At 45.6% G+C, this 121,896-nt stretch overlaps 1 protein-coding gene across 1 annotated transcript; it reads right to left on the bottom strand.

Moving 5' to 3' along the window:
• Positions 1–517: 517 nt before the first annotated feature.
• ELK3 (ETS transcription factor ELK3) lies at positions 518–69,164 on the bottom strand. The gene is made up of 5 exons (XM_047739413.1): positions 68,769–69,164; positions 41,474–41,682; positions 20,229–21,008; positions 10,120–10,242; positions 518–3,040 (listed from the first exon to the last, which is right to left on the bottom strand). Exons 2-5 carry the CDS (start codon positions 41,678–41,680, stop codon positions 2,942–2,944), a joined length of 1,209 nt encoding a protein of 402 aa, XP_047595369.1. The 5' UTR covers positions 41,681–41,682; positions 68,769–69,164; the 3' UTR covers positions 518–2,941.
• Positions 69,165–121,896: the final 52,732 nt, after the last annotated feature.

The raw sequence follows: 121,896 nt of genomic DNA, 5'->3' as shown, positions 1-121,896 counted from the left end.
ATAAATGATATTTTCTTTTCTTCCTCCTTATCTACCCCTATTTTAATATAAAATGATTGGTAGACCTTAAGACTTAAAAGATCAGGGGCGCCTGGGTGGCTCGGTGGGTTAAAGCCTCTGCCTTCGGCTCGGGTCATGATCCCAGGTCATGGGATCGAGCCCCACATCAGGCTCTCTGCTCAGCAGGGAGCCTGCTTCCTCCTCTCTCTCTCTCTCTCTGCCTGCCTCTCTGCCTACTTGTGATCTCTGTCAAATAAATAAAATCTTAAAAAAAAAAAAGACTTAAAAGATCAGAGGACCACTTTTCAAACCAGTTCTCCTCCCACCCCCTTCCCTAAGTCAACCTCAGTAATTCTGTTTGTTTCCTTAAATATCTCTTTAAAATGTACATATATATAATAACATGTTTTGATGTATCATATTTAAGGCTAGATGACTTACTTTCCAACTTGTACCCATATAGAAAAGTAAAATTTGGATTATCCCAAGTAAATGGAAGTAAACCAACCCCACTTGCCTCCTCACACCTTTTATCACAAAGTATTTATTGAACAAAAATAATATAATAGTAAAATTGATACATATATGAAAGTGAATGAAGAAGATATACAGTCATAGAAAAGATGTGTACAAGGAGAACGTTTAGGTTATAGTTCTATAAAACCTTAGCCATCTCAGTTTAACACTGATGAAGTAGACATATAAAAAGAAAAAGTTAATATGTCCTTTGAAACCTGTTACACACACACACAGAATGAGGCAGCGCTATAAGAGTTATACTTCAATACCTCCAGTTCTACATTTGTGTCATAGTTTTTTGATCCATAAAAATCATGGCTTTTTTCTTTTTCTAATAAATGGAGCTAGAATGTATGTTAATCATAGTATTTCAAGGAAGGAAATACAAGAATCAGATTTATAATCTTTTGAGAATTTCCAGTCAGCATGTACATTTAAAAATATTTTCGGTTGTGATTTTTGTACATTGATTAACTTCCTTTGGTTTCTCTTTAAGAATCTTAACATTTGGAGTACATTCTTTTATCTGACAAATTTTTAAAAATATTCTATCTTTGTTTTTTCTACCTAACATAAATACTTGGGCTAGTAGTTACTTATGTTAGGCATAGGAAACAGAACTGGAATGAGCACCAATCATTGTTCTACCTTTAATGAGCTGTGTGACCTTAGGCAACTCCCTGTTGCTCTTGTGTAATTGCCTTATCTGGAAACCATGGTAAGAAGCATTCTCAAAGGCCCCTTCTACCTTTAACATTTCATGTTTGGTAAATATCAGTTCCCCGGACCAGCTCTTTTATTTTAGTACAGAATTATCCTCAGCTTATGAGGATGTGACAGTAGTATCTGTGGATTTTGGAATTAACTTTATATCTAAAAGTGTATATTAGAGATTTATACATCCCCATACACAGAGACACTTAATTCCAATGGAAAATCTCAAGATTTTAAGCATTATAACAAAGTTTTAGATTCTTTGAAAATTCAAGGAATATTTGTTTTTACAAGCTTTATTTTTTACTCATTTTTCATAATCTTGCCATTTAATACCTACTGTAGAATCCGTTGTTCAGCCACATTTCAAACTGGTTTGTTACTTACAGTTAAGGATGATGATCTTGAAAGCACTGGGCACTTTCCAGTTCTTTTCACATTTGAACTTTCCTACTTTATGTACAAAACAATGCCTTAAGAGTGGCATCTGCTGATGTTTCTGTTCTCACTGCTCTACACTACACAAAAGAATTTACTGCTGAGTGCTCCAGATTGTTAGTAGTTCAGTTCCACAATGAGGTTCCTAAAGAGTTACGTATTTCTTATATTCAATTTCCTTCATTCTCACCATAAACTTAGTGATACATAAAACAGTGTATCCTACCTCTCCATCTCCACAAACAAGGCTATGCTTTATACCCCTGAAGACATCTATTACAGAATTGTTAGGTTCATCAACCAGTTTGTAAGCCTCTTCCTAAGCATGAGCTGTTTAAACATTAATTATAGTTCCAGGGGTTGAGAAACCTGAACTCATAACGATACAGGAAATGTATCAGGGATGTGATTCTCTATGGAAAACTGGGAGAACCACAGCTAATTTTTTGAAATAAGAATTTGCTTACATAGGAGATACCCCAGGGGCATGGCTAGAATGAATCTGATGTAGATTTCCATCTTAGGTTTTTGTTTGGGAGGAGCTTAAAAGATTGTAAACAGCTAGGTGGCTAACCTTTCAAAGTTCATTTTTTTTTTTTTAAATGCACTTTAAAACATTTTCTTTTATGAATGTTTATTTTCTAAATATGGCTTAGTTTCTTTTATAAAAACATGAAATCGGACATTTACTGAACTTCAGTTCAAAAGAGGTTCTAAGGCAATTCTTATACAATTGAAAGCGAAAAAGAAAAATATGAATATGCTTTCATTTTGCCTACTTGTGAAAAATGATTCTACTAGAGAGCTGTTTGATACTAATTTTTGTCTTTCATTTTTTCTTAATACTAAAAAATATATAAATCATTTACATAAAACTAAATGCAAAGGAAGGCACAGCTGGTTATAGTGTCTATAAGCATAGTACAGCATATGCGGAAATTAGAAAGAAAGCTTCACATCCTTATTAGTTACACTGAAAACCATTAAGAAAAGTTCTTCACTGTCAACAGTGTTCAACACTTAAGAGCTAAGAGGATCTAAGAACAAAAACATAAAAATCACTTAATGCCAAACAGATCTTCATATATACTTGAATATAAAAAAAAAGTTTTAAAAATGCTAACATAAATCTAGACCATCCATGTTATGAAAAGTGCAAACCAAATTAACAGCCGGTTTCACAATGTCCTTCTCATGACACAGGTAAACTAGCCCATGGGGACAAATTTGTTTCATCAGTTAATAAGTCTTTAACTGTGGCCAGATGTCATCAGGATTTCTGAGAATTCGAAGAAAGCAGTACTGGAGAAGCAGCTCTATCCAGACTGGGGATTGGCACTGGCATGTGGCCATTAAGCAGTGTTGGAAACTGTAGGGGACACAAGATTTTTAAAATAATTATTACAGATCCATTGGGACAAACTTAATTTCTTTACATTCCTAGACAGACCATAGTGAATCACCCCTGGGACTGATGGGTTGCAAATTACTGTGCAGAATGAGATCAGGATTATATACAGCAAACAGGAGATAAGGCCCAGAAAATTTCCCTATTTTATATGCCTAGGCCACTAGGAAAAAAAATGTACATATGGTGCTAAAGCATGTTCTAATACTCCTTTTAAAAGGTTCCAAGCTACTTAGAATGCTGATTTGCTTTAAAGTAATTTTGTTTTTTTGTTTTGTTTTTTGCTTTAAAGTAATTTTGAAAACCACAGACAACTGACTGCTGATTCACATGTAAAACTTCTAATACTTATAATACTCTATTTTGAAAATGGCCATTGTTTTTCCAGAGTACTATATGATGCTTCTCAGTAACTGTTAAAAATGAGGAATGTTTTAGCTTAAAATATTTAGAAAGCAAGAATATATATTGAAGCTGAGAAAGTATTTTTTTAATTACAATGATAAATAATATCAAACTTAATAGATCACCCTTAAGTGACAAAACAAAGAATAAAGTTAATTTCTGTATTGTTGGTAACTAAGATGATAAATGGGATAAAAAAGTATATGCTTTGGTAACCTTCCAGTCTAAAGGAAATACCACCACTGTACCCCCAACTGAATAAGAATAATTAAAGGCCTCTTTTTAATACATAACTGTTCACAGCTAGATTTTCGCTGTCCAGAATGACATGTGCCAAAATGATCTCCAGGGGTATCTTCCAGCTTTATTTTTATTTAGTCTAGATAGGTTAATATTAAAGGTCAACACTATAAAACTGCAGAGCCTGGCACAAGTTAGAAGTACAATAAATATAGAATATATTTCAATTTTCAAACTATTTCAATAACTGTTAATGTCTCATACCTTACAGTTTATTGGGGATTGTCATTTCAGTTCGTATCTAGGAGCTTGTAAAGTAAGTTTGGTTATCCCCATTTGACAGAAGAGAAGACACAGCTCAGATAAGTTCAGATTGGTTAAAGACTAATAAGCAGTAAAGCCAAATCTTAAACTTAAAAGATCCTGTGGTTTTTGTACCAAACTGGCCAACTTATTTTTGGCAGGGCTTGGTGTGAGTGTGCTCTTTAAATACTCTTTCAGTTTCTTTAAGGGTCATTGGCATATTCAAGGTTTTTGTTTCTTTTCTGACACTTTGGAATTTTCGTTGTTTGTAGAATTTTATCCATTTCAATTGGATTATCAAATCTATTTGCATATATAGTTCATACTCTATTAAGATCCCTGCTCTTAAATACTATTCCCATTGACTTAAGAGTGAACACAGGATGAAGAGCAGGTTTTGAATATTCATTCTCTTAGCTTATTTGCAGTCTTTTCTCATTTTGTTTTTTGTCCATCTTCTTGGTGTTTTCAAAAGAAGTAGCTTTTTGTTTTGTTAATCTTCCTGTTTTAAAAAGTATGTTAACTGATTTCTGCCCTCTGCTCACTTTTTTTTTTAAGTTTTTATTTATTTATTTGACAGAGATCACAAGTAGACAGAGAGGCAGGCAGAGAGAGGGAAGCAGGCTCCCTGCTGAGCAGAGAGCCCGATGTGGGACTCGATCCCAGGACCCTGAGATCATGACCTGAGCCGAAGGCAGTGGCTTAACCCACTGAGCCACCCAGGCACTCCTGCTCTTTATTTCTATACACTCAGTTGTAGTTTCTCTTGCCTGTCTCTTCTGGCCTCTTTCATCTTTATTGACTCCCTACCTCCACTAGCTTAAGTTGCAACATTTAACCCAAACTTTTGTTCTCAGCCTTCCTTTCTCCTGTGCTGGTCTCAACAATCCTTTCCTGCTGTCAGTTAGACATCCCTATCAATGTGTCTTCACCAAAAACCTGCTATTCCGCTTTCACTCTTAAGTTGGTGAGAGTGGTGATATGACGCTAAAAACTTCAGTCAGGGCTCTGCCACTTACTAATGTGAGGTCTTGGGTCAACTGAGCAATGACTCTGGGCTTTTTGTTTCCTTATCTTTTCAGAAAGAACTGTTGGGAGTACAGTTGACTCTTGAGCAACACAGGTTTGCAGATTTTTTTTTTCAGTAAACACAGTATAGTACTGTAAATATATTTTCCTTACAATTTTCTTTTCCCTAGCTTACTTTATTATAAGAATACAGCATAATAATACATATAACATGGAAAATGTGTGTTATAGTCAACTGTTAAGTTTTTGAAAAGTCAGAAGTTATATGTGGATTTTCAACTGTGAGGAGGGGGTCAGCATCCCAATCCCCACTTTGTTCAGGGGTCAACTGTATTAAATCAGAAGCCATGAAAAGTGCTTTGAACAACTTTTAACATACCCTAGCCCTCAATAAATGTTAACTGCTTACTTATAGCATTTCCAGTCTTTTAATCACATAAGTAATCTTTGCCTTGTCCTAATTTTCACTTTGCCTCCTACTCCTCAAACCCAACTAAAAGTCTTTCTCTCAATTTTACCTCTGGAATGTCTTCTAAATCTATTCATATTGTTCTAAAAGATGATTTTTCCCTCAGTATTTGCAGTAGTATAAATATTCCTCAGGGGCGCCTGGGTGGCTCAGTAGGTTAAAGCCTCTGCCTTCAGCTCAGGTCATGATCTCAGGGTCCTGGGATCGAGCCCCGCATCGGGCTCTCTGCTCGGCAGGGAGCCTGCTTCCTCCTCTCTGTCTGCCTGCCTCTCTGCCTACTTGTGATCTCTGTCTGTCAAATAAATAAAATCTTTAAAGAAAAAAATATATATATATTCCTCATATCTTCCTGTACCTTACACTTTTTGCTTTTTCTTCAGTCCTTCCTTCATGCTTGTATCAGCAATATCTTTCTAAGATAGAGAATTTTAGAGGTGCCTGGGTGGCTCTGTTAAGTAGGTGCTTTTTGTTCAGATACCAGAGTCCCGGGATCGAGTCACATGTCAGGCTCTCTGCTCAGCGGGGAGTCTGCTGCTCCCTCAAATAAATTTTTAAAAAAGTAGTATAGTAAGATCTGTTCTTTTATCTCCAGCTTAGAATACCTTCCATTGTTTTTGAGAGACTAAGGTGGAAAATCCTGAGCATACCATTCAAGGCCCACAGCCACCCAGTCCCTTCCTAGACAATGTTCTTGCATATCCAGATCATGTAGATTATCTAGAAGGTGTTTTCTCTCTGCCAAAATCCTATCCTTTTTTCCCAGCTTAGGTGCCATTTCTTCCATGGAGCCGCCTTCTAGTCCCCAGCTAGAAAGTTACTCCCTGTTGGGTTCCTATAACATTTTGTTTATATATCTATTATAATATATAGATATAGGTTGTAAATATATATATTTATAATATATATATATTCCCCTACAATCCCTAATAACAATGCATTGCAAATATTTTCTGGGTTAGATCTGTTGAATTAAAATATTCAGAAAATATTCTCAATTGAAAACTTAATTCTGGGGGTGCCTAGGTGGCTCAGTTGGTTGGGTATCTGCCTTCAGCTCAGGTCATGATCCCTGGGTCCTGGGATTGAGCCCCACAGTGAGCTCCCTGTTCAGTGGGAAGCCTGCTATCCCTCTCCCCATCCCATTCACCCCAGTTATGCTCTCTGGCTCTCTGTCAAGTAAATAAAAAAAAAAAAAAAACAACCTTAATCCTTGTTTTCAAGATATTATCTGTACCTATGCCAGATTTGATGAAAATCTGTTTCAGAAGTGGAACAGACACCCTGTAAATAAGCTCAAAATGCCAAACTGTTCTGACCAATCTCGTTTTATTTTTAAATATATCTCTTCCAGAAAGGCACTAATATCTTCTCTCCCCTTCCCTTAAATTCTTCAATATCTGCTGTAAGTTGCCACAATAATTACATCAGTGGACCTTCTGTGCAAAATCTCCTCAGCTTTGTCAACTCTTACCTGAATAAAGATTCTGATCTACTTTCCAAGCCTCACAACAGGAAATTTGCCAGCATAATTTAAAACTTATTGTAGCCTTCCTCCATGTCTAGTATATATGGAAGATTTTTGTTGTTGTTGTTGTTGTTGTTTTTTAATTTGTTAGAGATCACAAATAGAGAGGCAGGCAGAGAGAGAAAGGGGGAAGCAGGCTCCCCGCTGAGCAGAGAGCCCGACGTGGGGCCCGATCCCAGGACCCTGAGATCATGACCCAAGCCAAAGGCAGAGGCTTTAACCTACTGAGCCACCCAGGTGCCCCACGTAAGGTTTATTTTTAAAGAAAAATAGTTCAAAAGGAGCACTGCTGATAATCTGAATTTTGAATATTCCTCTTACCATGTTTTATTTACTATTTTCAAAACTGCTATTTTCAACTTTTTCACAACTGCTTTTATCATGGGAAGAGTAATATTTTAAAAAGTACAAAGTTGTTTTTCCTTAATTTTATGGACCCCAATCACAGAAAGAGGGCACAAGGCCCTGCCAACAATCCTCTAAACATGATTGTTTTCCCCATTTCCAACCTCCCATTTGTGGGGGGTTTTTTATTGTTTTGTTTTGTTTTGTTTTTTGGTTGTTTTTGAATGGCTCTGGTAGGACAGGTACATTTTGTGAAATTAAAATTCTGAGTAGATGGCCTTTCAATACAGCAATTTCTTCTGCAGAATTCTAGTTATAAATTAGGAACCACTGGTCTCCTGTGGTTCTCAAAGTGAATTCCTAGAGCAGCAGCATCACTAGGGTCTTGAAACAATATTATAATCAGACCCTGTCCCACACCTTCTAAATCAGAAACTCTGAGGCTGGGGCCCAACAAAATCTTTTAACACACTGCCCAAGCAGATACTGTTGCAAGTTACCTTTGAGTGCCACTGGTCTGCAGTGGTGACTGAAGAGAAAAGGGTGTGTATGTGTGTCCAAGACCCGGAGCTCCAAATACCCTGCTAATGTGTAGAAACCCTATGGATATGAACCACTGTTACTGTGAGGAGTGATGATGGGCTGGGAAAGGTTTAGTATCCAGGGCAAAGGATCCCAAAGAACTCCCAAACAAAAGTTCTCCCTGGCTTCCTTGGGAGATCACCAAGCCCTGTACCAATCAGGTGGCAGAATTCTCAGTAAGGATGGAAGTGAGATTCCATTCATTATTCACAAATATCTAGTGAACCCTATGGAAGCTTTCATGGATTGTAGGACTAAAGTAAGATTGCAGTCCATGTACCCTTGGAGCTTACCATACACATGGCACCAAACAACTCCTTCCTTTGGCTCTCCTTAGGAGTTCTAATACTAGAATACTGCTGCTCCATTCTGAATACTTTGAGGAAATAAGGTCTTTCAGTTCTCCACCAAAAGTTTACTAACCTAAAACTTTTCCTAGTACTACATTAGCTCACTGCTTCTAGTTCTTGTTTCTCTGCTGGAGTTAAAAGGGCTAAAAATCAACATGTTGGCTGTGTAGGACCATAGCTCAATTTCTTGTGATGAGAAGATGGGCCAAAAGAGAAACCTGATTACCTAGGGATATACAGTCACATCCTGACAACCCTACCTCAACCTTACTAGGAAACCAGAGAAGCAAGATAGCAATCAAAACCTCTTTAGCTCCACCTTCTTCTGAGACCCTAAATCCCAGCATGTATAGCTCCTGGCACAGAGGGGATCAGTACTAACCTTGATAAGCAAAATGACCCGTGCTCAAAAATGCACAGAGATCTGATCTTTTTAACACTCAGTTTCTTAAATATTTCTTAACTTTTTCTTTTGTTTTTTTTTTTTTAAAGATTTTATATATTTATCAGACAGAGATCGTAAGTAGGCAGAGAGGCAGGCAGAGAGAGAGGAGGAAGCAGGCTCCCTGCTGAGCAGAGAGCCTGATGTGGGGCTCAATCCCAGGACCCTGAGATCATGACCTGAGCCGAAGGCAGAGGCTTTAACCTACTGAGCCACCCAGGTGCCCCTTGTTTTTTTCCAAAGTAACCTCTACACCAAACGTGGGGTTCAAACTCACAACCCTATGATCAAGAGTCACGTTCTCTACCAACTGAGCCAGCCACGTGCCCAATTCCTTGGTGAATTCTTAGGTATCCACTCATTTAGTCAGTGATAATTACTGAGCATCATTTGTGTGCCAAGCAATGTGGCCAGACACGGGGCGGGGGGGGGGGGGGGCGCGGGCAGGTGCCGCTGTAAACAAGAACCAAGATGCAGTTCTGGCCTCTTGAGGGCCCACAGTCTAATGGGGGAGATTGCCAGGTGACTAGGCCATTGTAATACAAAGTGGTTGGTGCTAAATGCAACAGGAACAAAAGAACTACATCTAGCTTGGGTGAGCCAAACTGGGGAGGTGGGGGGGCGGGGCGCAGGCAGGCATGGGATTCAGGGTGGATGAAACAGGCTAGAGTTAGAGGGGGTTTTCACTTACCCCAGTTTCGCTTCACTCCTGTCCCTAGGACCCTTTCTATTCTCTTAGTAACATCTTTATCTGTGAGGAACTTGGTCTTTGAGTCTCAAGGGAGAAATACTGATTACCACACAATCGCAAGTAATGCTACTGCAAGATTCTAGTGTGGGAATGAATAATAAATGCACCTACCCAGTAACAGGAGTTGTGCAAGATAAAGCAGCTAAGACTGTTTTTAACCAAATGCCCTGGATGCTCCTTTCTTGTTACGGAACAAGGAGAACTTGATGATGATTCATAGAATCATACGGCTAACTCTTCTATTACAATATAGAGACATTCTTCACTGTTTTTCTCAATTCAAATGGTGTCAGTACATTGCTTCATTTTTTAAAGTTGTCCCTTTTCCTTGATAAATTTCCAGTTTTCATAGTCAATGAAGATATCCAAACCCTTTCAGAATTAATGGTTCCATTTGCGATATCTGACATGAATACGCCATTTCTGCCTCGATGAAAATCTCTGCCTCTGAAGGCTGGGTTTGACAGCACCATTAACTCCCCGTGGAAACTTAACATTTTATCCAAAGGTAGGCTAGAACTCTGTTACCTTTACAGTATTTATTGGGAAACACACCCTTTAGAAGCTGGCTGTTTAAACATTCATTTCTAGATGCTCACCTGGAAAAGCGTGTTTGGCCCTTGCAACCGGGCGGGACTCAGTGGAGCAACTGGACTAAGGCTGCTCCAGAAATGTATGCTGGATAGCAGTGGACTCGGGGTCAGAAGCAATCCATTTGGTGTCTGGGAAAAAAACACATACACAGGTTTTGATAAAGGTATCCCCTAATTCTGGCCATAATCAGCAGTGCGGCTAGGTACACTAGCCACGAACCAAGAAACAAGCCCTCCCATCTTAGGAAAATCTGACAACTATGTAATTTCTGCAAGGCTGCGCACAGTTTAATTTTCTTCAGTTCTGATGGTATTAGCAATTTTATAAAGGAGCAAAGTATGGACAAGTTACCTTCCCTAAACACTCTGAACACTCTCAAGTTTATAGCAGTATTCATCCAGATGGTTCCTTCAATTTATTTCCCTTCCCACATTAAAGATGATTTAGTGTACAAAATGGGATTCCATGAAGGGGCCTTTTTTTTTTTTTTTAAATCTATATTATTTTCCTACAGTGGACATCCATTACACACATTTTAAAGGGCCTCTCGAGCTTCACTTTCATGGGCATCAATGGCCCTTTAAGATTTTAGGACCTGTTGTTAAAATACCCTGTAGCAGCTTCTGCAAAAATTCTGAACTGGGTTTTCCAAAGATTCCATTCCGGATATGAGGCTGATGAGAATTCATCTCCCTGGCAATGGTTTGGAGGAGGAAAAAAATTCTTTCTTGTTAGATTGGGTGTAAAGCCAAAACTCTGGGTTTCCCAGGAGAGTGCCAAGGACTGCATTTGCTTGCACACACACAGCAGGAGTCCTGGCCTGCAAGCGAGCTGGAGGACAGAAGAAACAACTCGCCCCAGCTGGTATGTCTGCATGGCTTTTATTCTCAGCTGAGGCAAACTCCCTGGCCCATGGTGGTTTTGCACCTTTGCTGACTAGAAGGAGCCCCTCAGTGGTTTTGTGATGTCAATAAGGTGCTCTGTGTAAGAAGCACCACAGCAAAGGCGCCAGCATTGCCAATTACATCACTCTGGATGCTAAAGTGTTATTTTTTCCTAGAATTGGCCCCAACAGCTTCGCTAATTATCGAGAATATCTGGCATAAACCTAAGTCGAAAGGTCTGTTCTGTTCCACAGAGACAAACATCCAAAGGTTCTCAAACTGTGACACTGCTGGAAGGTAAACTAAGTTATACCATGTTGAGTCTTCGGTTCCACAGCATTTCCTACACATGGAATAATCTATGAGGTTACTAGAATAAATACATGTTTTAGATAAGCTTCCCACTTCTAATCCAAGGCAGTTTTACAAATATGCTGGGCCATCTGGTCTGGTGATTAAGACTGAACGCTTCAGCATGGGCTCTGCTAGGGTTCCAACCTCAGAACCACTACTTACCACCTAGGTAACCGCTCTATGCCTTGGTTTCCAAATCTATAAAATGGGGAGGAAAAAATGCCTACCTTAACGACTGCAGGGAAAATAAGATGGTGTACGTAAAGCTCTTAATATGTGCCTGGCACATAACAAATGCTCAGAAGTGTTGATCACAAGTGTACCCAACATACTTATTCAATGAATTTCATCTGTTCATGGGAAAAGTTCTCAATGTGTGTATAAAAGTACTCAGGGTTCTGAAACCAGTCAAGTCAGCCAGTACCTTCAAGACTCCTCTCAGTCATATTAGGCTCAAGTCCAGAAACTCAGGTCATCTGAGAACTAACTTTGCTTGTTACTCTGGAACGAAAATCCAGCCACGTTATGCCACGTTAACATTCAAAAACTAGTGTGTTCAGGGCCTCCAGTTTAACTACCAATAAAGGTCCCAAAGCTCTTAAGAGACGGTAAGTCTTCTAGACTACAAAACCTACCTTTCTCTTATTCATGGCCATAAATACACATCCACTCCATTTTAATCCTTTGAGCAATACATGAAGTTTTATTTTAGTCTAAAATGTGTACCCAGGTCTGGATGTGAGATGTTTGCACATCTGTTTCAAAGGGATACAGGACGTACTCAGAATATAGTAGTCTTCTGTTTCCCACGTTTAATCTTTTGGAATATCTTTTATAACATATGCAAATAAATATTGTGAAATGACTTCACTCGCTCTTCTCCCCACCCCGACCCCTCTTCTCCCTGAAGATCCTGTGGCTGTAAAGAAAAAATTATTTGGTTGCTCTTTTAAGGAATGTTCCTATTAATGCTCACCCTGGGTAATCTCCAATACAGTGCGAGTTTTTAGAGCCTTTTTCCACAAGTTCCTGGAATCAAGGTGGGCTGGGCCTGAGGGTTAGACACTAAAGAAAGAAGCCACAGCAAAACGCATGCTTCCTCTTCCTTCACCAAAAAATACTTTAGCAAATGGGCTCTTTTGAATGGCAAACAGGGAGTTCCTGATCCCACCAGCTTCAGGGAAGGAGATGCCCTAGGACCTGAAGCAAAGGGCATTGATGTTCAAGGGGAAAGACCATCTAAGCAGGATCTTGTTTTCATCCTCAACTCAGTTCTTCTTCCACATAATACAGTTTCCTACAAAGCCTGCACATTCAAGCTAAACCTGGTGAGCTGGCATTACCCAGACATCCCCCACCTTTGTGCCCTGGTTCATGGCCCTCTGCCTGGACCAGACCCTCAGACCTCTTCCTCTTTCCTACCCCTGCCTCCCTCTGCCCATGAAAACTCCACCTCCTCAAAGGAGACTTTTCTGCTTTTCCCTCCACCAGGTGAAAGTTGTCTTTTTCCTGAATCTTTGTAACACTTTATAACCCCCTTTTCCCTTAACAATTTCTGTATCATATTATAGTAATTTGCATATTCTTCTTATACTTTTTTCTGTAGCCTTTAAGGTAGGATGCTTATCTTTATTCCTATAGCACCCGGTTTCTAAATACTTGATGAGCTGAAGCGATCTGTAGCTCTACGTACATCCTCTCACATGTGACCTGTTGGACATGTCCAATGGAATGCCCATGTTCAAACTAAACACCTCACATTCTTTCCAAGTCTAGTGTTTCTTAGGACTCCTCCATTTCTATCAACAATACCAGCCATTTATCCACTCAAGAAATACAGAGTGCATGATAATGTATCAGGTGCCAGAGATACAATGATAAAACAAGACATGATCCGTGGACTTACAGCCCTGTCTACAATCCAGCATCCTCGTCACTGAGATGCAAAATGGTCTCCCACTTGCTACAACCTCTGGGGATGACCTGTGGATCCTTCTTTGAACTGACTCTGATTTTTGCCCCCCATTTCCATTCCTGATGCATTCAAGGCCCTATAAGCTTAGAGATGGCATTCAGTAAATGCCTCCTAAACCAGCCCCTGTTCCTCTGGTCCCTCTTTCTATCTATTCTGAGCACCACCACCAAATCAGTCACCCTAAGACGCTTTTTGAAATTCTTCCAGTTTCAGGGGAAAAAAATGCCTTAGCCACAATTCTACGTTCCCCCATAACCTAGTTTCATAGGCTCCTTAATTTCTCTAGATGAACCCTCCTACTTGGCTTGATGTGTCCTGAACACAAAGAATTCCAACCCACTAGTTCTTCAGCACTAGTTCCAGAACTTCCCTGACTACGTAACCCACACTTCCCCACGCTAGACCCATTCCATGGGTGATCTCATCCATTTCCATGATTTTAAGCACCCCTTACATGTTGGTGACTCCCTAACATCTCCAGGCCCAAACACCTCAGCTCCAGCCGTAGCTGGATGTTTGCTCCTTTATGTCCTACAGGCTTCTCAGCCCAAAATGAACTTGTAACCAACCTTTCACCATGAGCTGATTCTTCCTCCCATGCTCCTCATAGTCAATTCCTGGCTCTACCCTACAACCTTCACACCTGATTAGTCACCAAATCCTATGGACAATTCCTTATGTCTCTCTCAGATCTGTCTCCTGTGGCCCCATCCCAAGGTCACAGCCTTAGATCTAGATCCTCCTTGTCTTTCATCTGGAATATTATCATGGTATCCTAACTGGGTCCAGCCTCACCCCACCCCAATCTACATCATCAGGATGACTTCTAGAACACAACTCTATGCCACTCGTGCCCCATTTCCCACTGCGTCCTTCACCTTTGGAATTTATCCCTCCATCCCTTATTAAACTACTGTACTGCCCCTACACAGTAAGCTAGTTCACATCTTTATGGCGTGGCTGCTCCTCTGCCTACAATGTCTTCCTCACCTTACGTGCCAGATGACTACTACCGATCCTTCAACACCCTGCGCAAGTGTGAACACGTCTCCCATGAAACCCTGTCAACATTCTTCCCCATCCTCAGCAGCATTAATACCTTCTTCCTTAGTATTTCTTTTGTACTGATTTGGGACATTATATTAAACCATTTAAGGCAAGTTATGAGCTATTTACAATCAGAGATTATCTAACTGACGTTCGTATCCCCAGCTCCAAGCACAACACCTACACGCGATAGGTGCTCAGTTCCTATATGCTGAATTGAACTAAATGATCTTTCCCTCTTCTGTTCCTAATGGTGCTTCTCTGCACTGTGTATCTGACTCTTGACACGTGCTGTTGTCGATCTGTATACCTTGTCTTGGCTAGGTTAGAAGGTCTTAAAAATAGGCACTGTATGTACTTCTGGTATCCTTTCAGTGATCTGCAAATAATCCTTGATAGTTATTTGCTGAAAGACTCTAAAAGGAATTATTGTATCTCTCAAGTTAAAACCCCAGCAAGCTGGTAATTTCCTATCAAAACAAGTCTAAAAGTTCCTCAGCCAGTTTTCAGAGACATCTGTCATTTCACATCACCCTAAGTTGTATTGCCCCATATTCTTCACCTATTGGACAGCAAGCTATAAGCTCAGGAGAGCAGGAACTGTCTTGCTCGCCTCTGTACACCCCAGTCACTAGCAAATGGTAGGTGTTTACCGGTTATCTCCCAACAAGAACTATTTGCAGATTATTTGATTTGATAATTTGAGGTACCAAGACTTTCATAAGTCTTTCGGGCTTTAGAAAATAAAGGAGAGGAAATCAGGGTGTCCATTTAACATTCTGTTGTACCAACAAACATCACAAATCTTAGTCTCTCAGGGACACCAACAGAATCCATGACAGTGCCATTCTGGGGTTAAAAACAAATCCTCAACCAAATAAGGTAACTACTTCTGGAGACTCCTGGAGTTGCCCAAATTCAATAAAAACATCAATTTTGAAGACTTTAAAAGAGAAGTTCAATCACACATAAGTCTGCATAGCACTGACTCTGCTGATCTTAATGAAAGGGGGACCAGAACTCCTTAAGAGTCTAAAGTAGGTGTTGTCAGTGGTAGGAGGGGAAAAAGGAGTAGGAGCAGAGCTGGAGAGCAGGCAGTGGGACCATGATGGCAACAGATAGAGATGAGAGAGGTGCCAAGGTGGAAAGTGGGAGGGTTCTACCACAGATCCTTTATCTTGGGCAGAGCCTAGGGAAGGAAGAAACTTCAGCTGGAACGTCAGTCACGCAGAACTCTACCAGCAACATCGTTCACTGCAAAGAGCTTCTAAAAGGACAACCTCTTCCCTAGGGTCAGTACAGAGAAAGCTGGACGCTAAGCTGGAAAAGTGTTGAAGAGAGTGGGATAAAGGGAAGAAACAAACTTTCATCCTCTTGTGATAATGGCCTAGGAGACAATAAGATGAGAGCCTATTCCAGGGCAGAGCTCCTCAGAGAACACATCCATTTTACTCCAAATTCCCACCTGATGATTTTGGCCCAAAGTTGTTACATCTACCAGTAAATGAAAGGAGGTTCTCGCATTCCGGTCCTCTGCCAGCTGTCTCTACTCAATTAGTGCCATTCAAGGCTGCCGCTAATAAAACAGCCTGGGGCATGCATGCTCAGACTCTGACGGTGAGTTCATGCCCCAATGCCCGCATATATCCAAGTTCAGCATCTTAAACATCACACATGAAATTAACAGAAGCCTTGGCATGAATGAAGGGAAAAGCAATGCGCCAACCGCTAATTCTGAACTAACTACATTGCTAAGAGATGAGGAGGGAGACAACAGAAGAGGCAAACGGAAGGAAGAGGGACAGAGGACACCAAGGTGCAGAAGATACAGAGAATTGGAAGTTCTAACTGGCACTCTTTAGGCTTCCATGGTACCTGGCTAGGAATCATGAGGGTTTCGCATCCTGGCTCCTCCCTCATCTCAATGTCTATAGCTCATGCCATGAGAGATAACATCCTTGCTTTTCTACCAACAGTCCAATATGACCTCTGGCTGAGCTCCAACTACATCGCTTCTCGGTACACAGCTGGCTTTTGTATTCTCAGCCCTCAGTTCCTTGCAGTCCGTGCTTGACGGGAGTCTGGGTGATCATCATGTCTGTCTATATTTGTGATCTTGGATCCTTAAAAAATCAAGAGTAATCTCAGCTGCACTGTATAGATCCCAGCAAATGCTCCGTAAGTATTTTCGATGGGAATGGAGATTATGGTTTGGGGCAAGTGGCAGAATGATGAACATTTTTTCATGTACACCATCGATGACATTTCAAATCTGAATTTGGGCCTATGCAAGGTGGGTGGTTTAATATGATCCTCGAAGGGAAAAGTAACCACATGACCCTGTTCATGCCAAGACTCTCTTAATCCTACCCTTCCTTCTGCCATATTTCTATCCGAAAATAACTGGGAATTATTCTCGGGATAAGATAAAATACAAACAAACAGTTCTTGAGATAAACTATATCCCTGGGAACTTCATTTTCAGGGTATCAAGTTATTAGAGCACACCTTTCATTTCTTCTAAAGCCAACTGTTAAGAAAAGTTGACAGGACAGTCCCGCCGGTAGCAAAATGTTTACATGCAAACAGTGTCACGTTGCACACAGCACACCCCACTGAGGAAAGTAATTTCTACAGCCGAAAATGCTAAGGTAGGAGGGAAACCAGTGAACTGTGAGAATGAGACATCACTGCTGCCTGTGGGAGAAAAGCCCCAAGTCTCCTTCAGGAGAGGAAACCCCCAGAATTGACCTGGAAGTAAAGGGAAGGCTTTCGCTCCTGCCCTCTAGGGGGATTGCAGGGAAATGGGCTCACTCTTTAGGATGAGACGGGCTGCTGGAGGTGACCTTGCCTCAGACTGTCCCCTGAGGATGAACCGTGGCTCAAGGCTTAGTTTTTTGTTTCTTGTTTTTTTTTTTTAAAGATTTTATTTATTTGACAGATCACAAGTAGGCAGAGAGGCAGGCGAGGGGGGGTGGGGGTGGCGAGGGGGAAAGCAGGCTCCCTGCTGCGCAGAGAGCCAGATTCGAGGCTCGATCCCAGGACCCTGAGATCATGACCTGAGCTGAAGGCAGAGACTTAACCCACTGAGCCACCCAGGCGCCCTCAAGGCTTAGTTTATAAGCCACTCAAAGCAGCTCCTGGGGGAGCAAAATCTCTGAGAATCCAAATCCTACATTGATTTCTAGGCCCACCTTAAAGAGCTGGAGGATTGTCAAGCCCACACAGGTGTGACTATCCTGTCCGATCTCAGAGAAACCACTTGGGTGAATGAATATCCCCCCCTGAGTCCTGCCCTTTCTCTGCTCTCTCCCTCCCTGTGGCCACCCTCGGCTGCACTGGGTACAGAGCTGACACTGCTGGAAGGTGAGGGAATTCAAGTCCTGAGATTACACCATCTCCCAAAGCCAACCCTTAACTCCTCTGACTCCACTTAGCACTACACTGCCTTGTAGCCACCCCAGCCCCTCGGCTTGGTCCAAAGGCACTCTCAGCCAGAGACCTTACGTCTACTCTCCTGTCATGGCAATAGACCCCTGCCCTTGCCCTCTCTCTCCTCAGGAAGCGCTGGTCCCCTTTCTTAGACTCCCTGGCACCAGCTCACAAGCAAGGTCCTACCCTTGCAGCTTGGCTGAGGACCATTCACTCTCATCTGCCCAAGGCACAAGTCCTCTCTTAAAGCATCTGGCTTTCCAATGCTTTCCCCTCTCCTGTTTTAGGCTGTTCTAGTAGTTCCTGTCTCGCAGTCCTGAGTTGAGCATCCCCTTGTTCACATCCACATTCTATCCCTGCCTCATGTCAAGGTACGCCCCTCCCCTTGCCCAGCCATACCTTCCTCAGTCCCACTGGGCAGAGCCACCCTAAATTCACTGTGTCCAGATCCAAAACCCCAGGGCCAGCCTGAGCAGCTTTCCTGAGACAACAGGACTGGCCATCTGTTCGGAGATGGTGATGCAGGCTCACAGAGAAAGCAGATACGGAAATCTGAATTGGCCTCGGTCTGGCTTGAGATCTTTGTAAACCTTACAGCTGTGAACACAAAGGAGGCCAGGGGAAGAGATACTCAGAGCGTGCCTACCCCCGCCCCCGCCCTCTTCTCAAGTTACTTCTCTGAACTACTTGAGGAACCGCTGTTTCTGAGCCACTCACTCCGCAGCCCCTAGTCCCTGGACAGTTTTGTTTGATCAGAAAATGCCTGATCAATAGCACATATGCTCATTCTGACCAGTAACTGAGCCCTTAGCCCTCCCCTCCATGGTGGCAGCTCAGTAGCACTAGCTCGCAAGCTGGGGCAGACACAAAATCCTTGGGACACAATCAGTTTGGGAGAAGCCATGGAGAGGAGAGTGGCCAAGAGCTGCTCTCAGCTATTTGGCAGACTCCACGGATGGTTATGCTCAGGGACAACTGGAGGTTTTCCCAGTGGGCACGCCAAGAGCATTTTATTAAGAGCATGGATTCTGGAGCAGGACAACCAGGTTCAAATTTGCTCCTCCCACCTGCTAGCTGTGTGACCCTGGATGAGCTACTTTACCTCAGTGCCTCATTTACCTCAGCTGGAAAAATGGGACAGAAGAGTATCTACTTCATGGGCCAGCCACGAAGAATGACTGGAGTGGTGCGTGCGAAGTGTCTGGACCAGCAACCAGCAAAAGTGAATCTCTGTGACACGGCTGCCCCTTCTGACGCCTACGGCAGGGACGGTGATGGCAACGAGAGCAGGGGCAGGTGAGGGAGCTCCCAGCGGCCTCACAGTCCTGGGAGCCATAGCTCTCTCGGACCATGGCCGTTATCCCATCCAGTCCTCCCAATAATCCATTTCACAGATGTGGAAACAGCAGAGAGCAAGTGCCCACCGTCTCAGGGCTCCCCAGCAGTGTAGCCAGGAACCAAATCTGGTCTGTGACACCAAGGCCAATGTGCTTCACCTCTGCCACCAAAGTGTGTCCAATTTTCCAGAGGAAGCAGAAATAGACTTTACCAACCCTGGCTCTGCCTTTGCCCTACGAACGCCAGCGGACAAGAAAGAGCATGTGCATATGATATTTAAAGGAAAAGGCTGCCTTCTCGTAGAGGAGTTAATGATGGGTTTTCTCAGAATAGCACTGCTTTTGGTGAAGATTCTTCCTCACTGCTTGGTGTGGCCCTGATGTTTGGGACAATGCAGATCCACCCAGTTGAACACAACAGCAGCATCACTTCACATCTATCTTCTCAGTAACAGAAAGCAAATGGCTACTTATCAGGTGCCCCACCCCCCCAGAGAGGACCCCATCATAGAAATTTCATGAAGCTCAAGGGCGCCTGGACAGCTCAGTCAGCTAAGTGTCCGACTCTTGACTTCAGCTCAGGTCATGATCTCAGGGTTGTGAGATCGAGCCCCACGTCGGGCTCCGCACTGGGCGTGGAGCCTGGTTAAGATTCTCTCTCTCTCTGCTCCTCCACCCTCCTTTCTCTCCCTTAAAAAACAAAACAAAACAAAGCAAAAAAAGATCTCATAAAGCCCAAATGCCTTCTGAAATGTCACTCGGTCTGCTCCACTTTCCCTAGGAAAATATTATTTGGATCTGCTTTGAAGGCCCAGGTGATGTTCCATAATATGATCACCTTCAGCCACTGAAAGCAAGAAACCAGGGAAGCATCCCACCGTAACCAATATCCCAAACCTCTTCTCTTGTGGACACCTTGGTCTGGGGATGGAGAAGTAACTGCCCTTTACACTCACACCGTGACTTTGGTCTATGGGCCCTAAGATGATCTTTTAAAGGGCCGAAGGAAGCTGCCTTGCTTGCTTTCTTCCTTTCCACTCTGCCACCGAGTCTGATGCAGCCCCAGCATGGGGACGGGCTCTTACCTGTGCGGTGAAGAAGGCTGGGGTGAGGGATCCCGAGGGGAGAGCTGGGCTGTTGAGGGCGATGGAGCCGATGTCGGTGCCGGAGAGCACCAGCGGGGGCGCAGAGATTTCCAAGCCTTTGGGTTTTTTGGCCTTTGGGGGAAGAGATGGAGACCTGGTCTTGGAGCCCGATGATAGGTTCAAGGGCTCTAGGGAATCGGAGTCATGGCAGGCGGCCTCCAGGAAGAGGCTTCTGTGTTCAGAAGGGAGGGGCGAGCTGGGGGACAGGGATGGGGACCGAGACGAGGAGGGTGAAGCAGACGAAATGCTGGCGGCATTTGGCAACATTAAAGAGGAGACCTTGGCTGAGGCCGACGAGGCCAGGAAGGCCTCAGACGTGGAGGGCAGGGGCACCACAGGCCTGCTGGCGTGCTTGTCGCTTTTATTAGTCACAAACCTGATGACAGTCCTGACTTCTTCCACGGGAGGGCTGTCTTCTGGCTGCTCCTCCAGCTTCTCTGTCTTGATGGCCTTGAAGGATTCTGGTGGGTTCTGCAGGGAGTTAATGGTGAAGGACGAGTACAGGCCTGAGTGGATGTATTCGTTGCGGCTGGCACTTTTGAGGGCCGACAAGCCGTGTCTGTGGGCCTCTCGGCCCTCGGCGGGGGCCTTGCACTCGCTGTCCTGCAGCAAAAGGCTCTCCCGGCTGATCTCCACCGCGTGAGGGTCCATTTTCAGTATCTCCGGGAAAGACACAAACTTGTACACAAACTTCTGCCCAATCACCTTTTTGATGATGTTCTGTGAACACAAGAAGGGACAGTGAAAAGATCAGTGCACCAGAGAAACAGGAAGACATTCGTTGGCAGAGGGAGTTTGGCTGGCAGCAGCATGACACATGCCTCCTGATGGACACGTCTTGGCTACGGTGCTGCGGAAAGGGGACTCGGGCTGGAGGCAGCAGAATTCGATCTGCTTTCCAGTTCTGTGGTTACGAACGGTGTGAGCTTTGGCACAGTGATGGCCGTTTTTAGTTTCCTCATCTGTGAAGTAAGAGTTATTCTACCTAATAACGCCCTAGCCGTCCCCATTTGCTAAGGACTTAGTATGCGGCCAACAATGTCCATGCACCATCTCATAAGCATCTGTACGGAAATCCTAAACAGAAGGTGTTATTACCCAAAAACTAAATGATTGGACTCCCATTTTAAAACTTAAGAAGATAAGCTTACAGCGCTTAAATAACCCACATGAGCCACATGGTAGGTAAGTGGTCGAAGCAGCGTTTCCTTCGCCATAATGCAGTATTGTCTTACCTACCTCTGGGACTTGTGAGAATTCAATGAAATAATAATAGGAAGGCCTTCTGTAAGCTGGAACACATTATAGAAATGTAAGTTATTATCACCAGCCACCACAATGTTTTCTTAAGTCATGTAGCCATTTTTTTTCTTTTCAATTTTCTGCCAAGAAAGCCACTGGAGGAAAAAACAAATTGTCTACTTTGATATTTACATCACTCCTACAGTATTTTAAGTCGCTAGTATCTACTTCTGGCTCTTCAGTTTATGGCTCCAAGTCCTCAAACATTAGGATGTAAATGAAAACCAATAATCACGCCAGAAATGTTCACACCCCTTTGGGAGAACAGACTTCATCGGAAAGGCTCTCTACTGTTCTTGCGGTTTACTACATGGGAACATCAGCAAATATCTATCAAAGGTTTGTGGGGTGCAAGGTGTTCCATGGAGACCAAGATGGTCTCCCTCGAACACAAAGAGCTAGCAGCGCCATCCTGTGGGGAAAAGACCCAGAAATGTTTCCTTGCAAACTGCTCCTCCTAAAACTTGGGTATTGAGTGAGGGTGTTAAAAAAAAAAAAAAAATCATTTGGGGGAGAACTACTTTAGAAGCAGTAACTCCTATTGAGCACCTACTATATACCAGATTTGTGCACAAGCTCTCTGATCCGTTCTCATACCTCATCCTTCTGGAGGGTGGAAGGTGTCATCTTAGGACACAAGCTCAGACGTGGGGAGTAATCCGTCCAAAAACCACCATGATCATCTCATTCTGGAGCCTGAGCTTTCTCTCATTTCCACAAAAATTTCGGTGGGGAGAGTCAAGGAACCCCTTAGTAGAGGTGAAATTTTCAAAATGGAGATGGCGAGGACAGGTAACATTGTATTACTTTTAGGTGGTCACAAGTCTAGTGAACATGATCACCACACAGAGTGTAATATTTTTTTTCCTTGTGATGAGTACTTTTAGGATCTCCTCTCTCAACAACTTTCAAATATGCCATAGAGACAAAATTTAATTAAATTTGATGTTCCTTTTGTGATCATCGTTTGGTATATAAACGTAAGTATATTATGTTTTTGCCTTCCCTCTTGTTACATTAAAGCATGCTGTTTTGCAGTTTTCTTCCTTAAACAGATCATCAAATCCCAAGAGTGAATTTATCCAGCCATCCGGAGGGGAGGGCATATTTACTATGCCACTGGGATTTCTGAGCAGGAATCCCTCAGGGCAGGCAGCGAAGGGAGGGACACACAATGTCCCCATTCAGCACCGGAAATCCCAGTAACGCAAATCTTGGCGAACCTCCGCTCAGCACCAGCCCACAGGAGGCTCCCATCCCCTGAGCACGTTAGATTCTTAGATTTGAGGCATAACAGTTCCAGTGCCTGGCAGCCTGGTGCTGGGGACTGCAAATTTAACCACCTGAATGCCATTTACCCCATCTGACCTCAACTGCACACTCAACACTAGCAAAGCTGAACACCATTTACACATCTTCCAAGAAATTTGGGAAACTTGGAAGTTCCACCCGAGCCTCGCTGGCAGCGTCTCGGTGGGCTCCCCACCAGGCATGGGTACACAACATGCCTAGGTGAAGTCCACTCCCGGCAGGATAGGGTTAAATAAGGGTGTCACCTGTGCCACCTGACCCAGACTGGGTTCTCAGTAAGAAGAAAAGACACTTGCCTGGCGTTCTGCTGCTACGTTCTGTTGCTATGATTCTAAGATATTTCTGGTTTTCGTTAATATTTTTCTCCCTAGGTGAAAACTTTATGTTGTCCTCAGCCAGTTCCAACATCCATCTAAACTGACAGAGTCATTAAAGCCCAAATAATTACATAGAAAAAAAGAGAAACTGTATGGTCTGAATCATTTCTTCAGGCATGTTCTTATAAAAAAAATTTTTTTTAACCTTTAATTTTAACCTTTAATTTTATTACGGGTATTCAGAACATAACATCTGAGCAGGGATTATATGCATAAGCAAACCAAGGAGTCATTTGGGGCTGTGATTAAAAATAACAAAAAGGCCTCTCCTCCTGAAAATGGTTGGGAACTAAAAGGTAGTCTCAAAGAGCAGGGCTTTGATGTATTAAAAAGAACAAAGAAGGAGCATGGTGGTGGGGGGGCTCAGTCGGTTGACCTGCCGGCTCTTGATTTCAGCTCAGGAAATCAAGGTCATGATCTTAGAGTCCTGGGCTCTGTGCTCAGTACAGAGTCTCCTTCTCCCTCTCCTTCTGCTCCTCCCCGCCCCCCACCTTTCCCTCTCTCAAATAAATAAAATCTTTAAAAAAAAAAATAAGGAACAACTCACATGACTATCAACTGACAAATGGATAAACAAAATGTATATTCACACTACAGAACATTATCCAGCCATAAAAAGGAAATTAGTACAGACACATGCACCATGAATGCATTATGTGAAAGAAAGGCCGGGTATGTGATGATTCTATTTCTATCAAATGTCTAGAATAGACAAACCTAAAGAGACAAAAGAGTCATTTCCTAAGATTTGGGGGTGACATGGAAGAATTTAGGGGCCACACTAAAAAGTATGGGTTTGGGAGGGATAGTAAAAATGTCCTAAGGTTTACTGTGGTTTTGGATGCACAACTCTGTAGATATACTCAAACCACTGAACTGTATGCTTTCAAGGGGTCCACTGGATGGTATGCGAATCATACATCACGGAAGTGGTTTCTTTTTTTTTTTAAAGAACATGAAGAATCTTTTTCCCCCCAGCTTTACTGAGATGGAACTGACATACAACATTGTGAGGTTTAAGATGAACAATATGAAGATCTGATGCATGTATATCATTGCAAAATGCTTACCACAATTGGGTTAGTTAACACATCCACCACTCACGTAATTACCATTTTGTTGTGGTGGTGATAGCATTTAACTCTCCTCTCTTGGCAACTTATAAGTAGGTAATACAGTATTGTTAACTGCAGTCACCATCCATACCTTAGATCTCCATAACTTACTCATTTTGTGGCTGGAAGTTTGTACCTTTGACCAACAACTACTCATTTCCCCATCCCTCGGCCACCCGGTGACCACTGCCGGTAACCATTCTACTCTGTTTCTAGTTCTGCTTTTTTAGATTCCATGCATAAGTGAGATAATTCAGTATTTGTCTTTCTCTTATTCCATTTAGCATAATGCTCTCAAGGTCCATCCAACATTTACCTTTAAATGGAAGACTGTGGGAATCTTCTATGGCTGGATGGTGATGGCGATAACCCTACTCTGAAGATAAAAAAGGAGCCTCCACAAAGGACACTGAATTCAGGCATCGCAAGAGGGGCCTCGTGGCAGCTGCTGCTTCTGGGGTGGGGGGAGCTACCAGGACACCACCGGAGCTTTTGAGGAAAAGGTTACAGTGGCGGGGATGGAGCTGACCAGAAGGAGGAAGAAACCTTTGGAAAGAATCAGCGTGGGCCTTGTTGGTCTATTCCAGCAGGAAAGATGGAGTAGATCTGGCTACCGGACAATCTGGGCATGAAGGGGTATGGAGGGTGCAGGAAGGAGGTTCAGGCCACTGTAGCCCCGCTGTTTGAGAGCCCAACCCTGCACAGGGGAAATCTGCTCACAGGAGGGGAGCCAGGAAGGAAAGGCTCCCGCCAGGATGTCCACAGCTTGAGCCCTAGGTAGTGGGTAGACTCAGAGGAGGCATATGCCACAGGCAGACCCTGGGAGCTTGGGGTGGCATGCACGTTTGAAGATATCTCTATGGTCTCTGAAGAGTTTGTCCCGCAAGAAAAAGTAAAACCTGTTTAATCTTATTTGACTTTATGACAATGCTTTCAATAAGCAAATGTTAAATGTGTTGAGACTTGACTTGTGTACCAGTGTTGTAATTTTTCAAGTTAAAAGTGTCCCCAAAGGCCATGTCCTATATCTGATTTTTCCCAGTAAATGAGGCAAAGCAATTATAAGACCTTCAGCAAACATCTAGCCATCTAAAATGGAGAGGTGAGGGGTGCCTGGGTGGCTCAGTGGGTTAAAGCCTCTGCCTTCAGCTCAGGTCCTGGAATCGAGCCCTGCTTTGGGCTCTCTGCTCAGCAGGGAACCTGCTTCCTCCTCTCTCTCTCTCTGCCTGCCTCTCTGCCTACTTGTGATCTGTCAAATAAATAAATAAAATCTTTAAAAAAAATTAGTAAAAAATAAAATGGAGGGCGCCTGGGTGGCTCAGTGGGTTAAGCCGCTGCCTTCGGCTCAGGTCATGATCTCAGGGTCCTGGGATCGAGGCCCGCATCGGGCTCTCTGCTCAGCAGGGAGCATGCTTCCCTCTCTCTCTCTCTCTCTCTGCCTGCCTTTCCATCTACTTGTGATCTCTCTCTGTCAAATAAATAAATAAAATCTTTAAAAAAAATAAAAATAAAAATAAAATCGAGAGGTGAATCATTCCGCCTAAACAAACAAGCTGGCTGTTAGAGGGAGGTCAGGGTATGCTGCTCTCAGGATTTCAGAGGGTCTTCAAACGGAAATCTCAAGGTTCTCAGTATGAAAAACCTGAGATCAGATGCTTATGTAAGGAAAGTGCTAGTCACCCAGTAAACCCCCCAAAACAAATGGATAAAGCAGGCCAAATTTTGCTTTTCTGACATTTCCTTGGGCATCTATAAAAACCTCCCCTGTCCCCTCCCCCAATCCCAAGAACATTTAAGAGTACGTTAAGCAACTACAGAATACTAAATAAAAAGTCTGGTCAAAACAAAACAAAACAAAACAAAAAAGAGAGAGAGAGAGAAAGAGAAGAGAAGAGAAGAAATGAAAAGAAAAAAAAAAGAATGTGCCCCACGAGGAGTCTGTTGAGAAAACTCACAGCATAGAGGACTAATAGATAGTACTTGCTGAGCACCTATTACCTGTCAGGCCGGGTACAAAGAACTTGGCCACCGTTAACTCATTTAATCCTCTGAGAGACTGGAGCTATTAGGATCCCCATCTTAGAGATGGGCAAACTGAGGCTCAGAGAGTATAAATTACCTATGTTCACAAACTAATACACAGGCAGTCTGATTCCAGAGCCCTTGGCCACAATGGAAGGGGATACAAGATTTGGGCTGAGACTGCCCAGGACACAAGAGTGCTTGGGGACAGACTCTTATTATGAAAAGTGATGTGAATATTTACGGAAAGTCGGTTTTCTCACCCCTTCCTCCCAGACCCACAAGTATGTGTTGCCTACAGTTGCCTGGTAACCTGACAAATGCTGTGTCCAGCTGAGCAGAGCGACTTCTCCAGCATGGTTTTAGACCAACAGTTGCACACATCTACTTCCCTTTACACATGTGGGACCAGCCTCCCTGTTCATCATTTCCTATTCAGTGTGTTTCCACAACCAGGCTGGATTCCTGACCCTATATTCCGTGTGTGGTCACAGGCAGCAAGGATGACCAACTTCAGGAGGGGAAACAACATCCACCCCACACACCCTCCGTGGAAGTTCCAGGTGACAGCAGAAGCTGCTTCCACCACAGCCACGTCCAAGTTGGTGTCTTGAGATGGCAGGAGCCTCAAGGGCAAAAAGCCTGTTGCGGGCAGGACCAAGGCGGCCATCTTGGGCAGAGTAGCCCTTCCTGATTCACCAGCCACCTCTGGCAACGGAGGGACCAGTGAGAGTCTCCCTTAGTTATTTCCTGCTAACTGGATGGAAAACAGAGAACAAGTCAGTTTTCTATTTCCCTCCCTTCCCTGTTGCCCTGACAGGTTCCAGGCATACTGGTAAAAATAGAGGTGCCTATAAGTGTGTTTAAATATGTAAACAGACACTCAACTCTGCCTTCTCCTCACATTGAAGAGAAAGAAGGGGCCTGTGTAAATAATGCTATACAGTGGATAAATTAGAAATGGGTCTACTGTATTATGATCGTGAAAAAAAATTATATGTAGTGCTAGATAATGAAGAGATGCTTGAGGAATTCAATTTACCTTCTTAATTTTGATGTTATGAAGAATAATATTAAATTAACTACATGTTTGTTGAGTGAATGACTCTCACTGTAAAGAGAACTGACCCAGGCAGGAAACTGGAGGCTTTACCCCATGAGAGAGAGAATTTTCTGTGGCTGATCCCCAGGCTGGTTCAAGCTCCACGTGAATGTGTCCCATATGTATAAGTGTATGTGCTTTCTTGTTGGCATTTTCAGACTGAAAACTCCCAGACATATGGTAAGGGCCATAAGCAAAACCTTACAACTCCATACCTCCTGTGAGAGCTGAATAAACTTGGATTGCACATATCCATATCCATGGCAAATACGAGCAGTCTGTGTCGGCTCTGCCCTCGCACCCCAATTTTGATCTAAGGTCATGTATCGGACTTGCCAGTGCTCAGACTTCTCACCACAGCTGTCACTTCTCCCTGGGCTGCTCGTGGCCCCAGGAGGAGCCAGACTAGTTATGGGATCCCCATCAGCATGGCTACCATGCCCTTGCCTCCCCACCATGGGAGGGCTTCTGGGAACCACAGGACGCCTCCCCTCTGATTCTGCAACTCTCCTATCTTGTTCTCAAAACGGAGAGATGTCGGCGGCTCCTGAACACAGCAGGAAAGGTGGTGTAGGACATTCTTCCCAACAGCCCGATCTCTTCCTAATCTCACAGCAGCAGGGGCTGCAGAGGAGAGAGTCCTAGATCCTTCCATAAATACCCACTTGGCTCTGTCACAAAGGCTGCCAGTGGGATTATAAGGAGTGGTTCTAGAGAGGCAACTGCCTCTTACCAGCCACGTGCCTCAGTTTCCCCATCTATAAAATGGGGACTGATCTACCATCTGCCTCATGGGATTGAATGAGATAATCCATATAAGGCTTATAGTAGAACACCTGCTACAGACACACGTGATAACCCCCAATATATAGCAGCTCTCATTATTGGTATTTTTGTCCTCCCATGTAAGCAAAAACAAAACATAAAATCCACTCCCTATCCACTCCAGTGGCAAACAAATAGTAAAAATTAAACCTCCTAGAAGGCTGTGCATATCCCCCCTCACTCTGTCCACAGTCCTGGGTACCACGCTGGGGTGTATGGCAGACAGAATTATATCTGGTTTATATATCTCAACCAACAGGGGGAAACATGATGTTTTATTTAGTTGGGTTCAGACAAAAAAATAGAAGGCTTACCGTATACCATGCCTAGCGTGGCCAGACTTTGACATGCACTGTGAAGGAAACCTCACACACACCAATTAATTCAGGGGTCAGGGGCAGTGGGGAGAGGGCCAGCCCTGGGGACAGCAGATGTGAAATGGAAGGGTCCCGCTCCAAAGGCCATGGCAGCTTTAGCAGAAAGGCAGCACGTCCAGCCCGGCGAGCGGTAAGGACACTAACCAGACACCCCTCTGAGCTCCACTGCTCTCCGCTGCTTAGAGCAGGAAACATACTGCCCAGGCAGGAGGGAGCAGCCCAGCTCTGCAGGGTCTGCCGTGGTTGCGCCTCAGGGGGAGGGCCATGTGGGCTGCTGGCCCTGAGCACCCGTACGCAGGATCTCGGGGCAGGGGAAGAGAGATGGATTGATTCTGACAATGTGCATCTCACCACAGTAGAGATCCTACGTGAAAGGAACCTGTGACCAGAAAGGGATGAGCGCTGACCACGGACCAAACTGATGAGCGCTGACCACAGACCAAACTCGCACAGCCACCTGGCAAGATGGGTGCTGGGATCCCATTTTAAAGATGAAGAAGTCAAGGCTGTTGATGGGAAGGAAGGTGAGACCCAATTTCCTATCCCACAACGGTGGGTTAGATTAACAGGAGGGCTTAGAGTGGAAAACCACGGAGCTGTTTTAGAGGACAAAACAGTGTTAACATTCCCCCCATGTCTTTCAATGCACATTAGCTGAAAAAAGCACTCATAGATGTATCCATTATCTTAATGAAACAACTATATATACAGAATACAAGAAGAAAAAATAAACCTCAAAAGATGTAAAAGTGTAGTATTTCTTTTTTGCTCCTCTGCTTTTTCACATTTAATAGCATGCATTCAATATGTATCAATTCAAAATAAGCTCTCCCCCCCCGCCCCCCCAAGAAAGCAGCAGGCTCGGAAAAGCTTACTAGCCCAAGACCCTTCAGCTTGTCGCTGGTGGAGCCGAAGCTTAAACCAATTCTAAGGAGTGCCAAGACGGGAGCCTTTTTTATCCCACGGCCGCACCCTCTCCCAGAAAGCAGCTGCCGTTGGCTCAGAGGCTGCTGTTCAAGTCAGTATTCCAGAGTAATCGTGGGGTAACCACAGCGTGCCTGGGAAACCAGCTTGGTGCCAGGGAAGCAAGGTGGGTGCTCGGGAATGGTCGTTTCCAGCTCCTCGTGAGGAAGACCCGCTTTCCCTAAAGTCTGTTCCTCTGCTGGAAACAGAAGCGCTTCTCCACTCCCAGGGGGCACGGTGCCACGCTGCTGGAGACCCTGTGTGAGGCCCCAGGAGCCTGGCAGTTCCACTTCAGCAGACGGGACATCAAAAGCCCACCCTGATGTGGGTGACATTCAGGAGACAAGGCTGAGGGGAAAACAAGAGGCAGCTGGCCTCCACATCCACAGCCTGACTGTAGGAGTGCTCGGAGGGGAGCACGGACAGCACGGGGAGCGCCGGCCAGCCTCTCTGAGCCTTGATGGGCCAGACGCTAAATAGAACCAGCACGGGGTGAACCGACCTGGGTCCAAATCCCAGTTTGTCTACTTCCTCTGACTTTGGGAAAGGTACTGAACTTCTAGAAGCCTCTGTTTGCTCATCTCTAAGAGCAGAACAATACTGCACAGCATCTTTTTTTCTAAAAAATCAATATATGTCAGTGCCCCACTCATACAGGTCCTCCAAACATGACCTCTCACCTAGTACAATTCCACTTAGCAAGCAATGATCTAACTGTACAGCAACCCCACGATACCACACTGTCCTTTCACTGTAGTTGGCCTTCAAATAATCTAAGTTCCTTTTTTAAAAAAGATTTTATTTTTAAGGGTGCCTGGGTGCCTCAGTCATTAAGCATCTGCCTTTGGCTTGGGTCATGATCCCAGGGTCCTGGGATCAAGCCCCACATGGGCTCCCTGCTCAGTCGGGAGCCTGCTTCTCCTTCTCCCACTCCCCCTGCTTGTGTTCCCTCTCTCGCTGTGTCTCTCTTTGTCAAATAAATAATCTTGGGGGAAAAAAATAACAGATTCTATTTTTAAGTAATCTCTACACCCAATGTGGGGCTTGAACTTACAACCCTGAGACTGAGACTTGCATGTTCCACAAGCCGAGCCAGCCAGGTTCCCCACAAATTGCCTAAATTCCTTATATGGGTACCTCATATAGTTTCCTGAAGGCTTATGCCTTACGTCAGGCAATCCCTACACTTTGATACCCATTTTACAGATGAAGGGCCCAGGGCATCAGGCTTAGTTTACCAACGAGTAAGTAGCAGAGACGAGTCTCGAGGCCACCGGTTCCCAGCCAACACCCTGGCTTCAGCTCCTCGTTTTGGGTTCCCGTCCAGACCACTGGCTGACTCACCCTTTCCGGACACAAAACCTGACTGTCCTCTCTCCAAAGTTAGAACAAGTCCTCACTGTAGGAGTCATGCTCCAAGCTCCTCCTCTATAACAAGCAAGCATTCTTTCGACAGCGTTTCAGACACTTTCATACGGAAGGCTCCTTGCTAAGCTCTGAGGAACAGAAGAGGAAGTGAATCAGGGTCCCTCCTGGAAGCATCTGACTGTTAGGGCCATACTGAGCTCTGCCACGGACCTGTTGCGGGCAGGCTCACCTCACACCTGCCACCCTGAGGAGCAGCCCTGAGAGGACTCCAACCCAGCAACCCGAGCTGCCTCTCCCTGGGCCCGTCTCTCCCGTCAGCATTGAATTGTACGGTACCCACCTCCCCACCCCCACAAATTCATTCCCACCCAGAAGCTCAGAATGTGACTTTATTTAGAAATGGCATCTTTGCCCAGGTCACCAGAGAAGGATGTTGGGACAGAATCATCAGGGAGTTAGGGTGAACACTAAAGTCAACACCTAGTGCCCTTACGACAAGAGGAAAGGCTCCAGGAGACACCCAGGGAAGAAGGCACAGAAGGAGGAGAGGGACAGATGCAGAGACTAAGCCATGAGCCACAGCCGAGGGACGGTGAGGACTGCCAGGGCCACTGGAAGCTGGCAAAGGCCAGGATGCATTCTCCCCAAGAGCCCTTGAAGGGCGCATGCACTGCCTAGTGGACACCTTGATTTTGGACTTCAGGCCTCCAGAACTTTGAGAGAATAAATTTCTGTTGTCTTGAGCCACCAAGTTTGTGATCCTTTGTTACAGCAGCCCTAGGAAACATATTGTCCCCCCAAGACTCTGTCCAGCAGGGCAGGGGGCACAGCCTTTCCCAAGGGCATGGCCTGCCTGTGGGCAGCTGCACCACCGTACGCAACACACGGAGACAGTTGGAGCCTGAGCTGTTCTCTGTCTGAAGCTTAAGCCTGGAGTGCGCACACCAGCTCATATGCACACGTGCACACATGCACACACCCACAGCCCACTTTCAACTTCTAAGAGTAATGTGCCACCAGTAAAGAGGTCCAACTTGGTCTCAGAATTGGCTGACTCATGGGGGACGTTCCGTTGTGGTTTGGGTTGAGATTTCTTTCTTCCCTGGCACTGCTAGACAGCAGCGTGAACCGTCTCTCCAAATTCGGCCAGCCTGACATGGGAGGGCTGCTCAGCCTTGCTGCCCGAGCCCCGTGCTCGCCCGAAGGCCTGCAAACAAGAGAAGCCTGGCAGGATGCCCAACCTCGGACTGGACACGAGGAGCATTTTTCTGCCCTCTCTGGGCTCGTGGCTGCTTCTCCTGGACTGAGACTGCTGTCTCCCTGCTGGCTCACTTTCAGCACTCAAGGGTATTTTTATTAAAGTCCTCTGGAGTGTTAACACAACAAAATGTAAAACTGGTCCCCCCACATGCGCTTGGCTGGGCAGGGAGCTGCCACCTCCAGCGGGAGGGGCTGGGAGCCGCAGGTGGTCTGGGAGCATGTTCTCACCCTGGCTTGGCCACCGACACTCCTGAACATCCGCCTGCGCGCTCGGGTCCTCACTTGCTAAAGGGCGGGCAGGCGGGCAGGCTTCTCAGCCCCCGTGCGGTGCCGACACCCCGAGGTGACAGACTTCTCTCCGTGCTACAGGGAAGCCTGCTGGCTTGTTTCACGCTCGTCCCGCATTCATTTGGCACCACTGCATGCCAGATGCTGCACAGAACTGGACTTGGTAAGGAAAACCAGCACACGATTGGCAAGACAGGCACAAGGACGGTGGAAGAGAGTGAAGGCAATGCCAAGTGCAGACATCAAGTGGAGGAGAAGCAGGGAGGGTGTGGGGAGGAGCTGGAGTGGACCAGGCAGAAAAGGCCAAGGGAGAGCCCGGGGAAGGAAGAAGTCTGAGTAGAGGCCAAGAGAGGGTGGCAGGCCGGGGCGGTACAGGAGAGGCAGTCTGTTCGGGGCCAGGTGGTGAGGGGGTCTGGAGTCTTTCCAGGAGGCTGCAGGATGCCGGGCAGGCACACGGGCAGAGGGGGCCCGGGCTTGGATCTGGCTTTCTTTAGGAAGTGTCATTTGGACATCTAGGAAGTGGGTGGGGGCAGGGTCCTGGGGCCGCCAAGCCTCCTGCTTTCAGCTGGCTCAGAGCGCTGCCGGCCATTTCCCCGCTGTCATTTTGAACAAACAGGGGTTGGTCTCCCCTCTCTGCCTGCCCTTGGGTGATAATCAGGAATAGGAATGGGGGGCTCAAGTCTGGGCCCAAGGCTCTATAGCTGTGTGATCTTCTGGCTTCATGATGCTGAGCATGGACCTTGGGCTCAAGCGTCGTAGACAGACAGCTCTGCCACCTACCAGAGGCTTCATCTTGGATCTATCACTTAACCTCTCTGAAACTCAGCATCCTACCTCTAAAATGGGTCCATTACCAACTGTGACGACAGGCATTTCACATATTAGAAGAGGAGTCCATAAATGTAAAAATATCTAGCACAGTGCTGGCTTAACACAAATCCTCCATACAAGTGCGCTTCCTCTCCGTATGTCACAAACTGGGGGTAGGAGCTGAGGTAAACTGTTGTCAGAGCACAGGCAGGAGGTGTGGGGTGGGGGTGGGGGGGCCCAGAGGAGCAGCTGGGCCGGTGGGTGGGTGGTGGGCGGTATGATGTGAATGTTAGGGGTTCTGTCAGTTTGTCTACACAACCACTGAATTCTCCTGCAGCTAGAAGCTGTCCAGAAGCAGGAACACTCATGCCGGCAGACCAGTGTGGGCTTGGGCAACAGCCTGACGTAAGTGGATTTGGCTAGGCGGCTGGAGCATTGGCAGCCGAATACCAAGCCCAGCAGCCCCATCAGCACAGTGTTGAAGGTACTCCCAAGACTCCGGGTGTTTCTTAGCAACTGCCCTATTTGGGGGAACACGGAGTGCCACCACGAAGCTAGCTTGGAAGCATGTGCAAAACAGCTCCCCCAACCACCACGCAGTTCCCCCCACCCCCCCCCCCCGGCCCCACCAACCGCCTGGCCCCCTCAGATCAGCCACTCCTTCCCAGAGCAGTGTGACCAGACTAGAAAACCCTCCTGAGGCCATCAGCTACCCAACCCCCCTCCCTCACTGGGCAGCTTCCAGGACCAAAAGCTTCCAGAAAGGTCCTGGTTATCCCCTCAGCCCCCAAGCAAAAGTGTAGTTGCCATCTGTTGTACTTCAAACCATCTAAGCAGCTGACATGACAGGAAGGGGACAAAAAAGACACCTAACAAAAACACCAGACCCCTAACACTCAGAGCCAGAGCCGGGCACGGGGAGGGGGCAGCTTTGATATACAAAACACTCCTGAACAGAGCCCAGGAGAGATGGGTCTTCTGTGGAATTTCACCACCAACAGAAGCCTTCCAGAAAGTTCCAGATGCAAACGCTTGCTGGACTTTTGTTCTTTCTCCACTCTGACAGACAGTAGTACATCATTTTATCTTCATAAAATTTATTTTGGGGAATTAGAGAACTCTGCCAGGACCAGGCTTCTTGGCACAGGCAGGCGATCTCAGATATGTATTATTAACACGAACATTTTCCTGTCGTGATTGCACACCCAATTTAAAATAAATTATCCAATTAAGTTGAGAAGGTGACGCGTTCTACTTCCAGGAATATGCTGCCAGAGACACTGTCTTGACTGTTCTCCCCTGAACCTCTTCCAATTAAGCAGAGACCATTCGGGACACTGTGAGGATAAGCTGGGATGTTGCTGTGGAGACCGGAGGGTTTTTCATCATATCGCAGTTGCAATCTCCTGATGAGAAGGGAGCTGGCAGAGCTCTCAGCCTCCCCCTGGGAGGAATGCTCACCGCCAACAACAACAAGGACAAAAGCTCCGTTGGACGGAAAAAGGACGAGGGATTGCGTCAGCTTCCAGGTCTCCTGCAGCCAGCTCTGAGAGTCTGCGGCTGGAGCTTCCTCCGGGAAGTCAGCTGCCCCGCGTGCAAGCCAGCCGTGCAGCCCATTGGAGGGCAGATCCTAGGAGGGGCACGCACGCCCTGACCCGAAGGGGCCACAGGAACAGCTTGGGGCCAACTCAGTCAGCCCCGAGAAGTCGGTATGTGCTAACCTGGCCAAAAAGATTGGGGCTTGGGGGGACAGGGGGTGAAGCGGGACACCATCAATGCCAAGAAGAGCATGGGGAGATAAAGAGGTTTCTTTCTAAAATGCAAATCTGCCCACAGCACTCTTCCACTTCCAGCCTTAGCCATGAAGTTCCAACTGTTCCACATAATGCGCTGCACACTCCGTGCCCCACTCACTCTTCCCACCCCATGTCCCCCTTGTTCCCTGGAGAACCCTGGGACTCCCCAAAAGTCAAAAGTCAAACTCCCGGCCTCATGCACATGTTGTTCCCTTCGTCAGTGCATCTCTCCCCAGCACGGTCCAGCCTGATAAACCCAATCTCATTGCTCCGGGCCTGGGCAGGTGTCCTGACCTCCGGGGTCCTTCCCTCTGCCTTTACATCCCGCAGCTGCCCTGGAAGATGCTGGCATCATGGCCAGGCTAGCACTGCTATAACTGCCCGCGCAGGTCTGTCTCCCCAGCCACCGCACAGCCAGCCACGGGCGGCAGCTGTGTTTTTAAGGGCAGGGTTGGACCTGGGAAGAAAAAAAGCACAGGTGAAAGAAAGAGGGAAAGAATATCTTCTCGAGAGGGATGGAGAGCTAAAAACCTCCCAGAAGCTACCGAAGACAGGGGATCCCAGCAGCACGTCATGCCCCTCAAGCTTGGGCCCATGGGTGTGGGCAGTTGGTGGGGCCACTCACAGGCACGCTCTGGGCTTTGACCTCTCTCTCCTCTCCACTCCACCGTAAGAGGTTTAAGAACCAGGTCTGAGTTGTTAACGAGTGAAATAATCATTAATCTCATTCACAAAGCCAATCTCTAAAAGAGATTGCAGAGGTTGTAGAAGGACCTCTAGAAGACTCCATTTCACTCTAAGAGAGATAAAAAATCAAACCATACCCCGCCCCCCCCAAATTCCAACCATCAGAACTACAACGAACAAAGCCACATCCCAGGACACAGAGTGAGACTATGGGAAACGAGTGGGGTGGGGAGGGTGGTCTTGAACTGAGCAGGCAAGAGATAGCTGTTTTTTGGGCTCATGCGCTTGGACGCAGCCTCCTCCCTCCACCTGCACATTTCCAAGCTGACCGGGCGCCTTCAGTCCACGCCCGAGGAACACAACGGGCTGCATCCTAACCTGGGCATCACTCCTTCCTTGGAATTCTACCTGAGTTTGCCCAGCAGCCTCTTCAAAAGCTATAAGTGGGGGCAATAGGTCCTTGTCAGTGCTTAGCTGCAAACCCCTGACCTCCCAGCCTTCCCTAATGGCATGGTGACGGGCAATCCCCAGATACGCAGACGGAGGAAGGAACACCAGAGGTCTCCTATCACAGCCACGGCTAAGCCAGGATGGGCTCCAAGTCCCCTATTAGAGTCGTTCGCTCCTCTAGCGCAGAAGGGGACTCTTTCATCTTTCCGTCCACCCTGGGGACCCAGCCCAGGGCTGGGCATGTGACAGGCCCTCCATGACACGCCTATCATAGACTCTAGCTTCACACTTGCTGTTGAGTCTAGCTGCTGTCCCAGTCACACAGTTTTCCTTCAGAATGTGTGGCATTGATCATAATTTTGAAAATCTGAATGAAAGTCCAGTAGTGTCTGAAATATATGTAAAATATATATGAAACATATGACAAACGACGTATGTCTCCCAAACAGAGATGCTGAATCCTACCACCCCCTCCCTGCATCCCGTACCTGTGAATGGGATCTTTAGAAATAGGGTTCTGCAGACCTAACTGAGCTAAGAGGAGGTCATGAGAGTGGTCCTAATCCAGTAGGAAATTTGGAGAGAAACACACAGGAATAACATCATGTGACAAGCCAGGCAGAAACCGGAGTGATGTGGGTGCTGGCCGAGGGACACAAGGACCCAACGCCCCCACCAGAGGCTAGGAAGAGGCAAGGAAGGATCCACCCGGAGTCTCGGAGGGAGCACGGCCCTCCTGACACTGACCTTGGCCTTCTGGCCTCCACATCTGAGACAATACATTTCTGTGGTTCTAAGCCACACAATTTGTGGTTACAACCATCCAGGACACTAATCCAGTTTTGTGCGATATTAACAGGCAACTGTCACACAGTGCCGGGAGTTTCATCAGCCCAGATAACAGAGGGGACGCGCGCTGGGGGTGTGTACTTAGCAGGTGCCTGACACTGTGCTGAGTACCTTGCACATGAGCTCACACCACCCGCTGAGGGAAGGTGCTGCTACGAAGCTCCCTTACCCATGGGGAAATGGACACTCAGAGGCCGGGCGTCCACTCCAGCCCAGAGAGTGCTGAATGCAAAGCTCCTGCGGGCTGCTCCAACTGGGGCTGCTCAGAGAAGGGTGCTCCTCAGAGGTGCAAGGAAGCATCATTGAAATAGTAAAGCATCTTGGTCACTGAATTTCAGAAGGGCCTCCATATACAAAGATAGGCAGTTGGGTAAAGAAACTGTGGTCATCCATCTTCAGTCACCCAGGATCTGACCTCATCCGACCTCTAGGTGTGCTCATGTAGCAGAAGGTGGAACACAGGTCCAAACTTTCTTCTTTGCAGTTGTCTGAATTTTTCAAATTAGCGATGAGGATCATTTCTCTGGCTAACACTTGGTAGCACCTACTGTATTTTGAGCATAATTCTCAGAACCGATTCTGTGTGAACTCAGCTGACCTGCACCCCCTCCACCACAGTACAGGCTCTACTATCAGACCCATTTTAGGAAGGAAGCTGAAACCAAGAGGGATCAGGCAAAGCACTCACAGTCACGGAGCTGGATTTACACCCAGCAGTCTAGCCCCAAGTCCATGCTGTGAACCACCTTGCTATAGTGATGGATGGTGGGGGGCTGCGGAGGGGATAGGGAGGGAGGAAGGTTCTTGAGGAATGACGATTAAAGAGTCTCAGCCCCAAACAGATACAATTAGTCCATATATCTTTTCCTCTGATGCCTTCTACAAAGTACTGCACACATTTTCCACTTTTTTCCCCTCTGTCCATGTCTAATATTCTGGAATGAGCTAAAAATATAACCTACAACAACAACAAAAAATAATGACATTCTCATGCTTGCAGGAAAGCTTCCCTATCAGGACACACCAAGGGAGGGGCAGTTTGAGCCAACAGTGAAGAGATACAAGCTAGCAACGGACAGAAAAGCCAACGGGAGAGAAGAATGCAGCCAAAAGGGTGGGGAGTCACCAACCTTAGGCCACCTGTAGAGCACACTCTGGATGGATGGACAGGACTGGAGAATGGAGGAGGGGGCTGGGGAGGACGCTGAAAGGCAGAGAGGGTCACACCGAGAGCGGGGAACTGTGAGGAATGCCGGCAGAGCACGATGGAAGGAGGAGCACGTGGCCAGGAGATTCCCATTCACAGACCCTCCTCCATTCCTCCGCTCGGGTTAGAAACCAAACCGTGTGAGACTGCCATTTTTGTGGGGTCAAAATGGTCAGATGATGGCAATTTCTTATGGTTCAATGTATACACATAGTCACAGAGTAACACTGGCAAGGTTGAGGAAAGTGCTGAGCATGGGGGCACCTGGGTGGTTCAGTCGGTCCAGCATCTGACTCACGATTTCAGCCAAGGTCACGCTCTCAGGCTCGCAGGACAGAGGCCCTCATCGGGCTCCGTGCTCAGCAGGGAGTCTGCTTGAGATTCTCTCCCTCCCTCTCCCTCTCCCTCTGCCCCTTCCCTGCTCACATGCGGGCTCTCTCTCTCTAAAATAATAAAATCTTTAAAAAAAAGTGTTCATCACGAAATGTAAAATCTACTATAATTTTTGTAACCTTTGCATTTCTCCCCTTTCCCTCTCCCTCCCTGCCCTTCCTCTCCTCTCCTTCATTCTCTGCCCCCTCTTCTTCCCTCCCTTTGTATTTTAAGCTGTATCAGGAATCTAATGATCACACTTACTCATCACTTCAGGGCATTTCATGAGAAAGATTCAAATGCCCGTGTGCACACATGTGTACTGTGTACATGCCTATGTACAGTGTGTACACGTGTGTACCACACACATGTATATTACATGTACTTGCATGGATACCATATACATGTGGCCGTGTGCTGTGTGCACATATGCATATTAGCATGTGTACTGCATACATGCACAGGTACATTGGGCTTACACACATATATTGCCTGCACACATGTGTTGTGCACACACATATATTGCATATATGTACATTGTGTGCGTGCATATGTGCATGGCACACCTGCGTGTAATGCACGCATGTGTGCAGTGTGTACAGGGATGTAGCACACACATATCGTGTGTCCATGCGTGTGTCTTGTGTACATGTGAGTGTACCGTGTACAAACCTGGGTACTGTGTACACATGGAAGGAAGGACATAAAGTGTCCTCCCGTGGTGGCCACGTCTGTGTGACTCGCTGGACAAGAGCTGCTCCTGTCCTCACTGTTCGCATGAGCTGGCTGCTCACAGGTCACGTGGCCAAACCTCAGATTCAGCGCTGGTGGGAGAGGAAAGGGACAAGAGGGCGAGGAGGTCACAGCGACCACTTAGACCCTGGACCCAACAGGAGCAGGGCCGTGTGGTACTGCAGGGCTCAGTAAGAAACGAAAATCACCTCTGTGCTACCTGATTGCCTCCTCGAAACTCAGGTGTTCAGGAGGCAAAGAAAATGAATGGCCCAGAAGGTAGAGTGTTTGCCTTGTGGCCAGGAATGCAGGCAGACAAGTCAGGTTCAAGTCCGAGGCTACTGCTTCCCGGAGAGGCCGCGGGTCCAGCAACCTGGGCTGCTGCGTTTAAATGAGGCGAAGCGTGGGAAGTGCCCGCAGCTCCAGGCCTTAGATACAGAAGGTACCAAAGTGTGCTGGGCAACTGAAGCCCCGAACCTGCTCTCCCCAGAGAGTTAGAAAGTCTGCCCAAGGGAGAGCAGGTGTCTTCTCCATAGGAATGGCTCTACTGGCCTTTGGATGAGTCCCTTGCAGCCCATGGTCTCCCTTCATGCTGAAGACCCAGCATCCTTAGCCCTGGTGCCTGGGCCACAGGAGAGTCACAGGTACTGAGACAGGGCCCCTAATCTTTGATGTCTTGAATTAAAACAATGACATTTTTCTAGTCTCAAAGCCAGGCTTTTAGGCACCCTGCCAACAGGCAAGACGACTGTTTTCCTTCAGAGGGCTCCCCCCCATTCCCATTGTGTAACTTAGAACCTGGGGAAAAAATGCAAAACAATAAACCATCTGCGAGTCTTTCAGACAGTGCAATTTGCAAGATGCTTTTATTTCTTCGTAGGACTCTGCATTAAGCCAGGACTAATTAATTGCTACATTAAAGGAAAGCACCTTTAACATTTCAATGACATAATCATATGTAATTACGATCATATAAAGGAACACTTTATAATTAATGAGGTCTCCACTTCCTGAAATGTGTAATCCTTCTGTCTTGAATTCCAAAGAGGTTGGCAAAAGGCAGGCACTAAATATAGATCAGGAACTAATATTTAAATCAGCTTTTAATTCACCTTTCAATACGAACGGCAAATCCAGAACAAAAGCTTACCCTTATTAGGACTCTTAAGTCTTTGTGTCTGTGGGGCTAAATATACAGCACCAACAGATCCTCACAGAGAGGGCCAAAATTACAGGCCTGAAATGATTACCTCTGAAGAGCAATAATTTTGCCCTCGCAGCCACATTAACTGCTTTTCCAGAAATACATTAGAACTCACCCCAACTGTCCTTGCTTGGCAACTGGGCTGTGTCACCACTTAACAAAGCGCTCTGTCTCCTCTCTGTGACTTAAAAAGGAAAATGGCTTTCCTTTTAATTAGGGAAATTTCTCACGAAGGTGCAAAGCGCGGGGTGGTAGCAAGCATCGTTCTAAGCATTGAACGTGTTTATCTTCGTAACAATCCCGAGATGGCACTAGTATAATCCCCCTTGTATAAATGAGGACACTGCGGCTCTGAGCTGGGCTACATAACTTGCCCAAGCTACCAACGTTCCAGGAAAGACCCATCTGGGTGAATGGCAGACCAGTCGGGATGCGCAGACTTTCTAGATCTTAACATTCGTTCTGTCACTCAAGCAACTGACAACAAGGGAGGCCTGAGAACCTCCCAACGACTAATTTCTACTGCGAGCAAAGGTTTGCAGCAACCTCTAAGGGAAAATGCAGATGGAACAAAATTCGACCCATAGGAACATGCAAAGGGCTTCTAGGAAAAAAAAAATCCCTATGGCACAGCTTTCCCTTCCACCAGAAAAACCTGCATAAGTTGCCTCCATTTGATGTTTCTAATCTGCTTCGTGGTCCACAACCATATGCTTTCACCAGGGAAAGGAGCAGGCGGCGCTCCACGCGCGAGGCTCAAGGGTTTACCTTGTCATAATAGTATCGAAGGGCTCTGCTCAGCTTATCGTAGTTCATGTTCGTTTTGTTCTTCCGGAGGCCCCACAGTTTGGCCACTTCTTCTGCTTTGAGGAGCTTGAATTCACCATCGTTGGAGGTCCAGCAGATCAGATGCTCATGTTTCTGGTCCAGCAGCAACTGCAACAGGAACTGCCACAGCGTGATTGCACTCTCCATACCTGTAGGGGAGAAGGCAGGCAGAGCCGTCAGCGCAGGTGCCCACCAGGACGGCAGCGCGGGGGCCTCCGGCCGGACGCCTCGGCTCCTGCCCTCCCTCCCGTAGGGAACCCAACAAAACACCGCTTTTGCATCGACCCCACGGGCCACTCGGATTCAGGTGCCTTCTGGAGGCATTTTTGTAAACAGCCCCGATTCAGAAATACCAGGAATCCCTGTGATCCCTGTAGTCACGACACGCGTCCCCTCCAGCCACGGGGTGGCATTGGGAGGAACGTGAAAGCGATTCACGAGCTCCCACTTGAACGATGAGTCCCCATTCCAGCGAGTCCCCTCTTAACACCGGAGTCTGTTCCCAACCAGACTCTTGACTGCTCTGTTGGTCAGCCTCGGAGCCCGTGATCTGCTGTGAATCTGGACCCCATGACGAGTGGGGGCTGGGCCGCGCTGCCCAGGGAAGGGTCTCTGTCGGGCTGCTCGGCGTCTTCCCCGGAATTCGAACCTGAGCGCGGTGCCACCTGTCTCAGGGGCCCAATGGACACAGCTTTGTGAACTGAAGGATCACCACTGCCACGTGAAGAGCCCTTCGCTTCACCAGACATTTGTCCTGTTACAGATCAAACCCATGGCCACACACGCTCCGATGGGAAAAGCATTTTTCCCAGCTATGACAGGATTAGAAAATACTCTTTTCCTTTGACTCTGGTGTGGACTTTGTAGGGCTTTTCCTTCTGTCTAAAATGCTATTCCCTAGCCTTGGAGCCTGGTAAACTCCTACTTACCTGTGATGACCCAGTTGTGAGGGAACTTTCTTGAAGAAATTTTTTCCCCTCTCCCTCTAAGTAGTTCCTTATCTTCAGACATTTGAGGACTTTCATGGCAACAGGCACTGATTCTACTACTAATACTAATGCACTTATTATATCCACAGTTGTTAAAGTAGTAGGTGACCAGGATTAAGGGGGGTAATTCATCATGACAAGCACTGAGTGACATCTGCACCTGCCGAATCACTGTATCATACACATGAAACGAACACTGCAGGTTAACTATCATGGAATGAAAATAAGATTTAAAAAATAAAAATAAATCCTGTCAACGAAGTGGGGAGAAAACGTTCACTGCATGAGGAAAGAGGTGGTTGGGCTGGTCTCAAAAGCTGTACCTCAGGTCCCCTGTCACAGCCGGACACACCAAGTGCCCCGGCTTTCGATCTGGGCTGAGTGGGGGTGAGTTGAGGGGTGCCAGGTTGAGGAAGCCAGGGATGACCTGAGGGTGGAAAATTGGCTTCCAGCTGGAGAAAGTTTCAAAAGCAAGCTGGGAGTGGGGACCGAACCAGAGAGCACTAGGGTCCCCCACAAGGAGAGCAACAAGGAGATGCGGAAGCCGAGGGGTACTGAGCAAGGGGCATGAGTCCAGGACACCTGGTAGCCAGGATAACTTCCTTCCAGGACCCCTTTGGGCCACTGGTTGTGTCAATTCCACAACACCTCCCCCGCATCTTCTTAAAGGGGCAGCCTTCAGGTAGACAAGTTACTTTTCTCCCACATGAGGACGGACGTGTCACCATCCAACAAGCACTCACTTCTTTCTTCCTTTTCACATGTTTAGCCAAAAGAACACATTTTTTTTTTTTCTCTAAGCAACCACGGGCTTTTCAGTTAAAGGAAAGCAGATTAGGAATGATTTCCAAAAACCCATAAGGCATTTTATTTATGATCTTTAAAGGAGATAGTCTTTCCAGAAATGAATCTTCGCCACCATGGCCACTCGGTTCTGTGAGACAGTAAATCATGTCACTGTTAGATCAAAACCGCCCCTGCATCTCAAAAGTCTCGTAAGCACAACTGCGGTGATGTGTGGCAGCTGCTGGCCCGGGTTCCCAATACGACCCACCCTCCTGATTATTTGTGGATAAGCCACAGGCTCGCTTCTCATCGTTGGCACTAAGAATTGCGAACAGGCGTCTCAAATTTTTTGGTATTCTTTTGGCCGAACACTTCAGACAGTAAGCTTTAAAATATCTCAGAAACTTCAAGCAGATGCTCAGAGGAACTGCTCCAAAGGGCAGAAGGCTGCCCGTGGGTCTGCAAGTCTGGAGGGCAGGGGCGGCTGGGCCTCTGGCTCAGGCACCAGGGAGGAAGGCGGTCAGCCACCAGCATGTTCATGGACTCAAACCAGCATGTTCCAGATGGGACAAAGGAAACCTATCTCTGTATTTTAATGTATTTACACTTTCTGCTTCTACCAACCAGGACTCCTAAAGCCTCTGGTGCTGCCTGAAACCCCCATTCATGGGACCCCAACCCCAGGTATGGGAACCATGTTCTCTGGGCATAAGTTAGGAGGATGAAACGTTCTCCATCTTCCACCCCTTCTCCTACTGAAATGATCACACAGCCGTGCACGAGGTGGGGGGGTGCAGTTCTTTATCCCCACCCCACTGAAATTTGGCCTTGACCATAAGACTCCATCTGGCCAATGCAACGTTCACTGGAAGGCATGACCATGTTGATCCTGAGCCAAGGTCTAAGAAGCGCCACATGTTTGCACTTTTCCTCTCATGCTCCTGTCCCTGCTGTGAGGCTACTGCCCCGAAATGAGACACATGGAGCCAACATGAACTCAGCCCAAAGCCTGGAGCCCGGGCCCACGACCCACAGGCTAAGGCAGCATCCCTGAAGCTCACCGCGGGAAACAGAAGTGCCATGGTGCACCAAGGACGTGTGGGGCCGTTTGTCAGGTGGCACCATGGCAGCCAAAGTTGACTATGACAACGTCCAATGTCTCTGCTTTAAAAAAATTCTCTCTTCAAAGGAGTGCCATTATCTTCACACTGCAGGGTCGCATTCACAATCGTGAGGTGCATCTAGACATGAAAAAAACACGCTGCACAGTGCCGGGGGTGGGGGTGGGGGTTGGCTGACTAGATCTTACTGCGAGGGCCACCAGCTAGCCAAGGGACCATCGGGGCCTTAGAGAAAGGTAGAAGAAGGAAAGAAAAGAGGGAGATGAACAAGAGTAGAGGAGCAAGTGGTGGGGGTGGGGCCCCACATCAGGGGCCCCCTGGGTTTCTGGAGTAGAGGAAATGGGCCAAGGGAAGGCACGGGGCTGTAAACCGGACTTCACAGAGCTGCCCCTGCCAAGTGCTTAGAGACCAACAGGGTGGGCCTTGGAACCTTCCCTTCCCAGCCCTCCGCCCAAGTCTCCCACACTGAGGTGTCACAGTCAGGTGACCTCTGAGGACTGGAAGATTCCTTAGAAGTGTGACTGCCACCACTCTACAGGAGGGGACTGTGGCATCAAGCCACTCTTGCTTAAAGCACAGCGAGCCGGGTGCTGGGGTTCTCATTCTCGCATTCTCCAGCTCTGCTGGCCACTCCTTTGTCCTCACTGGTCTTCCAGTTTCAATGACTGTAGAGCACACACATCTTTATTGTTGGAAATCCCAGCCACACGCAACTCAGAAACCCATCCCTGGGAGTTTATAATCACACCTATGAACAGGTTGCCCCCTTCTACCGTGGGCAGAGGTAATTCTGGGATGGGGGGGAGGCCCACGTGGCTCTAGATCCTCCCAGCCCTCTGGGCGCTAATCACCCAGGTGATTAAAACAACAGCCCATGTCGGCAACGGGGGGACACACACACACACACACACACACACACACACGGACAGAGTCCCCCACCTGACATCCCTGCAATGGTTCTCTCCATTCAAGGGCACTCACTGTGCTGCTTTTAGCTCCAATCCTAATTTATTTTAATTATGATTAAATACATTAATCAACATTTACGCAGTTATTTCCATATACAATTACGCTCACAATCTATCACCTCTGCCTGCGACAAATTCTGCCCCCTCTGGGACACTGGAAAAGATTCTAACACCATGACTGGGAAGTGTGTCCTTCCAACAACAACCAACACTGAACATATTCGCAAGTTCATCCAAATGAGTACTTCTATCACCAGAGAAAAGCTTTAAAATAAATTCTTTTCTTATTCTTTGACACCTAGAATCTTTAATAAAGCACTCGGTCTTAAAATGCAGGTACAATAAAGTCCAATTTCTCTGGCTGCCATCCTAAGGAACATGGGCAATCCAGAGAGCATACTGTAGCTCTTATTAAGCAAAAAGTTCAAGAAAGTGTTGATACTTGAAGTTTACGTTTGATATATTATTATGCAAACAGAGACCTGATTTAAGTTAAAATATTTCCTTAGCCGAACCTCCTGCAGCGGGAGTCCCCACAATCCCCTGCTTAAAATATGCAGAACACATGAAAGAAATTGCTACAGATCTTTTAAAAATAGTCCCCAAATCAAATTTTTGCTCATTAGAAAATGCTTCTCTTTCCCCTTCCCCTGCCCAGACCGGATTTTGAACGTTCACGGTTTTGTCTGGTCTCGTCACGCCATTCTTTATGCAAAAATCAAACTCTGCACTTCAATATTTAGGAGATCAGTCCACTTCTGATCTTACGAGAAGAGGAGCCCCCCAGCATCAGACACTTGGCCTTCCTCTGGCTTCCCCTCAAAGAGGACAGTCCCGCCCCGGCCAGACCCACCTCCAGAACCAAGCCACCCACTGGTTGTCCCAGCTCTCCTCTCCTTTTGTAATTTACAGCCCAGATCTCGCCACACACGGAAGTTTCAGAAGTTTCGTTAGATATTTAAAACAGTTTGTCCAATTTGAATAACACACATACTTCCTTTTAAAGGAGCAAGGGGAAAAAATAGGTTCCCCGTGTTGACAGATGATTTTCATTAAAACTCTTACTATATTCTCCCTTCAATATAAGTAATACTGGATATAAGCTCCTTAAGGTTTATGATTCTTACATAATGATAAAACAAAGTTTACAAAGCAGATGCCTCCCGTGTCCCATTCAAATTACTGATTAATTTTACATGTGACAGATGATGTTTTGCTGGAAGATGTCCCAAATTCACAGCAAGGTTACGGCAATGACTGAGCCAATGAAGCCCTTTTGAGTAAGATGTGTTTATACCACTATACCCTATAAAAATTCAATTCTCTCCCCACCTCTTTCAAAAAAAAAAAAAAAATATATATATATATATATATATATATTTAGCGTTCACATTATGCCAAACACCATCTGGGTATTTGGGAGGGATCAGTGAACGGAAGAGACAAAGACCTCTGTCCTCATGCAGCTCACATCCCAGCGGGAGAAGAGAGGCCATAAACAACAACAAACATAGGAATATTGACTATAGTGTCGGGAGAACAGCTCTACAGGAAAACACAGCCAGAGCAGCTTAAGGGGGTGGGCACCTGGGCGGGGCGGGGGGGTGCTTGAGCAGAAGGTCACGGAGAAACTAAGAAGCTATGGGTTGAGAAATTCCTTTGTTAAAACAATTCTGGGGGTACCTGTGTGGCTCAGTCAGTTGGACGTTTGCCTCCAGCTCAGGTCATGATCCCAGGATCCTGGGATCCAGTCTGAGTCCTGCATCAGCAGGGAGTCTGCTTCTCCCTCTTCCTCTCCCACTCCCCCTGCTTGTGCTCTCTCACTCTGTCAATAAAATCTTTTTTTTTTTTTTAATTTTCAGAATGAGTAACATCATTGCTCTCATACAGATATAAAAATGAAGACATGGTAAAGATTTTATTTTACTCACTAATCGAGGAGGGAGCTAGGCAGACTTTGTAACAAGTTTAAAAATATCCAAACGGCAGAAATATTTGTAGATCAGAAACACTGAAATGAATGCACTTAGGGGGCAAACCTGAGGGTGGGAGAGAAATCAACTGAGCGCTGAGAGAGAAAGACAGAATAGAATTTGCATATCTATAGACAATAGCTACTTTGCTGTCACTTATCTATAATTAACAGAGTTGTAAATTAGCTTCCCGAAAATCAGAACCACATCACCCAGAGGGTGCAGTGTTTCACGGAAGCACAATTATTCCCTACAACCTGCAGCACTGAGGGAGTGAGCCACTTTGTCTGGAAGGTTAGAGGGGATGAGGGGGGCGGTAAGAGCAGACTCAGGAGCCAGCCCCTCCGGTTTCCAATTCAAGTACCAGTCCTGTCTGGCTGTGGGACCTTGCCTAAATTCCTTAACCTTTCTGTGCCTCACAATCCTCATAAGTAAGTAGTATGGGGAGGGTGATAATAAAAGTATCTCTTTTACAAGGCTGTTGTAAGGATGACTCGAATTACTCATCATGCCCTTGAACTACTCCTGCTACCTGGTGTTATTGAAATGTTTACTATTCTTTTTTAAGCAATGAGGAAACCTCTTCATAGAGCGTGTTGTGAGGTCATTTGGCTTTCACGTGGCTCAAAGGTGTCATTTAGATATTGTATCACCTTGGTTTTTTTGTTCATTAGACAATGACCCCAGTGAAGTCACTGGAATCCAAGGAGAATCTTCAGCTCTTTGGGGACAGTTTATATGCTTATACGGCTTTTTGGACTATCATCAAAAATGAAAGGACAAAAAAATTTTTTTTTAATTCTGAGAAAACTCAGATCCCTGCGCACATATTTGCTGACTCCGACTTAAGAAACATTGGTTCTGGACACTCAGCCAGAGGCCTCCCAGCTGCTATGAGCCCGTGGGTGCCCACACCTCCCCTGGGGCTAACTCCACTCCACTTCTCATGCTCCTGGAGGGGGCAGGGCAGAGAGTCACAGATGAAAGCTACTGGGTCAGAAAAAGAGAAGTGTTCTAAAGTGACATCCTAAGGGACATCTGTGACAACATGCTTATGACCGCCGGTGCTGGAGCCCACACAGGTAGTTTCCCCAGGCCTGTCCAAGCAGCAGATGCGGAGAGGAGGGGGCAGAGCTGGCCGCCCATTAGGGCTTGCCTTCTAGCCCTGGGGAGAGACACCTAAGCAGACTATGTGTCACCTTCCACCCCCATTCTGTGTCTTCAACTCTTCTGTTTTTAAAGACTGCAAATAGTATCCTTGATTTATTCTCGAATCCGGATGGAGCTGCACAGAGAAGGATGCAACATACCGGACACAATGATCACGGTCACCAGCCTGGCTGCCCTCCTCTGCCTCCATGAGAGCCACTGGACCGCAATCGCAATGCCCCAGGTTCAGCCTCTCCACATCCCTCCCTCCAGTCAAGGGCACTAGCCCCCCAGTCCCTCCCCCAATTCCTGCACACTTCCCCTGGCCCCTGGGGGTCCAATGAACACCCTGCACAAAAGAAGAGACAGCTGTTCCCTCCCCAGGGCAGGGAAAGCCCTGCACTCACCAACAGGGGAGACCAGTAAAATGCAGCAATCATCTGGATGCTAAGCCCGGTGCCTCGAACAATAGGCACGAAGGGCTAAGAAGACCGGAAGGCCACCCGGCTCCTCCCACATGAAAGCAACATACACGTACACACACACACACACACACACACACACACACACACACGGGTGCGCACACACACTCATGCCACAAATCTTTTCAGCATTTCTTACGGTCTGTCTCACAGAGTTAATCATTCATTCATTCATTCATTCATTCACTCATCTGTATTTTCTAATCCTAAGAGCCTTATCTTTGCCTTCTGTGTACACAGCCTGTACTTTTATTAAGCCCTCTCCCTCCATCAAGCCCTTTCCCTGTATTATCTCATTTAATTCGTACAACACGTCCATTTTCTGTTCCTAATTTGTAGATGAGAAAATGGAGGACCAGCCACGGAAGAGCAGGGGCCCTAGAATAGTCTATCCGGTGTGTGGTCAACACACCAGTGCTAACTGTTGGTCACCAGCCCATGACAGGAGTACAGAAACCAAGAATAAGTAATATGGAGACTTCTACTGCCATTAGGCATTATCACTATACCCCATATATCAGTGATCCGTGTGGGTTCATCTTACTGGCACAAACTAGACACTAGTCAGAATCGTGAAGTGGGACCACACTAACATGTTTGATATTCGAGGTTTTTCAACTGTAACCCAAAAGTATACAAAAATCTAGAATTCACTGATTTCATTAAAAGATTTAAATATAACTATAACTTTATAGGAAAAATTATGGGAACTGGCAACTAACCAAGGAGTTACTGTAAATGCAATATTTGCTTTTAGATGAATGTTAAAAAAAATTAATATCCCGAGTTTGTGGAAACGGGATTGCAAAATCTCTTTTCTAGTGCTGTCAACATACCTCTGTGAGACTGGCTTCTCTCCAGTGTAATTGGAAAAAAAAACCACAAGAATAGTTTAGATACATCATCTCCTGCAAGTAGCATTATTGTATCCAACCTAGATTGAATTCATTAGTGAGCAAGAACCAAACTCTTACTCCATGAAAAGTTCAGTGCTGACAAATATGGTGTGCGTTCAAAGTGCGCTTATAGGCATTTAATACAGGGACTCTCTAGCTCACTTACAAACTTTTTGTTTGGTTTAAATTACTACATAGAAAAAAGTTTCCAGTATTAATAATGATCTATATTAATTGCCTTTGCATGCACTTTCAATGACTATGTAGTTTTTTGTAATTTTTCCTCATTACACTTACTCTATTTATTGAAATGTCATTTCATGCCCATAAAGTCTATCATTAAAACTCGGGCTGCTATTTTGGTATCTTTGTTCTTTATTTTTTTTGTATGTCCCAAAATTATCAGTCCACAGTTTCTCAGAAAGTTTTAAGAAGTAGTCCCTTCCCACTGATGGCTTGAGAAGTACTGGTCCCAAATGCTGACTCAGTGAGTATGGACCTTTGTTTCACTTACTGACCTATTCTCAGTTTAGATCAGTGACAGGTCAGCCTGGACACCCAACAAACATTTGTCTCATGAGTGAATGAATAAATAAGACTGCGGTTAGCTCATGCCACAGCCTGTGCCCTTACCTGCTCTGTAACACTGCAGGGAACATGCACGAGAATCAGGATTAGGCTCTTTGGAGAAGGCTTTCCAGAGGAGGGAGAGTACTCACCCTTCAAACTATAGGGTGGGTCAAATTTTAAAGGGGTGAGAGGAGAGAGGCAGAAGTCCCCCCCAGCAGGCTTAGAAGCATCAGCAAAGGCTAAAGCAAGAACTGGCCTTGGGGGCTGGAAAGAAATGCACCTGCAATTTACCCAGAGGCAACCCCCCCACTTTGACCTGAAGAACAGAAGTTACCCAGCAGCAGGGGTTCTGTGCTCCCTTCCATTCCACCAAGCCTCCAGCAGCTGACAGAAGACTCGGTTCTTCCCACCACCGCCAGCACTGCCTGGGCCCCCTGAACCTGTACCCTGAGGCCAACTCACAGTGAACCTTACAGTGTAAGTGAATCTCAGAGACCCACTCTTTGCTAGGGGTCCTGGTAATTTTGTATTTCTAATTTGGAGGAGGTGGTTCAAAGACAGTCTCTTCCAAATGCTTAAGCTTCAAGCCCCACAAAACCTAGACGTGCCCCTGGGGAACATTTCTTCACAATGGCTCTTTACTCCCAGAAGCTGCTTTCCCTCCTCTCGGAAGTGGGCCTTCTATCTGTCTGCCACAAGGTGGCGCCAGACATCTGGCTGCGAGATGCGGCTGCCCAGACTCTCTATGCAAAGGAGGTGGTTTTTGCTGCCATTCTTAGAAGTTGAAATACCAACTTACTTGTTCTTCTTTCTATTGATGGCAACCTAACACTTCTCTTTGCATGTTCCTGGTTTCATTTTTAAAGTTACACTAAGGTGGGAGTTGAGGGGACAGAATTATTTGATTTTCTAAAGCTTACATATTGTGGGAACTAAAGAAATTGGCCAACGTTAAACACACATACACACACACACACACACACACACACACCACAATTTTAGTCAGAAATTAGAGGACTCAAGGAGGAGAAAAACTTCTGTGTATGAAGCAAACAAAGCAGGTGCTCCATAAGTATGTCTTTTCGCTTGCTAAAACGCGAATGGTTAGAGAAAGGAGGCTGAATATTAACACTGTTAACATTACAAATTCTCTTAATTTCCACTCCTCTGTCCAGAGCAGCACCTACTAAGTGTTTGTATACCATTATATTATCAATGTCCAAGAGAAAAGGCAGAAACCATTTCATTATATAAAACAAAGCTTAGGTACCTAAGTCAAGGAATTGGAAAACAACAATTTGTATTATTTGAGATTGGCAGTAACTCAGCACAGAGCACCTTAAAAGCATTAAGTAAGTAAGGACAGCATTTGTAACTATGCAGCCCATACTTGAAGTCTTTTTTACTATTTTTATGAGGTGGAATAAAGATTATATTTTTTAGAAGATTTTATTTATTTATTTGACAGAGAGTGAGAGAGAGCACAAGCAGGGGGAATAGGAGAGGGAGAGGGAGAAGCAGGCTCCCCGCAGGGCTCCATCCCAGGACCCCCAGATCGTGACCTAAGCCAAAGGCATATGCTTAACTGACTGAGCCACCCAAGTGCCCCTACTTAAATTACTTAAATTTATTTTCAAAAGACATTTTCATTATCATCAACCACTACATATATAAAAAAAAAAAGCCAATCTGTGAGGCCAAGTTCAAGCTCTTTTTACTTACTAGCAAATGTTTGTATTCTCATTCATTCTGTGAATAGCTACAGATTGTCCATGTTTAAAGGGCAGGATAAACAGAGAGAAGGAAATTAGCCATTACTCGGTCTACTTATTTACCGTTTATAATCAGTTAGCAATGTTCTGCTAGTACGGTTTTACAAATAACTCTTCCCTCTGAGGAAAGAGACTGTCAGGGGGCGGCAGGGGAGACACTGTAAAGAAGACCCATGAAACTGTTGTCTCCGGATATATTAGAAGCAACTCCATTGGTTCATCAGTGACTTCTCTATGGGTAAATTTCCTTTGGTAAAGTAAATGGATGGCTACATTAACTCTGGCTGGGAAAGCGTGTTTGAGCCATTCTACTTCCTCCCACATCTGTATGTCCATGCCATTTCCCACCCCACTACTAGACAACCCTGCCCTGCCTCACCCCCTCTCCCCATTTTCAGATAGACCTGCACTGAAATGTTAAAGGGCCTATTTTCCCTCCAGGCTGCCTCACCTGGGCACCTCTGTGTTCCCTAACTTGGCAACATCCCCCAATTTCCTAATGTTCCTGGTACAGAGTTTGTCCTTTCTGGGCTTGAAGAAGAAACCGTAATCAATCCAGAAGGTTCATAAATAATTGATTGCCTACAAGGCACAGACCTATTTCTCTGTCCCTCCAAGAGGCAAGCCTATTTCAATGAGAGGGTGTATGGGGAAAAGCTCAGCACAGTGCCCTGTCCGTTATGAGCCTTCAACAAGGCCTACTGTTGTTTTCATCTCTGCTTTCTACAGAGCCTTCCACAAGGCTCCCACCAGTGGAGCTTCTTAGTGTTAGCCATCCTTACACGAGTGTCACCCAGCAATTCCAACATGGCACCGGCAGACAACAGGCATTCTATAAAAAGGTATGCAGTGATGATTCTACTTTTGAGGTATCTAGAGTAGTTAAACTCTTAGAAAGGAGAATGGTAGTTGAGGGGGTAGAGGGAGGCCTGGGGGGAAGGAAAAAAGGGAGTTGTTTAATGGGACTGAAGTTGCAGTTACTTCTGAAAGATAAAAAACAATGTTCTAGAGGTCTCCTGTAAAACACTGTACATATAGTTAACACTACTACACTGTATACTCAAAAATGCTTAAGAAATAAAGTTTGCGTTATATTTTTTAAAAAGGTATGCAGTGAATCTAAGTTTCTTTGAACCTCAATTTCTTTACTCTTAAGGTGGGGACTATAACATGTGACTTCAGAGACTCTTCTAGAATATGCTAGTAACCCACACATAGAATAATTTTATTATTCTCTTTTTAATCTCCGGAGAAAGATGGACTTGTCCACTTCTCCAGTGTCTTCTGACTTCAGGAGCCCTGCCTCTCCCCACATGGCTCGTCAGGTAGACACACACACACACAGAGTGTGCTCTGCAGTCTTAACCATACACATCACCATTTAATCTCTTCTTTGAAAACATCACACACAATTTTATTGGGCAGTTAAAGGAACACAAGCCTGCTAGATCAAAGCAGCCAACTGGTCACCCAGCCTTCCCAAAATGAGGCTGTAGTTCATTATAGCCACTCGGTTAACCACATCCACCTCCCTCATTTATCAACATGCCCAGGAAGAAGATTTAGAAATCCCGGGCACTGCAGGGAAAAATCTTTTCAGGTAACCCACTGTATTTAAAGAGCATCTTGAAAGAGGAGTAGGACTATAAAACTCAGAGGTTCCAACAACCCGGGCCCGTCCCCAGGTCCCCCGCCACAGAGTCTCGCAGGGAACCACAGGCTTTACTGACAATGTCTTTTCTTGAAACAGACAGACATTTTTGGACTAAAACCCAAGCATTCACTTTCTTTGCCATTGTTTTTGTTGCCCGTGTTCTGTGTGCCTATCTTAATTCTGGCCCGAAGCACGTCCCCCTTCAGTTCTCATACTTGGTAACATTCAGCTTCCTCTTGTGCAGGTTGCAGGCAGGAAACTGGAAAATGGGCCACAGGAAACCTGGCCTCCTACATCTGTCCCACTTTGTAATTGCAGCTCTGGTTTCATTTTGCTTTGTGTGTCAGCTTGGTTTTAACCCTCAACACGACAGTCGAACTCTGCTTTCTGGAAGAACGCTGCCATTCTTCTTGCCCAAGAAAACTCACTGAGACTTTTGTTTCCTCCCCAGAGTAATTAACCCTATGAATTCAATAGGGGGAAAAAATACAAAGCAAATTCTCCTTCAACAGTAGCCATTTGGATCAAAAGCATATGGAGCTAAAAAAATGATTCATTAGCTGTGATAAAGCTATCAATGAATCCCCAGTGGAACATCAAGACTATTTTATAGTACCGTCCACAGAAGTTATTTTAGATAAATTGGATTAACAGTGGTCCGAGGATCCCTGACAAAGTTTATCTTGTGAGTTTTTGATAAATAGCGCATGAAAAGAAGCTATATTCACACCTCATTATAATCTCTTTCATTATGACGCTCTTTCCAACTGTATTTCTTAACAATTATCACCGTTAGGTTGAACTATGTGACACTGTTTTTATGGGCCCAAAACAGCCAAATATCCACAATCTCATAGAGTCAACTTAAAATATATAATCACATGCAGAGTCTAGAAACACACACACACACACACACACACACATATATATATATCCCCGGGGGCAGTATCTTCTTCCAGTATTCAGTCCATGGACTCTTTTTGAGAATCTGAAGAAGAATCTAGAGTCAGGGAAGGTAAACTCATACAAAATACATATAATTTCAACAGGATTTGTAAAACACTAAATTTATAAATCTCAAATTAAGAGCTCTATTCTAAAGGAAATGTTAGGTATATCCTCCCTGACTAGCAGTACGGAGATTCCATGGAATTCTCAAGAAAAGGGCTAATATCGGCCCCCCAAATCTGTTACTTCTTTAAGCAGGAGATTTTTTTAATGCAAACACTTGATGAGCATCTCTTATGTATCAGGCATTACGCTCAGTGCTTCACACACACCTAAATTAAATGCTCTACAGGGAAGTCATGACTTCAAGAGGTAGAATAAGATGCTCATGGCCACAGGAGTCAGACAGACAGAGACTCCTGTCCAGGGTCATCTGGGTCCAACGACCAGGTCCTTGATCACCACACAGAGCTCCTCCAGTGGCGGCTTCATTTCCTACATGCACACCTCACTGCTGCTAAGAGAGAAGCCTCGTTTTACCTCAGTGGGAGATGGAACTTTCCCACCACAAATCAGATCAGGGAATTTCCTTGTTCATTTCTCACTTTGCCTCATCTGTGACTCCAGGAATCCCAACTGGCTCCATTTTAAGAAAGCAACTGTGAACCTATGCCACCATCATTTTTTTAAGCCAATCTCCCTTTTCAAGAAGATCTGTATGTTGGTTTTGACACGCTCCAGGTTCATCCCTCACTAAATAATCAAGGGTAGCTCTTGATTATGAAGACTAGACATAAGAAGTGGTCCCTTCTGTCACATAGCCACCCTTCAGCAGGAGAGACCATCCTGCTCAGTGTGGGCACACAGAGCGGAACAAGAGGATGGAAGGCAAGAAAAGAAACACGAGGGATCAGGCCTGGCTCCAGAGACACAGCACCAAACCTGCATGCATTTCTCCTAACCATAGAAGGAATCTCGGGCAACACTTCACCTGCGAATAGGGATACACTGGGAACCCCACTAAGACCATGTGACAGTATCTAGCACAGCACCTGGCCCCCGGCAGGAACTCAGAACTGTTCCTTTAAAAACAGATGCCTCCGGCGAAGCCTTGTTTCAGGTTCTAAGGAAGCAATGTTTGGGATTTTTGTGGAGGACCGTGACAAGCACACGAAAACAAAATGCTGTCTTGCATACAGTACAACTTACTTAAAAATCTTGCTAACGGTCCTTACATGTGAGCTTCCATTAAATGAGTTCCCTAAGTCCCAGTGGGTATGTTTTTTCCCTCCCATACTCCCCTTGGAATGTGACTTGGAATGAAAAAGCTTTTACCTAAACTTCTATACTACTCATATTTTAAAAACCTGATCCTATGCGTAAGGGGAAAATCTAGACATCGGAACACAAATTCCATCACCAGCCGTGGCCGTAAAGAGTTGCACGATCTCGGGCAGAGAGGTCAACTTCTCCCTGTTCCAACTTCTTTATCTGTAAAACAGGGATTAGACGAACCCTCCCCGCTTCCGCACACGAGCGTCCTCAGACCGAAAGACTCGGTATAATTATTTGGAAAATAAAAATCCAAGTTACCCTTTTGGTCAGTGCCCTGCACAAATACTCTTTGAAACGGGAATGGAATGATGTCTTCAGCTTCAAATCAAACCTTCGCAGAGAGATTTTTTAAATCGATGGTTGTCTTAACATCAGGAAATGTTTGTTTGCTCACTTTGTTATGACAGTTTTACAAAAATTGAAAATAAAGGAAATCTTACAAACTGCCTCCACTAGAACGAAACCATAATCTTTCAGATAAACCTGAAAGCTCTTCTCTGCTAAATAATAAGTTGGAGAAAGCCAAAAAGTCTATCTGCGGCATAGTAAGAAAACCTGTGCATGATACAGAATGATGGTGGATTTTCCACATCCAGAAACTCCAACATTTCCTGTCAGAGCATCCTCCAGACCCTTCCATTGTGTTGAAACTGTAAAATCTTTCTAAATCAGGACTTCCTCCTATTATGCTTCAGAGGCGTCTTTCTGGGAAGGGTAGATCCAAGGCAAAAGGTAGGAATTCCCGCAGCACCACCCAGTGGAAACGTTAGGGAAAAAAAAAAAAAAAAGGCAAGATAAAATAGGTTTCATCAAAGAAAATTCACATTTTCGGCTCTTCTAATTAAAAATCTGGACACTGCTCTTCGCCATCAGTGGTAACAGCCACACATTCCTCTTAGCCCTGGTGTCCTTCTTCCTCGGGCCAGTCCCCCAAATGTCACCCACTCAGCCACCCACAGCCTCACGGACATCATCCCCCTGTCTCTGTCACACATGCGCACACACACAGGGTGGACGCCAGGGTGGGGGAGGAAGGAGGCCAGGCAGGGTCAGGTGTGGGCTGCGACACCATCTCTTCCTCTCTGAAGGATTCCCAAGGGACCCCGGTGACCGGGAAATGTGCACAGCTGTGCTCAGCCTCCCAGCCCCGCTGCAGCTTTGGGCACTTCCTGTCAGAAAGGTAACCATCTGTGCACCTTCCCTGGCTGCCCCCCTTCCCCCTGCCCCCAGTCTGGGCCGCCTCCAACATCTGCACCACAACCCTACCTCTCCAGGGCCACCCCGGGAAAGATGCAGAGCCTTTCCTCCTGGCCCAGATGTCCAGGTCCTCTAAATCTCTCTCCAGTGTGACCACGTCCTACCAAAGCCACCGCAGGTCCCCCAGGCTGCCCATGCGTGGCTCAGTCTCTCTACCTCATTTACTGGCATTAGAACACGTCTCTCGTCACCAGTGGCTGCTTCTCATGCATGCAGGACACATCAGGCTACTAATCTTAGGAGCCCTTGACCTTCTCCCTCCAGCTTTCCTTCATGGCCCTAGTAGTGGCCCGGAGAGGGAGAGAAGTCATGGTCTTCCCAGAGAGACTTCTCTTGTCTCTTCTATAGAACTTCAAATAATAAAGCCTCTGGGGTGCCTGGGTGGCTCAGAGGGTTAAAGCCTCTGCCTTCGGCTCAGGTCATGATCCCAGGGTCCTGGGATCGAGCCCCGCATCGGGCTCTCTGCTCGGCAGGGAGCCTGCTTCCTCCTCTCTCTCTCTGCCTGCTTCTCTGCCTGCTTGTGATCTCTGTCTGTCAAATAAATAAATAAAATCTTTAAAAAAAAAAAGTATTTAAAAAAATAATAATAATAATAATAAAGCCTCATTTCTTCCATCATTTCTGGATGGTTAAGTCCCCGAAGAAAACTGGCCCCAACATTGGCACCCCTGGCAAAATTAGCTTTCCCTCTTGAGGTAAATCTACAGAAACCACTTTAGAGTCTTTTTAAAAGAATACAAGAGAAAAGGATGCTCGTGAGCTGACCCTGATGTTCTTCAAGAGTATATGAGCAGGGGGCGCCTGGGTGGCTCAGTGGATTAGGCCGCTGCCTTCGGCTCAGGTCATGATCCCAGGTCCTGGGTTCGAGCCCCACATCGGGCTTTCTGCTCAGTGGGGAGCCTGCTTCCTCCTCTCTCTCTGCCTGCCTCTCTGCCTACTTGTGATTTCTCTCTGTCAAATAAATAAATAAAATCTTTAAAAAAAAAAAAAGAGTATATGAGCAGTGTTAAAACTTTATAATACAGCTTTCTAAGCAGATCATTTACAAATGGCTCATAATACAATAAAGCTTTTCCTTTCCCTAAAATTTAACATGTCAAAATGTGGTGGCACCTGAAAAGCTCCAGATTCCACTGACTTATATGGACACGAGCTCGTGTTTGGGTCCTGCTCTACCCAGTAACTGCCACCTCGCACGGACGGCTAGCTAAGCAAGGAAATGGACTCCTCTGGGCTTCTAGATGCTTCTAGGGGCTTCTACGTTCTGTGGGCACTTCAGCGCACGCGCCTTCCTTCCTTCCGCGCTCTTCTCAGCAAAACTCTGTCATGGTTTAGGAAATGCAAATGCGAGGCATCAACATTTTTACATAATCTGTTATGATAATATACCCACTTTCCAAGGGAACTATAAAAAAAACAGTGACGCTGCTGTCTTCCAAATGTCATCACCTGCTCATGTGGTGGACACCTGTGGGGGATTTTAGCTGCGTCTCCAGTGGTGAAGGTAGACCAGCCCTTTTATGGTTTTATGTTTCTCTCACATTTTTGTGCCTCATGGTACCAAATGCAGGGGTTCTACTAAACGTCAACAACTTCTCACAGAGTTCTTTTTAACATGAGGCAAAAATACAATGGCATAAAGGTGACGTGTCACACAAAGGCATCTCATTTTCCACTGAATGTCTACTGAAAAATCAAGCCTGACTTGTCGACTCGACTAAGGGGAGCACATTTTAAAATATCTTGGTGTTCATGGTAAGTATTGTTATTTCTAAGAATCAGAATTGCAAAAGTAGAAAATAACTTCAAAACCCTCCCAATGCCTTATATTTCAAACCTATTTACTACCCCCCCCACATGCACTGAGTAAATGAACCAAAGAACATGAACACAGTCATAAGTGGGAGACCGATGGTTTCTTCATTGTGTCTGGCTAACGTGCACACCCACATCCTTCGAGAAGCCTACAACGGCATCTGATGGAAAAGACTGGCTGTTGGTGCATCAGCATCAAACAGCCAATATGTACCCCAAAGCGTCCTCATGGCCCTCACTTCCCGTTCGGGAATCTGCCATCCACCAATGTGGCTCGGCCCTTTCCTGAAATGCTACATACAACATGATACTCTCCTCTTCTAATAACTGTTCCACAACATATTAACTGTAAAAAAAAATAAATAACAGATGGATCCTGCTTTAGAGATCTTGTCCCCCTTGCTGAAGAAAGTCACCCTTTTTACATTTTCATTATCTAGAGCACGTATGATCTTCTATGTCAAGGTCTTAAAGACAAATCGGGTTTAATATTTAGGTTAAGAGGGGAAAAAAAAAAAAAAGCAAAGGATGTGGCAAAGGCTGGCAGAGGACGCTATTACTGTGGTTCAGCTCTGATTTAAATCAAAGCAGGCCAAGAGCTCTTATCTAAGAGCAGGAACTCTGAGCTTTGGAGAACCCCAGTGTCCCCAGGACATTTGTTGGATTCCGGGCCTCTTCCAAGAGCATATACATTTGTAATAAAAGTAATTCACTTTAAGAATTTGTAGCACTCTTCAAAGTTGCTCAGTTTATCCAAGTATCATAAATGCAGAACTGAGAATCAGCACTAAGGCATCCAAAGCAGTCAATTAAGCAAAGGTCATAGGAATATCGAGGGGCTGACTGAGTGACGTTTTGGCCTCGATTATCAAAGATGGGTTTGGCCCATCAACAGGCATTCCTGCCCTTCACTAGGGCCTCAGCATTGATGTGACAACAGGTCTCTGCCTGGGGTTTAATCAGTTCCAGTCCTGAGCTCAGAAAGTCACTTGGAGAATCTGGAGATGTTTGTTCTAAAATACTTTTTAAAAAGAAAAAATGAAATAAAAATAAATATTAATGTTCTACTACCCAACACCTTCTGGTCTATGTGATCGGTTTCTAGGTCTTGGAAAACAGGCAGAGACATTAGCGGAAATATCTCTACCAACGCTCATGGATTCTAGATTTCAGAAGATTTCAAAATGCAAAACCATACAAGAACGTGGAGGTCCGGTGTCCAGATATGCTCTTGCAAATAATACTAAAAGGTTTGCTCCCTTCTTGTATGTTCTTAATGGGACTTGCTGAAATTAGGTATCTCTAGTTCCTTCTCTCATAAACTGTATTTTTTAAAAATCCAAGTTTTCTGAGTTCTCACAGTGAAATAGTGGTTCTTTTGGGCGAGAAGTTTAGCAAATGTTCCCTTATGTTCCCATCCTCTCTCTTAGGACTTGAATCCTCTGTGAGAACAGTGGCTCTGGATGTAGGAGGAACAAAAAGTGAGATCATACTGTCCCACTCTCTTCGACTCAGGCATTTCTCTTATCGCCTACGTATGCGGAGACACACACATACATATATATACACACACACTCCCCTGTCAAAGCTTATCTTCTTCACTTTCAAAGGAACTCCAACCACCATGGCTTTTGTATCTTAGCCTCTAAAGGAAAACTGTCCAAAATCCAATAAGGAGGGAGTGGGGAGAGAACATCCCCAGCTCACTGAGTATTAACCAGAAAAGTGCTCTTCTTAACTGTGTTAGGAAACTGTCTGACCATATACAGATGCAGACAGTGTAAGAGAATCCTTGCTGTTTAATTCTTACAGAGAATTTCTGAGCACATCCTGGAATAAATTCTGGGGCTTGTTTTGCTGTAGGGTTTTTATCTCTCCCTCCTGACAGTGAAATGCAGAGAGAGAAATCTGCTTAATCATACATTCTGGTAAGTCAAGGTCTGACTATCAACAAACTCCTCTTTGGCAAAATGCAGCTGAAAGGCACAGCGGACAGAGCCCGCCTTCCCCAAAAACAGCGGAGGTATTAGTCATTCATCCTTTCAAATACACAGGGTCTTTCCTTATTCTCGAAATCAATCAGAAATCAATCAGAAACATCATTAATTACAAGAAGTTACAGACAAATGCTACATACAGGTTTTAGTATAAGTGGGGAAGGATTTTTAACTGCAAATATTATGGAACACAGCCCAGAGGAATGACCAAAACTTGGTCAGTCGACATCTTGATAAAAGACCAACGATCGTTGCTGTAGAATGATGGGTTTTAACACATAAAAAATTTTACATCGAGATCCTTTCAAGCTGCACTGACCTATGAATTATTTAACTGTTAACCAACCATTCCCAGTACAACACTGGTAGCAACAACAAGGCTGGCATTTGTCCTCTCAGATATTAACAAACTTGTTTCTGTTCATCTATGGTTCTTGCAAGTCCGGACAAAAACTCTGGAAAATGACATATCCTCTGTACAGGCTCTTCCTGGCTGTCTTCATGATTTCACCAAGAGATAGGCCTCTTATTAATCCAAATAATTTACTGTCTAGCAAAGGGTTGGATTTATGCATAGCAATAAAGACCTTTATCAAGCCCAACGGCAAGATTTCCCCCTTCAGATGGTTTATAATTCAATGAATGCCAAGTACTGGACAACGTGCTGGGATAATTACGAGGATGAAAAAAACAGAGCAGGCCCAGAGGAAGGTTCCAGACTGAGGGCCGAGACAGATGTGAAACACATCATGATGCATCGGTGGGCAGGTACTTCCCTCACTCTCCAAGTCTAAAGGATTCAAGGGTTTGGCAGAGGCTCTGGATAACAAGGGAGGCTGGGCTATCAACCCTCTCTCGTTCCTGAGTTTGGGATAATGAGTAATAAGGAAAATGACGGACACCAGCCCTATCTCCAGAAAACGAGATCTCAAAGTGTTTAGTACCTGTGTTTGGATAGTGAGAATCTGGAGAGGGAGAATTTGGAGAGGGTACTGAGGTTAGTAAATACGGCAAGGGCTCTCTGAAGGCGGGGGCAGATGGCTGGATGATGGTGGGAGTGCCAGCCTCGGGGCCCAGCAAAAGCTGAGCCTTGGAGGATGGCCACAAAGTAGCAAAGCAGAGAGAGCAGGATAGATGGGAGTGGGGTGGGGGCGGGGAAGGGAATTCCCAGGAGAAAGAACAGCATCTGGAAAGGCCCAGTAGCCAAAGGGCACAGGACACCTGTGAGGAATGGATGAAAAGCCAGGGTGGCTGGCATACTGTCTACATGAAGGATTCCGGTCTCTACCCTGGCCAAAGCCACTGGAAGATCTGAGGTGGATGTGTGGCACGGTTAGACCTGTGTTTTCAGGACCACTCTAGCCTGTGGGGAGACAAGGGACTAAAGACGGCCAGAGGGAATGAGGGACCCCTCAGACATAGCAGTGGAAGACAGAGAGCCTTTTCAAAGACTATAGGAAAGAAGGAGCAGGGACTGAACCTAGTGATCACAATCTTATCTTGGCCTACTCAGCATCCAGTCCAGACAGTCACTGGTGTTCCCAAGAATGAGGTGACCCGGCCATTAGAAATGAGTGATGCTTGCCGCAAGCCTTACAAAAAGGAGGAAATGCAGCACAGCAGTCAACAGCAATCTTCCCTTGAGGGTTCCTTATTCTACAAGGGGCCAGAATGGGATTGAAGGGGAAATTTATGGGGAACCCCTTTCCCACCACAAAATACTTCGCCTAAATCGCCCTGTATGCCTGGAAGTTGGCTGGCTGGGGAGGAGAGCAAAAATTAACATCATGTTTTCACAACTCTTGGAATTCAAGTTCCTTACTCCACAAAAGTAGACAAAAGAAGTTGATTTGGAAGGGATTATACCAACCTCTACACTTCAATCACTTCACCATCCAGGGAGATTCAGAGATAGCCCCTCAACACAACTGGTTTTAAGGGAATCTGCTCCTTCCTGTAGCACACACATAACTTTTGGTTAACTCATGCGGTATTAAATAATGTAGGAGGGATTTTTCCTCCTATGGTATTGCTGAGGAAATCCCCACATTCTAATGATTAGTTTTCAATGAAGCAGATTAAATAAAAATACTGCAGTATTTTATCAAAGTGTTCTGAGGTTTAATAACCTACAGGTAGACTCGTGAAATTACCATAATTTAAAAAAATAGCTAGGGAATGTTTCAGGTGATGGAAATATTCTCTATTTGGAAGTAAGAGGTGAGGATTCCATGGGTATATACAAAAACATCAAGGATCTGTCCATTTCCCTGTATGAAATTATACCTCAATTTTTTTAAAAAAAGACATCAGGGTCTCAGATTCCTTGTTCTACTTCTTTGAGTAAAGGATTCCTGACCTCAGTCTAAAAGAAGGCATTAGATAAGTGTGTTTTATACCTAACCCATTATTTCCATATTTACACATGGAAAATTAGGAATTATTCTTAGATATACTTAGATTAGCTTAGAAATACTTATGAGGACCATGTACTTTAGAGACTCTTTCTAGAGCAGGTGAGTAAATTAATTTTAGTCCAACTTAAATTAGAATATATTAGTAAAACCACCATCTTAATTTCTTTAAAAATATAAAAATAAGTCTCAAAGATAAATTATAAAATAATCCCATTTAATTCTTAGAATAATTTAATAATTGCTTTCCAGGAAATGCAAATTAAAACACATAATCGATGAGTTAATAATTCCTAGAAGCAATTCAAACCAAATTACAGTTTATTGAAATGACCAATTCAAGGTTTATTTTTAAACTGCTGACACATACATTAAGTTTCCAGTAATAGATGAAAGGCCATTTTTCTTTGGTTATAGGTAGGAGTCAAATTTCTGCAATTACTTAAAAGACTGAATGATCTACCGTTTTTGAAGGCCTTTAGGATTCATTAACAGAAGGTTTTACACACACACACACACACACACACAATTCCATTTACTGGGGCTGCACTTGAAGTGGCAAAACCAGAGTTCTGTGCCACAAAACCATCGTCTCTCTGCCACAGTTTCAACCAAAAAGTTGGATGATCTTAATTCAAACTGACCATGGGCAATAGTCATCCTGAGCTGAAAAGCCATTGAAAACCTCAGTTTCAAAGTCTGGAAACTCTCTGGATATAAAATGAAACAGTAATAACTCAGAATTGTCACAATGTACAAGAGGCACCTTCCTCCCACCTTATGGTTAAAGTTCAAGGTACGTTTTCGGTTTAACCTAGCTTCTCTTTCTCATCATCTAACATTCTATTTTGATGTGTAGAGCCCTGGACTTCCTGTTACTACATCTTGATATTCGGCTGCAAATCATGACTCATTCTTAAATCATACAGAAACTCATCAAAATCCCAAATTTCACAGCACATATGAATTCAGTCTTCTAAGAGGTCAGCATTCTTAGAACATTACTTGGAGCCACAGAGACGAAAACATTGAACAAGTCCATGTAAAAAAGTATGTCAATCCACTGTTGAGACAACACATTTATTAGATCAATAAATGCATGTTCTATGTGCAGTACTTTTGGTCTTGGTACCAGTTATGAAAATGTATAAAATGGTATGTTAAGTAAAAATAAGTTACAAAAGAAAGTACAGTGTGACTCCAATGAAAAGTTTTATGTGTGCATATGTGTATTTGTGTGTGTACACACACACATTGTAGGAGACCGAAAAAATATACACCAAAATGTTAACAGTGGGATTATGGGAGATGTTTATATTTTTCTTCGTGGTTTTCTGAATCTTCCTAACATAATTCACATTCATATTTTTTCAAAACAGAAAAAAACCTACCTAACCTTTAGAAAATATTATCATGCTAGTGCAATCTCAAATATGTTATAAATCAACATACAAAGACAAAGGGAATTATGGATAACCAGGACATAAAAAGCTCTTGCTTGAAACATACAGAAAAATCTTGGGGTCTTTCATTCAAATGACCCATGTGCCCGTGTGTGTGTGTGTGCGCAATGTGTGTGTGTGTGTGTAGGCCCTTAGGAAGGGGCAGAAGCCGGCTGCCTGCAGCCCAGGTACAGCCAAAAGAGAGAATGCATTGCTTTTAAAGTTTAATGAGAAACCCCAGTTCTGGGGCACACAGAGGTGGCTGGATCAGTCTCTAGGACTGGGAAGGAGCAAAGTCATTAATTCATAAGCAGTAATTCACCATCAGCACCCACCACCCCCCACCCCCAAAAGGGGACTCTACTCCAGGAAGTCACATCCTTGGATAATTTTTTTTTTTTTAGTGTTGGGTTTGTCATTAGGTAATGTTTTGCAACCACACTGGTGTTCTGAATCAGAGAGGTGTACAAACATAACCGGGTAGCACAGAACACACAAAACCCGGTATCTGACAGCTAAGAAAGGAATATTTTAATTTAAATGCTCTGACTGGAAGGACTTTAAAACCGATTTCAGGAAAAGATTCAAGTTCCAAAAAGTTATTACAAATATAAATTTCAAAATATGATCTCAGAGTTACATTTACTGTATATTAGCAGTTTTAAATTATTAACTTTTTTAATAATAAGAAGAGGACATCTTTAATAAATGTTTTAGGAAATTTCAAAATTCAACTAGGGTTGAAAAAAAAAAATCACTGCTCTCTCCTATCTGGACTATTGCCATCTGGTCTGAAAAGCATTAGTACCAAGTAAGTGAGGTTCAGAGATGGTCTAATTCAGCCCCAAAAGGTAAACCATCACAATTCATCATTTCAATGTCATTCTATGGCATATTACTGACCAAAAAGAGAGAGTGAGAAAATTCATGCACAGTGGTACATATGTGACAGAAAAGTGCAACTGACAACTTGTAAATGTCCTATTCATCGAATGGAGGCAGGTAAAAGAGTCACCATCATTGTTAATGTAGATAAGACCTTCTCACAGTAGGCACTACTGACATTTGGGGCTGGAAAATTCTTGGGGGCGGGGCTGCTCTGTACCTTGCTGTAGATGGGTAGCTTGCACGCCTGACTCTCTACCCACTAGATGCCAAGAGGACCCCCTTTAGTTATGAAACCAAAATGTCTCCAGATACTGCCAAATGTCACCTGGGGGACAAAATTACTCCCCAAAGTCTGTTTATCCAGGCTGGTTTGTAGTTCACTGAAAGGGGCCTCTCCTGCAATCTGAAAAGTGTTTTTCTCATCTATTTGTTTTAAGTGTCGCGGTCCTACTCACAGCTTTCAACGCAGCAATGTATTGAGCATCTACTGCTGTGCCCGGCCCTGTGTTAGGGACATCCCGTACTCACATCCACTGACTCACACCCTCCTTGGGCTGTTTTTGGGACATGCTTTGCCACCAGAAGAGAAATACCAACACCTCAAAACCCTTCAAGAGTACCGTCCCCAGGCAGCATGTCCTTGTCAGTTAAGGGAACCCCACAGTTCCAAGCAGGTTCCTTAAAATTCTTTACCCTTTTAAGCAACTCTACACATTTCCAACATTTAAAAGTTTAAAAGGAGGGGGGACGCATAAGGCCTTAAGTTCTGCTATATTTGGCCTAGAAAGACCATCAAGGGTTTTGCAGGCAGGATCATTACCGGAAACTCTAAAAACACTTATGGACAGTCTTCTTCGCTGTCTGACCCACATGACCTCCTAACACAATTTGTAATTTTATAATCCCCATCAATTGAAACTCATAAGAAACTCATAACTGACCTATCCCAAATAAATGTGTGCCACAGACAGAGAAAAACGGAAAGAGATCAGAGGGCATTTTGTTTGGCAATAAAGCAGGAAGGCTCAGAAATCTATCTGAGCTCATTAATAGATGCCTGGAACACACTGGAGGTTCTCACCTCCTGTGGCTCCCCCAGCACCCTAGACCCCTTCCGACAAAGACACAAGCTCAGATGAGAGAAGATGGGGGCGTTTGAGCTGCTGGGGCCACAGAAACTTCACACACACACACGCACGCACCCCCTACACAGACCCTATAGACAACTTGGAAAGAAAAACCTGAAAGTCCAAAATCCAAAAGGGCCCAAGTGACTTCAAAGTTTTCAAGATACTGCCCTGAAAAAGGTTGTCCAGCAGCTGCACCTCTAAGTAAATAAAGCACTAATTTGTCCCCCTCTGCAGCACAGTACTCCCCCAGCTGACAGGAGCTGCACAAAACCCCTCCTGTATGGAGCAGCAGCGGAAACTCCTAATGAGATTACTTGGTGTGTGTGCAGACATTACTTAGCAGTGACTAAAGGGGCTCTCTCTTCCTGCAGCAGCCAGTGGAAAATTCAGGGAACTTTTTCCCCCTGCAGCAGCAGAATCCCTGTAACCCTCTCCCCAGCCAACTCCAACAACAACTCAGCCTCCCCCAGCCCCCCTCCGGCTGGGGTACTGGGGCTAGTTAAAGACTGGCCAGGGGCTTCCAAAAGCGAGAGGGTAGGAGGGGGCGGCGGGGAGGGGGCGGGGGACCCTTCGAACACTACAAAGGAAACTGTAAAAGGCACAAATACATAAACCTGAGAAGGAGCAAACCAGTTTCTTTGTGAGCTCCTCTAGTGAGTCATTTTCAAGATGCTGTCTGCTGCCAGTTTCAAAGCGGAAGCGCATGGCAATTAGTCTTGCCGTTTCCAGACAAGCCAGAAACTCTCCCGACACTCGTTTTTTTTTTTTCTAAAAAGCCCCTTTTGCAGTTTCTGAAATAACATTTCTTACTCCCACCCCCACCCGCCACCTAAACGCAGCTTGTCCTCAGGATGATTCGGTTCAGAAAAAAAAAAATAAATAAATAAAACAAAACCGAGACCTCTTACTTGTCTCTTTTAACTCTCCCAAATTTTAATTCCTCCTCCCAAAAGTTACAGTAGCATTACAGGCCAACGTTCAGTTGCCAGCTGAAGCGCCCCCTCCTAAAGAGCGGGGGGCTCCAAGACCGTCTGCTGCCCGGTCCTTCGCCAAAACCCTGTCCAGTAAGGACTCCGCTGGCTTTTAAAGGTCCACCTGGGCTTGCGCCCGGGGGCGATGACCCGGGCGGGTGTGTGTGTGGGGGGGGGGTCACCTGCCGAACGATAAGGGACGTGGCCCCCAGCCCCGCGTCTTCGCTACCCACGCCCTCCGCTTCCCCCTCCACCCTCGTCTTCTCCCCGAATCCGAGCATCGGTGCCCACTGCCACCCCTGGGGAGTCCCAGCCCCTGCTGGAAGGTCGGCGGCGATCCAGCATCCAGACACGCAGCCTGCCCCGTCGCCGTTCCTGCCGGGGACCCGAAGTCCCACCGTCCCTTCCAAACCCCCCCCCCCCGCGCCCCCTCCTCAGAGCTGCAGCGCAGCCCCAAGGCAGGGTGCCGCCGGCGCAGGGTCGGACGCGGCGCGGAGCTCCGGCAGGGCGGGCGGCGCGGGCGCTGGAGCATCCCGGCGGAGCCCCCTCCCCAGGGCCGCAGCCCACCCCGCGGCGCCCACCAGCCCCACCCCCACCAAGCCAAAGAAAAAGAAAAAGCACCCCGACGAAAGTTTGCAACTGTCGGAGCAACAGGCAGAAACCCTGCTTGCTACCTACCCAGATGTGGGGGAGCTTTCAAGATCCTTCTTCGGGGGAATTTCTAGGAGGAACCGGGCGAAAGCCCCCGACTTTCCATGCTGACAGGCGTCTGCAGACGGTCTGTTGCTCTTGTAATGAGATCCTGATTTTTCCCCCTTTTTTTTTCTTTCTCTCGCTCCTCTTTTTTTTTTTTTTTTTTCCTCTGGTGTGTGTGTGAGAGCAGGAAGTTGGAGCAGTCAGGCCGAGCCGGCTCACTTCCTTTACTGCATTATTCCCCAGGCGGTGTGCAGTCTGTGTAAACAGGCTTTTCCGCCCCGCGCCGCGCGCCCCGGCCGCGGCTGTACGCCGGGGCTGGCCGCCGAGGCCCGCGCATACTCCGCCGCCTGCGCCCCGCGCGCTCGCCCCGCACCGCGCCGCGCCCCCGCCCGCCGCGCGCCCCGCTTCCTGCTCGGCCACCCCAGGGGAGGAGCCTCGGGACCCTCTACGACTCCGGGCGGCCGCAGCCCCTCCCCGAGGCGGGGGGGACTGCTCGGCCAGAAACCCAGAGAAGTGCCCACCCGCCCCCCGACCCGGGGCGCGGCTGGCGACCCCGGGCTACGGCGAACCCGGGGAGCCCTCCTCTGCCCTTGGGGTCCCTGCGCCCTGCACCACAGTGGGGTCGTGCCTTGCCCAGTTGGCCTGGGCGGAAAGGCCCGAGGCGGGGAGGCCGCTGGCCTGGCTGTTTTCTGTTAGCTGGAATGGCTGAGTTGTGGGACAGTGGGGCACGGGTAGTGGGGTGCAGTGTTCGGTGGCTCTAGGTACAGGGCTGCTTTTATCGTGGGTGGGGACGTGACTGCTTAGGAGATGTGGAGAGGAGGCACGGTTTCTGCCTGGGGATGGACACAGTTCCTGTCTGGGATTTAAAAAAAAAAAAAAAAGCCAGAGCTCAGAGTAGGGGGCCTACTTTGGGGAAAAGAATGAGGAGCCATAAACTGGAAGCCGGGATTCTCCAGGAAGAGACCTTTCTAGCCATTCACTATGGCCTACCACAGGCCCAACCTTTCCTGCCTAAGAGCTCCAGAGGGAAGTGAGCAGCCACCACCAGTCTAAGCGACTGAGGCTTCAGAAGGAGGCTCTGTGGTGGCAAGGCAGGTCTACACAGCCCATCATCCCTCGGGGATGGCCCACCCGGAGGACTCAGGCCAGCCTCTCGCTGGAGAGCTTGTCCATTGCCCCAAGGCGGAGGGGGGACTTTGGAAGGGCCCCTCACCCCCACCCCTGCGTTCCAATCCCAACAGCTCACCTTCCGGAACCTTCCATTTCTGTGCCTCCACTCCCTAGCGTGCCCACCGTAGTTCTCAAACTTGCATGTGCGCCAGCATCACTTGGGGGGCTTGTTAAAATACTGGTTGCCTGGGTCTCGCCTGCCAGAACATGTGATGCCGTAGATCTGGGGCAGCTCTCAGGCCGGGTTTACTGTTTAGAATCACCTGGGGAGAGTTTTGAAGACTACTGGTCTCTATACACAACCCAAACCAATCAACTTAGATTCCACCCTTTGTTTCTTTCTTTCTTTTTTTTTTTTTTTTAAGATTTTTTAAAATTAATTTATTTGACACAGTGAGAGAGCAAGCAGGCAGTGCGGCAGGGAGAGGGAGAGGGAAAGGGAGAAGCAGACTCTCCCTTCCCCCCTTCCTGCCCCCAGAAGAGAGCCCAGACTTGGGGCTTCATCCCAGGAGCCTGGGATCATGACCTGAGCAGAAGGCTGACGCTTAACGGACCAAGCCACCCAGGCAACCCTACCCCCAACTTAGTTTTTTATTTTTACAATCTTCTCTAAAGATTATTTGTTCACGAATTTCTCATGTCTACTAAACTGTGTGGGTTGTTTTTTTTTTTTTTTAAGATTTTATTTATTTATTTATTTGACAGACAGAGGTCACAAGTAGGTGGAGAGGCAGGCAGAGAGAGAGAGAGAAGGAGGCAGGCTCCCTGCTGAGCAGAGAGCCTGACACGGGGCTCGATCCCAGGATTCTGGGATCATGACCTGAGCCGAAGGCAGAGGCTTTAACCTGCTGAGCCACCCAGGTGCCCCTAAACTGAGTGTTACTAAAGGGCACGCACTGTATTTTACTCAAGTTTGTATCAGCTCTCCACCCACAAGTGCCGTCAGAGCACCTGAGTCATAGGACAGTCCATTTCGGAGCATTTGCTTCCTGGCTGGTATGTATAGTTCACTGAAAGGTAGGACAAGGCCTGCCAAATCTCTGAGAAGGGTGGGAAGCCATGAGGTATGAGAGGTGGGGGCAAGAAAAAGAGCAGAGAAGGAGGAGAAAGTATGGGGAAGAGAACTGTTTATCAACCCCTGATTTTCTACAGCTAATTTTACACTTTAGGGATTATCCTTGTAATCCCTCGCTGGCTTCCCTTGTAACTCAGGAGAGCTCACTCTGTGTCCCCGTGTGATCCAGGGATCTGTGGACCGGAAGAATGTAAACTTATTTTATTAGCCTTCTCAGGGAGGAAAAAAAAAATTTCAAACATACAATTCAGAATACCATGTTTATTTTGAAAAGTATACATGAGAGAAAAGGTGTACTTGTTTTCATCAGGCAGTTTGATAGTTCTGCGGAAACACGCCCCTGTTCAAAGCACTCCTGAAACATTATGGGCAGCCCTCGGGTTTCTCTGGTCAAATGAAAGCTTCTTAAGTTTTCCTGGTGTTTGAGATTGTCCACACCACCGCTCCTAGTTCTCCATGTGAGTGAGTAATTCAGAGCTGACTCTGCTCTTCCTCCTGGCACAGGTAGTAACTTTTGCTTTTAGGTGTCTCCAGCATCTGTCCTTTGCATTCTAAGGGAAAACCACTGTCTTTGCTGGGAACGCTAGAACAAATGTCATAGACTGGATGGCTTGAATAACACCTTTATTTCCCATAGCAGGAGGGGAAGTCCAAGATCAAGGTGCCTGTAGATTTGGTGCTTGGTGAGAGCCCTCTTCCTAGCATGGCCCCCTCTTGCTGTGTTCCCATATGGCCTTTTCTCAGTACACACGTGTGGGTAGAGAGGGAGGAAGCAAACCCTCTGATGTCCCTTCTCATAGAGACACTAATCCCACACAGGAGTGTCACCCTCATGACTTCATCTAAACCCAATGAACGCCCAAAGCCACACCCCCAAATACTGTCACAATGGGGGTTAGGGCTTCAGTGTTCATGTTTGGGACCCACAGCCTTTAAGTCCATAACAACTGTTATTTTTTCCCCCATGCCTTCCTGCCCATGATCAAAAAGGAGCCAAGAGGTGTGACATTTAGTATTGTATGATCCACAGTCTTCTTTCTATGTTTTTGTTGTAAAACAGGAATTAAGACTGCGTGGGTTGTAAGATTTTTGTAGGAGCCCTTTTGAGCAGGTAACAAGGCCCAGGCTCATTCATTTCCACTGGCCAAGAGAGTGTTAGGCTCTTAGCTTTGATAGGAAGAGCTGATATCTCAACAGAGATGGGAGTTAGCAGCATGGTGTATGGGAGGGTGCTGGGACCCAGTGGAGGAAGGCCAGCCCAACCAAACCCTGTGATAAAAAGCAGAGAAGGGCTGGGTCTCTAGAAGAAAACAGAAGCCCTACCTCCAGGAGAAGGGATGTATTAGTCAGCTTTTGCTGGGATAATTCAATGTAACAAACAGCTCCAAGACTCAGAAACTTACAACAAATGGATCTGGGTTGTCTGGGTTCTGGTCTGTTTCACACATCTTTTCATTCTGGGACCTGGACTGAAGGAATATATTTGACTTGACACCTGTGGTTCTCTAGGAAGGCAGGAGCTCGAGAGAGGTGAGTAGAGACACATGAGGCCTCTTAAAACCTCTGCTTAGGATTCTCATACCCTCATTTTGACTCAAAGTCCATTGGGGGAAGCAAGTCATATGACCAAGTCTGAAGTCAGACTTGGGGGGAAGGACAGGGAGGGAAAGGAGAATTCTGAACAAATAATACAATCTGCCACAAGAAAAAGTGGACGATGGATATACAAAAATAGCAAATCTGTCAGGTCCTTCATAATTTAACATTTCACAATGTATAACAGAATGGGATGCTATGAAAAGTAAAAAAAAAAAAAATATGGATGAGGAAACATAATTAGGGCAAGAGATGAAAATGAGTTTTAGAAAATATCAATTAAAATATTCTAGAATATAGCAGAACAAACATGTATAAGACTTCTGACCCGATGGTATTAAACATGAATTGATAAATTTTGGAAGAAACCCAAAAGTGCTTTGCCATCACTACTGTGAAGACTGCGTCAATTATGGAGAAATATGGCTAGGAGTTGGGAATGGAGAGCCAAACCTGATGGAAAGACAGCCTGTTCAGGTGTAAAGCATACATTTCCAATCAGGAATTTTGGGATCCAGTCCCATACCTGAATGTTCTAGCTATGTGACTTGACTAGGTCACTCACCTTCTTTGAGCTTGCATGAGCATCAGTTTTCACAGATTTTTGCAGCAAATGCCAATGTCACATTAAAACAACATGTGTTATAGACTAAGATTCAAAGACGTTCATGAACTTCATTTGAAAGAGTACTTAAAAGAATTTTATAGACCTGTAGGCAGACCCCTGTGGGAGTCTACATTCCTCCTTTTCTGTTGTTAGAGGTCTTTCAGTGGGGACATTTGAGAAGCACTGATTTGGACCATCTTTTTTGCACTCAGACTGGCCACCCACTGGCAAGAGGTTGGCAAATTATAGTCCACGGGGTCTGCTGCCTGTTTCTGTATGACTTTCAAGTGAAGAAGAATTGACTTCTTATAAAAGTTTTTAATTGTGGTTAAAACAACAACAACATAACGTTTACCATCTTAATCTTTTTTTTTTTTCCCTTCTGAAGTGGTACCTGCCACTTCCACTCAACCGTTTCACTGGTCAAAGAAAGTCATTGGGCCAAGGGTAACATCAACAGGATGGGAACTGTAATGCATGGTAAGGAGGAGCTAGGAGGAAAGGATGATGAATGTTTATACATTAGTATAACCTACCCAGTAACTATTCAACGCTACAAGTTTTTATTCAGTCACTCTTCCACTCTCACAAGTATTTAATGCTTTCTCTGCTCCTTCAACCTCCAATACTTCTAATCCCATCCTACTCCTGCTGAATACCTTACATCCCATTTCACTGAAAAAAATCCAAAACAATCAGAAGAAAAGCCCCAAGTGACCCCACTACCTGCCTACCTGCATTTGGAGCCATATATGCTCCCTTCCCTTGGATTAACTTCCCATACTTCTACCTAGGGTGGACCCCTTCACTTGTCTACCACATTGTATGGCCTCCATCTACTCAAAGTCATCGCCCCAGTACTCTTTTCCCACTTCCACATTGTCGGTTTCTACCTTGTACTGGATTGTTCCCATCAGCATGCCAACATTTTTTTTTTTCAATGTGAAAAAACAAAACAAAATACCTTGATCTCATTCCCCCTCAGGATACTTCGCTATTTTGATTTCTCCTCTCTGAAAGGGAGGTTTAAGCATGCTGCCATATGTGCTCCCTTCTAATTCTCTCCTGAACCCACTACCCTATCCACATCTCAGTGACCTGTGTTGTTAAGCCAATAGCTGGTTCTCAGTCCTCATCTTCTTTAAGCTGACAGCAGCCTGGAAATACTTTATCCACTTGCCATTAGAACAGCACACATACCTGGTTTCCATTCTCTCTCTCTGACCACGGCTTCCTGGTGTTTTTATGTCCTCCTTCCCCATTTCCCTGGGGGATGTACTTTAGGAAACAGCAATGAGTTGCCTTTTCTTGGTCTATATGCTCTTCTTTGGTAAATTTATCCAGTCTTTTGATTTTAAGCACATTCTTCTTGTTGCTGTCTCTCAAATGTATAACTTAAGCTTGGACCCCTCTCATTCACTTCATCCCTATAAATCCACTGCCTATTTTATGTCACTAATTGCATTTCTGATGAGCATTTCTAAAGTAACATGTCCTAAAATCATCTCAAACCTCCCCCATATCTGCTCTTCTTATAGACTTTCTCATCTTAGTCGCAATTCTATTTACCCATGCTTCCCAGCCAAAACCCTTGTAACTCTCCTTGATTCTCCTCTTTCTTTCCTTCAGAATGTCTGCGTGACCCGTCCACAAATTCTGCTAGCTCTACCTTCAACATATATTTAAAAAATTTGATCACTTCTTACCAGTTCCGCTGTTATCACGGAAATCCAAGTCACCCTTGTCTTTCTCATGGATCATTGCAATAGCCTCCTCCTTGGTCTTCCTGTGCCATCTTAATCATTTCCAAGGACACACTGTGATAGTGTTCAGTGTGTTCTCATTGTTAAGTAACCTGTCTCTAAAACTTTTTCATCTTGCAAAACTGAAACTGTAGATCCATTAAACATAGCCTCCTCCTACTCACTCTTGTTCTAGACCCTGGACATCATTCTACATTCTATTTCTATGCATTTGACTACTTTAGATACTTAAGTAAATGGAGTCATATGGTATTTATTTTTGTGACTGGGTTATTTCCCTCAGCATAATGTCCTCAAGGTTCAGCCATTTGTATCACGTGACAGGATTTTTTCCTTTTCAAGGCTGAATAATATTCCACTGTATGTAGATACCACTTTTTAAAAAAACATTATCTGTTGATGGACATTAGGGTCGCTTCCGCCTCTTGGCTATCATGAGTCATAAGAATTTACATTTTTAAACTGTCAAAAACATGGGGCGTGGCCCAGTGGGCAAGTGTCTCCCTTTGGCTCGGGTCATGATCCCAAGGTCCAGGGATCGAGCCCCACATCAGGCTCCTTGCTCCCCTGAGACTCTGAGGTTGAGCCTAGGATCCGTGTTTCTCCACCCAGGCCACCTCTCTCCCCATGAAACCCCTGTAAATGTCTTTCTCATCCTCTGCAGTCAGCTCAAACCCTATCTCCTCTGATAAGTCTTCCAAAACCCACCGGATTATGTACACGGGCCATTTCTCCTAAACTCCCAAAGCACAGTGTTTGACCTTTATGGCTTAGCATTATTTATATGACTGTTCCCCCACATTCCACCCCTAGATCACCAATGCTGTCAAAACATGCTAAATTGTTGTTGTCGTTGAATCAATTAGTTCATCAATAATAATTTTTTGGTTGGATCGCTCAATTTACTGATAATAAAAGGAATGATATACCATAAAATTTTGTGATGTTGGACAGTACTCACTGAGATGTGAACCATCACCAGGAGGGAAAACAATCGGTGACTTTGGGAGGGCATTAGAACAGATTCCAAGCTTCAGATTTTTTATAAATTTTAAAACTGATTGAGGGGTGCCTGGGTGGCTCAGTGGGTTAAAGCCTCTGCCTTCAGCTCAGGTCATGATTCCAGGGTCCTGGGATTGAGCCCCGAATCGGGCTCCCTGCTCAGCAGGGAGCCTGCTTCTTCCTCTCCCTCTCTCTCTCCCTGCCTCTCTGCCTACTTGTGATCTCTATCTGTCAAATAAGTAAATAAAATCCTTAGAAAAAAAAAAAACTAATCGAAATTCATTAACCCTGTAACCTCCATACTCACCCCAAATGTCCATTGTACCAGTAGAGGGGAGGGGAGAATAAAACATGGCATTAGGATGTCACAACTCCATGAACTGTCAGTCACTGCCATAATTTCCAGAATGAATACACTGTCCTGACCAGCTGCTTGTCAACATCACTTCCTGTGTAACAGAGATGTGATGTCCGGAAAGATGCAAATGATCTTGGGCCTTTTCTTTTTCAGTGATGCCCAGAGTTCCTGTGTAAACAACTGCTTTGGATTTTAAATGTGTTGATGGAGAAAATAGGGTATTTTATCTCTTGTTTTGATCTGAGGTGTTGCACAAGACTTGGTAGGAAGCTTCAGGCCTGCTTAGGCAGCATCAGACAGTCAGAGGAGGCCCAGGAACCCCTCCCTGAAACCCCGGTGGGGGTAGCGGGGTAGGACATCATGCTGGGCAGTAATGGCCAAGATAGGTAAGCGGCTATTCAGGGGGTTTCAAAATTAACTCTTTAATGGTAGAAAAAGCTAAGAGGTTCATTATCACCTTTTAAAAATTCCTGAAACTGAAAAGAGAATAGTAATTTGAGAGCAGTCAAGGAAGGCTGGGGGCCACAAGTAGACTTGCCAGAGACAATAATAGAGTAGGAGTCTTCAGAGCATGTAGAAGCTTCTGGGCCAAGCACAATGATCCAATCCCTTCTCAAGGGCCTGTGTGCATAGGTGGATAGGCTTGGTCTAGCAAGGCTGGAGCCCAGCGAGACTTTGGATGCCAAATCAGAATAAATGAAATCATTTCACGTGAAACTTCAGGATATTCTGAAACCAACCACTTCCTCCCGTTGGGGTCCAGCAGAGAGATGGGGAGAAGGTTTCTCCCCACACTGGAATTGAACCTGGTACTCTGTGCCGTCATGAGGAAGCCCCTGAACAAGGAAGCCAGAGAATAAAGAACATGAGAAAACATGCTCCTAAGACTCAGGGGACACCCTGATTCCCTCATGTTTCTGTCTGGAAGGATCTCCAGTAGGAAAGACAGAGGGACGGTGTCTGATTGGCAAGTGTAGGAGAAACATGGGAACACTTGGCCCAGCACCTTCCTTCCTCCTCTTTGGATCCTGCTCGTCCCAAGAACATAGAGTCTCTGTTCTTCACACCGGGGAAGGCCTGCAGCTTGGTCCAGGCTTTTCCAGCTTGGTCCAGGGAGGTAAGTTTAATCTGGGAATGAACAACATCTAGCCAGCTGTGCCTGTTCACGGAAGGTCTATCCTCCAGGTTAGCTTTTGTCAGTGGTAAGGCTGTCATTTGGATCTCCATCCATCTGGCTCCAGGGTCTCTCGAGTTGGTTCTGAAATGGGACAGGGAACAGAGGTATTATTTATGGGGCTGGGGGTTCACCCAGCCAGCTCATACATGACACCCTCTTGGAAGTCTAAGCGGTAACTGGAGAATACTGTGTTTGCAGGGGTGATTCCCACCGGAGCAGGCAGACGTTAAACCAGGTCATAAATGAGGCACCTTTGGTCATGGGGCCTCATGTGTCCCCAAAAGTTGACAAAGCTATGAATGTAACCCAAAGATGGAGGAGAAGAAAAACGCCTTCTAGACAGCAGGCTGCTGTCTAGAAGCAGGCACTGTGGTTTGAAGGTGAAGGAAGCTGGGTGATGTCATGCTATTCAACTGACTTTAAATTAACCAACCTCTGTAGGGCCCTGTGAGGGTTCTGAGGACCGATGCTAGAGTGAAATGAAGGGGAATTGCACCTTCTCCTTGGAAAATGTCAGTAAATACTCTTCACAAGGGGTGAGACTTGATAGTATTATATCCAGCCCCCTTCAGCCGGCCCCACAGCAACACATGTTACTGACTAAATGCCATGGATACTCCAGGAGGAAAAATTATTATTTTAAAATGTATACAATGCCTCAGTCCAGAAAGTACCACTGAATCAATGAACTCAACTGGCCCCTAATAGCATGAATCCTGTGTTATAGTTGATACCACCTGAGGAGTAGAGATAGTCAATGATCTAGTTCAAGGTCACAGAGTAAACGATGGACTGCAATTAAAATCCAGACTTTCTGGCAAAAATCTAAGTCCTTTCCACTAATCTTCACTGTATTACAACAGAGGACCCCAGTGCCTAAAGAAAAGGAGCCCAGGAAGGAGAGGCAGAGAAACCACTGGTAATGCAGGTTCTCCCACTAACTTGTCTTCCCACCTTCCTTAGATTCAGCCCCTTCCCCTGGTAAACAGTGAACCGAGTGCACTGGAACAGAAAGTGGTTAAGGCCCTGACATGCAGTGAAGGTCCCGCATGGTTCTTAGCCTTAGCTCACCTCCCATCTCAGTAATTCAAAGCAATTCTGCTTTGGAAGCCCATGCGCAGGATCTGGTCAGGGAAAGGCGGTTGCATTTTCACCTGCCATTTAGAGCCACAGATCGAAAATGTTCACTCCAATCTATAGTAGGAAATTAAGTTTACATCTGAACTCAATGCACACATACATGGACTTGAAACAGGTTTCAGAAAACAATTTTTTTCAACTTTTAAAAAACATGTCCTGTATGATATCTTCTGTTATTTTCTATCCTCTTTGTTTAGCAAATGTTGGTTGTCGCCCACCAATTTGATTTTATGACGCATGAGTGGTATGAGACACACAGATTGGAAAGCCTAAAATTGAGAAGTGCTGGTGGGACAGAGCATGGGAAGGAAGGCTCACAGAGGCCAGAGAGGGCAACTAGGAGAACTGGCTATCAAGCCACTATGTGGCTTGGTGAGTGTGAATCTCTGGCAAGATTCTTCTAATGTCTCCTCATGCTTTCACATTGTCTTCTGTCTCCCCAAGCACCTTCCCACTCCTGTCATGAAGCTATCTTTCCCAAATGCAATATTTAAAGGATAATTTGAACACCCTAGCTTGGTTTATCACTGGCTTATGAGCTGGTCAGTCAGCAAGTTGCTCGAGGATCACCTACTTGTATACATTGCACAGTACTATCCTCGTCATGGGGGGACATGTGATATTTTAAGGGGGTGGCTCATGACATGGCCAGGGGTTCACCAGGTTAAAGGCTGATTTAGCTAGTGGTCATGGAGGGCATCTCCTTGGTGATAGTCTGAGCCTGAGCTGAGCTGGTAGGTGGAGAAAGTAGGCCTATACTTCTGAGCATGGCCCTTTGGTCTTGGGCCTCTGATATTATCACCAAATTGTCTTACTTATGCAGTTACAGAGACAGCCCACAAAATCAATAGAAGGCATTCATCACACATCCTTAAATTTCCATCCTATTCTCCAACTACACTGCTTAAAGTGTACTAATATTTTTGTGGATCCCTAATTTATATCTTGCTAGCACAATATTACTGCATTGTGTTTTCTTTGTAAAAAGCCAACAACTGGTTGAAGGGAAACAATTAAAATACACCACAAGTTTTATAACTATCTTTTAGCATTTGTTCAATTTGTAATATACCCAGAACCTCAAAAAATATTCATGGTCTATGCCTTTCTCAACATTGAGAGGTTCCACCCACAGGGAAACCAGATTTTTGGTGACACAATTTTCTTGGTATATCTGCAAGTGAATTCACTTATAATAGACAACATTCCTTTCTCAGAGCGACTGAAATGCTTGGCTCTCCTCCCAGGGGACCCCCTCGGTAACCAGAAAGCCAAATTAACATTTGAGAATTTGTTGCTTGGTGATCCACAATAAAGGCAACATGAAGTGAATATCTTATCATAGAGGGTGCTCTCTGGTAACCAGAAAACACCCATTTCCCAAATACATTCTTCCAACTCCGCATTCTGGTGGACAGTCAGGCCAAAGATGGCCTTTCTCTTTTTGCTCCATTCTTGACCACACTGTGTTTGGACTGAACATTCTTTCTTCAGACATTAAACTCTAGTCAAGCTGCTGTTCTAGACCTTGAAGATGTCCATTTTCTTCCCATGTAGAGTTCATTTATTTAGTTTAATTTCCCAAGAGAAATCTCACTTCCAAGCCCCAGGTCAAACCTCCCTGTAGGCACCACATGCTCCCAATGTGACACGGTGCAAAACAGACACCACGCCTGACCTTGAAGATTTACCAAGCTAAAATGGTAGATTTAACCAAGAAATTTGTCCTAAACAGATAAACTGGAGGCAGCATGGTTTGGTGGAGAGAGCCGAGGATTCAAGGATTCAACAGCCTACGCTTTCCTTCCAGCCCTGTCTTATGATTTTGGGGAAGACACTTAGCCTCCTGTCTTGAAAATAGTGGGCCTGAGGTGGGAGGTGGTTCAACAAACTTCTCATGGCTGGAACTCATTCATTCATTCATCAGATAGGATTAGTATCTCTTATATGTCAGGGGCTGTGCCTCCACTAAATGGCAAAATGAGGGAAACAGGATTCCTGCCTCCAAGGGACTTCCCATCTACAGCTCCCAGCTCTAAAATTTCACACTTACAAAATACAATGATAATCAGAGAAATTTATTAGCGCAGAGGTATGCTGACCAGCTTCATGAGGCCACATGCTACATGGGGAGGGTGCCCACCATGGAGTCAAATGGTCCTGGGTTCAAATTTGGTTCCACATCCTGGGCAAGTTCCTTTATTCCTTTTAGTCTCTGTTTCTTCTTCTATAGAATGGGCGTAATAAGACCTACTTTGAAGCATTGGGAGGATTAGAGCTAAAATATACTAAGTACCCCACACATACTGCCCACACATACTGAGCATTCAATGAACCACCTCTCCCAATCTCACTCTTGACTCTCAATATCCATTCTGCCAGACTGATTTTTTGATTGATCTTAAAAATATAAACTGTATCATATCACTTAGAACACTCCCATGTGCCCAGCCAGGTGTGTGGGTTCCCAGCTCTGCATATGGTGGCCTACAGGCCCCGCCTGATCTGGCCTTTGTCTCCCTCCACCCCTCATCACTCCCTCCAAGAGACCATATGCCTCTTCTTTGCTCTCAGATAAGTTAAGTTTACCTCAGGGCCTTTGTTCTTTTCATTTCCTGAAGAATTATTGGTTCCTCATCAATCAGATTTCAGCTCAAAGGTCATCAGGTCAAGGAGCCCTTTTGTGGCCCTACACCCCTAAGTCCAGTCACCTGTATCACATTTCCCATTTTGTTTCTGTGACACCAGCCCTAAATTCCCTTATTTGCTTCCTGAAGTATTTATCTGCCCAGTCTCCCTCAAGAATATAAATTCCCCAGAGGCAGAGTCCTTGTTTTATTCACTGTATCCCCAAAACAGAGGTAATGCCTGGCATATAATAGTACTCAATAAGCACTTTTTGAATTTATGATGTTGTTGTCATTATTACCATTATCATTGATGGCTACAATTTATCTGAGAAAACATCCCTCAGATAATGTCTGAATCTTGAGCAGGAGGAGGAAACTCGTTTTATGCCCGAAACACAAAGCTGGGAAACTCAGGAATCGGTAGGAAGGAGAGGGTGGGCCTGTAGGGGGCCTTTCCATGCAATAAAGAGACTGTTGGATTTTAAGCTAAGAGGTTGGAATACTACCCAATTTTACCACAAGCTACCCCAATCCTTAACTCCTTATGCCTTAGTTTCTTCATATGTATAATAAAGAAAAGTTCAGAACTAACTGGACTTAAAAATTCCCTGATCTTGTGCCTTTAGGACAGGGCCACTCGCGCAGAAGCCCAGACAAGTACTTGCATGAGATGCCACAGAGAAGCAGCTGAGGAGGGAGTGACGGGCGGATGCCTCCTGATGCGCACCCACTCAGGTCCACTCGGCCGCCAGCCCTTCCCTCGGGGCCTCCTTCCCAGACAGGGCCTGGTACAAGGCAGCCACTCACAAGGTACTGAGTGAATGAATGGAACCACAGAGAGGGGGAACTGACGACTCAGTGACTCAGAAGGAAGGACCACTGAGTCACCAAGCCACTTCCTGTCTTGCTCAGTGTCTTCCAAGCCAAGTCCTAACAGGGTGGGAAGGTGGCAAAGAGTTTAAGCTCCCGTAGGTCTATATGCAACGGTGCCACACGGAGAAGGCCCTCAGGGTCAAGGGTGTGAGGAGCAGGGGAGGAAACAAAAGAGTCACTTAACCTTTCTTTGAGTACTTTTTTTTTTTAATTTTATTTATTTATTTGACAGACAGAGATCACAAGTAGGCAGAGAGACAGGCAGAGAGAGAGAGGGAAGCAGGCTCCCTGTCGAGCAGAGAGCCCAATGTGGGGCTCGATCCCAGAACTCTGGGATCATGACCTGAGCCGAAGGCAGAGGCTTTAACCCACTGAGCCACCCAGGTGCCCCCCTTTCTTTGAGTTCTGACCAGCACACCCTAACATACAGCTAAAAGGTCATACAGCCCGACTGCTTTTTCAGAGCCATCAAGTTAGTTTCTAGAATGTCAGCTCTAAAAGGAGCTGTATCAGCTATCTGGTCTTGTGTAACAAAGCACCACTTAGTTGATGAAAGCAACAGCCATTTTACTTGCTCGCAGTTGCATGGGTCGGCGGTTTGGGCGGGACTTGGCCGAGCAGTTCCCCTGTGCTCTCGCCTGGGATGATCGTCTCGGGACTATGTTCATCCGGCAACTTAACTGGGGTTGGACAGCCTAACTCCATGCCTGCTGGTTGTGCCGCTGGGCTCTCAATGCTGCAACCCAACCACCCAACCACAGTGTCCCTTGTGCTCCCTTCTGTTATTCACAGAGTGAGCCCAGTATCAAGGGGAGGAGAGGAGACAGACGCTACCTCCTGATAGGAGGAGCGAACTTACATTGCAAGGGGAACAAATGTAGGGGTGGAAGAAACTGTAGCCGTGTCTGCCAACAATGTACCGCAGAAGCCTCGAGTCTCACATGGGGCTCTCATCACACACATACAGGTGCAGTGACTTGTTCAAGTTCAGAGAGTTAGTGTCACGTGTGGGATGGGGACCTGTGTCTCTGTCCAGTGCTCCACGCCTCCAAGAACCTCTTCCACTGGAAGAACAAATATTGTGAAAATGTCTATGCTACCTAGAGCAATCTACACATTAACACAATCCCTATCAAAATACCATCAATTTTTTTCAAAGAAATGGAACAAATAATCCTAAAATTTATATGGAACCAGAAAAGACCCCGAATTGCCAGAGGACTGTTGAGAAAGAAAAGCAAAGCTGGTAGCATCACAGTTTCAGGCTTCAAGCTCTAGTACAAAGTTGTCATCAACAAGACAGTGTGTTACTGGCACAAAAACAGACACAGATCAATGGCACAGAAATGGACTCAATGGTCAACTAATCGACAGAGCAGGAAAAAAATATCCAATGGAAAAAAGACAGTCTCTTCAACAAATGCTGCTGGGAAAGTTAGACAGCCCCGTGCAGAAGAATGAAACTGGACCATTTCCTAACACCATGCACAAATATAGACTCAAAATGGCTGAAAGACCTAAATGTGAAATAGGAATGCATCAAAATCCTTGAGGAGAACACAGGCAGCAACCTCTTCCCCCTCAGCTGCAGCAACTTCTTCCTAGAAACACAGCCAAAGGCAAGGGAAGCAAGGCCAAAAATGAACTATTGGTACTGTATCAAGATCAAAAGCTTTTGCACAGCAAAGGAAACAGTTAACAAAACCAAGACAACTGACAGAATGGGAGAAGATATTTGCAAATGACATATCAGATAAAGGGCTAGTATCCAAAATCTATAAAGAACTTATTAAATTCAACACCCAAAGAACAAATAATCCAATCAAGAAATGGGCAGAAGACTTGAACAGACATTTCTTCAAGGACATCCAAATGGCCAACAGACACATGAAAAAGTGCTGCACATCACTCGGCATCAGGGAAATACAAATCGAAACCACAGTGAGATACCACCTCACACCAGTCAGAATGGCTAAAATTAACAAGTTAGGAAACAACAGGTGTTGGCGAGGATGGGGAGAAAGGGTAACCCTCCTACACTGTTGGCAGGAATGCAAGCTGGTGCAGCCACTCTGGAAAACAGCATGGAGGTTCCTCAAAAAGTTGAAAACAGAGCTACCTTATGACCCAGCAATCAAACTACTGCGTATTTACCCCAAAGATACAAATGTAGTGATCCGAAGGGGCACGTGCACCCAAATGTTTATAGCAGCAATGTCCACAACAGCCAAACTATGGACAGAGCCTAGATGTCCATCAACAGATGAGGATAAAGAAGATGTGGTATATATATACAATGGAATACTATGCAGCCACCAGGAAAAAACAAAATCCTACCATTTGCAACAAGTAGGATAGAACTGGAGGATATTATGCTAAGTGAAATAAGTCAATCAGAGAGGGACAATTATCATATGATCTCACGGATTTGAGGAATTTTAGAAACAAGACAGAGGATCATAGGGGAAGGGAGGAAAAATGAAAGAAGACAAAACCAGATAGGGAGACAAATCTTAAGAGACTCTTGGTCTCACTAAACAAACTGAGGCTTGCTGGAGGGAAGGAGGGCCGGAGGGATGGGGTGGCAGGGTGATCGACACTGGGGAGGGTATGTGCTATGGTAAGTGCTATGAACTGTGTAAGACTGATGAATCACAGACCTGTACCCCTGAAACAAATAATACATTATATGTTAATTTAAAAAATAACCTCTTCCATCTGCAGCCTAATCTTCTTTATCCACACTTGCTCACAGGGCCAATCTTCAGAAGCACCCCACTTCTCAGCCTTCCTGCTTCAGATTTGCAGACCAGTCCCATGGCAGAGGCAGAAACAGTCCTTTTCCAAGGTTACAGCTGCATTCATGCCATGCATCTCCTTAACAGAAAAGGAGATCCCAGTCCATCTTCCGGTCCTTTGGGAGCCTCTCGGGCCCCCAAGCCACAGGTAGATTTGACAGCAAAAACTCATTTCATTGGGCTCTGTTTACAGTCATTTAATGAAATAGCACTTTGTAGTTACAGTTTTTAAAGCAGTATGTCTCTAGAATATCTTGGAAAGGTAGCAAACCAATCTGTTAGACGCAGTGGGACTATCAAGACTTGGTTCCCCAGAACAGCTTCTGAAAATGAAGGCTGAGGGAATGATCACCATCATCCAATATTTATTGAGTTTTAACTACATCCAGGCACCGGCTCGGCACTGACACGTCGGAGCTCATCAATTCTCATAACCATCACGTGACATAGGTATCACTGCTACCCAGTTCATAAAACTGCTCTCTTAAATGTCACCTTTGTGTCCAATTGCCAAATCCAAGGTCTTATTTACAGCCTTTCACCTTTTCAACTCTGCATAATTTGAAAGTACATATTCAGTCATTTATCCACATGTTCATTCTGTTGGGTGAGGAAACCAGGTCTAGGTGTAGAACATAATTGTAGTAAACAAGTCAAAAACAACTCTTGCCCTCCGAGACCTCCTTGTCTGGGGAGATGGATAGGCAGCGGCCTGCAGGTGGGTGTGGTAAAGAGGGAGGTGGGGAGGATAGTCAGGTGGGGGAAGAGAGGAGAGGGGAGGCAGTGGGGGGGGCGGTGTTTGTGCCTGGGTGGCTCCCTCGGTTAAGCGGTTAAGCTGTCTCTTCGTTTTTGGCTCAGGTCCCGATCTCAGGGTCCCAAGGCTGAGCCCTCTGAAAGGTGCGTCTTGCTCCCTTGGTTTCTGGAAGTCGAAACTCTCCAGATTCTAGTTCTTTCTCTGACCACTCCGTCGCCGGTTCCTTTTCTAACACAAGCCCTTTAAACCCTGGCATTCTCTGCGGGTTTGTCCTCTTAGCTCTTTCTCTCCTCTCTGTCCATTGGTGAACTCCCCAGTCCTGCTTCAGCCATCCCCCCTGTTCCACCAGGCTTTGGATCTTGCCTTCTTCCCTTCTGGTTCCATATGCTTCCCCGGGAGCTCTCCTGTGCTCTGTGGCTTCAGCATCTGCCACGGGTTCCCAAACCTGATCTCCAGTCACATCACATTCCCAGCTCCCTGCAAGATGTTGTGATCCACACATCCAGAATCTGGCCCTAGCCATTCACACCCCCCTGTTGATGTTTTTCCTTCTGCCTCCATCAACCCTTGCATTTCCAGCCCGTGATCAACGCTGTTCGCCTTCAGGGCACAGGGAACAGCCGGCTCCTCCGGAAAGTCTTAGAAAGTCTTTTTCCGCTGCACCTTCAGGTGGAGCTGGTCACTTCGTCCTCTGACCTCAGCAATTCTCTTTTCCTGCCCCGCCCTCCTCCTCCCCCACCTAATGTCTTTTAGAACAGTCAGCTTTGTCTGAGTCAGCCTGGGCTACACGGTGTGCTCCCTAAAGGCAGGGACCAGGTCTTGTTCATCAATACCTGTCCTGGGGTTTGCACAGCCGAAAAATCCCCAGATATCATTTATTGAGCTACCGAATTCAGTTTGGATCTGGGAAACTTTTTCAATTCCCTGGTTGAAAGCTGTGCTTTTGAATGAGACCACAGTGAGTCTTTTAGCATTTCTGCTGGAGTTAGCTGAGTGGGCCCATCTCAGTCACAAGACTGAAGGCAAACCATCTCTTTGCAGGCAGTCTCCCTCTACACACACATTTTAGTTGTCTTTTATCCACGAATACCTTCCACGACCAAACAGTTAATGAAAATGTTTGTGGTCCAGAGTCATTTCACTACCTGGGTCCATCCTTGGTCAAAGGATCATTCATTACTGATTTAATGAGTACTAACGGAGGTCCTTCTCTGTGCCAGGCAGGATTCAAGGCAAAACCCTGCCCTCAAGAAATTTAAATTCGAATGAAGGACATGGATGATAAACGCGCAAATACATAAACAGGGAAATGTCAGACTGATAGGTGCTACAAAAGGAATAAAACAGGTGATGAGACAGACGGTCAGAAGGAGGGGTGCCATTTTAGCAGGCCCAATAGAAGGAACAGGCACAAAGTTCCAGAAGGAATCCTAGAAGGGGAACAGGAAGGGTAACAAACCCGATGCAGGACAACAAGGGGCATGTCTGAGAAATGGAAGGGAACGCAGAGCGCATCAGGCGGAATGAACACGTGCAGCAAGACGGAAGTGGTGGGGAGCGCAGGGGCCGGGCACGTGGAATCCCACAGGCAGGGAGGGGCTTTTGATTTTATTAAAAGCAAAATAAGGAGTTATTACACACAGGAGAGACCAAATCTGATTTACTTTGCAACAACAGCTCTCTAGAAAGAATGCACGGAGGGTGGAGGACGAGCCAAAAGACCAGTTCCAGGATTGCTGCAACATTGCGGGCAAGTTCACTGGGGGCGGAGAGCAGGTGCAGGCTTCCGGAAAGGGAGAGAAAGGCTCCCAGAGGCGCCTGGCTCCATTCTGTCAGCTCTCACTACCATTCGGAACCCTCAAGCAGCCAGGAGGGGGCTCAGCGAGGGCCCTGCATGCCCAGGAGAAACCCATGTGCTGTGGGCGAGAAATACCCAGAGTTGGCCAATGGCCCACATTCTCTTGTCTCTCACTGTCTCCTGGGCCCCTTGCCTTCTGGCTCAGCCCCGCAAGAAGGAAAGCTCTGCTTGGGCGCCAGCCCTTCAGAGGTGTGGAGAGACTGGCAGGGCACGGAATGCCTGAAAGCTGAGACGACTGCAGGATCCAGCAGGTGTGGGCAGCAGCCGTGGTCTCGGCCCCTACCTGCTGCCTTACCCGAAGACCCCCACGCCATTGACCTAGACCTGCTTGTGCCTACCTTGATTTACTCTCAGACTCTGTAAGCACTTCGCTATTGCCCTGGCGGCTCACAGGGTTACTATTGTTCCTTACCCCACCAAACAGAGATGGGTTTCACATACCTTAAACTGAGTTGAAGTGAATTTGCCAAGCTGTTGAGAGGAGCAAGGTGCCCAGGGGCCGTGGGCCCTGCCTACTTCTTCCCCTGCTGCCACGTACCCTCCCGCTGTGGGCCAGACCCGCTGCTCTCCCCTGCTGACCTAACTTCTCCTTCAGGTCCCAGCTCTAATATCACTTCCTTCTAGAGCCCGTCCCTGAGGGTCGCCTGCCAGTCTGGGGTAGATACCCCGATGAGATGCATTCAAAGCATTAGGGACTTTTTCTTCATAGGATTCACCGTAAGGATAATGACATATTCTCCCAGGGCAGAAACATATACACCATGGCTCAGGGTGTTGTTGTTGTTGTTTTTTTAAATGATTTGCTAAATTCTTTTATTTCTGTAAGAGGTCTCATTTGCTCCCACTCCTGGTGATGGTGGTGGGTGGGGGGAGGGGACCGTCAATGTGCCAGTGAAAAGTAACAGCCTCTTCCAGGTTAAAACAATCTGTTTCCCCCAAACAGTCAATTAATTCAAGGCTGAAGGTCGCCGGCCTTGGGTACTATCAGGACACTTCGGGCCACCACTGCCTGCCTGTCTGCAACGTGGGGGTCAGCTCCAGCCCTTAATGGCAAGGCCGCCTCGCGGGCTCGTTGGGGCAGGCTCACAAGCTGGCATTCTCAGCTGCCTTGGGAGGATGTCTTGAGGAACTTCCATCTCCCCTACACATCACCCACAGGCCAAGAGGAAGTGGGGAGCCGTCTCAGGCCCCACTCCGTGGAAACACGCCCACCACCATTTCGACTCCACTGTGGCTGCCCCGTGGTTTATGGGGTGCCCAGAGAGAGAATTTCCTCTAATACCCAGGCGGAAGGCAGAGCCCACTCTCCTGTGATCTGACGCCCCCTCAGCCACCAGGGTGTTTCTGCAGCTGCACCCGCCCTGAGCTGACGTTTGCTTAGGAGGTAGGGACCCGAGTCTTTTCTCTTCCTCCACTCTCCTGCTAATAGAGCAGGGTCTTCTCTTTCCTTCCAGTCTCGGGGGGCCCCCGTGACCCCTGAGCGATCTCTGTTGATTATGCCCAGTCTGTGCCACGGGAAGCCGGTGATCCAGGGTTGCCTCTCCCTATGGAAAAGCAAGCTTTGGAAACGGACCACCTTCCCCTGGCTTCCACGCCCCTTACACTTTTCCTTTCTCCCACAAAGTTTGCCTGTTACGATTACTTTTTTGCAGATTTAAAAACCGAGTCTGAGGGGCGCCTGGGTGGCTCAGTGGGTTAAAGCCTCTGCCTTCGGCTCGGGTCGTGATCCCAGGGTCCTGGAATCGAGCCCCACATCGGGCTCTCTGCTCAGCAAGGAGCCTGCTTCCTCCTCTCTCTCTGCCTGCTTCTCTGCCTACTTGTGATCTCTGTCTCTCAAATAAATAAATAAAATCTTTAAAAAAAAAAAAAAAAAAAAAAAAACCCGAGTCTGACTCCCACAGCTGAGCAGTGGCCTCTTTCTCCTAACTCGCGTCCACACTCACCGAACCCATCCATTCATGGCCAAGGACCACCTGATTTTCAGGAAACAGAAAGCACCTCAACTTAATGTCATTAAAAAATAACTTTTTGGGGGTACCTGGGTGGCTCAGTCATTAAGCGCCTGCCTTCAGTTCGTGGTCCCAGTGTCCTGGGATCGGTCCCTGCATGGGGCTCCTTGCTTGGCGGGAGGCCGGCTTTCCCTCTCCCACACCTTCCTGCTCTCACTGTCTCTCTGTCAAATAAATAAATAATCTTAAAAAAAATTTTTTTAATAAAAAAGAACTTTTTTTTTTTAAAAGATTTTATTTATTTGTTTATCGGAGAGAGAGAGAGCACAAGCAGGCAGGAGTGGCAGGCAGAGGGAGAAGCAGGCTCCCCGATGAGCAGGGAACTTGACATGAGACCAGATCCCAGGACCCCGGGATCATGACCTGGGTGGAAGGCAGACGCTTCGCCCACTGAGCCATCCAGTGTCCCAAAGAAGATCTTCTTATAGTAATTTGTATGAGTCTTTGCTAAAGGTCTATCTCTACAATCTCTTGCTCAGTGCTGTTCTCTTCATGACTAATACATATGCGTGCAAGTAACATAGATTTGGTTGCATGATTGAAGCCAATTGCTATAAATTTATAGTAATATTAAAATATCAAGATTGTCAGGGACCATTGAGATCATTTAGTCCAATTCTTTCATTTTAGGAGAAGAAACCTAAGGTCAGAGTGATTAAACATACTGTTCGAAGTCACACACACAATGACCCGTGTGGATCTGGAACCTCTCATTTTTCTACCTCCAAGTTCTTACTGTTTCCCAAATCAGCCAACTGCCTTCACATGGCATTTCGCTTGCCTGCATCTCCAAACCCAAACTAGGTGGTTTCCTAGAGAACTAGTTGCCTTGGTAGACTGGTTTATGGAGACAGAACTTTCCCCTTCTCCTTATCTTCATTCAGCCTATATAGATAGGTCATTTACAGAATGGAAATTACCAAAGTTGATGCATTCTCATTGTAATAAAAAAGAAAAACTATAAAGCAATCTTTACCTGTGTTTCTAGCATTTAACACAGTGTTGGTAAGCATTGAATTGTGTGGAGTACTCGTAAAGAAAATAAGAAGTCAGGCATAACTGTACTAGCCAGAAATAATTATTCAGTATATATGCTTTCTATTTGTACATATATAATAAAAACAGGATTAGATGCTTATTTTTCTCTTACCAGATTCCTTAAGCAAACCAGCAAAACAGATTCAAGTAAGTAGTGGCCCATTCAAGGAAGTGACCTGGGGAGACGATACTCTTATTTCAATGATGTTACTGTTGCTAATACAAGTATGGAATGGTCTTCCAAGATTGTTGCTAGTTATTTTATTTTCAGTATGAACAAATATTCATCCTCTGATGGATTTTATTTGTAACAGGAATATCATTGGAATAATGGTGAAAAAGGTGGGTGTTACCCTTTGGATAAAAAGCAAGATGTGAATATAAAACAATGAGATTGACATTTGCCATATACCTGCTCATAAACTGCTTTGAAGATGAGCCCCCCCACACGGCGTCCCAAAATGTGTCTTTCAGGGGCATCACAGGAAACAGTCCCCATCCTCCAAGGGGACCACTTAGAATGTGATGATTTGCATCTGAATGTAAAAATTCCAGGAGGTGGCTGTTAAAAGACAATCAGATTGGTTTACAGTAATATTTTTGTATATCAGACTCAACTATGGCTGTTGGGAATTTAGCTTAATAAGATTGTTTGGTTTTGTTTTAAGTAAACCTTTTTAGGTCTTCCATGATCTGGGCTTGAGGCGATCAAGGAGTTTCTCCCCAGCTGCAGCAAGCTTTCTCCCAGTAGCTCCTTTGAATTTGTTCATTATTGCTTTGCTTCTCTTCTCAATGTCGGTCTTTAATTTTCTGGTACTTAGTAACAATTCACAAGAGAAGTGAGACTCTCTTGTACTTCTGCACTTCCTAGGGTACATATTATGAGCAAAAATGCAACCTGGCTTCACTTGATGGGGCACAGATGTCTCTGGGGGCCAGGCCGGTCACGTACAGTGAGTAAAGAGGGTGTCTACAAACACTGCCAGCCCGATGACAGAAGGTGAATGACAGGCAGCCCCAGTGTTGGGAGGTGAGGATGGGGGAAGTCAAAGGACACATCCCTATGCAAGGGAAGCTAAGTTTTACCCCAGGGGAGTGAACTCAACGTTCTTAGAACTTCTGAGCTTTCCTTCTGACAAGCTGGAAACCTGGATTTTTATCTTCTCTTGATTTTTAAATGTCAACCAATAACTCAAGCATACCAGAAGGCAGAGATGGTCGAGAACCTGATTGTGGAGCCAGACTGCTTGGGTTCAAATTCCACCTCTGCCACTGATTAACTGTGCCACTTCCAGCAAGTTACTCAACCTCTCTGAGCCTTAGTTTCCTCATCTGTAAAATGAGGACAGGCATATTGTACCAACTTGCAGGTCTGATGTGAAGATAAAGTGAGTGGACACATGTAAAATATATAAACTCCTGGTATATAGTTAGTGCTTCCGAAATGTTAGCTTTTGTTCTTTAAACTGAGAAGTCATTGTATGGGCTAAATAAAACACATCTGCAGGAGGAATTTAGCTCATAGATATCCAGTTTGGGCATTATGCTCTAGAAACAGGAAAGAAAGCTTTTGGTAGCCTAAGACAGCTTTGTATAAAATTATACTCACTATCTCAGCATACTTCAAAGCACATCAGGAGTTTAAAATAGGCTGTAAAAGTCAGTCTGACCCTTAGTAACTCTCCAATTTTCTTTTTTTTTTTTTAAGATTTTATTTATTTATTTGACAGACAGAGATCACAAGTAGGCAGAGAGACAGGCAGAGAGGCAGGCAGAGAGAGAGGAGGAAGCAGGCTCCCCGTTGAGCAGAGAGCCCGATGTGGGGCTCGATCCCAAGACCCTGAGATCATGACCTGAGCCGAAGGCAGAGGCTTAACCCTCTGAGCCACCCAGGTGCCCCAACTCTCCAATTTTCTGATGAACACAGCAGTCACTCAGCTGATCCTCGGTGGGGGGCTGCGTGGCAGGGGGGAGCTTTGGTGCATAGCTTTCCATTTCACCTGGGCAGGGCTTTAGAGGTACAGTAGGCTGAGTTGTTAACATATGTCAACATACTGAATGAAATACCACCATACTGATCCACAAACAGATGCTTTCCTCGCCGACCCCTCCAGGACTGGGCTAGCCCAGCCACCCCAGCCTCTCCCCCAGTGACCCCTGGCTCTCAGACCCTGCTCCATGACATCTGTCCTGATCGATTAGTGTCCACTCCATACCAATTGTTAAATATCTTGTTTATCACCTCTGCACTTAGGTACAGCAAACCCCATAAGCGGCAGATTCAACCATTACAGGGTCTGTCTTCCTAAAACCTGTTATTTAACCTCTTTGAGCCTTAGTTTTCTTATCCGTAAGATAGGGATAGTATTAGTCACTATCTCTTGTTATGATAAATGAGAGAATACATGTAAAGCATTTAGCAGTGCCTGAAACATGCCAGCCCTGTCTCCATAAATGCTGTCATTGGTATTAATTTAGGTACTATTCCTCCAGCTGAAGGTCGTGCCTTGAATCCCCCATACCCTCAGGAAGGCTTAGTCTCATTCAGATGGGCATGCTATTCAAGGCCTATGATTTATAGTTATATATAACTATATCTATGACTATATATAAAATTCTATTTTATTTATTATTGTAAATTACAGAAGCATAGAAACACATTATAATTTGGACAATAAAGAAAATGGGGGGGGGGGAATCTAACATCTCACCAATCTAGAACACCAGCTTCTATATAGCACATTTAAAAAGGATTATGTAAGAAGAAATTTTCACGTGAATCAAGTACAATTTGACACCTTTCTGTCATCTGGGCAGACTAACAGCCCCCTGAGGGCAGGGTCATGTTCATCTTGGTTACTGCTATATCTCCAGCATCTGGAGAGTACATGGCTATGACTGGCACTCAATAATTATTTATTCAACGAATGCACAAATGCTGAAGGAAGGAAGGAAGAAGAAAGCAGGCACAGAACATTAGAGTCCAGGGGAGACCCAGGTGTGGTGTTTGCTAATCAGGAGCTGGCTGGCAGATATCATGGATCAGAATTCAATTTCTGGGAAGGTAGAGTGGGGAAGAAGAAGGGAGTCAAGGTCCAGGAGTGTACATGGGGATAGAACAATACAGAATCTCAATGTCCAAGGAGAACAATGTCCTCAGCATTGAGGTGGAAAGTTGGAACTGAGTGGTCTGCCAAGCTGGGTTTTTTTAGAGACCCCCCCCAAACCCCCACCCCCTGCTCAGGCATCTCTTGGTCTTGGAGTTGGTGGCCCTGATTCCGCAGGCAGTTACACCCCTACTGGGCCAGGTGGGAAACAGAACACTGACAGATAGCTGGCCAGTCCCTCCCTGGGTTCATCATCCTTAACGCAATTCCCGTTTGTCCTAGCTCCATCGCACACCGGCCTTTGATCAGAAGGGCCTTTCCACACTCCTGCTGCTACCCTTCAGTGGGAACTAAGGCTCCTTCAGTGGAGCCTATGAGGCCTTTAGGCTCAGGTCAGCTTGAGACTAAGAGATTCTTACAACGTGTCTCGCTGGGAGCTGATCCCAATTTAGAGCAACCGGCCTTGTGCTGTCGGTTGCTAGAGACGAGGAACTATGTTTAGTATATCACCCTATTCAGGCCTGTTCTGTGGCTGACATACACACCTGTGGTGGTTAATAAAACACTGAAATACACTCGGCAGGTGGAGGGTTGACACCGGGCACAGAGATGGAGGACCTCCCACAGAATGTCCAGCGCGTTCTCCAAGAAGCAATGCCTTGCTGGGCAATGTACTGAAAACCACCGCTGATTGCTCTTAAAATACAACCCAATCCTTGGCACCTTATTCTGTAAATGAATGACTACACACACGAACGAACGAATGTGTGAACGAACCAACAAAAAGCAGGCAACAGCTGTTCCATAAATTTGTGTTGCATGAATGAGTTCTCTCTCCACTGCTTTCTGAAGAGACAGGTATCCCTTACATGCAGCAGAACATCCTGAATACATCTTAATCAGCTTTTCCAGCTCATTTCAGAAGTCAAGGTCACCCTCTCACTTGTAACTGGGCTTTCATATAACACGCTTCAATCACCCGTCTGGGGCAAATGTCGTAAAAGCTCGCCATTGTGAGGAACACATTCAGAGCACAAGCGGTATTTTGCTTTCCATACTTAAGTGAAGAATTGGTCCCTGGCTGAACATAATGGAAGCCATTTGTTCTGGAAAAAGCAATTCAGAAAAAGATATCACCTAAAAAGCTAGAGCAGTCCACTCAGAACTCTCTCCTCTGCTGGACTGTGAAAGATTCTTGGGCTTAAGCGCTATTTTTCGGGGGGTGAGAAGTGTTTTAATTTCCCATAATGGCCTCGTTGAGGAAGTTGGTCTATTCACTAGAATTATTCGCTCCCGCAGGGTGTGACTGGCCCCGTCTGAAAAGTAACGGATGCTCCTTTCAGGGCCTGGAGGCCTCCGGTGAAACCAGTTTAGCAGTGGTTTCCACAGTTCCTAGGCAGAGTTAAAGGCATTTCCATCAGTGGGAAAAGTGGAAGGCAACTCCTTGCGTTTCAGAGGTTGTCCTTGAGAAGTCTCTCCTCAGAGATCAGGTAACTTTTTCTCTATCATTCACCCATCTCTGCAGCTTGAGGCCATGGGAGCCATTTTGGTTTCCTATATAAGGACCAGGAAGATGAGGGGAGGGGATTCCTCCAAAGCCACTCTCTTATTTCACTTTGGCTTTTTTCTTTCAGATATAACCGTGGAATTACTTCTCCCTGTTAGAACTGTGGTTTTCACAACTCAGTCCTAAAACCAGAGAGCTGTGTGGTGTCAGGGTGGGCAGCAGACATTCTCCTACTGACTTCTGAGCCCTAGGGGGTAGAAGAGAGCAGAAGCCTGGGGACAGGAGAATTCCAGCCCTCACTAGAGTGGGGATACTTTTCTCACACCCCTCATGAGTGAGTTTCTCCAGGCACATCTCTGGCCAAACCGGGGGAGCCGAACCCAAACCCTTGCCTTGCTGTGGGAAGCAGAGATTTGGCCACTTTCAGCTTTTGTTCAAAGCCTCCTAAAAGGGAGCCGCCCTATCCCACCCGGGACTTCAGGGAAGCTGTGCCCTCCCCAGAAATGACAAATGGAAAAGACAGAACGGACTCCAGCCAGGCCAGGATACAGTCTCTGGAAAGAGGTTGTTTTTGTCTCCAATGCCATAGAAAACACATCCTCTTAACTTATTAAGTAGGGAAACAGCACGATCACACACGCTGGAGGTTACCAAGGTGAACAGAACCCAAGATTAAAATCTGCAGCCCAGTGGTGCATGGAAGCATGGAAGGCCCAAAGAGGAAATCTAGTTCACTGTTGGTAAATTTTTTTGGATGCTGTTTATGTTTGAACTTTTCTCTGTTTTCCTGTAGAAACTTCCGTACCCTCTTCCTGTGTCCCTACAAAAGGCCTGGACAATGCAGTCCCAGCACCGCTGTAGGACATGGGCAGGGCCCCACCTTCCTCCTTCCTGCAGGGATATCCTTTCCTATAGAAGAGGTAAGAATGTAAGGTTCATGTGAAAATGTTATTATATTCCTTATCTCAGTCATTTCGTGATTTGCTGTTTGGCCACAATAAGTCAGCCTGGCCACATTCACAATAGAGGTGGCCCCAGTTCCTAGTTTTGGCTCGTGCTGTTTTCTCAGCTGAAGAGGGCAAACGGCTGTTAAAAAATGCTGCTTGTTTTCCAGGATCTTATCAAGAGTTCATGTCTAAGGCCAGAAAGAGAAGGGAGGGCTCCATTTTTTTTTTTCTCTCTCCTCATTGTTTCCAACTGATTTGTCAGGAAATGGGAGTCCTCTACCTGTCCCTCTTGGGAGTAAAATTGATTTGATTCCATTTTTCAGATGTATCCGCTACTGCCAGGACTTGGGGACATTTCTGCTCACCCTAAAGCAAATGTGTCCTGCATTTACACAAATGACATCTTTCAAAACTGGAAATGAGTCAAATTTAAATGCGGAGATTTGGGATCAGTGATTGCCATCAATTGCCTCAGAGAATCTCAGCTTTGTTTTATATTCTAATTCACCCCTTTGTAAAGTGCCCTTTGGGGCTGTGGACTTTGGTTGACTCCGGTGAGTGTGAGAGTGTGTGTGTGTGTGTGTGTGTGTGTGTCTGCGTCTATAGCATCGCTGGCACGACACTCAGAGAATCGAAGTCTTCACACAGACTTTCACATGAACCAGGACAGCTCACGTGAACAGCTGCCTGGGAGCCCATGTTACAGACGGGCCATGCGGAACTCAATCGGTTCCTCAAGAATCCTAGTGTGTCTATGGTTGACCCAGGATTTCCCATTTAACCGAGTTCAGCCGATTCAGTCAACGTGGACAAGAACCAAGGTGCATCTGGATGCTTCATTTCATATAAAATCAACCTCGGATGACTTACTTTATTTTGTGGGGCTTGGTTGCGTTAGTGTCTATAGATAAAGTTGAAACATAGGCATTCCGTAAACCACAGTATTCCCTAGACAGAAGGGCCCTCCCTTTCAATGTCAGCACTTCACTTTGGAGGTAAGACACAGAGCCTGGACAGTTACTGGATGGAATCATGGAACAATCCAGGCTTAACTATCCTTGGGAGCACAAGACCTAGAAAAAGCTATTTGATTCTGCTCTAGGGGGGTCTTGGTTTTCCTCAAGAGAGGACCCTGCCTCTGCTCAGAGAGGCTCTGCCCTCACAGTCTTATGGAGCTCTCAGCTTCTTGCAACTCTGCTCGGGCTGGCGACTGTCTGTGGCTCTTCGGCTGCACAAGGATATTGGCAGTCAGGGCGGCGCCCTCCCGACTCCTCCTGTGGGTCCAAGGTGGCCCACAGAGTGGCTGCCACCCTCAGACCTGCCTACCCCTCCACCTCCTTAGCTGTTTGGTCGGAGCTATCCTCACCCCCTGTGCTCATCCTGGGGTACCCAACTGCTGTTTCAAATACAGAAGTCCAATAGGTCTGCCATGAGCGACTCCAGAGAGTTTTTCCACCCAAGTGAGACAACCAACTTTAGATCAGTCTCTAAGGGATTACATTTGTGGGAGAAAAATATTAGACATCCTTGTATTGTATTAACCAATGCTTTCCCTCAATCCCAACATTTCCTTTCTCTCCTTGGTGCTTCCCCCATGCCCCTAACTCCCTTTGAAGCAGTTGGGCAATTCTGCACTGACTGCCTCAGAGAAAGGATGTTACAATGGAAAACAGCCGGGAAAAGACTCTTCCTGACTTTTGAGTTTCAAAAGCCAATGCCATTAGGGAAATGGAAAAGACCCACAGAAAGGACAAAACATTTGGCAGCAATGTCATGAGTGAGAACAAAATGCCTCACCAGCCCTATTCCCTGAGCTTCAAGAACTGGAGAGAGCCAGAAGGAAGAGAAAAAACTGGCGAAGTCTGGGACAAGAGGGCCAGATCTGAAGAGTCCACATGGTCATGAGCAGAAGCAGCATCTGCAGATCACCTGTAATCCACTGACATGGACCCTCTGCATCACCCGTGCCCAGGGGCTAGACTTGCTGCCATCCAGTGAGGGTTGCTCACTGATGCTTAGCAGGAATAACAGCCGTCTGTGACCCCAACTTGGCTGTGATGTCACAGCTGGACTTACGCCATGTGACTAACCCAAAACACAATATCTCAGGGTACTTGTAGGCCCCCAACAAGGATGATGGGGCCCTTGGGCACCTGGCAAGGTTTGGCAGTGGGAGGAAAAGGCCCTGTGTCTATAGTTAAACGCTGAACGGAACCAGTTCAAGATTTTCAAAAATCATTGATAAGCCTCACCTCTGTCCAAGCTCTCCTAAGTATTTGTTACCTCTGACCTTCTCAAGGGAACCACATTGCTCTTGCATGTTGAACATCTTTGAACTGTTCCCACAGAGCTGGTCCAATGGTCTATTTGGGTGATTCTACCCCATGCTGCATTCCTAGCCTCTGACCAACACTTGGCCTTGATCTTGATCTTGGGTAATTGCCTAGTTTTCCGGGTTCTCATGATCCCAAGCCAGGAGGGTTTGCATAGCCTTTCATCTCTCCAGCTAGAGTGTCAGTTCCAACACACAAGCCACACTCCTTCTCATGGGCTCATCAATCACACACCTAGAGGCTCCCCAACTACAAAGATACTCAACCTCTGCCCCATCTTCCCTAAGATGGAGTGAGTTACAGATAAAATGGAGTCTTCAGGGCCATACCATAAGTACTGGAAGGTGGAGGTTGTACTTGGGATGAATCAAGGTATTAGATCAATAGAACCAGTTTGAGACAGTGGCTGGCATGGATCCCTTCTCATCACTCTTTCCTCCCATGTGACTGATGCCATTAAACCATCCTGAGGATAACCCCACTCTCCTCTTCACTTGAAGAAGCATAGTAGGGTAGCTCCAGACCCCAAGGAAATCCTTCCCTTTAAGTCTAAATGTAAGATCCCAAAGGTCATGAAGTGGGCCCGAGGGGCAAGTGCCAATAGCTGAGGTTTGAAACTAGAGAAGGAAGAGTACAGGGACACCAGGTAAGTCCTCAATGCAAAAGTTCTTAGATCATGTCCACACTGAAAGATGACAATGGAAAACACAGAATGGAAGTGTCACTTCTGATTTCTGGCACGTACATATTTTCATCTTTGCATTTTCCCCCTTGCCCTTCCCTGCTTCACAGACGTGCTATGAGGCCTAATGTTGATAAAGGGTTCTACAAGTCTCAGATAAAAGTTGTTACAGAAGTACAAGATTGAGCACCATCACCGACAAGAATTAGCCTGAAGTCAAATGAGTATTAAGTAGATTTAAAGGTTAAAGGTATAGGAATATTTGTGTGTCTTTCAAAGGCTACCACCATCTGGGGGACAAGAAATGTACCACAAAAGGTGATCTTTTTCATGGTGAAGTTATAAAAGCATTCAGAATTAAAAAAAAAAAAAATGGAAAGAAGCAAACATCAAGGGATTATTATGAATGACCATGAAAGCAGATTAGTTAGCAAAAACAAAGCAGGTCCTCAACCGAGGTGACAGCATAACTGATTTTTAATATAAGATTTTCAGACCAAGTCAATTAAAGGAACTGTTGGCTTGGCTCCATGAGTGTTCATCATGGTGCCATTTCTCCAGATTGAATACTAGCAGAAATTAATGTGACATGGGCCAGGGGTGGGGGAGTATGAAAAGTTTTTATTAAAATACAGAGATTGTTGTGGTAAATGATGGTAGCTAGGGGTTTGCGGTTGGGAGTGGGGAGTACTTTAGAGTTTTTCTCCTACCAACTACCCTGGCTGTCATACCCATCTTAGGAGGTTCACTGCCTGACTTCTCATCTTTAGTGACCTTGCAGCAAGTTATGTAAGCCTTTTGTACCCTGGTTTCCTCATTTGTAAAAAGGAAATAGTGAAAATTCTATCAGGGTTGGTGTGAAGAAAAATGAGGCAACGTTGGAAAAACATCGGCAGGTAGAAAGTACTACTAAAGAGTTTACTGCCATTATGAGGACGGTCCTTGTTAGAACTTGACTCTGCCCTTGGAAACATCTTGAACAGGGAATCTGTTAGAGAATGAATGTGTCCCATAGAAGACCCAGATAGGGTCTAAGGACCCCGGAAGAGAAAATTGAGAAGAAATGACACCAGGTGAAAGAGAGTGGATGTGCCATGAAAGTTTTCTTGAACAGGTTTCACATATTCCAAAAATTTTTTCATGTTATTCCACCTCATCTGAAGCCATTCTCAAAATAATATTTTACCTGTAGAACAAGACTATTCAAAAATATTCAAACTTTGTTTTTGGCCCAGTATTTTGAAGCAACATTAGATACAACAGAATCATTTGGCCCTTCTCTTTTAGTGGTCATGACATTTTAGATTCTGGAAAGGAGATGGTTAGTAGTGATGTTTGTTAATTATTTTTAGCTCTCTTCCTGCTGAATGCATGATGGGATTATAGTTCTGGGCCCCCTGGAGCATTGGAATGGGGTCCAGTGGCTAGTTCCGGTCAGCAAGTTGAGAAAGGCAGCGAAGGGGGTCACTTCCAGGCTGAAGCATTTAAGAGCCAACACAAGACCTACCAACCCTCTCCTTCCCTCTGGCTTGGAAGCCAACAACACTAGAGACAGTGGCTGTTCACTGCCTGCATCCTTCAATGACTCTGATAAATGATGAACAGAACCACCATTATCACCCTCCTTCCAACCAATCGCCAGTGGACAGGTAGCAAGAGCGAGAAATAAACTTCTGTTGTTGGAAGCCACCATTTAGGGGATTATTTGTTACTGCAGCATAACTTAATCTCTCGTGACTGATACAGGTTTCTTTAGCGTGAAAATGTCCTTGCACACCAAACAGTGAACATCGATAGTGAAAGTCTATCCTGACTACCTTCCCCAGGTAAATCTTTGTAAAACACCTCTTGTGTTATAAGATTCATCCTTTGGCCTGGTGCAATACCACAGCTCCTTGGCTCTGTTCCTCTAATCTGACTTTCTGTCCCACAGCTTTAGTAAAGAAGCCTTCTTCTCCAATTAGACTTCACTCTTTGCCTTGGACCCTCAACGAGCCCTATTTATTCCTACCACCCGGAGTATTCATACTGTTTGCAAAAAAGAACAGCAATGACTACTATTCTCTGCCTACTTAAATCCAATCCTTTGATTGTAACTGCTACTCTCTTCCCAGATAGCAACGGAGAAATGACTGTGAATCTTTAGAATGTGACAGTTGTGTTCATTATTAGTAGCAAACATAGACTGACACAAAATACAAGAGGGCCATGCAAGGACCAATGACCACGACATGAGATGGACTAAGGATTATGGTGTGCAACTGAGGGCCTGTCACATCAGTATAGATATTCTCTATGGGTCACAGTGTCACACCTAGGACTTTATCCTGCAGCTACACTATCACAAGTGTACAAAGTTGCACTTTTGAGATATTTGCTGCACAGAGTTTATCATGGTGAGAAAATGGGAAAGTCTCAGGGACCACCAATGTGACACTGATTAGATAATTATCATAGATCCGTGAACAGATATGCTGGGCAGGTGTTAAAAGGAGAGAGGCGGAACAACATGTATTGACATAGAAAGACAAACATGATGTGTGGGTGTGTCAACAAAGCAACTTGAAGAACAGTACATGTGGTATGATTTTCTGTTGCTAAATATATTTTATGTTCATAAAATCTCTGGAAGGATGTTCACTAAGCCAATAGCAGTGGCTAAGTCTGTGGGGTAAGACTGCTGGGGTGGAGTGAGGAACTCACTTTTTACTGTATTCCTGGACCTCTTACAAGAAGCCTTTTTTAATGATGATGGCTATAATACTATCGTTCGCTGAGCACTTACTATGTGGCAGGATGCCACTAACTTCATCTGATAGTCCTCCTGATAAAACATCATGAAGGAATATTTTTACTACCCTTACCCAATGGACAAGAAAACCGAAGGACAGAGAAATGAAGGAATCTGCTGAGACAGTAAGTGTCAAAATTGGAATTTTGAACCTACGTGGCTTAGCTACATGTTGTGTGCTCTTAATTGCTACCCTACAATCAAAATAAATTATAACAATTTTGGGGTGCACCCGGGTGGTTAAGTTGGTCAAGCATCCAGCTCTCAGTTTCTATTCAGGTCATGATCTCAGGGTCATGAGGTCGAGCCCTGCGTCATGCTCCATGATCAGTGGGCAGTCTGCTTGAGATTCTCTCCCTCCCTTGCCCTCTGTCCCTCCCCCCTTGCACTTGTATGCACCCACTCTCTCTTTCAAATAAATAAATCTTTAAAGAAAATAAATAATAACAATTATTTAAGTCTGTTCTCCCTTTAGAGGAATTCTCACTTCTGTGATGCCACCTCTGATCACATCAGGCTGTTCATTCATTCAACAAACATTTAGCAAAATGTATGGTCAAAGGGCAAAGAATACAGGTCAAGAAGTCACAATCCTTGCCATGCAAGAATTTATGAGGAAGATAAAGAGAGCTTGAAACCTGGAACGGGATGCTGTGAGACTGCGATGAGGTTCTATGAATTTGGAGAAAAGGGGAGGTACCTCCAACTCCAGGAAGTGGAGTCAAGCCTGAAGACCAAAGAGCTTCACGAGGAGCCACTCATTTGTTTGGCAGGAGTGAAGGGGAGTAACAGAAGAGGCTGCGGGCTGCAGAGATGGGGTGAGATCACACCCTGCTGAGGGCTGTGGACTCTGGTAGGAAAAAAGATCCCATGAGAAAATTTTTATTAGGCCAGTGATAGGGTCAGAAGAGCAACCTAATGATACCAGTAAATATTTATTAAGTGCTAGACAGGATGCTAAGTATTTTTATATATACTCCCTCATTTCATCTTCAAAACCACCTTGAAAGGAAGATATTGATACTTTCCCAACTTTATAGGGAGCTGAAATAACTGGCTCATTGGGCAGCACAGCTGGGAAATAAGCCTGAGCAATCTAGGTCTGAAGTCTGGGTTTTTAACCTACTTATCTTTCTTTCTTTTTCTTTCTTTCTTTTTGCTTGCTTTCTTTCTTTTTTCTTAAGATCTATTTATTTATTTATTTATTTTTAAGATTTTTATTTACTTATTTGACAGAGAGACAGCGAGAGAGGGAATTCAAGAAGGGAGTGGGAGAGGGAGAAGCAGACTTTGCGCAGAGCAGGGAGCCTGATGCGGGGCTCAATCCCACGACTATGGGATCATGACCTGAGCCGAAGGCAGACGCTTAATGACTAAGCCACCCAGGAGCCCCTATTTATTTATTTTAGAGACAGAGAGAGAGAGTGAGCAGGGGGAGAGGCAGAGAGAGAGAGAATCCCAGGCAGACTCCCTGCTGAGTGCAGAGCCAGATTCAAGACTTAATCCCAGGACCCTGAGATCATGACCTGAGCTGAAACCAAGAGTCAGATGCTTAACTGACTGCCACCCAGATGCCCTAACTACTTTCTTACACAACCTTTTGTTGGAGACACTACATGGGGTATCTTGGGGAGGACAGAACCTCAAAGGGCAGGGAAGCTATTACCAAACTTCAGTCCATCCACCCAAACTTCAACAGCATTTTTTCCCAAAGTACTCATTTGGTCCTTCATCCTTTTATGAGCTTAACATATAATTACTAATATTCTCAAGGGCATAAGAAACAACAAAGAGCATATTGTATTTTTTTTAAATAAAGATTTATTTATTTGAGAAAGAGAGAGAGCACATGTGTGCGCATGGGGTGGGGGGGGTGTGGCAGACGGAGGAGAAGGAGAGAGAATCTCAAGCAGACTCAGTGCAGTGCAGCGCTCGAGCTCACAACCCCGAGATCATGACCTGAGCTGAAATCAAGAGTCCAGCACCTAACTGACTGAGCCACCCAGGCTCCCCCAAACCATGTTGTTTCTATAATTCATGAAACAGATAAACACAGCTGCACACATTTATCATGTAAAAGGGTTTGAATTAATAATTTCTAATATCCTGTCATTCTCTGATCCACAGGGACATCTTGATAACAATTAGAGGAACAAACCGTGGTGGGTGGCACTTCATAGTTCTACGCTTTCCCACCAGAAGCCATTCTCATTCTGACCTTCCCAGCAAACTTCCAAGGTGCATCGAGCGAGTACTACTTTTTCCAGAGGAGAAGAGAGAATAGATGAGCTTAAGTGCCCAAAGTCCCAGAGCTCCTAAGCACTAGAATTTGGGTTCAAATCTAGATATTCAATATTAAGTCTTGAAGAAAATGCCATGATTCCTTATGACCATGCTTTCACCACCTAACCTTCATGTTAAACGTGGCTTCTGAGAATCCCACAGTTTCAGAAACCGTGTTCCTCTTTTCAGCATTGAAAGGGTGGGCAGGTGGGACGAAACCTGCTTTCCAGGTGGATGAACATTAGCACCGCTTAATGGCGACTGGAGCCAGAGCGATCGGGAGCCAGGTACAGAGCCTGGCCGGGTGCTGCCTCTGCCCACAGCATCACATTTGGCTGGAGCTGCCCGCGCCTTCCTTGCTGGGTCGCACTGATTTTGCTGCCCTTGCATTCATCCATAAACACTTTGATGTGGATGGACTTGGGTATGAAGTCACACTTTCTGACTCACTTCTACTTCAAAGAAACTAATTATGAATGAACTCACCAAGTATGTCAAAAAACTGACGATTTCCTGCGAACTTCTGCAAGAAACCCTTCTGGATCTGATTACACGAAATACTGTGTGTGGAAGTATCTAGCACTGCACCAGGCCCACACTGGTTTTTTAGTACCCAATCAATCCTGAGCACCACCCAGGCTGGGCTTTGTTCTGGGTGCTGGGAATAGAGCAGTGAACAAAACAGGTGAGGCTCTTGCCCCCACGAGCGTAGCTGGGGAAGACAGAGAATGAGCGAGTACATGAACGAGAAGGTCTATCAGGTCTTGAAAAGTACTGTAAAGAAAATGAAACAGGTAACATGATGGAAAGTGGTGGTGAATGACTTTAGGGCCCAGTGGTCAGAAAAGGTCTCAGTGACAACGTGCCTTTCTTTGAAGGGCCAGTCATCCCAGTGGCTTCAGGAATTTAGGGGCAGCACACACAGGCATAGCCTGGGAGGGGCTGAAAGAAGGCAATGGGTTGGGGAAAGGAGTGTGGGTTATACTCAAGTGTGAATGGGTGATTAAGGCAGAATGGCTTGCTTTGTTGGTCAAAGCAGACTCCAGCTGTTGGCTGGAAAATGGAGGGTAAGGGGAGTCTTAGCTCAGGCTGCTATCACAAAATACCATAGACTGAGTGTCTTAAACAACAGACCTTTATTCTTACAGTTCCGGAGGCTGGGAAGTCCAAGATCTAGGTGACAGCAGATTCAGTTCTTGGTGGCCCCCTTCCTGGCTTGCAGACCTATCTTATCATGTCCTCACATAACAACACAGAGCATGAGCTCTGGTCTCTTTGCCTCCTCTTATAAGGACATTACTCCCACCTCGAGGGATCCACCCCCATGACTTCATCTAACCCTGATTACCTCTCAAAGGCCCCATGTCCAAACACCATCACACTGGGGGTTAGGGCTTCAATGTGTGCTTTTTAGGGGAGACAAACATGAAGCCCACAACAGGGCTGATGGAGGTGAGAGGCAGCTGCTCAGAGGTCTGGGTGAGAGGTGGGGGACCCTGACCAGGATGAGCAAAATGAGGTGGAGATTCTAGATCCAGCTTGTCTTTCGGAGTCGGATCCCATGGAGTAGACCCTGAATAAATGTTTCCACATGGGGTTAATTTTCTTCCTTTCCTCCCTTTCTCCCTTGCAAGTACCCTACATCATTTCATTTGCTGAGTTGTGGCATAAAGTATTTCTTAGGTAATTTACATCTTTTTTTTTTAATGCATAGGTGATAACTAAACCCAAAGACAGGTCAATTCAAGTTGATACAAAAAAACTTGAGCATTGAAAACATACAACCTCTTCACATCAGATGATTTTCTACTCATTTCAATTCAACCATGGGTTGTGGCTGGCGTTTATGAGCTGGGTACCATCTTTGGTCCTGGAAGCTGACGTGAGAAAGATGCAGATCTAGCCCCTCCACAGTCTCAAGTTCAATAACAGAGAAATTATGAGCAAGGAAATAAAATATGATACAGGAGACAAGTGAAACCCAGAAACATGGAAAGTACAGGACACCCGAACAGTTAAGGGGGAAAGGGCAACCCTCTGACAAAGGGACAGGAGAAAGCTTTCTGGAGCCGGTGACTCCTGGCTTGAGTGTCAGGGAAGGAGCACTCCCTGGTGTCCTGGGTCAGGGAACAAAACGGGCAGATAAATGCAGGAGTGAAACAGCAGGGTTTATTTGGGGAACGCAGGCCCCTTGGTCTTGCTGGAGCAAACATAACAACAGAGGGAGACATGCTGTCAACAGAAGTAGGACCCAGATCACAGAGGGCCTCATTTATTATGATGAATGAGCCCATACTATATTCTATTAGTGATGGGGAGTCAGAAAAATGTTTCACACAGGGAGACACCATCAGACTTCATTCAACTCTATGCATTTGCCAAGTGTATCTTTGAAATACACACAGACACACACTTCATTGGAGAATATTCACAAAGGTGTATGAAGGAGAGACTTTAAAAACATGTGGCTTCAAGGAAATTATATAATTTGGAAAGGGCAGAGAATGAGGAGAGGAAAAATTCCAGGGGCTCAAGGAGAGATTCTCGGCCCCTTTCCAACCCCTGGGAAAAAGTCCGACACGGGAAAAGCAGCCTGTCTGTTATGTCTGCAGGCGTCTGAGGCGAGCCCTGCTCCTCCACAGAACGGGGCAATTCATGCAGAATGTAAAGATGAGAGGTGCCCATTTTCCAGGGGCTGTGATGCCAATTCCAGTTGCAGTAAGAAAGTGACAGGAGCCGGGAGGCCCGAGGGTGCCAAGGTACATATTTCTAGTGGGCACACCATTAAGGCATCTAGTAAAAAATCCTAATTGTGCTCAGAGGACTTTCACATACCTTGGCAGCCTGGCCCCAGGTGTGGAATGTATGGCTTCCAGGCCCGGCTGAGAGTGGTGCCGCACAGCATCTTAGAGGGGTCTCAAGAGGGGGCCCAAAAGTCTGCACCAATGCACCGAATCAAAATTAACTTGAAGTCCACTTTGATATCCCTTTTTTAAGATGCCACATAAAACTCGGGAAAGGGGGTACTGCAAACCACAGCCTCGAGAGGATGGCATCACTCTACCATTCCTACTGTGCAGAATGAAGTGGGAATGTCAAGGTTTCGACACGGAAAAATCCCCCTGAGGCTTCCAAATGTTGTTGTTGGCTTTTTGGCTTGCTTATAGAAACTGTAGGGGTGCAGCCTTGGTCTTTGTAGTGGGTAGGGAGGCACAACAGAGCTCAGGGCATGGCTAGGAAATGAAGTGGGGATCATTATGTCATTTGGAATGGAAATACTCGAACATTCTCTATTGCTGGCTGCTATAAAAATCTCATAAATCTGCATTGCCCAGTAGGATAGCATCTAGCTCCAATGCTATTCGAACTTAAACTTGGGTTACCCACATTTCAAGTGCTCAATAGCCATATATAGCTAATATCTACCCTACTGAATAGAACAGACTGAGAACATTTCCATTGTGGTGGAAAGTTCTATTGGACAGTGCTATTTAAGATACCAGCGTCATGTTCCCCCCCCCCCTCAGGCCATAGACTCTTACTGCTGTTTCATATTTGGTTGTGATGAGAGCAATAATTACATTAATAATAATGATGACGGGTCACATTGTTGGGCTTTTGGGACTTGTGCTAAAGTCTTTCCATGTCTGCCAGGTTAATCTGTGGAGAAGTAAATTTTTTTTTCTCATTGCTTTTCCTCCCTCCCTATCCCAAAATCCAAGAGGAAAATGGCCATTGGCCCTGGTATAAGGAGAGAATCCTGTTGCAGAGAACCAAAGCCAAAGTTGACTAAAGACAACATATCTGCTTGTCCTTTGCAAGAAAGCTAAGCTTATGGAAGAGATTGTGCTAGGTCCCCTGGAAGGGAAGAGGGGAGGGAGGAAAAAGTGGGAGAGAGGGAGAATGAGGCAAGTCCCCCAGAATGAAAAGAACATAAAAGTCAGAAAGTCCTTTTTCGGGGTGGAAACAGCCCCACTCCCTGGAGCTGGGCTACTGGTAAGATTCCCAGAGGGGAGAGGCTATCCGTGTCTCTAGGGAGGCTGGACCCAGACGCTACGTTCCCAGCCCCTGAAAAAGCTTCTCTGCCACAAGCAAAACACAGAAGCGCTGGAATCACTGAGCTTTAAGGGATGTCCAACTGGACCACAACTAATCCCTATGGTGCCTTTGTGCTTACCAGAAAAAGGCACTCTCTCCCTCATACAGAATAATTTATCGCTAAGTTAGTATGTTACTAATAGGGGCTAAATTGTGCCCCCTACGATTCACATGCTGAAGCCCTAACCTTCAGTACCTCAGTATGTCTGTATTTGGAGACAGGGCCTTTAAAGGGTGATTAAGTTAAAATGAGGCCATAAGTGGGACCTCATCCAATCAGACTGATGTCCTTATAAGAACAGGAAATTCAGACACACAAAAAGAGGAAAGGAACCCGGAGACACAGAAAGACCATGAGCAGGGGCAGCTAGGGGGTGGCCATCTGCAAGCCAAGGAGTGAGACCCCAGAGGAAACCAAGGCTGCCAGACCTTGATCCTGGCTTTCCAGCCTCCAGAGCTGTGAGAAAATAAATTTCTGTGGCTTAAGCCACCCAGCCTGTGGTACTTTGTGATGGCTGACCCAGCAGACCAAGAAAATTACTATGCAGTCTGACGAGCCCTCCCTGGTTAGTCTTTCTAGGGCCTGTGCTGGACAGCAGCCCTGACTGCAGATTCACACACCGAGACTCTTCTGCGCATGTCCACACTGTGGACACCGGGACAGGTGCAGCGGGTCGGTGAAGACGGCGGGTCAGGTTCAGAGGAAGGGACACATAGGACAAACAGTCCTTGCAGAGCCTCCTAGGACTATGGGTGGGGAAAAGAAGCCACTGCTGGCATGAGGTGGGGCAGGACGTGGCCCCGCCTGCTAGGGAGAGCCTGAGAGTGATCTACCGCGCATGCGCGTTGCCGGGTGCACCTTACTGCTCCAGTATACGTCCTAGAGGCTGGAATCTGCACGTCCACCTGCCCTCTGCCATAGACCTGCGCAGGGGTCCCAGACGTGAACGGCGACCGTAGAGGAGACACTGCTGTGCAGTGCTCTGCCTGACCCGCAGACGGGATCGGACTAGAATGAAACCAGCAGCAGCTCTGAGAAGCTGGAGGCCCAAGCGACAGGAGTTCCATCTTCTCGCGATACCCTAGAGCTGAGCATTGCTGCGGTGTTTCCTGCCAACCCAACGGAACCTGAGATGGGAAGCAAAGTCGATTTCGTTCAACAAAATGGCTCTTCTTGCACATTTAACTTTGTGAAATAAGATTCATACTTTATGTATGATTCATACTTTATGTATGATTCAGAAGCAGGGTTCCAGCAGGAAACTGCCGTCATCCTCCAATGGGATAACTAGGGAGGGATGAAATGGGATGATTTACAAAGATGAGGCAGGGTTAAGAGAAACCAACCAAAGACTATGAGGCAACCTGGGGCTAGTGTCAGCTGGAGTGGTCACTCCCCAGCTAAGGGGTGTGTGGAGGGAGCAGTTTCAGGAAGGGCGGAAGCTCTAGGAGAGGGTCACATGGCAGGAGCCGTGGCCATCAGTGGAGGTGAGCAGCTATTGTCCGGCAGAAGCTAGCAAGCAAGGAGCTGGGGGAATAAGACCCTCACCCCATTCTCCCACCCCCCGACCTCTACCGTAAGAGTCCTTACCGGGGCGCCTGGGTGGCTCAGTGGGTTAAAGCCTCTGCCTTCGGCTCAGGTCATGATCCCAGGATCCTGGGATCAAGCCCCACATCGGGCTCTCTGCTCAGCGGTGAGCCTGCTTCCCCCACAACCCTCTCTCTGCCTGCCTCTCTGCTCTCTGCCTACTTGGGATCTCTGTCTGTCAAAAAAAAAAAAAAAAAAAAAAAAAAAAGAGTCCTCACAGTGGAGCCCAGCAAAAACCCAGAGTAGGGAGAGAGGAATGGAGAGAGAAACTAGGAGGGCAAACAAGACAATCCAGCACATTTCCTAAACGTGCATCATTTCATCTAGTCCTCGAGCGAGCTTCTGGTTAAACCCACCTGTTATACCTACTTATAGATACTAGCGTTTAGCCTTAGGGAAGAGGCTAAGGATTTTTGTCTCACTAGATCTGGAATGTAAGCTCCATATGGGCAGTAACTATGTTTGTCTTATATCCAGTTATATCCCCAGTGCCTAGGGGGGAAAAAAAATGCCTGGAATGTAGTAGGTGCTGACTGTATGTTTGTTGAATGACTAAATGAATGAACTTCAAGAGCTCACAAGTACTATGTGGTAGTGTGGGATTTGAACCCAGACTGTATGATGGCAAAGTTTGCAGGCCTGAGGATCACAGTTCCTAAACCAAGGTCTATAGATGCTTATAAATCTAATAGTTTGCCAAGATAATGATCAAACTTGGTGATTTTGTGTATTCGTTTCAGTGATAGCCTTCACAAGTAAATATTAGCCTATCCTGGATCACCTATCCCATAAGCAGAAACTGTTATGAGATTTCAGTGCCCAAGTTAGTGTTTGCATTCACTGGCATATTGGCACAAAATGGTTCCATTGTAATTATCTTCGGCTAATGAGAAAGGAACATGGGTGGACTTAATTCCTAAGTGATTCATAAGTGATGACTGTAAATGCTGAATGATGTCATGAAATACCATAAAAACCGGAAGAAGAGGGGAGGAAGAAGAGGGCAAACACCAAAGAACTGGCACCAGGGGGTCAGAGCCAGTGTCTCCTCAGGGTCAGGGGTTCGGGTTAATGCAAACACCATCTCACACACTAATGTTGTTCTGAATAGCACAGTTTATGCAGCAGTTTCGGTTTTTTAAAATACAGTTTGTTTTATAGTTGCATAGGAGTTTAAATATAATTTTATGTTTCGTTTGGTCAAAATATTATTTAAACCAACTCTTTAAGTGTTTTTCCTTTCTAAAATATATTCAGGAATTAGACAAGTGCAGGAAATGCTTGTGCTATCTGCTACAAACCATGGTATGAAATGCTTGCAGCAGGAACCCAACAGAGGCAGCCCAGATTTAACTAGGGATGTCTCGGGAAAGGGGAAAATCTTGGTTTTCCCCCCAACGCTGGAAATACTTATTATTTATTGAGATCCTATTAGTCACTATAGGGAGGTTTTGTTTTTTGTTTTGTGTTTTTTTTTTACATATGCTATGGACTGAGTTGTGTCTCCCCAAAATCATATGCTGAAACCCTAATATGATGGTATTTGGAGATGGGGACTCAGAGATAATTAGGTTGAGATGAGATCATGAGAGTGGTCCCTTATGATGAGACTAATATCCTAATAGGAAGAAACACCAGAGAGCTTGTTCCCTCTGGCCTCTCTCTCTGCGCCATGTGAAGAACAGCAAGAAGGCAGCCGTCTGCAAGCCAGGAAGAGAATCCTCACTAAAAACCAAATGTGCTGGCACCCTGACCTTGGACTTACCAGCCTCCAGAACTGTGAGAAACTTAAACCACTCAGTCTATCCTATTTTGTTATAGCAGCCTCAGCTAGTACAATGAGTGTCATCTCAAACCCTCCTAACAATTTTGCAATGAAAGTATTATTTCCCCATTTCACAGATGAGGAAGCTGGGGCTCAGGGAGGTATATAATTTGTCCAAAGCACACAACTAGAAAGAGGAGTTCAAGGATTAGTTTATAAAGGTTTGTGAATAAAGGTTTATGGATTTTTTTTTTTGAAGAAGGTTTATGGATTTTTAAAAAGGTCTCTATCTCCTAAGTCTTTATTGATAGGTGACAAGGGTTAGTCCTACCATCTATGGTGAATGTCATACTGTTAATACTGACAGAATCAACTCCTAGTCCCACATGGAGACTGTCCAGAAATGTCCTAACCTTTGTACTGATAGATATTGGGCCATTGTTACTAACATGGGTGTCAACTAGGGTGAACCTGACAGTTCAGCTGTAATTATCTTAAAATTTTGTGCATATTTGAGCTTAACTTCTCTTCCTGTTGAAACGCATTAGCACGTGGGCAGAAGGTGTTCTAGTCACACAGCTAAAACCTAGATGAAGGAGAACTATGGGAGCTCAGCTTGGCATTGCCATTCTAACCCCTTGTAGTGATTCTCCAAACGCCAGCGGCTCATGCAGGCTGATAGACAGCATAACAGGTAACTTCACAGACAGAAGCAATTAATGACACAATCCCTTATCGATATATAGTGCTTCAGAGTCTGCAAAAAAAAAATTCACATACATCAGCTCGTATATAAACTGAGTTTCAGAAGGTTAAATAATTTGTTGAAGGTTCAAGCCCAGATCTTCAGAGTGACTCAAAGTCTGGTGCTCATTTTTTCTATTCTGTTGGTTGCCCCAGTCTGGAGCGTGGACTCCTCAGAGGCTGTTGTGTGCTTGCAAAGGAATCTATGCCAGCATATGCTTGAATTACTAGCAATGTCATTTCCCATGAGGGCAAGTGTTCTCTAAGTGGTTAAAAGCCAGGGCTCTGAACCTAGATTGCTGGATTCAAATCCCAGCTCTTCCAGTAGCCAGCTGTGTGACTTGGGGCAAGTACCATAACCTCTCTGTGCCTCATTTAAAAAATGTATATTCATATATAGTATGTACTATTTCTTCATTTAAAATGTATATTAATATAGAATATATAATATTTTATAGTAAATTAATAGTATCTATATTATGGTGTTTTAGGAGTAAATTAATGAATATGTATAAATCTTTAACATAATTTAACATAGTGCTTGAAAAAATGAGTGCTTAGAAAGTACTCAGTATATGCTAACTGTAATTATTATTGCTTACCCCTGAATTAGTCAGCATCTAGGTTAGTGCCTGATAAAACAGTGTACCCTTCAAACATCTGCTGGATGAGCTAAATATTTTAACAGAGGATTCCCCAAGTAATATCATGGAGAGGGAATCCTTTAAACAGTTTTACTTGAGAAAGCAAAAAGAACATACCTCCCTGTGACAGTGACATCTGTCCTTGAATTGACAACATTTCTAAGTGACTTCAAATAGCTGGAAGAAAATTAATGTTAAATCACTTTTGGTTTTTGAAAAACAATTTTGCATCAGTGCCTAGCACAGTTGGATGGCACCCAATAGGCCCTCACAAAATATTTATTGTTGATGATATATTCTTTATTCTGGGTCTGTTTTGAGCGGGAACAAAGGAGAAGAGAGGATCCATTTCTGGAAAATAATTTCTGCAGAGACTTGGCAAGAGGAACCCAGAAGGTTGGTCTCAACATAATCGACACTGAATGAACGTTCCTTGCAGAGTGCCGGTCCTTATAGTAGCAGAGGCAGACTCTGTCCTGGGAATGGAATTTCAAGAGACTTCTTTCTCCCTTCCCAAGATCCAGGACCTCTGTTTTTCCGCAGTAATTTGAGAACCAGGAGACTGGAAGCAGAGGCACAAGATGGGCAAGCAGCGTACAACACTGGACCTCAGTTTACCCAGAAAGCCCTCCGGCTGAGCCTTTCATGATTCGGAAGAGACCACAGCTCTGGCCAGCAGTGATCACAGATGTATGTAAGCAACTTTTCTAATATCAAAAGATACTGCAGCTCAGGGAGTTTTTGTTTTGTGGAATGCTGGTTCTCTCTTTGCAACCAACGTTGCTTCCCTTTTCTTCTTAGGCATTTTTGACTTTTATGAATTTACTTAGAAAATTACATTCTCAGAGCAATTGGAGTTCCTCCTTCCAGGATGGATTTGACCCTCCTGCCCCCCCCCACTGGGAATTTTCCCTGAGACAGGTTTGCAAAAAAGCACTTGGGGTCTTTTCAACACATGGTGACTGTTCACAAGGCACAATTGTTTGTCTTCAACTTGGAATTCATCTCCACTGAGCCAGGAACAAAATCAAGGCGACAGAGGCTTTAAAATTCAGACAGGAAGTTCTGCCCTTCTGACCTGGGAAACCAAGAGGAAAGTGAGGAGGAAGATGATAAAGAAAAAGACCAGGAGGAGGTCTGATATCTGCACCTCTTAAGGATAGAACTTCTTCGTTTTCCCAACAAATTGTTTAAGGTAGAGGTGGTCTTTTAAAAGACTATTGATGAGCACTGAGTGAGCCCTGAGATGCCCCCCCTTCCCCCCAGCTTCCATCCAGGCACCTCCTTGTTCTAAAACCCTCAAGCACAGCTCTAACTAAGGCAAGTAGTTCAAAAAGCCAGGGAAAGAAACTCGGAGAAGAGTTGTGTCCCATAGCCGTTCCAACAGAGAAGTCCTTCCACACTCCAGACTCCCGTTTGCCACCTTTCTGCTCGCCCTCTACACATTCACATCTTCTTCCCTCCTTCCTGTGTCCTTGTTCTGGCCCCACGTCTATTTCTGGCTTGCTTGAACCTGCACCCTCCTTCAATCCTTCCTCCTTTCTCTGCTCTCCCCCAGCTATCCCCTCCAAATCCATGGAGCTTTATTTAAACCACTTGTGTTCCATTTCTTTCATTCTAGCACTTGTCCTCATGGGATTTTGAGAAACAGCATCTCCTCCCTGTGTGTAGCATCAGAGGCTACTGTACAAATTGTGGTTTAGTAAGCTCACCAGTTAGATATCTAGGGAAACATTTCATTGCCACCAGGGATAAAGTAGGCTAGGATGAAATCATCACCACCACAACTCCTTCTTCTCACCTCCTCTAGGGCTTGTCTGTTCCTCCCTCTCCTCCTTCTCCCAAGGCCTTTTGATATCACTGCAACACTTTTTAAATGTGATTCTACCTCTCTGTTCTCCTTGCCCTACTTCAAGACCTGATCATTTCTCACAATCCTGAACTGTTTTCATACCTCCTGATCCTTCCCCAGGACATTCAGTTCCTTCTCGTTCCATCAGACCCAACTCTCCAAAACATACATCTTACCACATCACTTCCCTTGTTCAAAAATCTTCAGCGGTGTCCTATTCCTAAGGGCAAGTCCATGTCCAACAGCCCAACATTCAAGGCTCTTCAACATCTGGCTCAGAACCACTTTTCTTGTCCCCTCTCCCACCACATGCTAGGTCTTGGGGCACTGTGCATTGAATGAAAAATGTTTTGTCTTTAGATGTTTGTCCCATGATTGTAGCAGCTGGGGATCATGGCCAGGGCTCCAAGTTGAAAATATATTGGCTCCTAACCCAGGTAAACACTGAGACATGACTGCCCAGAGTTGCTCATCTGGGACATTGCCAGGCCCCTAATACTAACTAGCTGGATGACCTTTGGCCAGCCCTCATTTCTTCAGGTCTAGGTTCCCTCAATAATGCCATGAGGCCCAGATGACTTCAAAATTTACTACTTCCAATGTTAAAGATGATGGAGAAGATGTGCGGACCCACTGAGCCAGACTTCATGGGCTGTGGTACCTTGCTGCATGGCCCAGGTACTAGCTCTGGCCTCTGAGTTCTGTCCGAAGCCATCATCCCATTTAGGGATGAGATCAGACCCTGGGAGAACTGACTCATACTGCAGCCTCAGACAACTCAGATTTGTACCAGAAAGCTCCTTTATGAATATGCAGTTGCAAAAAAACTTCCATCTGCTCTTCAGAGCATCTTCTCCCTAAATTAATGGAACATGCATCTTAATATATTAGCTAGATTTTTTTTTTCCTTGGTAAGTAAAGTTAGTTACCAAAAGATTGCCTGGGCATAGGGATTCAGAATAAGAAATGCTCATGGTCTAGAGCCTGGTGTTTCCAGGCTGTGATAGGATCTGATGAATTCCTTTTGTTCCGAGTGTCTGCTAGGAGCATTTGGTTGCGAGCAACAGAAACTGACATTGGCAGCATAGAGCAAGATATAGGATAATTGAGAGGATCCCGACTAGCTCAGAGAGGTCTTCCCTGACCATGAGTCTCAAGCAGCCTCTCCAACTGGTCTCTACCACATCACCCTACCTATTTCTTTTCTTCTTCTTTTTTTTTAAAAGATTTTTATTTATTTATTTGACAGAGAAAGAGAGAGAGAGAGAGAGATCACAAGTAGGCAGAGAGAAAGGGGAAGTAGGCTCCCCGCTGAGCAGAGAGCCCAATGTGGGACTCGATCCCAGGACCCTGAGATTATTACCTGAGCCTAAGGCAGAGGCTTAACCCACTGAGCCACCCAGGCGCCCCGACCCTACCTATTTCTTTAATTGCACTTGTCTAATGTGAAGTTATCTTGTTTACCTCTTTGTCATTGGTCTTCATTAGACTGCTTGATCCATGAGGGCAGGGACATTATTATTCCTATTTGTAGCTCTGTCTCCAGAACCTAGGAGCTCAGGAAGATGTGTGGGGTGAAAAAATGAGTAGAAAGAGCTGAAAAATTAAGCCCTAGGAATGACTGGAGATGGAACGCCCAGTATCAGGAACCTCTATACTTGTTTGGTAGGTATTACCATGAGTGACTTAACTCCAGCTGCATTTTTCTCTCCATGTTTCTGCTCTAGGTTGACATGTATAGGATAGAGAATTTGGGAGGCCCAAGTAGGATCACATGACCAACCTAGAGGCTGTGATGTTGGAGTCTTGGGATTGGTTGCCCAGCAGAGCCTCACATGGAAGAGAGAAGGGCAGATCCTCAAAGAAATGGTTACCAGGCAGACATCCATTGCCTTTGACCACAGTGATCATTTTTCTTTGAGACCTGTCAGTTGATATGGCAATTCTGTTCCCTAAAGATATCTCCATAATAGCTTCTTTGCCAATTATCACATTTCCTGTCTCCATGGGCTCCATTTAAGTAGGTCTTACCCACTCAAAAGTCTCACTTGCTCAAAGGAGACAGACTCACTCTGCTAACACGATCTATGTGCTTTCTGCTTAGCATATCCCGGTATATCTTTTTGTACATTTGTTTATTTTTTAGCTCATGAATAAAGCATACATCTACTTTGAAAAATGTGTGCTTTGACTTAACCCAAGGTCCTTGTTTTCTGTAAACCCACATTTGGATTACTTTGTTGTGGCTAATACTATTAGTTGTCTACCCAACAGCCACGGAGGGTGGCAATCTACCCAGTCCTAGGGATGAATCCTAATGGAAGCCCCTTACTTCTTTACCCATAACTGGGCTAGAGGTAACATGTAAACCCCAATCTGGGCTGTGAGGAAAATGTAAATTCTACTGGGGACTTTTGGAAAGATTTTCCTCCCTGAGAGGAAAAGGGTTTCTTGTACCTTGTAGCTTTCCTTCTCCTCCTTCTTTTACTTATTTTTTTTAAAGATTTCATTTATTCATTTGACAGACAGAGATCACAAGTAGGCAGAGAGGCAGGCAGAGAGAGAGGAAGAGAAGCAGGCTCCCCACTGAGCAGAGAGCCTGATGCCGGGCTCAATCCCAGGACCCTGAGATCATGACCTGAGCCAAAGGCAGAGGCTTTAACCCACTGAGCAACCCAGGCGCCCCACTTCTTTTTTTAAATTAAAAGACCCTTCCTTCTTGATGGGGATGCTTTCATGTAGAGATATGATAGTTGGAGCTGCGGCAGCCATCTTGCTAATATGAAGAGATAAATGTAAGAACAACATGCCGTAAATGGCTGAATAGAGGAAAACAAGTCCTTGATTTCACTGTTGAAGCACAGAAATCAACCCTGGATTACTTAAGTAAATAATACCCTTTGTCAGGCCCCTTTAACTTGTAGCTGAAAGCATTCCTCCCTGATAGACCTGTGACAAACAACCCCTTCTTCATCGTAATGCTAACTTCTTGGCTTTATCACACTAGAGTTGCTTCTGTTGCATAGTAGTGAGGGTTTTACTGCGTATTAGTGTGAGAGTTAATTGAGAGATTAGTGTGAAAGTTAAGTCTGAGGAAGAGCCTAAAACTTCACTGTGTTTTGTTATACATGCTTCTCATGATTTATATCTACTTCTCATGAAGTGATTATTATGGATACTTACTTGAACGAATACTATGACTATTTTACAGATAGCTTACATGTAAAAATATGTTACCTAATTTTTTGGGTCAATTTCACATTACAACTTAATAGACTCCGACCTGTAGTAATGTCCGAACTTCTGTACAGAAGGGGCTTAAAAGTGGCTATTAAAAGGGAAATGGGGGGAGGTCTTGAAAGCACATTTGCATTGCACTTTTAAGATTGAAAGGCAACTGTCTATATCATGAAATGGGTGGAACTAAGGCAGCACCTTGTTGCTAGTCTACCTCCCGCCCTTAAAACTGACCGCTTAAGGAATATGACTTCCCTTCTGGAAGTCAAGGTATCAGTTTTGAAGGTCTTTTTTTTTTTTTTTTTTTTTTTTTTAGATTTTATTTATTTATTTGACAGAGAGAGAGATCACAAGTAGGCAGAAACAGGAAGCGACAGAGGGGGAAGCAGTCTCCCTGTTGAGCAGGGAGCCTAATGCGGGCCTCAATCCCTGGACCCTGACATCATGACCTGACCTGAGCCGAAGGCACAGGCTTAACCCACTGAGCCACAGGTGCCCCTCAGGTTTGAAGGTCTTACATCATGGGACTTCAAGACTGGAAACCTGATGGAATAACAGGACTTTACAGCTGTGTCACCATCAATGCTGACTAAACCACTTCACCTCACAACGCTGTCTGGATTATCACTAGCATTTCCCATAAGAAGAGATTCAGGCACAGAGGGTTTAACCACTCAAACACACAGCTAGCTAGCAAAACCAGCTGTCCAACTCTGGTGTCCTGATCCTGACTCTTCCCACTGCAGCAAGTGGTTCTCAGCTTAGGGATGGGGTCTTTAGGATCTAAAAGAGTGTGGCTAGAAAGAAAGGCTCCTGGCCCATTCAAAGGAGCCTTTTATAAGAGCGTATCTTTTCCTACCAGGGAAGAGGAAAAGAAAACTTAGGGGGCTTGGGCGGGGGGAAAAGGGGCAGCCCAATCACTCGACGGATCTGGAAGGCTACGGATTAAACCCCCACCTTCATGCTATCTCCGTGTATTCCTCTAGAATATTATCTGCCTTCCATCCCATAGTTGCCTCGATGACACAGACCAGTCTTATTAGAACAAGCCCACCAGGAGGAACTTCAGATCTTGGAGCAGAAAGGACAAGGCGTGTGCAGACCCTACGTGTCTCTTTGTAAAAGTGGTTTAGAGGAGAATGTTTCTAATTCCTCTAGAGGAGTGGGATCTGAGAGAAGGGTTCTGTGTCCCAGAGAAGGGGAGGAGTGTCTTCAAGGGGAGCTTGACAGACCAAGTGAGGAGACGGCTTCGAGTCAAAGTCAGCCCTGGGTTTTCCATGCCCCAAGGAAAACTAAGCTCCACAAGAGACATGGGAAGTTAGGACAGAGCCAGAATGGGAGCAAAGGGAAAAGAAAGCAAAAGGAAAACTCATGTTGACAGACTGAATGAAAAGTTTTATATATAAATGTGAAGAGAAGGAGGTTCTGACTTCTCAGCTCAGGACCAGGGCAATGATGTAATCAGCATAAATGAGACATAGTGGCCTGGCAAACATGCCAAGAATGTGGGCTGAAGGGGCCTGGGTTATTCCAGGTTGCCATGGTTTTTAGCCAAAAGTAATAGAACCAGGCAGGGAAAGCAGGCAGCCTTATGTTTCAAGGGTGTCCACACATACTCTGAGGTACAGGACAAAGGAGGCTTGTTTTCCCTTACTACACTGAACCATGAGTAGAACTAGCAGTCAAGTGTAACCTTTAGAAGCACAAAATTTGGAATCAGACAGACCGGGGTTCGAATCCTGGCTCCACCATTTTCATGCTGTGTGGTATTGACAAAATGACTTAACCTCTCTGTGCCCCATACTCTTCATCTTCTAGGCTCATCAAAGCACCTAACTGATAAGGCAGTATGAGAATGAAACAAGTGTTTTGGAAGGTGCTCGATCCTAACCTACTCTTTTTCATAATTAAGTAAGTATTGAGGCAAATAGCAGAAGAATAAAGGAGGAGAGTGGTAAACACTGATTTTATACACATAATAAAATGTCAGCCAATAAATGAGTGGGAAAGAAGCAAAGACTAAGAACAGGGTCTGGACCATCAGTGACTGAGAAGAAAGCAGATGTACTTGTCTTGGATGCTTCCACTGAGGAAACTTTTGGTTTGTATTAGATTTGGATCAGGTAAGGAACTTTGAACCTCCTAACTACCACCTGGAAGGAAAAAAGAAGGTGAAGACACAGATTTTCAAATAAGTGTTGGAGCGTGTGGATAATTTCTTTCTTTATAAAAACATTGTAACATTTTTAAGACCACTCCAGAAAGGGCTGTGCCATTTACTAACTGCATGGCCTAGGGCCAAGTTATTAAACTTCCTCGCACCTTCTTTTCCCCATCAAGGTGGGTAACAGTAGTACCATGTGCATAGGGCTGAAGCAAGGGCTGATTCAGGGAGTAAGTGTGAGGCTCTTAGAAGAGAAGTAGCAGCCACTGCGTTTTAGCCCACGAATTCTCCACTGGGAAAGCAGTCCTGGGATTGTGCAAACTCTACCCACTCACCCACTGTCCTTCTATCCAGTAACGGCCACCTTTATTATTTTGTATGAATTCTTCCCACCTCTTTCCATGCACACATAGTCCTGTAAATATTCATTTGTTTCTCACAAAATGAATCATTCTGTAATATTTTCTTAGGATCTGCTTTCCACCTCACAGCACCTGGGGAATGTCTTCCCATTGTCAGCGCCCAGCGACTTCAGGGATGATAATCCTCCTCTCTGGGGAGTTCCCGAGGTTCTCAGTGGGGTCAGTCCTGGTTCTAGCTGCTTCTTCTCACTCTCCCAGCCATGCCTGGCACCTCTGCTCACAGCAGGTTCTCCTGGCCTCCTGTCCCCTTACTGTTGTGTAGCTACCCCCAAAGGAGGGCCTGGTCGGGGAAGTCTCACTTCCTTTTCTTGCCCACCTCTCAGTTGCCCCAGACGGCACCAACCAAGGGGTGTGCATGGTTAACAGCCTTTTCTAAAGGGTTAAAAAAAAATAAGAAATAAAACACTGAGAGAAAAACAAAACCTTAAAATTTGTTGTCAACTCTGTTTCTTGAGTCCAAGTGAGGGGCAATATACTCTTCTTCATGGGGAACTCCTTCCTTGGCACAGCCCAGCCCCACTCTGGCCCCCCGGTTTCCAGGCTGGAAACAAGCTTCCTCCTTGTGCTCCTCCACTCTATCCACAGCGTCACCCAGGCAAACCAGCAAGCCTTAAACTAAGTTCAGCCATCAGAAGTGGTTTGGCCAGTAAGGGACTTAGAATTTCTTTTGAATGAGATGTCACTATTTGAAAACCAGGAGATTTTACCTACAAACCTAGGTTTGTGACTTCTCTTGAATGATGGAAGGCTCTGGCAACATGGGACCCGCGATCCTATGTGGCAACGGTTTGGGAGCGGAGCCCTCCTCTCCACATGGACGGAACACCTGTCCACCAGGTGGCCTTGGGCCCCACTGATTTCTGTCAGAGGACACTGGATGGTATCACTTGTTTATTTACCCGCCTGAGTCCAGTAGGAATTTAAGTCCAAGGTAGGGGAAAAAATATATGCTATCAGCTCCCCACATTCACTGAGAGTTTGCCTCAGAATCCTCCTGTCCACCCAGGTGGCTGCCATGGTCTGAGTGATTTCATTATCCAGGAGGCCTATCCCACCTGAGGCCAAGGCCAGTGGGGTGAAAGCAGCCTGCCCCAGGGT

Source organism: Lutra lutra, chromosome 8 (assembly GCF_902655055.1).
Source record: "Lutra lutra chromosome 8, mLutLut1.2, whole genome shotgun sequence".
NCBI lineage: Eukaryota > Metazoa > Chordata > Mammalia > Carnivora > Mustelidae > Lutra > Lutra lutra.
Note: the sequence above shows the minus strand (reverse complement) of the source record. Positions and strands in the feature narration are given on the sequence as shown.

Excerpts from the sequence above, each read along its gene's own strand:
- ELK3 (XM_047739413.1), bottom strand. The coding sequence starts at position 41,680 with ATGGAGAGTGCAATCACGCTGTGGCAGTTCCTGTTGCAGTTGCTGCTG. Across the intron at positions 10,243-20,228 it reads CAGCCTTCTTCACCGCACAG|ACACCAAATGGATTGCTTCT; the intron begins GTAAGAGCCCGT and ends TTTTTTTCCCAG. Across the intron at positions 3,041-10,119 it reads GGCCAAACACGCTTTTCCAG|TTTCCAACACTGCTTAATGG; the intron begins GTGAGCATCTAG and ends TGTCCCCTACAG.